Here is a 144,179-nt window from a genome sequence, read left to right as displayed (position 1 = left end):
ACACTGCCTCATGAAAAAAGCTGGACGACACCCTGAATGGAATGAACACATCAAAAAGCAGTTTTTCAAAAATCTTCTCTGCAGTTTTTATCTGAAAATATCTCCTATTTCCCCACAGGCCAGAATATGCTCCCGAATGTCCCTTCGTGAATCCGTCATGACGAACTTTCAAAACTGTGTAACAGAAATAAAGTTTTATCTATGTGAGACGAATAGACATATCTATCACAAAGCAGTTTTTCAAAAAGCTTCTTTCTAGTTTTTTTCTCAGGATATTTCGTTTTTTTACCATATCCGTCCATATAATCCCGAATGTCTCCTGGTAGTTTTTTCTCCAAACGGGATTCCTCAATCCTCTATGAGAAGAAAAGTATACCTCTGTGAGTGGAATGCACACGTCACAAAGCAGCTCCTTGGAAATATTCTCTCCAGTATCTATCTGAAGACATTTCCATTTTTACCATAAGCATCAATGCGCTACTGAGTATCCATTAGCGGACTAACCTAGAACAGTGTTAGAATGCTGCTCAATGAAAACAGGAGCTCAACTGTGTGAGTGCACCTCACGTGCCCTAGAGAAGTTTCACAGAAAGTTTCCTTCTGTTTTTTATTGGAGGGTATTTCTTTTTCAGCATGTTCCTAAGAGCGTTCCAAAAATAGTTCCCACTATTTTTACCTTCCTAAGGTAAAAATAGTGATTTCAACTGTTCAATCCAAAGAATGATTTAACTCTATGAGATGAATACACACATCACAAAGCAGTTGCTCTGAAAGCTTGTCTCCAGTTTTCATCTGAAGACGTTTCCTTTCTCAACACAAGCCTTCGGGCGCCACTTAATATCCCTTCACAGATTCCTCAAAGACAGTTTCCAAACTTGGCACCGTAGTGTAACCTTTAACTCTCTGAAATGAATGCACACGTCAGAGAGCAGTTTCCTGGAATTCTTCTTTCTGTGTTATATTTCAGGATAATTCACTTTTCGCCATAGTCTTCAGTGCACTGCAAGGTATTACTTTTTCAGTTTTACAGGAACAGTTTTTAAACACTGCCTTATGACAAAAGAGGTTTAAATCCCTGAGTGGAATGCACACATCACAAAGCAGTTTCTCAGACAGCTTCTCTCCCGTTCTTATCTGGCTTTATTTTCTTTTTCCCCACAGTCCGGAATGTGCACAAAATGTCCCTTAGCAAATCCGTCCATAATGCAGTTTCAAAACTGCATCATAGAGAAAAAGTTTTAACTATGTGAGATGAAGAGATATATCTAACACAAAGTAGTTTCACAGAATGATTCTTTCCAGTTTATGTCTGAACATATTTCCTTTTAAACCACAGCCATGCATATACTCCAGAATGTGCCATGGTATCGTTTACACCAAACGGGACTCGCCAATCCTCTATGAAAATAATATTGTAACTCTGTGACTGGAATGCACATTTCGAAAAGCAGCTCCTCGGATTTCCACTCTCCAGTTTTTATCTGAAGAAATTTCCTTTTTCACCATAAGCCTGGAAGCACTCCCGAATATCACTTCACAGACTAACCTAAAAGCTTGTTAAAATACTGCTCAATGAAAACCGAAGCTTGACTGTGCGAGTGGAATTCATGTGACCAAGAGCAGTTTCACAGAAAATTTCCATCTGGTGTCTGTCGAAGGGTACTTATTTTTCAGCACATTCTTAAGAGCATTCCCAAATATCCTTTCTCAGGTTCCACAGAAACAGTGATTTCAAACTGCTCAATCCCAAGAATGATTTAACTCTATGAGATGGATGCACACATCACAAGGCAGTCGCTCCAAAAGCTTCTCTCCAGTTTTCATCGGAAGACGTTTGTTTTCTCAAGACTAGCCTCTGGGCGCCACTTAATATCCCTTCATACATTCCTCAAAGACTTAGTTTCGAAACTGATCAATGTAGTGTAAGCTTTCATTCTCTGTAATGAGTGCACACGTCAGAGAGCAGCTTGTTGGAACGTTTCTTCTGGGTTTTATTTCAGGATGTTTCACTTTTCGCCATAGTCTTCAATGCGTTGCACAATATCACTTTCTCAGTTTTACACGAACAGTATTCAAACACTGCCTTACAAGAAAGTGGTAGAACTCCCTCAGTGGAATACACACATCACAAAGCAGTTTTTTCAGAAAGCTTCACTCCAGGTTTTACCTGAATATATTTACTATTACCCCACAGACTTGAATGTGCTCCCAAATGTCACTTCACGAATCCATCCATGATGCAGTTTCAAAACTGCGTAATAGAAAGAAAGCTTTATCTGTGTGAGATGAATAGAGGTATCTATCACAAAGCAGATTAACAGAAAGCTTCTTTCCAGTTTTTGTTTGAGGAGGTTTCCTTTTTCGTCGTACTCTTCCATATACGTCCGAATGCAACCTGATACCTTTTTCTGCAAACGGAATTACCCAATGCTCTAAGAGAAGAAAAGTATAACTCTGTGAGTGGAATGCACACATCAAAAATCAGCTCCTCGGAAACCGTCTCTCCAGTATCTATCTGAAGATGTTTCCGTTTTCACTGAAAGCCTCAAAACGCTCCTGCATATCCCTCAGCTGACTAACCTAAAACAGTGTTAGAATTCTGCTCCATGAAAACAGAAGCTTAACTGTGCGACTGTACTTCAAGTAACCTAGAGCATTTTCACAGAAAGTATCCTTCTGGTTTATATCAGAGGGTATGTCTTTTTCAGCATATTCTTGAGAGCGTTCGCAAATGTCCTGTCTGAGTTTCCACAGAAAGAGTGATTTCAAAGAGCTCAATCCAAAGAATGATTTAACTCTACGAGATGAATACAGACATCACAAAGAAGTTGCTCTGAAAGCTTCTCTCCAGTTTTCAACGGAAGACGTTTCCTTTCTCACAACAAGCCTACGGGCGCTACTTAATATCCCTTCACAGACTCCTCAATGACAGAGTTTGCAAACTGGGCAATGTAGTGAACGCCTTAAGTCTTCTCTGAAATGAATGGACACATCAGAGAGCCGTTTCTTGAAACGCTTCTTTCTGGGTTTTATTTCAGGATATTTCACTTTTTGCTTTAGTCTTCAAGGCGCTTCAAAGTATGACTTTTTCAGATTTACAGGAACAGTGTCCAAACACTGCGTTAGGAGAAAAGAGGTATAACTCCCTGAGTGGAATGTGCACATCACAAAGCAGTTTCTCAGAAAGCTTCTCTCCAGTTTTTATCTGAATTTATCTCCTAATTCCCGCAGGCTTAAATGTGCTCCGAATGTCCCTTCAGGAATCCGTCGTTGACGCAGTTTCAGATCTGCATATTAGAAGGAAATATTTATCTATTCGAGATGAGTAGAGATATCTATCCCAAAGCAGTTTCGCAGAAAATTTCCTTTCAGATTTTGTCTGAGGATAATTCCTTTTTCACCAGGGCTGTAAATATACTCCCGAATGTCCCCTTTTAGCTTTTTCTCCAAGCGGGATTCCCCAATCATCTATGAGAAGAAAAGTATAATTCTGTGAATGGAATGCAAGTGTCACAAAGCAGCTCCTCGGAAGTCTTCTCTCCAGTATCTATCTGAAGATATTTCCGTCTTCACCGTAAGCCTCAAAGCGTTCCCGAGTATCCCTTAGCTGACTAACGTAAAATAGTGTTAGTATACTACTTACCGAAAACAGAAGCTTAACTGTGGGAGTGGACTTCCCGTGACCTAGAACAGTCTCACAGAAAGTTTTCTTCTTATTTTTATTGGAGGGTATTTGTTTTTCAGCATAATTTTAAGAGTGTACCCTAATGTCCTTTCTCATGTTCCACAGAAACAGTGATTTCAAACTGCTTGATCCAAAGAATGATTTAACTCTATGAGATAAATACACACATCACAAAGCAGTTGCTCAGAAAGCTAGTCTCTAGTTTTCATAGGAAGACAATTCGTTTCTCACCACAAGCCTCCAGGCACCACTTAATATCCCTTCCAGATTCCTCAAAGACAGAGTTTCCAAACTGGGCAACGCAGTGTAAGCTGTAACTCTCTGAAATGAATGCACACGTCAGAGAGGAGTTTCTTGGAACCCTTCTTTCTTGTTATTTTTCAGGATATTTCACATTTTGCCATAGTCTTCAATTCGCTGCAAAATATCACTTTGTCAGTTTTGCAGGAAAAGTTTTCCAACACTGCCGTATGAGAAAAGAGATACAACACCCTGCGAGGAATGCACACATCAAAAAACAGTTTCTCAGAAAGCTTCCCGGCAGTTTTTATCCGAAGACATCCTCTTTTTCGCCGTGTGCCTGAATGTGCTCTGGAATATCAGTTCGCCAATCCATCCATGATGCAGTTTCAAAACTACATGATAGAAAAAATGGTTTATCTGTGTGAAATGAATGGACATATCTATCAAAAAGCAGTTTCACAGAAATCTTCTTTCCAGTTTTTGTCTGAGAATATTTCCTTTTTCACCATAGCCGTCCATATATTCCCGAATCCCCTGGTAGCGTTATTCTCCAAATGGGATTCCCTGGTGCTCTATGAGAAGAAAAGTAAAACTCTGTGAGTGGAACCCACAGGTCACAAAGTAGCTCCTCGGAAATCTTCTCTCCAGTATCTATCTGAAGATATTTACGTTTTCACCATAAGCCTCAAAGCGCTCCTGAGTATCCCTTAGCGGACTGACCTATAACGGGATTAGAATACTGCTCAGTGAATACAGAAGCTAAACTGTGCGAGTGGACTTCATGTGACCTAGAGTGGTTTCACAGAAAGTTTCCTTCTGGTTTTCATCGGAGTGTGTTTCTTTTTCAGCATATTCTTCAGAGCATTCCCAAATGTCTTTTCTCATGTTCCACAGAAACAGTGATATCAAACTGCTCGATCCAAAGAATGATTTAACTCTATGAGATGAATACACATATCACACGGCAGTTGCTCCGAAAGCTTGTCTCTTGTTTTCATAGGAAGACGTTTCCTTTCTCACCGCAAGCCTCCGGGCACCACTTAATATCCCTTCCCAGATTCCTCAAAGACAGAGTCTCCAAACTGGGCAACGCAGTGTAAGCTGTAACTCTCTGAAATGAATGCACGCGTCAGAGGGCAGCTTTTTGGAACGTTTCTTTCTGGGTGTTATTTCCGGATATTACACTTTTCCCCATAGTCTTCAAAGCATTGCAATATATCACTTTTTCAGTTTTATCGGAACAGTGCTCAAACACTGACTTATGAGAAAAGAGGTATAACTTCCTGAGTGGAATGCACACATCACAAAGCAGTTTCTCAGAAAGCTTCTCTCCAGTTTTTATCTGAAGATAACTCCTACTCCCCCACAGGCCTGAATGTGTTCTTTTTCAGGATATTTCAAAGCCTGTCTCCCAATGTCCTTTCTCACATTCCACAGAAACAGTGATTTCAAACTGCTCAATCCAAAGAATGATTTACTTCTTTGAGATGAATACAAACATCACAAAAGAGTTGCAGAGAAAGCTTCTCTCCAAATTTCGATGGGAGACATTTCCTTGCTTGACACAGGCCTCCGGTTGCCACTTACTATCCCTTCGCAGAACCCTCAGAGGCTGACTTTCAAACTGGGAAATGTAGAGTAAGCTTTAACCCTGTTTAAAAATGGGTATGTCAGAGAGCAGTTTCTTCGAGTGCTTCTTTCTATTTTTTATTGGACGACATTTCACTTTTTGCCATTGTCTTCAAGGTGCTACGAATATCACTCTTTTGGTTTTACAGGAACTGTGTTCAAGCTGTGCCTTCTGAGAAGAACATTAAAACTCCTTGAGTGGAATGCACACATCACCAGGCAGTTTCTCAGAAAGCTTCTCTCCAGTTTTTATCTGACTATATTTCCTATTTGTCCATAGGCCCACATGTGATCCCAAATATCCCTTCGTGGATCCATCCACGAGGGAGTTTCCAAGCAGCAAAATGTAAAGAAAGCTTCATCTATGGGAGAAGAATAAACATAGAAAAAAGCAGATTCACAGGAAGCTTCTTTCCAGTTTTTATCTGAAGATATTTCCTTTTTCACCATAGTACTGAGTGTGCTCCCGAAAGTCCCTTCGTGGATCCGTCCATGACGGTTCTCAAGCTGTGTAATGTAAGGAAACCTTTATCCATGTGAGATGATTACACGCATAACAAAGTATTTTCCTAGAAAGCTTCTTTCCAGGTTTCGTCTGAGGCTATTTCCCTTTTCATCATCGGCATCAACATGCTCCCGAATATCACTTGGTACCTGTTTCTCCAAAAGGGTTTCCCCGATGCTGTATGAGAAGTATAACACTGTGAGTGGAATGCACACGTCAGAAAGCAGTTCCTCGGAAAGCTTCCCTCCAGTTTCTGTCTGAACATATTTCCTTTTTCACCATAAGCCTCAAAGTGCTCCTGAATGTCCCATCACATGCTAAACATACACAGGGTTATAAAACTACTCAACATAAGGAGAGGCTTAACTAAGTGAGAGGAATTAAGATGACACAGAGTAGTTTTGCAGAAAGCTTCCTTCTGGGTTTTACCTGAGGATATTTCTTTCTTCATGTTCTAAGGATCGTTCCCAAATGTCCTTCCTCAGATTCCACAAAAACAGTGATTTCAATGTGCTCACTCCAAAGAACGGTTTAAATCTAGGAGACGAATACACACATCACAAAGCAGTTCCTAACAAAATTACTCTGCAGGTTTCAACGGAAGATGTTTCCTTGCTCACCACAAGCCTCCGGATGCCACTAGATATCCCTTCACAGTTTTTTCAAAGACAGAATTTCGAAACTGGGCAACATAGAGTAAGCATAAATTCTGTGAAGTGAATGCACATATCAGGGAGTGGATTCTTGGAACGCTTATTTCTCGATTTTATTGCAGTATATTTCACCATTTGCCATAGTCCTCAGTGCGCTCCGAAATATCACTTCTTCGGTTACACAGGCACAGTGTTTAAACACTGCCTTGTGAGAAAAGAGGTAAAATTCCCTGAGCGGAATGCATACATCACAAGTAGTTTCTCAGAAAGCTTCTATCCAATTTTTATCTGAAGATATCTCCTCTTTCATCGTAGGCCTGAATGTGCTCCCAAATGTCACTTTGCGGATTCTTGCACGACGGAGTTTCCAAACTGGGTAATATAAGAAAGGTTTGAACAATCTGAGATGAATTGATATATCTAACGTGAAGCGGTTTCACAGCAATCTTCTCTCCAGTTTTGTCTGAGGATATTTCCTTTTCCACCATAGCCATCCCTGTACTCCTGAACGTCTCTTGGTAGCTTTTTCTCCAAAAGGGATTCCGGAATGCCCTAGGAGAAAAAAGGAATAGTTCTGTTAGTGGAATGCACATGTCACAAAGCAGTTCCTCGGAAAGCTTCTCTCCAGTTTCGGTCTGAACATATTTCCTTTTTCACCGTAAGCCTCAAAGTGCTCCTGAATGTCCCATCACATGATAAACATACACAGGGTTATGAAACTATTCAATGTAAGGAGAGGCTTAACTAAGTGAGAAGAATTAAGATGACACAGAGTAATTTCACAGAAAGCTTCCTTCTGGATTTTACCTGAGGATATTTCTTTCTCCATGTTCTAAGGATCATTCCAAGTGTCCATCCTCAGATTCCACAAAAACAGTGATTTCAATCTGATCAATCCAAGGAATGGTTTAAATCTATTAGAGGAGTACACACATCGCAAAGCAGTTGCTCAGAATGTTACTCCGCAGGTTTCTTTGGAAGATGTTTCCTTGCTCACCACAAGCCTCGGGCGTCACTAAATATCCCTTCACAGATTCTTCAAAGACAGAATTTTGAAACTGGGCAACATTGAGTAAGCATAAAATCTGTGAAGTGAATGCGCATATCAGAGAGCAGATTCTTGGAATGCTTCTTTCTCGATTTTATTTCAGTATATTTCACTATTTGCCATAGTCCTCAAAGCGCTCCGAAGTATCACTTTTCGGTTACACAGGAACAGTGTTTAACCACTGCCTTGTGAGAAAAGAGGTATAACTCCCTGAGCGGAATGCATTCATCACAAGTAGTTTCTCAGAAAGCTTCTATCCAGTTTTTATCTGAGAACATCGCCACCGTGCCTGGCCCATGTGTGCTTCTTTCTATTTTTTATTAGACGAAATTTCACTTTTTGCCATAGTATTCAATGTGCTCCGAATATCACTCTATTGGTCTTACAGGAACAGTGTTCAAACTGTGCCTTATGACAAGACGTTAAAACTCCCTGAGTGGAATGCACACATCACCAAGCAGTTTCTCAGAAAGCTTATCTCCAGTTTTTATCTTATTATATTTAATATTTGACCATAGGCCCAAATGTGATCCCAAATATCCCTTCGCGGATCCATCCAAGAGGGAATTTCCAAGCTGCGTAATGTCAAGAAAGCTTCATCTATGTGAGAAGAATAAACATAGAAAAAAGCAGATTCACAGAAAGCTTCTTTCCAGTTTTTATCTGAAGATATTTCCTTTAGCACCATAGTCCTGAGTGTGCTCCCAAAAGTCCCTTCGTGGATCCGTCCATGATAGTTTTCAAGCTGTGTAATGTAAGGAAACATTTATCTCTGTGAGATGATTACACATATCACAGAGTAGTTTTCTAGAAAGCTTCTTTCCAGGTTTTTTCGGAGGCTATTTCTCTTTTCATCATTGGCATCAACATGCTCCGGAATATCACTTGGTACCTGTTGCTCCAAAAGGGAGGTATAACACTGTGGGTGGAATGCTCACGTCACAAAGCAGTTCCTCAGAAAGCTTCTCTCCAGTTTCGGTCTGAACATATTTCCTTTTTCACCGTAAGCCTCAAAATGCTCCCGAATGTTCCATCACACGCTAAACATACACAGGGTTATAAAACTACTCAATGTAAGGAGAGGCTTGACTAAGCAAGAGGAATTAAGACGACAAAGAGTAGTTTCACAGAAAGCTTCCTTCTGGATTTTACCTGAGGATATTTCTTTCTCCATGTTCCAAGCATCGTTCCCAAATGTCCTTCCTCAGATTCCACAAAAACAGTGATTTCAAACTGATCAATCCAAAGAAAAGTTTAAATCTATGAGACAAATACACATATCGCAAAGCAGTTGCTCAGAAAGTTACTCGGCAGGTTTCATCAGAAGATGTTTCCTTGCTCACCACAAGCCTCCGGGCGTCACTATATATCCCTTCACAGATTCTTCAAAGACAAAATTTCGAAACTGGGCAGCATAGAGTAAGCATAAATTCTGTGAAGTGAATGCACATATCAGAGAGCAGATTCTTGAAACGCTTCTTCCTCGATTTTATTTCAGTATATTTCACTATTTGCCATAGTCCACAATGTGCTCCAAAATATCACATTTTCGGTTACACAGGAACAGTGTTTAAACACTGCCTTGTGAGAAAAGAGGTATAACACCCTGAGCAGAATGCATACATCACGAGTAGTTTCTCAGAAAGCTTCTATCCAATTTTTATCTGAAGACATTTTCTCTTCCACTGTAGACCTGAATGTGCTCCCAAATGTCACTTCGTGGAGTCGTGCATGACAGAGTTTCCAAACTGCGTAATATAAGAAAGCTTTGAAATATGCGAGATGAATAGATATACCTAACACGAAGCAGTTCCACAGAAACCTTCTCTCCAGTTCTGTCTAAGAATATTTCCTTTTTCAGCCAGGCGCGGTGGCTCAAGCCTGTAATCCCAGCACTTTGGGAGGCCGAGAAGGGCGGATCACAAGGTCAGGAGATTGAGAACATCCTGGCTAACATGGTGAAACCACGTCTCTACTAAAAATACAAAAAACTAGCCGGGCGACCTGGCAGGCGCCTGTAGTCCCAGCTACTCGGGAGGCTGGGGCAGGAGAATGGCGTGAATCCGGGAGGCGGAGCTTGCAGTGAGCTGAGATCAGGCCACTGAACTCCAGCCTGGGCAACAGATGGAGCGAGACTCCGTCTCAAAAAAAAAAAAAAAAAAAAGAATATTTCCTTTTTCACCATAGCTGTCCCTGTACTCCCGAATGTCTCTTGGTAGCTTTTTCTCCATAAGGGATTCCAGAATCCTCTAGGAGAAAAAGGTATATTTCTGTGAGTGTAATGCACACGTCACAAAGCAGTTCCTTGGAAAACTTCTCTCCAGTTTCGGTCTGAACATATTTCCTTTTTCACCATAAGCCTCAAAGTGCTCCCAAATGTCCCATCACACGCTAAACATACACAGGGTTATAAAACTACCCAACGTATGGAGAAGCTTAACTAAGTGAGAGGAATTACGACGACACAGAGCAGTTTCACAGAAAGCGTCCTTCTGGATTATACGTGAGGATATTTCTTTATCCATGTTCTAAGGATCGTTCCCAAATGTCCTTCCTCAGATTACACAAAAACAGTGATTTCAATCTGCCCAATCCAAAGAACGGTTTAAATCTAGGAGATGAATACACACATTGCAAAGCAGTTGCTCAGAAAGTTACTCTGCAGGTTTCGTGGGAAGATGTTTCCTTGCTCACCACAAGCCTCTGGGCGTCACTAAATAGCCCTTCACAGATTCTTCAAAGACAGAATTTTGAAACTGGGCAACATTGAGTAAGCATAAATTCTGTGAAGTGAATGCACATATCAGAGAGTAGATTCTTGGAACGCTTCTTTCTCGATATAATTTCAGTATATTTCATTATTTGCCATAGTCCTCAATGCGCTCCGAAATATCACTTTCTCAGTTACACAGGAACAGTGTTTAAACACTGCCTTGTGAGAAAAAAGGTATAACTCCCTGAGCGGAATGCATACATCACAAGTAGTTTCTCATAAAGCTTCCAGTCAGATTTTATCTGAAGATATATCCACTTTCACGGTAGGCCTGCGTGTGCTACAAAATGTCCCTTCACAGATTCGTCCATGACGGTGTTTCCAAATTGCGTAATATAAGAAAGGTTTGATCTATGTGAGAAGAATAGATATATCTAACACGTAGCAGGTTCACAGACATCTTTCCAGTTTTGTCTGAGGATATTTCCTTTTTAACCATAGCTGTCCCCATACTCCCGAATGACTCTTGGTAACTTTTTCTCAAAAAGGGATTCCGGAATCCTCTATGAGAAGAAAGGTATATTTCTGTGAGTGGAATGCACACGTCACAAAGCAGCTCCTCAGAAAGCTTCTCTCCAGTTTCTGTGTGAAGAGGTTTCCTTTCTCACTGTAACCATCAAATCGCTCCTGAATATCCCTTTCCAGTCTAAACAAAAACAGTGTTATGATACTGCTCAGTGAAAGGAGAAGATTAACTGTGTGAGCGGAATTCACGTGACACAGAGCAGTTTCACAGAAAGTTTGCTTCTGCTTTCTCTCTGAGGTTAGTTCTTTCTCAGAATATTCTTTATTTATTTACTTATTTATTTATTTATTTATTTACTTTTTTATTTAGTTATTTAGTTATTTTTATTATACTTAAATTCTAGGGTACATGTGCATAACGTGCAGGTTTGTTACATATGTATACTTGGGCCATGTAGGTGTGTTGCACCCATGAACTCGTCAGCAACCATCAATTCATCATTTATATCATGTATAACTCCCCAATGCAATCCCTCACCCCTCCCCCTCCCCATGATAGGCCCCAGTGTGTGATGTTCCCCTTCCCGAGTCCAGGTGATCTCATTGTTCAGTTCCCACCTATGAGTGAGAACATGCAGTGTTTGGTTTTCTCTTCTTGTGATAGTTTGCTAAGAATGATGGTTTCCAGCTGCATCCATGTCCCTACAAAGGACGCAAATTCATCCTTTATTATGGCTGCATAGTATTCCATGGTGTATATGTGCCACATTTTCTTAATGCAGTCTGTCACAGATGGACATTTGGGTTGATTCCAAGTCTTTGCTATTATGAATAGTGCTGCAATAAACATACGTGTGCATGTGTCTTTGTAGTAGAATAATTTATAATCCTTTGGGTATATACCCAGTAGTAGGATGGCTGGGTCATATGGTACATCTAGTTCTAGATCCTTGAAGAATTGCCATACTGTTTTCCATAATGGTTGAACTAGTTTACAATCCCTCCAACAGTGCAAAAGTGTTCCTATTTCTCCACATCCTCTCCAACACCTGTTGTTTCCTGATTTTTTAATGATTGCCATTCTAACTGGTGTGAGATGGTATCTCATTGTGGTTTTGATTTGCATTTCTCTGATGGCGAGAGATGATGAGCATTTTTTCATGTGTCTGTTGGCTGTATGGATGTCTTCTTTTGAGAAATGTCTGTTCATATCCTTTGCCCACTTTTAGATGCGGTTGTTTGTTTTTTTCTTGTATATTTGTTTGAGTTCTTTGTAGATTCTGGATATTAGCCCTTTGTCAGATGAGTAGATTGCAAAAATTTTCTCCCATTCTGTAGGTTGCCTGTTCAATATGATGGTAGTTTCTTTTGTTGTGTAGAAGCTCTTTAGTTTAATTAGATCCCATTTATCAATTTTGGCTTTTGCTGCCGTTGCTTTTGGTGTTTCAGACATGAAGTCCTTGCCCATGCCTATGTCCTGAATTGCACTACCTAGATTTTCTTCTAGGGTTTTTATGCTATTAGTTCTAACATTTAAGTCTCTAATCCATCTTGAATTAATTTTCGTATAAGGAGTAAGGAAAAGATCCAGTTTCAGCTTTCTACTTATGGCTAGCCAATTTTCCCAGCGCCATTTATTAAATAGGGAATCCTTTCCCCATTTCTTGTTTCTCTCAGGTTTGTCAAAGATCAGATGGCTGTAGATGTGTGGTATTATTTCTGAGGACTCTGTTCGGTTCCATTGGTCTATATCTCTGTTTTGGTACCAGTACCATGCTGTTTTGGTTACTGTAGCCTTGTAGTATAATTTGAAGTCAGGTAGCGTGACGCCTCCAGCTTTGTCCTTTTGACTTAGGATTGTTTTGGCGATGCGGGCTCTTTTTTGGTTCCATATGAATATTAAAGCCGTTTTTTCCAATTCTGTGAAGAAACTCATTGGTAGCTTGATGGGAATGGCATTGAATCTATAAATAACCTTGGGCAGTATGGCCATTTTCACGATATTGATTCTTCCTCTCCTTGAGCATGGTATGTTCTTCCATTTGTTTTTGTCCTCTTTGATTTCACTGCGCAGTGGTTTGTACTTCTCCTTGAAGAGGTCCTTTACATCCCTTGTAAGTTGGATTCCTAGGTATTTTATTCTCTTTGAAGTAATTGTGAATGGAAGTTCATTCCTGATTTGGCTCTCTGCTTGTCTGTTACTGGTGTATAAGAATGCTTGTGATTTTTGCACATTAATTTTGTATGCTGAGACTTTGCTGAAGTTTCTTATCAACTTAAGGAGACTTTGGGCTGAGACGATGGGGTTTTCTAAATATACAATCATGTCATCTGCAAACAGGGAAAATTTAACTTCTTCTTTTCCTAACTGAATACCCTTTATTTCTTTCTCTTGCCTGATTGTCCTAGCCAGAACTTCCAAGATTATGTTGAATAGGCGTGGTGAGAGAGGGCATCCCTGTCTTGTGCCAGGTTTCAAAGGGAATTTTTCCAGTTTTTGCCCATTCAGTATGATATTAGCTGTGGGTTTTTCATAAATTGCTCTTATTTTTTTGAGGTATGTTCCATCAATACCGAATTTATTGAGCGTTTTTAGCATGAAGGGCTGTTGAATTTTGTCAAAAGCCTTTTCTGCATCTATTGAGAAAATCATGTGGTTCTTGTCTTTGGTTCTGTTTATATGCTGGATTACATTTATTGATTTGTGAATGTTGAACCAGCCTTGCATCCCAGGGATGAAGCCCACTTGATCATGGTGGATAAGCTTTTTGATGTACTGCTGAATCCGTTTTGCCAGTATTTTATAGAGGATTTTTGCATCGATGTTCATCAGGGATATTGGTCTAAAATTTTCTTTTTTTGTTGTATCTCTGCCAGGCTTTGGTATCAGGATGATGTTGGCCTCATAAAATGAGTTAGGGAGGATTCCCTCTTTTTCTATTGATTGGAATAGTTTCAGAAGGAATGGTACCAGCTCCTCCTTGTACCTCTGGTAGAATTCAGCTGTGAATCCATCTGCTCCTGGACTTTTCTTGGTGGGTAGGCTATTAATTGTTGCCTCAATTTCAGAGCCTGCTATTGGTCTATTCAGGAATTCAACTTCTTCCTGGTTTAGCCTTGGGAGAGTGTAAGTGTCCAGGAAATTATCCATTTCTTCTAGATTTTCTAGTTGATTTGCGTAGAGGTGTTTATAGTATTCTCTGATGGTAGTTTGTATTTCTGTGGGGTCGGTGGTGATATCCCCTTTATCATTTCTTATTGCATCTATTTGATTCTTCTCTCTTTTCTTCTTTATTAGTCTTGCTAGCGGTCTGTCAATTTTATTGATTTTTTCAAAAAACCAACTCCTGGATTCATTGATTTTTTGGAGGGTTTTTTGTGTCTCTATCTCCTTCAGTTCTGCTCTGATCTTAGTTATTTCTTGCCTTCTGCTAGCTTTTGAATGTGTTTGCTCTTGCTTCTCCAGTTCTTTTCATTGTGATGTTAGAGTGTCAATTTTAGATCTTTCCTGCTTTCTCTTGTGGGCATTTAGTGCTATAAATTTCCCTCTGCACACTGCTTTAAATGTGTCCCAGAGAATCTGGTATGTTGTATCTTTGTTCTCATTGGCTTCAAAGAACATCTTTATTTCTGCTTTCATTTCGTTATGTATCCAGTAGTGATTCAGGAGCAGGTTGTTCACTTTCCATGTAGTTGAGCGGTTTTGATTGAGTTTCTTAGTCCTGAGTTCTAGTTTGATTGCACTGTGGTCTGAGAGACAGTTTGTCATAACTTCTATTCTTTTACACTTGCTGAGGAGAGCTTTACTTCCAATTATGTGGTCAATTTTGGAATAAGTGCAATGTGGTGCTGAGAAGAATGTATATTCTGTTGATTTGGGGTGGAGAGTTCTATAGATGTTTATTAGGTCCGCTTGGTGAATAGATGAGTTCAATTCCTGGATATCCTTGTTAACTTTCTGTCTCGTTGTTCTGTCTAATGTTGACAGTGGAGTGTTGAAGTCTCCCATTATTATTGTATGGGAGTCTAAGTCTCTTTGTAAGTCTCTAAGGACTTGCTTTATGAATTTGGGTGCTCCTGTATTGGGTGCATATATATTTAGGATAGTTAGCTCTTCCTGTTGAATTGATTCCTTTAACATTATGTAATGGTCTTCTTTGTCTCTTTTGATCTTTGATGGTTTAAAGTCTGTTTTATCAGAGACTAGGATTGCAACCCCTGCTTTTTTTATTCTCCATTTGCTTGGTAGATCTTCCTCCATCCCTTTATTTTGAGCCTATGTATGTCTCTGCATGTGAGATGGGTCTCCTGAATACAGCAGACTGATGGGTCTTGACTCTTTATCCAGTTTGCCAGTCTGTGTCTTTTAATTGGAGTATTTAGTCCATTTACATTTAAGGTTAATATTGTTATGTGTGAACTTGATACTGCCATTATGATATTAACTGGTTATTTTACTCGTTAGTTGATGCAGTTTCTTCCTAGCCTCGATGGTCTTTACATTTTGGCAGGTTTTGCAATGGCTGTTACCGGTTCTTCCTATCCATGTTTAGGGCTTCCTTCAGGGTCTCTTGTAAGGCAGGCCTGGTGGTGACAAAATCTCTAAGCATTTGCTTATTTGTAAAGGATTTTTTTTCTCCTTCACTGATGAAACTTAGTTTGGCTGGATGTGAAATTCTGGGTTGAAAATTCTTTTCTTTAAGAACGTTGAATATTGGCCCCCACTCTCTTCTGGCTTGTAGAGTTTCTGCCGAGAGATCTGCTGTTTGTCTCATGGGCTTCCTTTTGTTGGTAACCCGACCTTTCTCTCTGGCTGCCCTTAAGATTTTTTCCTTCATTTCAACTTTGGTGAATCTGGCAATTATGTGTCTTGGAGTTGCTCTTCTCGAGGAGTATCTTTGTGGCGTTCTCTGTATTTCCTGAATTTGAATGTTGTCCTGCCCTACTAGGTTGGGGAGGTTCTCCTGGATGATATCCTGAAGAGTGTTTTCCAACTTGGTTTCATTTTACCCCTCACTTTCAGGCACCCCCAATCAGACGTAGATATGGTCTTTTTACATAATCCCATACTTCTTGCAGGCTTTGTTCATTTCTTTTTCTTCTTTTTTCTTTTGGTTTTTCTTCTTGCTTCATTTCATTCATTTTATCCTCAATCGCTGATACTCTTTCTTCCAGTTGATCGAGTCGGTTACTGAAGCTTGTGCATTTGTCACGTATTTCTCGTGTCATGGTTTTCATCTCTGTCATTTCGTTTATGACCTTCTCTGCATTAATTAGTCTGGCTGTCAATTCTTCCACTCTTTTCTCAAGATTTTTAGTTTCTTTGCGCTGGGTACATAATTCCTCCTTTAGCTCTGAGAAGTTTGATGGACTGAAGCCTTCTACTCTCATGTCGTCAAAGTCATTCTCTGACCAGCTTTGATCTGTTGCTGGTGATGAGCTGTGCTCCTTTGCAGGGGGAGATGCGCTCTTATTTTTTGAATTTCCAGCTTCTGCCCTGCTTTTTCCCCATCTTTGTGGTTTTATCTGTCTCTGATCTTTGATGATGGTGATGTACTGATGGGGTTTTGGTATAGGTGTCCTTCCTGTTTGATAGTTTTGTTCTGGCAGTCAGGACCGTCACCTATAGGTCTGTTGGAGATTGCTTGAGGTCCCCTCCAGACCCTGTTTGCCTGGGTATCAGCAGCAGAGGATGCAAAAGATAGAATATTGCTGAACAGCGAGTATACCTGTCTGATTCTTACTTTGGAAGCTTCCTCTCAGGGTTGTACTCCACCCTGTGAGGTGTGGGGTGTCAGACTGCCCCTAGTGTGGGATGTCTGCCCGTGAGGCTACTCAGGGGTCAGGGGCCCACTTGAGGAGGCAGTCTGTCCGTTCTCAGATCTCTTCCTCCATGTTGGGAGATCCACTGCTGTCTTCAAAGCTGTCAGACAGAGTCTTTCACGTCTGCACCGGCCTCTGTTGCTTCTCCTGTTGTTTTTTAGCTGTGCCTTGTCCCCATAGGTGGAGTGTACAGAGAGTGGCAGGTTTCCTTGAGCTGCTGTGAGCTCCACCCAGTACAAGCTTCCCAGCAGCTTTGTTTACCTGCTTAAGCGTCAGCAATGGTGGGCGGCCCTCCTCCAGCCTCACTGTTACCTTGCAGTTAGATCGCCACAGACTGCTGTGTTAGCAATGAGGGAGGCTCTGTGGGTGTGGGACCCTCCCGAACAGGTGTGGGATATATTCTCCTTGTGTGCCTGTTTGCTTAAAGTGCAGTATTGGGGTGGGAGTTACCCGATTTTCCAGGTGTTGTGTGACTCAGTTCCCCTGGCTAGGAAAAGGGATTCCCTTCCCCCTTGCACTTCCCAGGTGAGGTGATGCCTCTTCCTGCTTCAACTCTCACTGGTCAGGCTGCAGCAGCTGACCAGCACCGATTCTCCGGCACTCCCTAGTGAGATGACCACTGTACCTCCGTTGAAAATGCAGGAATCTCCGGTCGTCTGTGTCGCTCACTCTGGGAGTTGGAGACTGAAGCTGTTCCTATTCGGTCATCTTGCTCCGCCCCCTCTTTTTCAGGATATTCTAAAGAGCGACTCCAAATGTCCTTTCTCAGATTCCACAGAAACAGTGACTTCAAACTGCTCAATCCAAAGAATGATTTAACTCTTTGAGATGAACACAAACATCACAAAATTGTTGCGCAGAAATGTTCTCTCCAGGCTTCCATGGGAGACATTTCCTTTCGCGACACAGGCCTCCAGTTGCCACTTACTATCCCTTCGCAGAACCCTCAGAGGCCGAATTTCAAACTGGGAAATATAGAGTAAGCTTTAATCCTGTGAAAAGAATGGGCATGTCAGAGAGCAGTTTCTTCGAGTGCTTCTTTCTGTTTTCTATTGGACAACATTTCACTTTTTGCCATAGTCTTCAATGTGCTCCGAATATCACTCTTTGGGTTTTACAGGAACAGTGTTCAAATTTTGCCTTATGAGAAGAACATTAAAACTCCCTGAGTGGAATGCACACATAACCAAGCAGTTTAGCAGTTTCTCACAAAGCTTCTTTCCAGGTTTTATCTGACTATATCTCCTATTTGAAAATAGGCCCGAATGTGATCCCAAATATCCCTTCGTGGATCCATCCACGAGGGAGTTTCCAAGCTGCGTAATGTAAAGAAAGCTTCATCTATGTGAGAAGAATAAACATAGAAAAAACCAGATTCACAGAAACCATCTTTCCAGTTTTTATCTGAGCATATTTCCTTATTCACCATAGTCCTGAACGTGCTCCCGAGAGTCCCTTCGTGGATCCGCCCATGACAGTTTTCCAGCTGTGTAATGTAAGGAAACCCTTATCTCTGTAAGATGATTACTCATATCACAGAGTAGTTTTCTAGAAAGCTACTTTCCAGGTTTTGTCTGAGGCTATTTCCCTTTTCATCATCAGCATCACCATGCTCCTGAATATCACTTGGTACCTGTTTCTCCAAAAAGGTTTCCCCGACCCTGCTATGAGAAGAGAGGTATAACACTGTGAGTGGAATGCACACATCACAGAGCAGTTCCTCAGAAAGCTTCTCTCCAGTTTCGGTCTGAACATATTTCCTTTTTCACCATAAGCCTCATAGTGCTCCCGAATGTCCCATCACACGCTAAACATACACAGGGTTATAAAAGTACTCAACCTAAGGAGAGGCTTAACTGAGTGAGAAGAATTAAGAAGAGAGAGAGTACTTTCATGAAAGGTTCATTCTGGATTTTTCCTGAGGATATTTCTTTCTCCATGTTCTAAGGATTGTTCCCAAATGTCCTTCCTCAGATTGCACAAAAGAGTGATTTCAATCTGCTCAATCCAAAGAACGGTTTATTTCTATGAGAGGAATACACACATCGCAAAGCAGTTGCTCATTATGTTACTCGGCATGTTTCATCAGAAGATGTTTCCTTGCTCACCACAAGCCTCCCATTGTCACTAAATATCCCTTCACAGTTTCTTCAAGACAGAATTTGGAAACTGGGCAACATAGGGTAAGCATAAATTCTGTGAAGTGAATGCACATATCAGAGAGCAGATTCTTGGAACCCTTCTTTCTTGATTTTATTTCAGTATATTTCACTATTTGCCATAGTCCTCACTGCACTCCGAAATATAACTTTTTCCGTTACACAGAAACAGTGTTTAAACACTGCCTTGTGAGAAAAGAGGTATAACTCCCTGAGGGGAATGCATACATCACAAGTAGTTTCTCAGAAAACTTCCATCCAGTTTTTTCCTGAAGATATCTCCTCTTTCAATGTAGGCCTGAATGTGCTCCCAAATGTTTCTTCACAGATTCGTGCATGATGGAGTTTTCAAACTGCATAATATAAGAAAGGTTTGAACAATCCGAGATGAATAGATATATCTAACACGAAGCACTTCGCAGAAATATTTTCTCCAGTTTTGTCTGAGGATATTTTCTTTTTCACCATAGCCATCCCTGTACTCCCGAATGTCTCTTGGTAGCTTTTTCTTCAAAAGGGATTCCGGAATCTTCTAGGAGAAGAAAGGTATATTTCTGTCAGTGGAATGCACATGTCACAAAGCAGTTCCTCGGAAAGCTTCTCTCCAGTTTCGGTCTGAACATATATTCTTTTTCACTGTAAGCCTCAATGTGTTCCCAAAAGTCCCATCACATGCTAAACATACACAGGGTTATAAAACTACTTAACGTAAGGGGAGGCTTAACTATGTGAGAGGAATTAAGATGATACTGAGTAGTTTCACAGAAACCTTCCTTATGGATTTTACCTGAGGATATTTCTTTCTCCATGTTCTAAGGAATGTTCCCAAATGTCCCTCCTCAGATTCCACAAAAACAGTGATTTCAATCTGCTCAATCCAAAGAATGGTTTAAATCTATGAGACGAATACACACATCGCAAAGCAGTTGCTCAGAAAGTTACTCTGTAGGTTTCATTGGAAGATGTTCACTTGCTCACCACAAGCCTCTGGGCATCACTAAATATCGCTTCACAGATTCCTCAAAGACAGAATTTCGAAACTGGGCAACATAGAGCAAGCATAAATTCTGTGAAGTGAATGCACATATCAGAGAGCAGATTCTTGGAACGCTTCTTTCTCTCTTTTTTTTTTTTTTTTTTTTTTTTGAGACAGAGTCTCACTCTGTTGCCCAGGCTCGAGTGCAGTGGCCGGATCTCAGCTCACTGCATGCTCCGCCTCCCGGGTTTATGCCATTCTCCTGCCTCAGCCTCCTGAGTAGCTGGGACTACAGGCGCCCGCCACCGCGCCCGGCTAATTTTTTGTATTTTTAGTAGAGACGGGGTTTCACTGTGGTCTCGATCTCCTGACCTTGTGATCTGCCTGCCTTGGCCTCCCAAAGTGCTGGGATTACAGGCGTGAGCCACTGCGCCCAGCGGAACGCTTCTTTCTCGATTTTATTGCAGTATATTTCACTATTTGCCATAGTCCTCAGTGCGCTCCAAAATATCACTTTTTCTGTTACACGGGAACAATGTCTAAACACTGCCTTGTGAGAAAAGAGGTATAACTCCCTGAGCAGAATGCATACATCACAAGCAGTTTCTGAGAAAGCTTCTATCCAATTTTTATCTGAAGATGTCTCTTTTTTTACCATAGGCCTGAATGTCCTCCCGAATGTTCCTTCGTGGATTCGTGCATGACGGAGTTTCCAAACTGCGTAATATAAGAAAGGTTTGAACTATGCGAGATGAATAGATATATCTAACATGAAGCAGTTTTACAGAAATCTTCTTTCCAGTTTTGTCTGAGGAGATTTCCTTTTTCAACATTGCCATCCCAATTCTCCCGAATGTCTCTTGGTAGCTTTTTCTCCAAAAGGGATTCCAGAATCCTCTAGGAGAAGAAAGGTATATTTCTGTGAGTGGAATGCACACGTCACAAAGCTGTTCCTCGGAAAGCTTCTCTCCAGTTTCGGTCTGAACATATTTCTGTTTGGACGAACGGAGGTAAGATGGCGCACCTCCAGGTTCTTCATCACCAACTTTTCCCGCATGTGTGAAATTGTAGCTGGCGCCCATGAAGGTGCAGACCAACTGGGCATGCGCCAGGTGACGTCAATCTGAAGAGACCAAGATTTACCTGGTCGCACCTGCGGCACAGTCCCCATACACGCCAGTGACCTGCCTATCGCCCTCTCTCCCAGAAAAGCTGCTCCTGCACAGCGCGTCGCAGAATTCCCAGCCTCCCCACTGCTGTCGGGACTGCAGGAACTCCGTCCGAGAGCTCCACTGGTGATTCTGTTGGCCTTCTTTGCCAGAGGCCAACATACCTCTGCCTACCCACCTACTTCCCTGAAGCTAGGTGACGAAAATAAATTTGCAGTTTTGCTCCTACCCTTGCCTGCTCACTGGTTCTTTTGTGCCCGCTCTGCTGGTCTTTAGAAAAACAAATCAATTGGTGCCAAAGACCCGGGAGGATACCACTCCTCAGGCCTCTAAGGATTGAGGAACCTCCTCCTGGTAACACGCTGCAGACGGACCAGGACCTGAGACCCGTTTCCCTCACTCTCACGGCCTCTCTGGGGTAAGTGCCCTTGTCTCCTCTTTACCTCCCTTGGCTAAAAATGCTGCACAGGTCCGAGGCCCAATTTTGAGCCACCAAGTGGCTCAGGAGACCCATTCAGGACGGAGACGTCTGCCTGAAGGTAATCTCCACCTTCGTTCCAAGAGCCTCCGGTCTGTCTCTGCTGGTTGCAAAGGATGCTTTGAAGCCAGGCAGAGATCCACTTCCATTTCCATTGTGTCCGTTGTGTAAGTAAAGAGGAAACAAATGGGAAACCGCCAGTCCAAATTTCCAAAGAGCACCCCCTTAGGGTGCCTCCTAGCCAATTTAAAAACCTTACAGCTCAAACAAGACCTTAGGAGGAAGCAGTTAATTTTCCTTTCCACTGTGGCGTGATCGACCTCAGCAATTTCTGCCAGCTAAGCAAGTGGTCCGAAATTAATTAAATACAAGGTTTTTGGGCCTTACCCTTTTGCCCCGACCTGCCCTATACTAGTCCTTCTCTCCCCGCTCTCTCCATCCCCTCCCTTCCTTCCCAGACTCCTCCTCCTCGCTCCTCATTGACTGGTAGCACGCTCGCACCTGTGCCCCCTTCCACGTCCTTAGCCAGCCACCTAGGGTCCCCTATCTCTGCCCACACCCACTCTAAGTGCCCTGCTAACACCCCCACTCCTGCACCACACCCTCCTACAGTGTTAGCACCTTTGCGAGAGGTAGCTGGGACGGAGGGGGTAGCCAGAGTACATGTCCCTTTTTCACTGGCCGATCTTTCCAAAATTGAGAAGCGTTTAGGTGATTTCTCAGCTAATCCTACCATATACATAAAGGAATTTGGTTCAAAATCCAGAAGAAAATCCAGTCGCACTCTTAAATAGGCTGACTGAGGTTCTAATCCAATATACCCGGTTAGATCCGGCCTCCCCCACAAGGGCCACCATTTTGGCGTCTTATTTCATTTCTCAATCGGCTCCTGACATTCGTAAAAAAAACTTCAAAACGTAGAGGATGGTCCTCAGACACCAACACAAGACCTAGTTAAATTAGCCTTTAAGGTCTATAACTCCAGAGAGGAGATGGCTGAAGCACAGCAACAGGTTCGCCTTGAACAGGAGGTTCAGCTCCTGGCAGCGGCTTTACAGCCGAGTCGTAACCCCAGGCCCGAGAGCACACACCCCACAGACTCCAAGATTACAAAAGGAGCCTTCTATAAGTGCGGCAAGGCAGGCACTATGCCAACAGGTGTCCACAAGATCCCCGAGCCCCAACGCAGCCTTGCTATAAGTGCAAGGCATCAAGACATTGGGCCAGTGAATGTCCTAACCCTCGTCCACCAGCAACCCCCTGCCTTGCTTGACAGCAGGGAGAACACTGGAAGTCTTATTGCCCCACCCTGAGAACAGGTGCCACGTCTCCACGTGACACCCTTTCCTAGGATCCTGGGAGCTCCTTCCAGCTCCTACATCTGGACGATGAAAACTGAAGGTGCTGAGACTCAGGGACCCACATCTCCCTCGCTGAGCTGCGGGTTACTCTCTTGGTAGCGGGTAAGACAATAAATTTTTTAATCGACAGCGAGGCTACCTATTCTGTTTTGCCGTCCTTCTCTGGACCTAGCCTTCCATCCAATATCTCTGTAGTAGGAGTAGACAGAAAGCCATCCACTCACAAAAACTGCACTCCTTAATTGCTGCCTGGCCAACAACTACTTTGCGCACTCGTTCCTCATTCCCAGCTAAAAAGGGCCCCTACCGAAAGCAATCAGTGGAAATCAGTTTGGCTTTCCCCAACTTGCCTCAAACTTACTAAATTTTCTTAACTATCTCATATTCCCCAGCCTTGCCAGGACCATCCTTCTGGGTTTTGCCCATATTCCAACAAATGCTTCCATTCCTCATTCTTATACTAATACTGTGCCTTATTTTATTCTTCATCCGTACGTCCAAATACCACCCATAGGCCCCAACCTTAAAGACGCCTCTTAACAGCAGGAAGTAGCCAGACAGACCAGCGCACCCCTTATCACTATTATCATCAAAGGTTGGAATGTTTGGTTAAACGGAGGCAAGATGGCGCACTTCCGGGTTCTTCATCACCAATTTTGATGTGCGCGCGAAAATGTAGCCAGTGCCTGGGAAGGTGCAGACCAATCGGCCATGCGCCAGGTGACGTCAATCCAAAGAGACCAAGATTTACCTGGTCGCACATACGGAACACCCCCGACACACTGTGCCCCGCCCATTGCCCTCCCACTCCTAGAAAAGCCACTCCTGGTGAGCATCATCGTGCAGACTTCCCAGCACCCACTCATGTCAGGACTGCATTAGAAACTCCGTCTGAGAGCTCCATGGGGAGACTCTCTTGACCTCCTTTGCCAGAGGCCGACAGACCTCTCCAAACCCACCTTCTTCCCTGAAGCTAGGTGACCAAAAATAAATTTGCAGTTTTGCTCGTACCCTTGCCTACTCGCTGGTTCTTTTGTGCTGGCTCTGGTGGTCTCAGAAAAACAAATCAGTAAGTGGCGGCTTAACTAAGTGAGAGAAATTAAGACGACACAGAGTAGTTTCACAAAAAGCTTCCTTCTGGATTTTACCTGAGGATATTTCTTTCTCCATGTTCTAAGGATCGTTCCCAAATGTCCTTCCTCAGATTCCACAAAAACAGTGATTTCAGTCTACTCAATCCAAAGAACGGTTTAAATCTAGGAGACGAATACACACATTGCAAAGCAGTTGCTCAGAAAGTTACTCTGCAGGTTTCATCGGAAGATGTTTCCTTGCTCACCACAAGCCTCCGGGCATCACTAAATATCACTTCACTGATACTTCAAAGACAGAATTTCGAAACTGGGCAACATAGAGTAAGCATAAATTCTGTGAAGTGAATGCACATATCAGAGAGCAGATTCTTGGAATGCTTCTTTCTCGATTTTATTTCACTATATTTAACTATTTGCCATAGACCTCAATGCACTCTGAAATATCACTTTTTCGGTTACACAGGAAGAGTGTATAAACACTGCTTTGTGAGAAAAGAAGTACAACTCCCTGAGCGGAATGTATACATCATAAGTAGTTTCTCAGAAAGCTTCTATCCAGTTTTTATCTGAAGATATCTCCTCTTTCACCATAGGCCTGAATGTGCTCCTGAATGTACCTTTGCAGATTCATGCATGACGGAGTATCCAAACTGCATAACATAAGAAAGGTTTGAACTATGAGAGATGAATAGATATATCTAACATGAAGCAGTTTCACAGAAATCTTCTCTCCAGTTTTGTCTGAGGATATTTCCTTTTTCACCATAGCTATCCCTGTACTCCCAAATGTCTCTTGGTAGCTTTTTCTCCAAAAGTGTTTCCGGAATCTTCTAGGAGAAGAAAGGTATATTTCTGTGAGTGAAATGCACACATCACAAAGCAGCTCCTCAGAAAACTTCTCTCCAGTTTGTATCAGAAGACGTTTCCTTTCTCACCGTAAGCCACAAAGCGCTCCTGAATATCCTTTCGCAGTCTAAACAAAAACAGTCTTATGATACTGCTCAATGAAAAGAGAAGCTTAACTGTATGAGTGTGTTCATGTGACACAGAAGAGGTTCACAGAAAGCTTCCTTCTGGTTTCTCTCTGAGGTTAGTTCTTTTTCAGGGTATTCTAAAGAACATCTGCAAATGTCCTTTCTCAGATTCCACAGAAACATCGATTTCAAACTGCTCAGCCCAAACAATTGTTTAACTCTTTGAGATGAATACAAACATCACAAAAGAGTTGCGCAGAAAGCTCCTCTTCAATTTTCGAAGGGAGATATTTCCTTGCTCAACACAGGCCTCCGCTTGCCACTAACTATCCCGACGCAGAACCTGCAAAGGCCGACTTTCAAACTGGGAAAATTAGAGTAAGCTTTAGCCCTGTGAAAAGAATGGGCATGTCAGAGAGCAGTCTCTTCGAGTGTTTCTTTCTGTTTTTTATTGGACGACATTTCACTTTTTGCCATAGTCTTCAATGTACTCCATATATCACTCTTTTGGTTTTACAGGAACAGTGTTCAAACTGTGCTTTATGAGAAGAACATTAAAACTCCCTGAGTGGAATGCACACATCACCAAGCAGTTTCTCACAAAGCTTCTCTCCAGTTTTTGTCTGGCTTTATTTCCTATTTGACCATAGGCCTGAATGTGATCCCAAGTATCCCTTCGTGGATCCATCCACTAGGGAGTTTCCAAGCTGCATAATGTAAAGAAAGCTTCATCTATGTGAGAAGAGTAAACATAGAATAAAGCCGATTCACAGAAAGCTTCCTTCCAGTTTTTATCTGAAGATATTTCCTTTTTCACCATAGTCCTGAGTGTGCTCCTGAAAGTCCCTTCGTGGATCCGTCCATGACGGTTTTCAAGCTGTGTAATGTAAGGAAACCTTTGTCTCTGTGAGATGATTACACATATCACAGAGTAGTTTCCTAGAAAGCTTCTTTCCAGGTTTTGTCTGAGGCTATTTCCCTTTTCATCATCGGCATCAACATGCTTTCGAATATCACTTGGTACCTGGTTCTCCAAAAGGGTTTCCCCGACACTGTATGAGGAGAGAGGTACAATACTGTGATTGGACTGCACAAGTCACAAAGCAGTTCCTCGGAAAGCTTCTCTCCTGTTTCGGTCTGAACATATTTTCTTTTTCACCGTAAGCCTCAAAGTACTCCCGAATGTCCCATCACACGCTAAACATACACAGGGCTATAAAACTGCTCAACGTAAGGAGAGGCTTAACTAAGTGAGAGGAATTAAGATGACAGAGAGTACTTTCACAGAAAGCTTCCTTCTGGATTTTACCTGAGGATATTTCTTTATCCATGTTCTAAGGATCGTTCCCAAATGTCCTTCCTCAGATTCAACAAAAACAGTGATTTCAATCTGTTCAATCCAAAGAACGGTTTAAATCTAGGAGACGAATTACACTCATCGCAAAGCAGTTGTGCAGAAAGTTACTCTGCAGGTTTCATCGGAAGATGTTTCCTTGCTCACCACAAGCCTCTGGGCGTCACTAACTATCCCTTCACAGATTCTTCAAAGACGGAATTCCGAAACTGGGCAACATAGAGTAAGCATAAATTATCTGAAGTGAATGCACATATCAGAGAGCAGATTCGTGGAATGCTTCTTTCTCGGTATTATTGCAGTATATTTCACTATTTGCCATAGTCCTCAATTCGCTCCGAAATATCACCTTTTCAGTTACACAGGAACTGTGTTTAAACACTGCTTGTGAAAAAATAGGTATAAATCCCTGAACGGAATGCATACATCACAAGTAGTATCTCAGAAAGCTTCTATCCAATTTTTATCTGAAGATATCTCCTCTTTTGCTGTACACCTGAATGTGCTCACAAATGTCCCTTCGCAGAGTCGTGCATGACGGAGTTTCCAAATTGCGTAATATAAGAAAGGTTTGAAATATGCGAGATGAATAGATATATCTAACACGAAGCAGTTTCACCGAAATCTTCTTTCCAGTTTTGTCTGAGGATATTTCCTTTTTCACCATAGCCGTCCATATACTTCCGAATGTGTCTTGGTACCTTTTTCTCTAAAAGGGTTTCTGGAATCCTCTAGGAGAAGAAAGGTATATTTCTTGTGAGTGGAATGCACACGTCACAAAGCAGCTCCTCAGAAAGCTTCTCTCCAGTTTCTATCTGAAGACGTTTCCTTTCTCACCATAACCCTCAAATCGCTCCTGAATGTCCCTTTGCAGTCTAAAAAAAAAGAGTGTTATGATACTGCTCAGTGAAAAAAGAAGCTTAACTGTGTGAGCAGAATTCACGTGATACCAAGCAGTTTCATAGAAAGCTTTCTTCTGGTTTCTCTCTGAGGTTATCTGTTTTTCAAAATAGTCTACAGAGCGTCTCCCAAAGGTTTTTCTCAGATTTCACAGAAAGAGTGATTTCAAACTGCTCATTCCAAAGAATGATTTAACTCTTTGAGATGAATACAAACATCACAAAAGAGTTGTGCAGAAAGCTTCTCTCCAATTTTCGATGGGAGACATTTCCTTGCTTGACACAGGCCTCCGGTTGCCACTTACTATCCGTTGGCAGAAACTTCAAGGCCGACTTTCAAACTGGGAAATGTAGAGTAAGTTTTAACCCTGTGAAAAGAATGGGCATGTCAGAGAGCAGTTTCTTTGAGTGCTTCTTCCTGTTTTCTATTGAACGACATTTCACTTTTTGCCACAGTCTTCAATGTGCTCCGAATATCACTCTTTTGGTTTTACAGGAACAGTGTTCAAACTGTGCCTTATGAGAAGAACATTAAAAGTCCCTGAGTGGAATGCACATCACCAAGCAGTTTCTCAGAATGCTTCTCTCCAGTTTTTATCTGACCCTATTTCCTATTTGACCATAGGCCCGAATGTGATCCCAAATATCCCTTCGTGGATCCCTCCATGAGGGAGTTTCCAAGCTGCGTAAAGAAAGCTTCAACTATGTGAGAAGAATAAACATAGAAAAAAGCAGATTCACAGAAAGCTTCTTTCCAGTTTTTATCTGGACATATCTCCTTTTTCAACATAGTCCTGAGTGTGCTCCCGAAAGTCCCTTCGTGGATCCGTCCATGACAGTTTTCAAGCTGTGTAATGTAAGGAAACCTATATCTCTGTGAGATGATTACACATCTTACAGAGTAGTTTCCTAGAAAGCTACTTTCCAGGTTTTGTCTGAGGCTATTTCCCTTTTCATCATCGGCATCAACATGCTCCCGAATATCACTTGGTACCTGTTTCTCCAAAAGGGTTTCCCCGATGCTGTATGAGAAGAGAGGTATAACTGTGTGAGTGGAATGCACAAGTCACAAAGTAGTTCCTCGGAAAGTCTCTCTCCAATTTCGGTCTGAACATATTTCCTTTTTCACCATCAGCCGCAAAGTGCTCCTGAATGTCCCATCACACGCTAAACATACACAGGGTTATAAAACTACTCAATGTAAGGAAAGGCTTGACTACACAAGAGGAATTAAGATGACACAGAGTAGTTTCACAGAAAGCTTCTTTCTGCATTTTACCTGAGGATATTTCTTTCTCCATGTTCTAAGGATCATTCCCAAATGTCCTTCCTCAGTGATTTCAATCTGTTCAATCCAAAGAACAGTTTTAATCTATGAGAGAAATATACACATCGCAAAGCAGTTGCTTATTATGTTACTCGGCAGGTTTCATCAGAAGATGTTTCCTTGCTCACGACAAGCCACCAGGCGTTACTAATTGTCCTTTCGCAGATTCCTCAAAGACAGAATTTGGAAACTGGGCAACATAGGGTAAACATAAGTTCTGTCAAGTAAATGCACATATCAGAGAGAAGATTCTTGGAACGCTTCTTTCTCGATTTTATTTCACTATATTTCACTATTTGCCATAATCCTCAATGCGCTCCGAAATATAACATTTTCGGTTACACAGGAGCAGTGTTTAAACACTGCCTTGTGAGAAAAGAAGTATAACTCTTGAGCAGAATGCATACATGACAATCAGATTCTCAGAAAGCTTCTACCCAGTTTTTATCTGAAGATATCTCCTCTTTCACCATAGGCCAGAATGTGCTCTCAAATGTTCCTTCGCGGATTCGTGCATGACAGAGTTTCCAAACTGCGTAATATAAGGAAGGTTTGAACTATGCGAGATGAATAGATATATTTAACATGAGGCAGTTTCTGAGAAATGTTCTTTCCAGTTTTGTCTGAGGATATTTCCTTTTCCACCATAGCCATCCCTATACTCCCAAATGTCTCTTGGTAGCTTTTTCTCCAAAAAGGTTTCTGGAATCCTCTAGGAGAAGAAAGGTATATTTCTGTGAGAGGAATGCACACGTCACAAAGCAGCTCCTCCGAAAGCTCTCTCCAATTTCTGTCGGAAGACGTTTCCTTTCTCACCATAATCCTCAAAGCACTCCTGAACATCCCTTCACAGTCTAAACAAAAACAGTGTTATGATCCTGCTCAATGAAAAGGAAGCCTAACTGTGTCACCAGAATTCACGTGACACAGAGCAGTTTCACAGAAAGCTTCCTTTTGGTTTCTCTCTGAGGTAATTTCTTTTTCAGGATATTCTAAAGAGCGTCTCCATATGTCCTTTCTCAGATTCCACAGAAACAGTGATTCCAAACTGCTCAATCCAAAGAATGATTTAACTCTTTGAGATGAATACAAACATCACAAAAGAGTTGTGCAGAAAGCTTCTTTCCAATTTTCTGTGGGAGACATTTCCTTGCTCGACACAGGCCTCCGGTTGCCACTTACTCTCCCTTCGCAGAACCCTCAGAGGCTGACTTTCAAACTGGGAAATGTAGAGTAAGCTTTAACCCTGTGAAAAGAATGGGCATGTCAGAGAGCTGTTTCTTCGAGTGCTTCTTTCTGTTTTTTATTGGTCGACATTTCACTTTTTGCCATAGTCTTCAATGTGCTCTGAATATCACTCTTTTGTTTTTACAGGGACAGTGTTCATACTGTGCCTTATGAGAAGAACATTAAAAGTCCCTGAGTGGAATGCACATATCACCAAGCAGATTCTCAGAAAGCTTCTCTCCAGTTTTTATCTGACAATATTTCCTATTTGACCATAGGCCCAAATGTGATCCCAAATATCCCTTGATGGATCCATCCACAAGGGAGTTTCCAAGCTGCGTAATGTAAAGAAAGCTTCACATATGTGAGAAGAATAAGCATAGAAAAAAGCAGATTCACAGAAAGCTCCTTTCCAGTTTTTATCTGAAGATATTTCCTTTTTCAGCATAGTCCTGAGTGTACTCCCGAAAGTCCCTTCGTGGGTCCGTCCATGACAGTTTTCAAGCTGTGTCATGTAAGGAAACCTTTATCTATGTGAGATGATTACACATATCACAGAGTAGTTTCCTAGAAAGTTTGTTTCCACTTTTTGTCTGAGGCTATTTCCCTTTTCATCATCAGCATCGACATGCTCCCGAATATCACTTGGTACCTGTTTCTCCAAAAGGGTTTCCCAGACGCTGTATGAGAAGAGAGGTATAACTCTGTGAGTGGAACGCACACGTCACAAAGCAGTTCTTCAGAAAGCTTCTCTCCAGTTTCTGTCTGAACATATTTCCTTTTTCACCATAAGCCTCAAAGGCCTCCTGAATGTCCCATCACACACTATAAACACGCAGGGTTATAAAGCTACTCAACGTAAAGAGAGGCTTAATTACATGAGAGGAATTAAGACGACACAGACTAGTTTCAGAGAAAACTTCCTTCTGGATTTTACCTGAGGATATTTCTTTCTCCATGTTCTAAGGATTGTTCCCAAATGTCCTTCCTCAGATTCCACAAACACAGTCATTTCAATCTGCTCAATCCAAAGAACGGTTTAAATCTAGGAGATGAATACACACATCCCAAAGCAGATGCTCAGAAAGTTACTCTGCAGGTTTCATCGGAAGATGTTTTCTTGCTCACCATAAGCTTCCAGGCGTCACTAAATATCCCTTCACAGATTCTACAAAGACAGAATTTCGAAAGTGGACAACATAGAGTAAGCATAAATTCTGTGAAGTGAATACACATATCAGAGAGCAGATTCTTGGAACGCTTCTTTCTCGATTTTATTTCAGTATATTCCACTGTTTCCCATAGTCCTCAATGGGCTCTGAAATATCATATATTCAGTTACACAGGAACAGTGTTTAAACACTGCCTTGTGAGAAAAGAGGTACAACTCCCTGAGTGGAATGCATACATCACAAGTAGTTTCTCAGAAAGCTTCTATCCAGTTTTTATCTGAAGATATCTCTTCTTTCAATGTAGGCCTGAGTGTGCTTCCAAATGTCCCTTTGCAGATTCGTGCATGACGGTGATTCCAAACTGTGTAATATAAGAAAAGTTTGAACTATGCGAGATGAATAGATATATCTAACCCCAAGCAGTTTCACAGAAATCTTCTCTCCAGTTTGGTCTGAGAATATTTCCTTTTTCAACATAGCTATCCCTGTACTCCCGAATGTCTCTTGGTAGCTTTTTCTCCAAAAGGGATTCCACAATGCTCTAAGAGAAAAAGGTGTATTTCTGTTAGTTGAATGCACACGTCACAAAGCAGTTCCTGGGAAAGCTTCTCTCCAGTTGCGATCTGAACATAATTCCGTTTTCACCGTAAGCCTCAAAGTGCTCCCGAATGTCCCATCATACGCTAAACATACACAGGGTTATGAAACTATTCAATGTAAGGAGAGGCTTAACTGAGGGAGAGGAATTAAGACAACACGGAGTAATTTCACAGAAAGCTTCCTTCTGGATTTTACCTGAGGATATTTCTTTCTCCATGTTCTAAGGATTGTTCCCAAATGTCCTTCCTCAGATTCCACAAACACAGTCATTTCAATCTGCTCAATCCAAAGAACGGTTTAAATCTAGGAGATGAATACACACATCCCAAAGCAGATGCTCAGAAAGTTACTCTGCAGGTTTCATCGGAAGATGTTTTCTTGCTCACCATAAGCTTCCAGGCGTCACTAAATATCCCTTCACAGATTCTACAAAGACAGAATTTCGAAAGTGGACAACATAGAGTAAGCCTAAATTCTGTGAAGTGAATACACATATCAGAGAGCAGATTCTTGGAATGCTTCTTTCTCGATTTTATTTCAGTATATTCCACTATTTCCCATAGTCCTCAATGGGCTCCGAAATATCATATTTTCAGTTACACAGGAACAGTGTTTAAACACTGCCTTGTGAGAAAAGAGGTACAACTCCCTGAGCGGAATGCATACATCACAAGTAGTTTCTCAGAAAGCTTCTATCCAGTTTTTATCTGAAGATATCTCCTCTTTCAATGTAGGCTGAGTGTGCTTCCAAATGTCCCTTTGCAGATTCGTGCATGACGGTGATTCCAAACTGTGTAATATAAGAAAGGTTTGAACTATGCGAGATGAATAGATATATCTAACACCAAGCAGTTTCACAGAAATCTTCTCTCCAGTTTGGTCTGAGAATATTTCCTTTTTCAACATAGCTATCCCTGTACTCCCGAATGTCTCTTGGTAGCTTTTTCTCCAAAAGGGATTCCACAATGCTCTAAGAGAAAAAGGTGTATTTCTGTTAGTTGAATGCACACGTCACAAAGCAGTTCCTGGGAAAGCTTCTCTCCAGTTGCGATCTGAACATAATTCCGTTTTCACCGTATGCCTCAAAGCGCTCCCGAATGTCCCATCATACGCTAAACATACACAGGGTTATGAAACTATTTAACGTAAGGAGAGGTTTAACTGAGCGAGAGGAATTAAGACAACACGGAGTAATTTCACAGAATGCTTCCTTCTGGATTTTACCTGAGGATATTTCTTTCTCCATGTTCTAAGGATCGTTCCCAAATGTCCTTCCTCAGATTCCACAAAAACAGTGATTTCAATCTGCTCAATCCAAAGAATGGTTTAAATCTAGGAGATGAATACACACATCGCAAAGCAGATGCTCAGAAAGTTACTCTGCAGGTTTCATCGGAAGATGTTTTCTTGCTCACCACAAGCCTCCAGGCGTCACTAAATATCCCTTCACAGATTCTACAAAGACAGAATTTCGAAAGTGGACAACATAGAGTAAGCCTAAATTCTGTGAAGTGAATACACATATCAGAGAGCAGATTCTTGGAATGCTTCTTTCTCGATTTTATTTCAGTATATTCCACTATTTCCCATAGTCCTCAATGGGCTCTGAAATATCATATATTCAGTTACACAGGAACAGTGTTTAAATACTGCCTTGTGAGAAAAGAGGTACAACTCCCTGAGCGGAATGCATACATCACAAGTAGTTTCTCAGAAAGCTTCTATCCAGTTTTTATCTGAAGATATCTCCTCTTTCAATGTAGGCCTGAGTGTGCTTCCAAATGTCCCTTTGCAGATTCGTGCATGACGGTGATTCCAAACTGTGTAATATAAGAAAGGTTTGAACTATGCGAGATGAATAGATATATCTAACACCAAGCAGTTTCACAGAAATCTTCTCTCCAGTTTGGTCTGAGAATATTTCCTTTTTCAACATAGCTATCCCTGTACTCCCGAATGTCTCTTGGTAGGTTTTTCTCCAAAAGGGATTCCACAATGCTCTAAGAGAAAAAGGTGTATTTCTGTTAGTTGAATGCACACGTCACAAAGCAGTTCCTGGGAAAGCTTCTCTCCAGTTGCGATCTGAACATAATTCCGTTTTCACCGTATGCCTCAAAGCGCTCCCGAATGTCCCATCATACGCTAAACATACACAGGGTTATGAAACTATTCAATGTAAGGAGAGGCTTAACTGAGGGAGAGGAATTAAGACAACACGGAGTAATTTCACAGAAAGCTTCCTTCTGGATTTTACCTGAGGATATTTCTTTCTCCATGTTCTAAGGATCGTTCCCAAATGTCCTTCCTCAGATTCCACAAAAACAGTGATTTCAATCTGCTCAATCCAAAGAACAGTTTAAATCTAGGAGACGAATACACACATCGCAAAGCAGTTGCTCCGAATGTTACTCAGCAGGGTTCATCGGAAGATGTTTCCTTGCTCACCACAAGTCTCCGGGCGTCACTAAATATCGCTTCACTGATTCTTCAAAGACAAAATTTCGAAATGGGCAACATAGAGTAAGCATAAATTCAGTGAAGTGAACGCACATATCAGAGAGCAGATTCTTGGAACGCTTGTTTCTCAATTTTATTTCAGTATATTTCACTATTTGCCATAGTCCACAGTGTGCTCCAAAATATCACATTTTCAGTTACACAGGAACAGTGTTTAAACACTGCCTTGTGAGAAAAGAGGTATTACACCCTGAGTGGAATGCATAAATCACAAGTAGTTTCTCAGAAAGCTTCTATCCAGTTTTTATCTGAAGATATCTCACCTTTCACCATAGGCCTGAATGTGCTTCCAAATGTCCCTTCGCAGAATCGTACATAACGGAGTTCCCAAACTGCGTAATATAAGAAAGGTTTCAACTCTGCGAGATGAATAGATATATCTAACACGAAGCAGTTTCACAGAAATCTTCTCTCCAGTTTTGTCTGAGGGTATTTCCTTTTTCACCATAGCTGTCCCTGTACTCCCAGATGTCTCTTGGTAGCTTTTTCTCCAAAAGGGAATCCGGAATGCTCTAGGAGAGAAAAGGTATATTTATGTTAGTGAAATGCACACATCACAAAGCAGTTCCTCGGAAAGCTTCTCTCCAGTTTTGGTCTGAATATATTCCCTTTTTCATTGTAAGCTTCAAAGTGCCCCCAAATGTCCCATCACACGCTAAACATACACAGGGTTATTAAACTATTCAATGTAAGGAGAGGCTTAACTAAGCCAGAAGAATTAAGATGACACAGAGTAATTTCACAGAAAGCTTCCTTCTGGATTTTACCTGAGGATGATTCTTTCTCCATGTTCTAAGGAACGTTCCAAGTGTCCGTCCTCAGATTCCACAAAAACAGTGATTTCAATCTGCTCAATCCAAAGAACGGTTTAAATCTATGAGATAAATACACACATTGCAAAGCAGTTGTTCAGAAAGTTACTCTGCAGGTTTCATCAGAAGATGTTTCCTTGCTCACCACAAGCCTCCGGGCGTCACTAAATATCCCTTCACAGATTCTTCAAAGACCAAATTTCGAAACTGGGCAACATAGAGTAAGCATAAATTCTGTGTAGTGAATGCACATATCGGAAAGCAGATTATTGGAATGCTTCCTTCTCGATTTTATTTCAGTATATTTCACTATTTGCCATAGTCCTCAATGCGCTCTGAAATATCACTTTTCGGTTACACAGGAATGGTGTTTAAACACTGCCTTGTGAGAAATGAGATATAACTCCCTGAGCATAATGCATGCATCACAAGTATTTTCTCAGGAAGCTTCTATCCAGTTTTTATCTGAAGATATCTCCTCTTTCACCGTAGGCCTGAATGTGCTCCCGAATGTCCCTTCGCGGATTTCTGCATGACGGTGTTTCCAAGCTGCGTAATATAAGAAAAGTTTGAACTATGTGAGATGAATCGATATATCTAACACGAAGCAGTTTCACTGAAATTTTCTTTCCAGTTTTGTCTGAGGATATTTCCTTTTTCACCATAGTCGTCACTACACTCCTGAATGTCTCTTGGTAGCTTTTTCTCCAAAAGGATTTCCAGAATCCTCTAGGAGAAGAAAGGTATATTTCCTTGAGTGGAATGCACACGTCACATAGCAGCTCCTCAGAAAGCTTTCCAGTGTCTATCTGAAGACGTTTTCTTTCTCACCGTAACCCTCAAATTGATCCTGAATATCCCTTCGCAGTCTAAACAAAACCAGCATTATGATGCTGCTCAATGAAAAGAGAAGCTTAACTGTGTAAGCGGAATTCACAGGACACAGAGCAGGTTCACGGAAATCTTCCTTCTGGTTTCTCTCTGAGGTAATGTCTTTTTCAGGATATTCTAAAGAGCTTCTCCAAATGTCCTTTCTCAGATTTCACAGAAACAGTGATTTCAAACTGCTCAATAGAAAGAATGATTTTTCTCTATGAGATGAACACAAACATCACAAAATTGTTGCACAGAAAGCTTCTCTCCAATTTTCGATGGGAGACATTTCCTTCATTGACACAGGCCTCCGGTTGCCCCTTATTATCCCTTCACAGAACCTCAGAGGCCGACTTTCAAACTGGAAAATGTAGAGTAAGCTTTAACCCTGTGAAAAGAGTGGGCATGTCAGAGAGCTGTTTCTTCGTGTGCTTCTTTCTGTTTTTTATTGGACTATATTTCACTTTTTGCCATAGTCTTCAATGTGCTCTGAATATCTCTCTTTTGGTTGTACAGGAACAGTGTTCAAACTGTGCCTTATGAGAAGAACATTAAAATTCCCTAAGTGGAATGCACACATCACTAAGCAGCTTCTCGGAAAGCTTCTCTCCAGTTTTTACCTCACTATATTTCCTATTTGACCATAGGCCCAAATGTGACCCCAAGTATCCCTTCGCGGATCCATTCACGAGGGAGTTACCAAGCTGCGTAATGTAAAGAAAGCTTCATCTATGTGAGAAGAATAAACATAGAAAAAAGCACTTTCACGGAAAGCTTCTTTCCAGTTATTATCTGAAGATATTTCCTTTTTTCACCATAGTCCTGAGTGTGCTCCTGAAAGTCCCTTCATGGATCCGTCCATGACAGTTTTCAAGCTGTGTCATATAAGGAAACCTTTGTCTATGTGAGATGATTACACATATCACAGAGTAGTTTCCTAGAAATCTTCTTTCCAGGTTTTGTCTGAGGCTATTTCCCTTTTCATCATCGGCATCAACATGCTCCCAAATACCACCTGGTACCAGTTTCTCCAAAAGGGTATACCCGACGCTGTATGAGAAGAGAGGTATAACACTGTGAGTGGAATGCACACGTCACAAAGCAGTTCCTCGGAAGCTTCTCTCCAGTTTCGGTCTGAACATATTTCCTTTTTCACCATAAGCCTCAAAGTGCTCCCGAATGTCCCATTACACGCTAAACATACACAGGGCTATAAAACTACTCAGCGTAAGGAGAGGCTTAACTAATCAAGAGGAATTAAGACGACACACACTAGTTTCACAGAAAGCTTCCTTCTGGACTTTATCTGAGGATATTTCTTTCTCCATGTTCTAAGGATCTTTCCCAAGTGTCCTTCCTCAGATTCCAAAAAAACAGTGAATTCAATCTGCTCAATCCAAAGAACGTTTTAAATCTATGAGACGAATACACACATTGCAAAGGAGTTGCTCAGAAAGTTACTCTGCAGGTTTCATCGGAAGATGTTTCCTTGCTCACCACAAGCCTCCAAGCGTCACTAAATATCCCTTCACAGACTCTTCAAAGACAGAATTTTGAAACTGGACAACATAAAGTAAGCATAAATTCTGTGAAGTGAATGCATATATCAGAGAGCAGATTCTTGGAACGGTTCTTTCTCGATTTTATTTCAGTATATTTCCCTATTTGCCATAGTCCTCAAAATGCTTTGAAATGACACTTTTTCGGTTACACAGGAACAGTGTTTAACCACTGCCTTGTGAGAAAAGAGGTATAACTCCCTGAGCGGAATGCATTCATCACAAGTAGTTTCTCAGAAGGCTTCTATCCAGTTTTTATCTGAGAACATCTCCTCTTCCACCATAGGCCTGAATGTGCTCCCAAGTGTCCCTTCACAGATTCGTGCATGACAGAGTTCCCAAACTGTGTAATATAAGAAAGGTTTGAACTATGCAATATGAATAGATATGCCTAACATGAAGCAGTTACACAGAAATCTTCTTTCCAATTTTGTTTGAGGAAATTTCCTTTTTCACCATAGCGGTCCCTGTACTCCCGAATGTCTCTTGGTAGCTTTTTCTCCAAAAGGGATTCTGGAATCCTCTAGGAGAAGAAAGGTATACTTCTGTGAGTGGAATGCACACGTCACAAAGCAGATCCTCAGAAAGCTTCTCTCCAGTTTCTATCTGAAGATGTTTCCTTTCTCACAGTTACCCTCAAATTGCTCCTGAATATCCCTTCACTGACTAAACAGAAACAGTGTTATGATACTGCTCAGTTAAAAGAGAAGCTTAACTGTGTGAGTGGAATTCACATGACCCTGAGCAGCTTCACAGAAAGCTTCCTTCTGGTTTCTCTCTGAGGTTATGTCTTTTTCAGGATATTCTAAAGAGCGTCTCTAAATGTCCTTTCTCAGATTCCACAGAAACAGTGATTTCAAACTGCTCAATCCAAAGGGTGATTTAACTCTTTGAGATGAAGACAAACATCAAAAAAGTGTTGCACAGAAAGCTTCTCTCCACTTTTCGATGGGAGACATTTCCTTGCTTGACACAGGCTTCCGGTTGCCACTTACTATCCCTTCACAGAACCCTCAGAGGCCGACTTTCAAACTGGGAAATGTAGAGTAAGCTTTAACCCTCTTTAAAAATGGGCATGTCAGGCCGGGCACGGTGGCTCAAGCCTGTAATCCCAGCACTTTGGGAGGCCGAGACGGGCGGATCACGAGGTCAGGAGATCAAGACCATCCTGGCTAACATGGTGAAACCCCGTCTCTACTAAAAATACAAAAAACTAGCCGGGCGACCTGGCAGGCGCCTGTAGTCCCAGCTACTCGGGAGGCTGAGGCAGGAGAATGGCGTGAACCCGGGAGGCGGAGCTTGCAGTGAGCTGAGATCCGGCCACTGCACTCCAGCCTGGGCGACAGAGCGAGACTCCGTCTCAAAAAAAAAAAAAAAAAAAAAAAAAAAAAGGGCATGTCAGAGAGCAGCTTCTTCGAGTCATTCTTTCTGTTTTTTATTGGACGACATTTCACTTTTTGCCATAGTCTTCAATGTACTCTGAATATCACTCTTTTGGTTTTACAGGAACAGTGTTCAAACTGTGCCTTATGAACAGAACATTAAAACTCCCTGTGTGGAATGCACAAATCACAAAGCAGTTTCTCGGAAAGCTTCTCTCCAGTTTTTATCTGACTATATTTCCTATTGATCATAGGCCCAAATGTGATGCCAAATATCCCTTCATGGATCCATCCACGAGGGAGTTTCCAATCTGCATAATGTCAGGAAAGCTTCAACTATCAGTGAAGGATAAACATAGAAAAAAGCAGATACACAGAAAGCTTCTTTCCAATTTTGTCTGAGGATATTTCCTTTTTCACCATAGCCATCCCTATACTTCCGAATGTCTCTTGGTAGCTTTTTCTCCAAATGGGATTATGGAATCCTTTAGGAAGAGGAAGGTATATTTCTGTGAGTGGAATGCACACGTCCAAAGCAGCTCCTCAGAAGGCTTCTCTCCAGTATCTATCTGAAGACGTTTCCTTTCTCACGGTAACCCTCAAATTACTCCTGAATATCCCTTCACAGTGTAAACAAAAACAGTTTTATGATACTGCTCAAAGAATAGAGAAGCTTAACTGTGTGAGCGGAATTCACATGACACAGAGCATGTTCACAGAAAGCTTCCTTCTGGTTTCTCTCTGAGGTTTTTTTTTTTTCTGGATATTCTTAAGAATGTCTCCAAGTGTCCTTTCTCTGATTCCACAGAAACAGTGATTTCAAACTGCTCAATACAAAGAATGATTTGTCTCTTTGAAATGAAAACAAACATTACAAAAGAGTTGTGCAGAAAGCTTCTCTCCAATTTTCGATGGGAGACATTTCCTTTCATGACACAGACCTCTGGTTGCCACTTACTATCCCTTCGCAGAACCCTCAGAGGGCGACTTTCAAACTGGGAAATGTAGAGTCTGCTTTAACCCTGTGAAAAGAATGGGCATGTCAGAGAGCTGTTTCTTCGAGTGCTTCTTTCTGTTTTTTATTGGATGACATTTCACTTTTTTCTGTAGTCTTCAATGTGCTCTGAGTATCAACCTTTAGGTTTTTCAGGAACTGTGTTTAAACTGTGCCTTATGAGAAGAACATTAAAACTCCCTGAGTGGAATGCACACATCACCACGCAGTTTCTCAGAAAGTTTGTCTCCAGTTTTTATCTGACTCTATTTCCTGTTTAACCATAGGCCCGTATGTAATCCAAAATATCACTTCGTGGATCCATCCATGAGGGAGTTCCAAGCTGCATAATGTAAAAAATGCTTCATCTATGTGAGAAAAATAAACATAGAAAAAAGCAGAATCGCAGAAAGCTTCCTTCAGATTTTTATCTGAGGATATTTCCTTTTTCACCAGTCTTGAGTGTGCTCCCGAAAGTCCCTTTGTGGATCCGTCCATGACAGTTTTCAAGCTGTGTCATGTAAGGAAACATTTATCTCTGTGAGACGATTACACATATCAGAGAGTAGTTTCCTAGAAAGCTTCTTTCCAGGTTTTGTCTGAGGCTATTTCCCTTTTCATCATCGACATCAACATGCTCCCGAATATCACTTGATACCTGTTTCTCCAAAAGGGTTTCCCCGACGCTGTATGCAAAAAGAGGTAAAACATTGTGAGTGGAATGCACACGTCTCAAAGCAGTTCCTCGGAAATCTTCTCTCCAGTTTCGTTCTGAACATATTTCCTTTTTCCCCATAAGCCTCAAAGTGCTCCCGAATGTCCCATCACACGCTAAACATACACAGGGGTATAAAACTACTCCACGTAAGGAGAGACTTAGCTAATTGAGAGGAATTAAGACAACACAGAGTAGTTTCACAGAAAGCTTCCTTCCGGATTTTACCTGAGGATTTTCTTTCTCCATGTTCTAAGGATCGTTCGTAAGTGTCCTTCCTCAGATTCCACAAAAACAGTGATTTCAATCTGCTCAATCCAAAGAACAGTTTAAATCTATGAGATGAATACACACATCGTAAAGGAGTTGCTCAGAAAGTTACATGGCAGGTTTCATCGGAAGATGTTTCCATGCTCACCACAAGCCTCTGGGCGTCACTAAATATCCCTTCACAGATTCTTCAAAGACAGAATTTCGAAACAGGCCAACATAGAGTAAGCATAAATTCTGAGAAGTAAATGTACATATCAGAGAGCAGATTCCTGGAACGCTTCTTTCTCGATTTTATTTCTCTATTTGCCATAGTTCCTCAATGCGCTCTGAAATATCACTTTTTCAGTTACACAGGAACAGTGTTTAAACACTGCCTTGTGAGAAAAGAGGTATAACTCCCTCAGCGGAATGCAAACATCATAAGTAGTTTCTCAGAAAGCTTCTATCCAGTTTTTATCTGAAGATATCTCCTCTTTCACCGTAGGCCTGAATGTGCTCCAAACTGTCACTTCGCGGATTCGTTCATGAGGCAGTTTCCAAACTGCGTAATATAAGAAAGGTTTTAGCTATGCAAGATGAATAGATATATCTAACACCAAGCAGTTTCACAGAAATCTTCTTTCCAGTTTTTGTCTGAGGATATTTTCTTTTTCACCATAGCCGTCCCTATACTCCTGAATGTCTCTTGGTAGCTTTTTCTCCAAAAGGGATTCCAGAATCCTCTAGGAGAAGAAAGGTATATTTCTGTGAGTGGAATGCACACGTCACAAAGCAGTTCCTCGGAAAGCTACTCTCCAGTTTCGGTCTGAATATATTTCCTTTCTCCCCATAAGCCTCAAAGTGCTCCCGAATGTCCCATCACATGATAAACATACACGGGGTATAAAACTACTCAAAATATGGAGAGGTTTAACTAAGCGAGAGGAATTAAGGTGACACAGAGTAGTTTCACAGACAGCTTCCTTCTGGATTTTACCTGAGGATATTTCTTTCTCCATGTTCTAAGGATCGCTCGGAAAAGTCCTTCCTCAGAAACCAGAAAAACAGTGATTTCAATCTGCTCAATCCAAAGAGCGGTTTAAATCTAGGAGATGAATACACACATCACAAAGCAGTTGCTCAGAAAGTTACTCTGCAGGTTTCATCGGAAGATGTTTCCCTGCTCACCACAAGCCTCCTGGCACCACTAAATATCCCTTCACAGATTCTTCAAAGACAGAGTTTCGAAACTGGGCAAAATGGAGTAAGCATTAACTCTGTGAAGTGAATGCCCATATCAGAGAGCAAATTCTTTTAACGCTTCTTCCTCGATTTTATTTCAGTATATTTCACTATTCGGCATAGTCCTCAATGTGCTCTGAAATATCACTTTTTCAATTTCACAGGAACAGTGTTCAAACGCTGCCTTGTGAGAAAAGCGGTATACCTCCCTGAGTGGACTGCATACGTCACAATGTAGTTTCTCAGAAAGCTTCTATCCTGTTTTATCTGAAGATATCTCCTCTTTCAACATAGGCCTGAATGTGCTGCCGAAAGTCCCTTCGTGGATCCGTGCATGATGAAGTTTCCAAACTGAGTAATATAAGAGAAGTTTTAACTATGCGAGATGAATAAATATATCTAACAAAAAGTAGTCTCACAGAAATCTTCTTTCCAGTTATTGTCTGAGGATATTTCCTTTTTCACCATAGCCATCCCTATACTCCCTAATGTCTCTTGGTAGCTGTTACTCCAAAAGGGATTCCGGAATCCTCTAGGAGAAGAAAAGTATATTTCTGTGAGTGGAATTCACACGTCACAAAGCAGCTCCTCACAAAGCCTCTCTCCAGTTTCTATCTGAAGACGTTTCCTTTCTCACCGTAAGCCTCAAAGAACTCCGGAATATCCTTTCACAGACTAAACAAAAAGAGTGTTATGATACTGCTCAATGAAAAGAGAAGCTTACCTATGTGAGCGGAATTCACGTGACACAGAGCGGTTTCACAGAAAGCTTCCTTCTGGTTTCTCTCTGAGTTATTTCTTTTTCTGGATATTCTAAAGTGGGTTTCCAAATGTCCTTTCTCAGATTCCACAGAAACAGTGATTTCAAACTGCTCAATCCAAAGAATGATTTAACTCTATCATATGAATACAAACATCACAAAATTGTTCCTCAGAAAGCTTCTCTCCAATGTTTGATGGAAGACATTTCCTTGCTCGACACAGGCCTCTGGTTACCACTTACTATCCCTTCGCAGAAGCCTCAAAGACTGAGTTTCAAACTGGGAAATGTACAGTAAGTTTTAACTCTGTGAAAAGAATGGACATGTCAGAGTGCAGTTTCTTCAAGTGCTTCTTTCTGTTTTTTATTGGACGACATTTCACTTTTTGCCATCGTCTTCAAAGTGCTCCAAATAGCACTCTTTTGGTTTTACAGGAAAACTGTTCAAACTGTGCCTTATGAGAAGAAAGTTATGACTCCCTGAGTGGAATGCACACATCACTAAGCAGTTTCTCAGAAAGTTTCTCTCCAGCTTTTATCTGACTATGTTTCCCATTTCACCATAGGCCCGAATGTGATCCCAAATATCCCTTCGCGGATCCATCCATGAGGGAGTTTCCAATCCGCGTAATGTAGAGAAATCTTCAACTATATGAGATGAATAAACATAGCAAAAAGCAGATTCACAGAAAGCTTCTTAACAGTTTTTACTGAAGATACTTCCTTTTTCACCATAGTCTTGAATCTGCTCCCAAAGGTCCCTTCCTGGATCCATCCATGACAGCTTCCAAGCTGCGTAATGTAAAGAAAGCTTTATCTATGTGAGAAGATTGCACATATCACAGGGTAGTTTCCTAGAAAGTTTCTTTCAGCTTTTGTCTGAGGCTATTTCCCTTTTCACCATCAGCAGCAACATGCTCCTGAATATCCCTTGGTACCTGTTTCTCCAAAAGGGTTTCATCTACGTTGTATGAAAAGAGAGGTATAACACTGTGAGTGGAATGCACACGTCACAAAGCAGTTCCTCGGAAAACTTCTCTCCAGTTTCGGTCTGAACATATTTCCTTTTTCACCGTAAGCCTCAAAGTGCTCCCGAATATCCCATCACACGCTAAACATACACAGGGTTAGAAAACTACTCAATGAAAAGAGAGGCTTAACTGAGCGAGATAAATTAAGATAACTCAGAGTAGTTTCACAGAAAGCTTCCTTCTGAACATTTCCTGAGGATATTTCTTTCTCCATAATCTAAGGTTCGCTACCAAATGTTCTTCCTCAGATTCCACAAAAACAGTGATTTCAAGCTGCGCAGTCCAAAGAATCGTTTAACTCTAAGAGACGAATACACATATCACAAAGCAATTGCTCAGAAAATTTCTCCACAGGTTTCATCAGAAGACGTTTCCTTGCTCACCACAAGCTTCCAGGCATCACTGAATATTCCTTCACAGATCTTTAAAAGACAGAGTTTGGAAACTGGGCAACATAGAGTAAACATTAACTCTGTGTAGTGAATGCACATATCAGAGAGCAGATTCTTGGAACGCTTCTTCCTCGATTTTATTTCAGTATATTTCACTATTCGCCATAGTCCTCAATGCGCTCTGAAATATCACTTCTCCCATTTCACAGGAACAGTGTTCAAACACTGCCTTGTGAGAAAGGAGGTATAACTCCCTGAGTGGAATGCGTACATCACAAATTCGTTTCTCAGAAAGCTTCTATCCAGTTTTTCTCTCAAGATATCTCCTCTTCCACTGTAGGCCTGAACGTGCTCCCGAATGTCCCTTCTCGGTTCCGTACATGACGGAGTCTCCAAACTGCGTAATATAAGAAAAGTTTTAACTATGCGAGATGAATAAATATATTTAACACTAGGCGGTTTTACAATAATCTTCTTTCCAGTTTTTCTCTGAGGATATTTTCTTTTTCACCATAATCGTCCCTATACTCACGAATGTCTCTTGGTAGCTTTTTTCCAAAAGGGATTTCGGAATCCTCTATGAGAGGAAAGGTATATTTCTGTGAGTGGAATGCACACGTCACAAAGCAGCTCCTCAGAAAGCTTCTCACCAATTTCTATCTGAAGACGTTTTCTTTCTCACCGTAAGCCTCAAAGTGCTCCAGAATATCCCTTCGCACACTAAACAAAAACAATGTTATGATACTGCTCAATGAAAAGAGAAGCTTAACTGTGTAAGCAGAATTCACGTGACACAGAGCAGTTTCACAGAAAGCTTCCCTCTTGTTTCTCTCTGAGGTTATTTCTTTTTCAGGATACTCTGAAGAGCATTTCCAAATGTCCTTTCTCCGATTCCACAGTAACAGTGATTTCAAAATGCTCAATCCAAAGAATGATTTAACTCTATCATATGAATATAAACATCACTAAAGTGTTGTGCAGAAAGCTTCTCTCCAACTTTCGGTGGAAGACACTTCCTTACTCGAAACAGGCCTCTGGTTGCTACTTAGTATCTCTTTGCAGAACCCTCAAAGATCAACTTTCAAACTGGGAAATGTAGAGTAAGCTTTAACCCAGTGAAAAGAATGGACGTGTCAGAGAGCAATTTCTTCAAGTGCTTCTTTCTGTTTTTTATTGGACATTTCACTTTTTGCCATAGTCTTCAATGTGCTTCGAATATCACTCTTTTGGTTTTACAGGAACAGTTTTCAAACTGTGACTTATGAGAAGAAAGTTACAACTCCCTGAGTGGAACGCACACATCACCTAGCAGTTTCTCAGAAAGCTTCTCTCCAGTTTTTATCTGACTATATTTCCTATTTCATCATAGGCCCGAATGTGATCCCAAATATCCCTTCGTGGATCCATCCATGAGGGAGTTTCCAAGCTGTGTAATGTAAGGCAGCTTCTTTATGTGAGACGAATAAACATAGCAAAAAGGAGATTCACAGAAAGCTTCTTTCCAGTTTTTATCTGAAGATATTTCCTTGTTCATCATAGTCCTGAATGTGCTCCTGAAGGTCCCTTCGTGGATACGTCCATGACATTTTCCAAGCTGCGTAATGTAAAGAAAGCTTTATCTATGTGAGATAATTACACATATCACAGAGTAGTTTCCCAGAATGCTTCTTTCCAGTTTTTGTCTGAGGCTATTTCTCTTTTCACCATCGGCATCAAAATGCTCCCGAATATCAGTTGGTACTGGTTTATCCAAAAGGGTTTCCCTTACGCTGTATGAGAAGAGAGGTATAACACTGTGAGTGGAATGCACACGTCACAAAGCAGTTCCTCGGAAAGCTTCTCTCCAGTTTCTGTCTGAACATATTTCCTTTTTCATCATAAGCCTCAAAGTGCTCCTGAATACCCTATCACACGCTAAGCATACAAAGGGTTAGGAAACTGCTCAATGAAAAGAGAGGCTTAACTGAGCGAGAGGAATTAAGACGCACAGAGCAGTTTCACAGAAAGCTTCCTTCTGGATATTACCTGAAGATATTTCTTTCTCCATATTCTAAGGATCGTTCCCAAATGTCCTTCCTCAGATTCCACAAAAACAGTGATTTCAATCTGCTCAATCCAAAGAACGGTTTAAATCTATGAGATGTATACACACAACACAAAGCAGTTGCTCAGAAAGTTTCTCTGCAGGTTCCATCGGTAGACGTTTCCTTGCTCACCACTAGCCTCCGGGCGTCACTAAATATCCCTTCACAGATTCCTCAAAGACAGAGTTTTGAAACTGGGCAACATAGAGTAAGTATTAACTCTATGAAGGGAATGCGCATATCAGAGAGCAGATTCTTCGAACACTTCTTCCTTGATTTTATTGCAGTATATTTCACTATTAGCCATAGTCCTCAATGCGTTATGAAATATCACTCTTTTGGTTTCACAGGAACACTGTTCAAACACTGCCTTGTGGGAAAAGAGGTATAACTCCCTGAGTGGAATGCATACATCAGAAAGTAGTTTCTCAGAAAGCTACTATCCAGTTTTTATCTGAAGATATCTCCTATTTCACCGTAGGCCTGAATGTGCTCCCGAATGTCCTTTCACAGATCCGTGCATGACGGAGTTTTCAAACTGCATAATATAAGAAAAGTTATAAGTATGGGAGATGAATAAATATATCTAACATAAAGCAGTTTCACAGAAATCTTTCTGGTTTTTGTATGAGGATATTTACTTTTTCACCATACCCGTCCCTATTCTCCTGAATGTTGCTTGGTTGCTTTTTCTCTAAAAGGGATTCCGGAATCCTCTAGGAGAAGAAAGGTATATTTCTGTGAGTGGAATGCACACATCACAAAGCAGCTCCTTAGAAAGCTTCTCTCCAGTTTCTACCTGAAGGCGTTTCCTTTCACACCGAAAGCCTGAAAGCCCTCCTGAATATCCCTTCGCAGACTAAACAAAAACAGTGTTATGGTACTGCTCAATGAAAACAAAAGCTTAACTGTGTGAGCGGAATTCACGTGACACAGAGCAGTTTCACAGAAAGCTTCCTTCTGGTTTCTCTCTGAGGTTATTTCTTTTTCAGCATATTCTAAAGAGCGTTTCCAAATGTCCTTTCTCAGATTCCAGGGAAACAGTGATTTCATACTGCTCAATCCAAAGAATGATTTAACTCTGTGAGATGAATACAATAATCATAAAAGAGTTGCGCAGAAAGCTTCTCTCCTATTTTCGATGGAAGACATTTCCTTGCCTCACACAGTCCTCCAGTTACCACTTACTCTCCCTGCACAGAACCCTCAAAGACCGACTTTCAAACTGGGAAAGGTAGAGTAAGCTTTAATCCTGTGAAAAGAATGGACATGTCAGAGAGCAGTTCCTTCGAGTGCTTCTTTCTGTTTTTTATTGGATGACATTTCACTTTTTGCCACACTCTTCAATGTGCTCCGAATATCACTCCTTTGGTTTTACAGGAACAGTGTTCAAACTGTGCCTTATGAGAAGAAAGTTATAACACCCTGAGTGAAATGCACACATCACCAAGCAGTTTCTCAGAAAGCTTCTGTCCAGTTTTTATCTGACTATATTTCCTATTTCAACATAGGCCTGAATGTGATCCCAGGTATCCCTTCACGGATCCATCCACGAGGGAGTTTCCAAGTTTGGTAATGTAAAGAAAACTTGATCTCTGTGAGATGAATAAACATAGCAAAAAGCCGATTCACAGAAAGCTTCTTTCCAGTTTTTATCTGAAGACATTTCCTTTTTCACCATAGTACTGAATATGCTCCCAACGTCCCTTTGTGGATCCGTCCATGACAGTTTCCAAACTGCATAACGTAAAGAAAGCTTTATCTATGTGAGATGATTACACATATCACTGAGTAACTTCCTAGAAACCTTCTTTCCAGTTTTGTCTGAGGCTATTTCCGTTTTCACCATCGGCATCAACATGCTCCCGAATATCACTTGGTACCTTTTCCTCCAAAAGGGTTTCCCCGACACTGCATGAGAAGAGAGGTATAACACTGTGAGTGAAATACACAAGTCAGAAGCAGTTCCTCGGAAAGCTTTTCTCCAGTTTCAGTCTGAACATAATTCCTTTTTCACCGTAAGGCTCAAAGTCATCCCGAATATCCCATCACTTTCTAAACATACACAGGGTTAGAAAATTACTCAATGAAAAGAGAGGCTTAACTGAGTGACCAGAATTAAGATGACACAGAGCAGTTTCATAGAAAGCTTCCTTCTGGAGTTTACCAGAGGATATTTCTTTCTCCATATTCAAAGGATCGATTCCAAATGTCCTTCCTCAGATTCCACAAAAACAGTGATTTCAAGCTGCTCAATCCAAAGAATGGTTTAAATCTATGAGACGAATACACACCTTGCAAATCAGTTGCTCAGAAAGTTTCTCTGCAGGTTTCATCGGAAGACGTTTCCTTACTCAACACAAGCATCCGGGCGTCACTAAATATCACTTCACAGATTTTTAAAGACGGAGTTTCTAAACTGGGCAACATAGAGTAAACATTTATTCTGTGAAGTGAATACACATATCAGAGAGTAGATTCTTGGAACGCTTCTTCCTCAATTTTATTGCAGTATATTTCACTATTCACCATAGTCCTCAAAGCGCTCCGAAATATCACTTTATCCGTTTCACAGCAACAGTGTCATAACTGCATTGTGAGAAAAGAGTTATACCTCCCTGAGTGGGATGCATACATCACAAAGTAGTTTCTGAGAAAGCTTCTATCCAGTTTTTATGTGAAGATATCTCCTCTTTCACTGTAGGCCTGAATGTGCTCCAAATGTCCCTTCATGGATCCGTGCATAACAGAGTTTCCAAACTGCGTAATACAACAAAAGTTTTAACTATTCGAGATGAATAAATATATCCAACACAAAGCAGGTTCACAGAAAGCTTCCTTCTGTATTTTACCTGATTATATTTCTGTGTCCATATTCTAAGGATCATTCCCAAATGTCCTTCCTCAGATGCCACAAAAAGAGTGATTTCAAGCTACTCAATCCAAAGAATGGTTTAACTCTATGAGACGAATACACACATCACAAAGCAGTTGCACAGAAAGTTTCTCTGCAGGTTGCATCGGAAGACGATTCCTTGCTCACCACAAGCCTCCGGACGTCACTAAATATCCCTTCACAGATTCTTCAAAGACAGAGTTTTGAAACTGGGCAACATAGGCTAAGCATTAACTCTGTGAAGTGAATGCACATATCAGGGAGCAGATTCTTGGAACACTTCTTCCTCGATTTTATTTCAGTATATTTCACTATTCCCCATAGTCCTGAGTGCGCTCTAAAATATCACTTTTTCCGTTTCACAGGAATATTGTTCAAACACTGCCTTGTGAGAAAAGAGATAAAACTCCCTGAGTGGAATGCATACATCACAAAGTAGTTTCTCAGAAAGCTTCTATCCAGTTTTATCTAAAGATATCTCCTCTTTCACCGTAGGCCTGAAAGTGCTCTTGAATGTCCCTTCATGGATCCTTGCATGAAAAAGTTTCCAAACCACGCAATATAAGAAAAGTTTTCAATATTCGAGATGAATAAATACATATAACACAAAGCAGTTTCTCAGAAATCTTCTTTCTAGTTTTTGTCTGAGGATATTTCCTTTTTCTCCATAGCCATCCCTATACTCCCGAAAGTCTCTTGCTAGCTTTTTCTCCAAAAAGGATTCCGGAATCCTCTATGAGAAGAAAGGTATATATCTGTGAGTGGAATGCACACGTCACAAAGCAGCTCCTCAGAAAGCTTCTCTCCAGTTTTTATCTGAAGACGTTTCCTTTCTCACGGTAAGTCTCAAAGAGCTCCAGAATATCCCTTTGCAGGCTAAACAAAAACAGTGTTACGATACTGCACAATGGAAAGAGAAGCTTACCTATGTGAGCGGAATTCACGTGACAAAGAGCAGTTTCACAGAAAGCTTCCTTCTGGTTTCTGTCTGAAGGGATTTCTTTTTCAGGATAGTCGAAAGAGCCTTTCCAACTGTCCTTTCTCAGATTGCACAGAAACAGTGATTTCAAACTGCTCAATCGAAAGAATGATTTAACTCTATGAGATGAATATAAACATCACAGAAGAGTTGCGCAGAAAGCTTCTCTCCAATTTTCGATGGAAACGTTTCCTTTCTCGACACAGGCCACCAGTTGCCACTTACTATCCCTTCGCAGATCCCTCAAAGAATGACTTTCAAACTGGGAAATGTAGAGTAAGCTTTAACACTGTGAAAAGAAGGGACATGTCAGAGAGCAGTTTCTTTGAGTGCTTCTGTCTGTTTTTTATTGGACTACATTTCACTTTTTGCCATAGTCTTCAGTGTGCTCCGAATATCACTCTTTTGGTTTTACAGAAACAGTGTTCAAGCTGTGCCTTCTGAGAAGAAAGTAATAATTCCCTGAGTGGAATGCTCACATCACCAAGCATTTCACAGAAAGCTTGTCTCCAGTTTTGCTCTGAACATATTTTCTTTCACACCGTTAGCCTCAAAGTGCTGCCGAATATCACATAACACGCTAAACATAAACAGGGTTAGAAAACTGCTCAATGAAAGGAGAGGCTTAACTAAGTGAGAGGAATTAAGACGACACAGAGTAGTTTCACAGAAAGCTTCCTTCCGGATTTTACCTGAGGATATTTCTTTTTCCATATTCTAAGGATTGTTCCCAAATGTCCTCCTCAGATTCTACAAAAACAGTGATTTAAGGCTTCTCAATCAAAAGAATGGTTTAACTCTATGAAACGAATACACACATCACAAAACAGTTGCTCAGAAAGTTTCTCTATAGGTTTCATTTGAAGACGTTTCCTCGCTCACCACAATCCTCCAGGCGTCGCTAAATATACCTTCACAGATACTTCAAATACAGAGTTTCGAACTGGGCAAAATAGAGTAAGCATTAAGTCTGTGAAGTGAATGCACATATCAGAGAGCAGATCCTTGGAACGCTTCTTCCTCGATTTTATTTCAGTATATTTCACTATTCGCCATAGTCCTCAATGCGTTCTGAAATATCACTTTTTTAGTTTCCCAGGAACCGTGTTCAAACACTGCGCTGTGAGAAGTGAGGTAAAACTCCCTTAGTGGAATGCATACATCGCAAAGTAGTATCTCAGAAAGCTTCTATCCAGTTTTTATCTGAAGATATATCCTCTTTCACCATAGGCCTGAATGTGCTCCCTAATGTCCCTTCGCGGATCCATGCATGACGGAGTTTCCAAAATGCGTAATATAAGAAAAGATTTAACTATGGGAGATGAGTAAATATATCTAACACAAAGCAGTTTCACAGAAGTCTTCTTTCCAATTTTTGTCCGAGGATATTTCCTGTTTCTCCATAGCTGTTCCTATACTCCCGAATGTCTCTTGGTAGCTTTTTCCCCAAAAGGGATTCCGGAATCCTCTGTGAGAAGAAAGGTATATTTCTGGGAGTGGAATGCACACGTCACAGAGCAGCTCCTCAGATCACTTCTCTCCAGTTTCTATCTGAAGACGTTTCCTTTCTCACCATAAGCCTCAAAGTGCTCCAGAATATCCCTACGCAGACAAAACAAAAACAGTGTTATGATACTGCTCAATGAAAAGAGAAGCTTCACTGTGTGAGCGAAATTCACGTGACACAGAGCAGTTTCACAGAAAGCTTCCTTCTGGTTTCTCTCTGAGGATATTTCTTTTTCAGGATATTCTAAAGAGCATTTTCATATGTCCTATCTCAGACTCCACAGAAACAGTGATTTCAAACTGCTCAATCCAAAGAATGATTTAACACTATTAGATGAATACAAACATCACAACAGAGTTGCGAAGAAAGCTTCTCTCCAATTTTCGATGGAAGACATTTCCTCGCTCGACACAGGCCTCTGGTTGCCACTTACTATCCCTTCACAGAACCCTCAAAGACCGACTTTCAAACTGGGAAATGTAGAGTAAATCTTAACCCTGTGAAAAGAATGGACATGTCAGAGAACAGTTTCTTTGAGTGCTTCTTTCTGTTTTTTATTGGACGACATTTCACTTTTTGCCATAGTCTTCAATGTGCTCCTAATATCACTCTTTTGGTTTACAGGAACAGTGTTCAAACTGTGCCTTATGAGAAGAAAGTTATAACCTCCTGAGTGGAGTGCACACGTCACAAGGCAGTTTCTCAGAAAGCTTCTCTCCAGTTTTTATCTGACTATATTTCCTATTTCACCATAGGCCCTAATGTGATTTGAAATATCCCTTCACGGATCCATCCAAGAGGTACTTTCCAAGCTGCAGAATGTAAAGAAACCTTCATCTATGTGAGATGAATAAACACAGCAAAAAGCAGATTCACAGAAAGCTTCTTTACAGTTTTTACTGAAGATATTTCCTTTTTCACCATAGCCCTGAATGTGCTCCCGAAGGTCCCTTCGTTGATCCGTCCATGACAGCTTGTAAGCTGCATAATGTAAGGAAAGTTTTATCTATATGAGATGATTACACATAACACAGAGTAGTTTCCTAGAAAGCTTCTTTCCAGTTTTTGTCTGAGGCTATTTCCCTTTTCACCATCAGCATCAACATGCTCCTGAATATCACTTGGTACCTGTTTCTCCAAAAGGGTTTCCCTGACGATGTCTGAGAAGAGAAGCATAACATTGTGAGTGGAATGCACATGTCACAAAGCAGTTCCTCGGAAAGATTCTCTCCAGTTTCGGTCTGAACATATTTCCTTTTTCACCGTAAGCCTCAAAGTGCTCCCGAATATCCTGTAACACGCTATACATACACAGGGTTGGAAAACTGCTCAATGAAAAGAGAGGCTTAACTGAGAGAGCGGAATTAAGACGACACAGAGCAGTTTCACAGAAAGCTTCCTTCTGGATTTACCTGAGGATATTTCTTTCTCCATATTCTAAGGATCGTTCCCAAATGTCCTTCCTCAGATTCCAAAAAACCAGTGATTGCAAGCTACTCAATCCAGAGAATGGTTTAATTCTATGAGATGAATACACACATCGCAAAGCAGTTGCTCAGAAAGTTTCTCTGCAGGTTTCATTGGAAGACTTTTCCTTGCTCACCACAAGCCTCTGGGCATCAATAAATATCCCTTCAAAGTTTCTTCAAACAGAGAGTTTCGAAACTGGGCAACATAGAGTAAGCATTAACTCTGTGAATTGAATGCACATTTCAGAGAGCAAATTCTTGGACCGATTCTTCCTCAATTTTATTTCAGTATATTTCACTATTCGCCATCGTCCTCAATGCGCTCTTAAATATCGCTTTTTCAGTTTCGCAGGAACAGAGTTCAAAGACTGACTTGTGAGAAAAGAGGTATATCTCCCTGAGTGGAATGCATACATCACAAAGTAGTTTCTCAGAAATCTTCTATCAAGTTTTTATCTGAAGATATCTCCTCTTTCACCATAGGCCTGAATGTGCTCCCGAATGTCCCTTCACGGATCCGTGTATGATGGAGTTTCCAAACAGTGTAATACAAGAAAAGTTTTAACTATGCGAGATGAATAAATATATCTGGCACAATGCATTTTCACCGATAGCTTCCTTCTGGATTTTACCTGAGATATTTCTTTCGCCATATTCTAAGGATCGTTCCCAAATGTCCTTCCTCAGGAGCCACAAAAACAGTGATTTCAAGCTGCTCAATACAAAGAATGGTGTAACTCTATGAGACGAATACACACATTGCAAAGCAGTTCCTCAGGAAGTTTCTCTGCAGGTTTCATTGGAAGACGTTTCCTTGCTCACCACAAGCCTCCAGATTTCACTAAATATCCCCTCACAGAGTCTTCAAAGACGCAGTTTTGAAACTAAACAACATAGAGTAAGCATTAACTCTGTGAAGTGAATGCACATATCAGAGAGCAGATTCTTGGAACACTTATTCCTCGGTTTTATTTCAGTATATGTCACTATTCACCGTAGCCCTGAATGCGCTCTGAAATATCACTTTTTCTGTTTCACAGGAACAGTGTTCAAACACTGCCTTGTGAGAAAAGAGGTAAAACTCCCTGAGTGGAATGCATACATCACAAAGTAGTTTCTCAGAAAGCTTCTATCCAGTTTAATCTAACGATATCTCCTCTTTCACTGAAGGCCTGAATGTGCTCTTGAATGTCCCTATGTGGAACCGTGTATGACAAAGTTTCCAAACTGCCTAATATAAGAAAAGTTTTAGATATGCGAGATAAATAAATACATATAACACAAAGCAGTTTCACAGAAATCTTCTTTCCAGTTTTTGTCCGAGGATATTTCCTTTTTCTCCATAGCGGTCCCTATACTCCCAAATATTTCTTGCTAGCTTTTTCTCCAGAAAGGATTCCGGAATCCTCGATGAGAAGAAAGGTATATTTCTATGAGTGGAATGCACACGTCACAAAGCAGCTCCTCTGAAAACTTCTCTCTAATTTCTATATGAAGAGGTTTCCTTTCTCACGGTAAGCCTCAAAGCACTCCAGAATATCCCTTTGCAGACTAAATATAAACAGTGTTATGATACTGCTCAATGAAAAGGGAAGCTTCACTGTGTGAGTGGAATTCACGTGACAAAGAGCAGTTTCACGGAAAGGTTCCTTCTGGTTTCTCTCTGAGATTATTTCTTTTTCAGGATATTCTAAAGAGCGTTTCCAAATGTCCTTTCTCTGATTCCACAGAAACAGTAATTTCAAACTGCTCCATCCAAAGAATGATTTAACCCTATGAGATGAATACAAACATCACAAAATAGTTGCACAGAAAGCTTCTCTCCAATTTTCGATGGAAGTTGTTTCCATGCTCGACACTGGCCTCCGGTTGTCACATACTATCCCTTCGCAGAAACCTCAAAGACAGACTTTCAAACTGGGAAATGTAGAGCAAGCTTTAACCCTGTGAAAAGAATGGGCATGTCAGAGAGCAGTTTCTTTCTTTCTTTTTTTTTTTTTTTGAGACGGAGTCTCACTGTGTCGCCCAGGCTGGAGTGCAGTGGCGCGATCTCGGCTCACTGCAAGCTCCGCCTCCCGGGTTCATGCCATTCTCCCACGTCAGCCTCCAAGTAGCTGGGACTACAGGTGCCCGCCACCTCGCCTGGCTATTTTTTTTGTATTTTTAGTAGAGACGGGGTTTCACCGTGTTAGCCAGGATGGTCTCGATCTCCTGACCTCGTGATCTGCCCGTCTCGGCCTCCCAAAGTGCTGGGATTACAGGCTTGAGCCACCACACCTGGCCCAGAGAGCAGTTTCTTTGAGTGGTTCTTTCTGTTTTTTATTGGACGATATTTCACTTTTTGCCATACTCTTCAATGTGCTCTGAATATCACTCTTTTGGTTTTACAGGAACAGTGTTCAAACTGTGCCTTATGAGAAGAAACTCTGTGAGTGGAATGCACTCATCATGAAGCAGTTTCTCAGAAAGCTTCTCTCCACTTTTTATCTGACTATATTTCCTATTTCACCATAGGCCCAAATGCAATCTCGAATATGCCTTTGCAGATCCATCCACGAGGGAGTTTCCAAGCTGCGTAATGTAAGGAAAGCTTCATCTATGTGAGATGAATAATAATAGCAAAAAGCAGATTCACAGAAAACTTCTTTACAGTTTTTATCTGAATATATTTCCTTTTTCACCATAGTCCTGAATGTGCTCATGAAGGTCCCTTCCTGGGTCCGTCCGTGACAGTTTCCAAGCTGCGTAATGTAAAGAAAGCTTTATCTATGAGAGATGATTACACATATCAGAGAGCATTTTCGTAGAAAGCTTCTTTCCAGTTTTTGTCTGAGGCTATTTCCCTTTTCATCATCAGGAGCAACGTGCTCCCGAATATCTCTTGGTACCTGCTTCTCCAAAAGGGTTTCTCCAATGTTGTATGAGAAGAGAGGTATAATACTGTGACTGGAATGCACATGTCACAAAGCAGTTCTTCGGAAAGCTTCTCTCCAGTTTCGGTCTGAACATATTTCCTTTCACACCGTTACATGCAAAGTGCTCCTGAATATCCCATCACACGGTAAGCATACACAGGGTTAGAAAACTGCTCAATGAAATGAGAGGCTTAAATGAGTGAGAGGAATTAAGACAACACAGAGCAGCTTCACAGAAAGCTTCCTTCTGGATTTTACCTGAGGTTATTTCTTTCTCCATATTCTAAGGATCATTCCCAAATGTCCTTCCTCAGATACCACAAAAACAGTGATTTAAGGCTACTCAATCCAAAGAATGGTTTAACTCTATGAAACGAATACACACATCACAAAGCAGTTGCTCAGAAAGTTTCTCTGCAGGTTTCATCGGAAGACGTTTGCTCGCTCACCACAATCCTCTGGGCATCACTAAACATCCCTTCACAGATTCTTCAAAGACAGAGTTTCGAAACTGGGAAACATAGAGAAAACATTAACTCTGTGAAGTGAATGTACATATTAGAGAGCAGATTCTAGGAACGCTTCTTTCTTGATTTCATTTCGGTATATTTCACTATTCGCCACAGTCTTCAATGAGCTCTGATATATCACTCTTTCGGTTTCACCGGAACAGTGTTCGAACGCTGCCTTGTGAGAAAAGACATATGACTTCCAGAGTGGAATGCATACTTCACAAAGTAGTTTCCCCTAAGACTTCTACCCAGTTTTATACGAAGATATCTCCTCTTTCACCATAGGCCTGAATGTGCTCCCGAATGTGCCTTCACGGATCCGTGCATGATGGAGTTTCCAAACGGCGTAATATAAGAAAAGTTTTAACTATATGAGATTAATAAATATATCTAACACTAAGCAGTTTCACAGAAATCTTCTTTCCAGTTTTTGTCTGAGGATATTTCCTTTTTCACCATAGCCATCCCTATACTCCCAAATGTCTCTTGTTAGCTCTTTCTCCAAAGGGGATTCCGGAATCCTCTAGGAGATGAAAGGTATATTTCTGTGAGTGGAATTCACATGTCACAAAGCAGCTCCTCAGAAAGCTTCTTTCCAGTTTCTATCTGAAGACGTTTCCTTTCTCACCGTAAGCCTCAAAGCACTCCTGAATATCCCTTCACAGACTAAACAAAAACAGTGTTGTGATACTGCTCAATGAAAGGAGAAGCTTAACTGTGTGAGCGGAATTCACGTGACACAGAGCAGTTTCACAGAAAGCTTCCTTCTGGTTTCTCTCTGAGGTTATTTCTTTTTCAGGATATTCTAAAGAGCGTTTCCAATTGTCCTTTCTCAGATTCCACAGAAACAGTGATTTCAAACTGCTCAATCCAGAGAATGATTTAACTCTACGAGATGAATACAAACATCACAAAAGGGTTGCGCAGAAAGCTTCTTTCCAATTTTTGATGGGAGACATTTCCTTCCTTGACACAGTCCTCCGGTTACCACTTAGTATCCCTTCGCAGAACCCTCAGAGACTGACTCCGAAACTCGGAAATGTAGAGGAAGCTTGAAGCCTGTGAAAAGAATGGACATGTCAGAGAGCAGGTTTCTTCGAGTGCTTCTTTCTCTTTTTTATTGGACAACATTTCACTTTTTGCCATAGTCTTCAATGTGCTCCGAATATCACTCTTTTGATTTTACAGGAACAGTATTCAAACTCTGCCTTATGAGAAGAAAGTTATAACTCCCTTAGTGGAATGCACACATCACCAAGCAGTTTTTCAGAAAGCTTCTCTCCAGTTTTTATCTGACTATATTTCCTATTTCACCATAGGCCCGAATGTGATCCCAAATATCCCTTCGTGGATCCATCCACGAGGGAGTTTCCAAGCTGCGTAATGTAAGGAAAGCTTCATCTATGTGAGATGAATAAACATAGCAAAAAGCAGATTCACAGAAAGCTTCTTTCCAGCTTTTATCTGAAGATATTTCCTTTTTCACCATAGTCTTCAATGTGCTCCCGCAGGTCCCTTCCCGGTTCCGTCCATGACAGTTTAGAAGCTGCATAATGTAAAGAAAGCTTTATCTATGTGAGATGATTACACATATCACAGAGTAGTTCACTAGAAAGCTTCTTTCCAGTTTTTGTTGAGGCTATTTCCCTACGCCATCGGCATCAACGTGTTCCCGAATATCACTTCGTACCTGTTTCTCCAAAAGGGTTTCCCTGACGCTGTATGAGATGAGAGGTATAACACTGTGAGTGGAATGCACAAGTCACAAAACATTTCCTTGGAAAGCTTCTCTCCAGTTACGGTCTGAACATATTCCCTTTTTCATTGTAAGCCTCAAAGTGCTCCCGAAATCCCATCACACATTAAACATACAAAGGGTTATAAAACTGCTCAAAGAAAAGAGGGGCTTAACTGAGCAAGAGAAATTAAGACGACACAGAGCAGTTTCTCAGAAAGCTTCCTTCTGTATTTTACCTGAGTATATTTCTTTCTCTATATTCTAAGGATCGTTCCCAAATGTCCTCCCTCAGATTCCACAAAAACAGTGATTTCAACCTGCTCAATCCAAAAAATGGTTTAACTCTGTGAGACGAATACAAACATCAGAAAGCAGTTGTTCAGAATGTTTCTGTGCAGGTTTCATCGGAAGACGTTTCCTTGCTCACCACAAGCATCCGGGCATCATTAAATATCCCTTCACAGATTCTTCAAAGACAGAGTTTCGAAACTGGGCAACAGAGAGTAAACATTAACTCTGTGAAGTGAATACACATATCAGAAAGCCGATTCTTGGAACGCTTCTTCCTCCATTTTATTTAATTATATTTCACTATTCGCCATAGTCCTCAATGCTTCTTTCTGTTTTTTATTGTATGATATTTTACTTTTTGCCATAGTCTTCAATGTGCTCCGAATATGACTCTTGGTTTTACAAGAACAGTCTTCAAACTGTGCCTTACGAGAAGAAAGGTATAACACTCTGAGTGGAATGCACACATCGCCAATCAGTTTCTCAGAAAGCTTCTCTCCAGTTTTTATCTGACTATATTTCCTATTTTACCATAGGCCCGAATGTGATCCCAAATATCCCTTCATGGATCAATCCACAAGGGAGTTTCCAAGCTGTGTAATGTAAAGAAACCTTCATCTATGTGAGATGAACAAACAAAGCAAAAAGCAGATTCACAGAAAGCTTCTTTCCAGTTTTTATCTGAAGATATTTCCTTTTCCCCATAGTCCTGAATGTGCTCCTGAAGGTTCCTTCTTGGATCCGTCCATGACAGTTTCCAAGCTGCGTAATGTAAAGAAAGTTTTATCTATGTGAGATGATTTACACATATCACAGGGTGGATTCCTAGAAAGCTTCTTTCCAGTTTTTGTAGAGGCTATTTCCCTTTTCACCATCGGCATCAACATGCTCCCGAATATCACTTAGTACCTATTTCACCAAAAGGGTTTCCCCGACGCTGTATGAGAAGAGAGGTATAACACTGTGAGTGGAATGCACAAGTCACAAAGCAGTTCCTCAGAAAGCTTCTCTCCAGTTTCGGTCTGAACATATTTCCTTTTTCACCATAAGCCTCAAAGTGCTCCCGAATATCCTGTCACACGCTAAACATACACAGAGTTAGAAAACTGCTCAATGAAAAGAGAGGCTTAACTGAGCGAACGGAATTAAGATGATACAGAGCAGTTTCACAGAAAGCTTCCTTCTGGATTTTACCTGAGGATATTTCTTTCTCCATATTGTAAGGATCGTTCCCAAATGTCCTTCCTCAGATTCTACAAAAATAGTGATTTCAAGCTCCTCAATCTAGAGAATGGTTTAACACTATGAGACGAATACGCACATCGCAAAGCAGTTGCTCAGAAAGTTTCTCTGCAAGTTTCATCAGAAGACGTTTCCTTGCTCACCACAAGCCTCCGTGCGTCACTAAATATCCCTACACAGATTCGTCAAAGACAGAGTTTCAAATGTGGGCATCATAGCGTAAGCATTAACTCGGTGAAGTGAATGCACATATCAGAGAGCAGATTCTTGGAACGCTTCTTCCTCGATTTTATTTCAGTATATTTCACTATTCACCACAGTCCTCAATGCACTCCGAAATATCACTTTTTCAGTTTCACAGGAACAGTGGTCAAACGTTTCCTTGTGAGAAAAGAGGTATAACTCCCTGAGTGGAATGCATACATCACAAAGTAGTTTCTCAGAAAGCTTCTATCCAGTTTTATCTGAAGGTATCTCCTCTTTCACTGTAGGCCTGAATGTGCTTCCGGGTGTCCCTTCACGGATCCGTGCATGACGGAGGTTCCAAGCTGCGTAATATAAGAAAAGTTTTAACTATGCGAGATGAATAAATATATCTAACACAAAGCAGTTTCACAGAAATCTTCTTTCAAATTTTTGTCTGAGGATATTTCCTATTTCACCATAGCCGTCCCTATACTCATGAATGTCTCTTGCTAGCTTTTTTCCAAAAGGGATTCCGGAATTGTCTAGGAGAAGAAAGGTATATTTCTGTGTGTGAAATGCCCACGTCACAAAGCAGCTCCTCTGAAAGCTTCTCTCCAGTTTCTATCCGAACATGTTTCCTTTCTCACCGTAATCCTCAAAGTGCTCTTGAGTATCCCTTCACAGACTAAACAAAAAGAGTGTTATGATACTGCTCAATGAAAAGAGAAGCTTAACTGTGTGTGCGGAATTCATGTGACAAAGTGCGGTTTCTCAGAAACCTTCCTTCTGGTATCTCTCTCAGGTTATTTCCTTTTCAGGATATTTTAAAGAGTGTTTCCAAATGTCCTTTCTCAGATTCCACAGAAGCAGTGATTTCAAACTGCTCAATCCAAAGAATGACTTAACTCTATAAGATGAATAGAAACATCACAAAAGAGTTGTGCAGTAAGCTTCTCTCCAATTTTCGATGGAAGACATTTCCTTGCTCGACACAGGCCTCGAGTTACCACTTACTATGTCTTCGCAGAACCCTCAAAGACCAACTCTCAAACAGGGAAATGTAGAGTAAGCTTTAACCCTGTGAAAAGACTGGACATGTCAGAGAACAGTTTCTTCGAGTGCTTCTTTATGTTTTTAATTTGACGACATTTCACTTTTTGCCATAGTCTTCAATGTGCTCCGAATATCACTCTTTTGGTTTTACAGGAACAATGTTCAAGCTATTCCTTATGAGAAGAAAGTTATAACTCTCTGAGTGGAATGCACACGTCACCAAGCCGTTTCTCAGAAAGCTTCTATCCAGTTTTTACTGACTATATTTCCTATTTCACAATAGGCCCCAATGTGATCCCAAATATACCTTCACGGATCCATCCACAAGGGACTTTCCAAGCTGCGTAATGTAAAGTAAGCTTCATCTTTGTGAGATGAATAAACATAGCAAAAAGGAGATTCACGGAAAGCTTCTTTCCAGTTTTTATCTGAAGATATATCCATTTTCACCATAGTCCTGAATGTGCTCTCGAAGGTCTTTCCCTGGCTCTGTCAATGACAGTTTCCAATCTGTGTAATGTAAAGAAAGCTTTATCTATGTGAAATGATGACACATGTCACAGAGTAGTTTCCTAGAAAGCTTCTTTCCAGTTTTTGTCTGAGGCTATTTCCTTTTTACCATCAGCAGCAACATGCACCCGAATATCACTTGGTACCTGTTTCTCCAAAACCGTTTCACCGACACTGTATGAGTGGAATGCACACATCACACAGCAGTTCCTCAGAAAGCTTCTCTCCAGTTTCGGCCTAAACATATTTTCTTTTTCACCATTAGCTTCAAAGTGCTCCCAAATATCCCATCAGGTGCTAAAAATACACAGGGTTAGAAAACTGCCCAATGAAAAGAGAGGCTTAACTGAGCAAGTGGAATTAAGATGACACAGAGCAGTTTCACAGAAAGCTTCCTTCTGGATTTTACCTGAGATATTTCTTTCGCCATATTCTAAGGATCGTTCCCAAATGTCCTTCCTCAGATTCCACAAAAACAGTGGTTTCAACCTGCTCAATCCAAAGAATGGTTTAACTCTATGAGACGAATGTACACATCACAAAGCAGTTGCTCAGAAAGTTTCTCTGCACTTTTCATCGGAAGACGTTTCCTTGCTCAACACAAGCCTCCGGGCGTCACTAAATATCCCTTCACAGATTCCTCAAAGACAGAGTTTCGAAACTGGGCAACATAGAGTAAGCATTAACTCTGTGAAGTGAATGCTCATATCAGAGAACAGACTCTTGGAACGTTTCTTCCTCGATTTTATTTCAGTATATTTCACTATTCGCCATAGTCCTCAATGCGCTCCAAAATGTCACATTTTCCATTTCACAGGAACAGTGTTCAAACACTGCTTTCTGAGAAAAGAGGTAAAAATCCCTGAGTGGAATGCATACATCACAAAGTAGTTTTTCAGAAATCTTCTACCCAGTTTTTATCTGAAGATATCTCCTCTATGACCGTAGGGCTGAATGTGCTCCCGAATGTCCCTTCGTGGATCCGTGCATGACGGAGTTTCCAAACTGCGGAATATAAGAAAAGTTTTAACTATGCGAGATGAATAAATATATCTAACACAAGGCAGTTTAACAGAAAACTTCTTTCCGGTTTTTGTCTGAGGATATTTCCTTTTTCACCATAGCCCTCTCTATACTCCGGAATATCTCTTCCCGAATCCTTTTGGAGAAGAAAGGTATATTTCTGAGAGTGTAGTACACACATCACAAAGCAGCTCTTCAGAAAGCTCCTCACCAGTTTATATCTGAAGACGTTTCCTTTCTCACCATAAGCCTCAAAGCTCTCCTGAATATCCCTTCACAGACTAAAAAAAAAAAAAAAACAGTGTTATAATACTGCTGAATGAATAGTGAAGCTTAATTCTGTGAGAGGAATTCACGTGACACAGAGCAGTTTCACAGAACGCTTCCCTATGGTTTCTCTCTGAGGTTATTTCTTTTTCAGGATATTCTAAAGAGCATTTCCAAATGTCCTTTCTCAGATTCCACAGAAACAGTGATTTCAAAATCCTCAATCCATAGAATGATTTAAGTCTATGAGATGAATACGAACATCACAAAAGAGCTGTGCAGAAAGCTTCTCTCCAATTTTCAATGAAAGTCATTTCATTGCTCGACTCAGGCCTCCGGTTGCCACTTACTATTCCTTCGCAGAACCCTCAAAGACCGACTTTCAAACTGGGAAATGTAGAGGAAGCTTTTACCCTGTGAAAACAATGGACACGTCAGAGAGCAGTTTCTTCGAGTGCTTCTTTCTGTTTTTTATTGGATGACATTTCACTTTTTGCCATAGACAAATGTGATCCAAATGTCACTCTTTTGGTTCCACAGGAACAGTGTTTAAACTGTGCCTTATGAGAAGAAGGCTATAAGTCCCTGATTGTAATGCACACATCACCAAGCAGTTTCTCAGAAAGCTTCTCTCCAGTTTTTATCTGACTATATTTCCTATTTCACCATAGGCCCTGATGTGATCCCAAATATCCCTTCACGGATCCATACACGAGGGAGTTTCCAAGCTGCATAATGTAAAGAAAGCTTAATCTATGTGAGATGAATAAACATAGCAAAAAGCAGATTCACAGAAAGCTTTTTTCCAGTTTTTATCTGAAACTATTTCCTTTTTCACCATAGTCCTGAATGTGCTCCCGAAGGTCCCTTTGTGGAACCGTCCATGGCAATTTCCAAGCTGTGTAATGTAAAGAAAGCGTTATCTATCTGAGTTGATTACACATATCACAGAGTATTTTCCTAGAAAGCTTCTTTCCAGTTTTTGTCGTGGCTATTTCCCTTTTCACCATCGGTATCAACATGCTCCCGAATATCACTTGGTACCTGTTTCTACAAAGGGGTTTCCCTGGCGCTGTATGAGAAGAGAAGTATAACACTGTGAGTGGAATGCAAACGTCACAAAGCAGTTCCTCGGAAAGCTTCTCTCCAGTTTCGGTCTGAACATATTTCCTTTTTCACCGTAAGTCTCAAAGTCCTCCCGAATATCCCATCACGCACTAAACATACACAGGGTTAGAAAACTGCTCAATGAAAAGAGAGGCTTAATTGGGCGAGAGGAATTAAGACAACACAGAGCAGTTTCACAGAAAGGTTCCCTCTGGATTACACCTGAGGGTATTTCTTTCTCCATAATCTAAGGATCCTTCCCAAATGTCCTTCCTCAGATTCCACAAAAACAGTCATTTCAAGCTGCTCAATCAAAAGAATTATTTAACTCTATGAGATGAATAGAAACATTGCAAAGTAGTTGCTCAGAAAGTTTCTCTGCAAGTTTCATCAGAAGACGTTTCGTTGCTCGCCACAAGCCTCTGTGCATCACTGAATATCCCTTCACAGATTCTTCAAAGACAGATTTTCGAAACTGGGCAACATAGAGTAAGCATTAACTCTGTGAAGTGAATTCACATATCAGAGAGCAGATTCTTGGAAAGCTTCTTCCTCTATTTTATTGCAGTATATTTCACTATTCGCCATAGTGCTAAATGCACTCTGAAATATCACTTTTTCGGGTTCACAGGAACAGTGTACAAACGCTACCTTGTGAGAAAAGAGGTATAACTCCCTGAGTGGAATGCGTACATCACAAAGTAGTTTCTCAGAAAGCTTCTATCCAGTTTTATCTGAAGATATCTCCTCTTTCACTGTAGGCCTCAATGTGCTCCTGAATGTCCCTTTGTGGATCCGTGCATGATGGAGTTTCCAAACTGCGTAATATAAGAAAAGTTTTAACTATACGAGTAAAAGAAAGCAGTTTCACAGAAATTTCTTTCCAGTTTTTGTCCGAGGATACTTCCTTTTTCACCACAGTCATCCCTATACTCCCGAATGTCTCTTGGTAGCTTTTTCTCCAAAAGGGATTCTGGAATCCTCTAAGAGAAGAACGGAATATTTCTGTGAGTGGAATGCACACGTCACAAAGCAGTTCCTCTGAAAGCTTCTCTCCAGTTTCTATCTTAAGTCGTTTCCTTTCTCACCATATACCTCAAAGTCCTCCAGAATATCCCTTCAAAGACTAAACAAAAACAGTGTAATGATTCTGCTCAATGAAAAGAGAAGCTTAACTGTGTGAGCGGAATTCATGTGACAAAATGCGGTTTCTCAGAAACCTTCCTTCTGGTTTCTCTCTGAGCTTATTTCTTTTTCAGGATATTCTAGAGAGCGTTTCCAAATGTCCTTTCTCAGATTCCACAGAAACAGTGATTTCAAACTGCTCAATCCAAAGAATGATTTAACTCTATGAGATCAAAACACACATCACAAAAGAGTTGTGCAGAAAGCGTCTCTCCAATTTTCAATTGAAGACATTTCCTTGCTCGACACAGGCCTCCGATTGCCACTTACTATCCCTTCGCAGAACCCTCAGAGACCGACATTAAAACGGGGAAATGTAGAGTAAGTTTTAAGCCTGTGAAAAGAATGGACATGTCAGAGAGCAGTTTCTTCGAGTGCTTTTTTCTGTTTTTTATTGGACGACATTTAACTTTTTGCCTTAGTCTTCAATGTGCTCTGAATATCACTCTTTTCGTTTTACAGCAACAGTGTTCAAATTGTGCCTTATGAGAAGAAAGTTATAGCTCCCTGAGTGGAATGCACACATCACCAAGCAGCTCCACAGAAAGCTTCTCTCCAGATTCTGTCTAAAGAAGTTACCTTCCTCACAGTAAGCCTCAAAGCTCTCCAGAATATCCCTTCACAGACTAAACCTTAGCTGTCTGAGTGGAATTCACATGACACAGAGCAGTTTCACAGAAAGCTTCCTCCTGGTTTCTCTCAGAGGTTATTTCTTTTTCAGAATATTCTAAAGAGCGTTTCCAAATGAGCCAGCACTATACTCCCGAATGTCTCTTGGTAGCTTTTTCTTCAAAAGGGATTCTGGATTCAGTAAACAATTTCTCAGAAGGCTTCTTTCCAGTTTTTACCTGAGGATATTTCCTTATTCACCATAGCCGTCAATGAGCTCCCAAATATCACTTTGCAGAGTACACGAAAACAGTTTTAGCACACTGCTACAAGAAGAGAAATTTGAATCTCTGTGTGATAAATTCACATATCAGAAGGCAATTACTCCGAAAGCTTCTTTCTGATTTTTACCTGACAATATTTCCGTTTTCACCATAGGCCTCAATGCGCTCCCAAATATCACTTTGAAGATTCCACAACAGTGTTAGCAAACTGCTTTGTGAAGACAAACTTGTGACTCGGTGAGATGAATTCACATGTCACAAAGTAGTTTCTCAGAAAGCTACTTTCTAGTTTTTATTTGAGGATATTTGCTTTGTCATCGTCAGCTTCATTGTGCTAAGAAATATCCCAATGCAGATTTCAAAAAAAGAGTCTTAGCAACGCATCAATGAAAAGAAAAGCGTAACTCTGTGAGTTGCATCCACTAGTAACATGCAGTTTCTCAGAATGCTTCTTTCCAGTTTTTACCTGAGGATATTTCCTGTTTCACCATAGCCCTCAATGAGCTCCCAAATATCACTTGGCAGAATGCACAACAACAGTGTTAGCAAACTGTTGCAAGAAGGGAAAAGTGAAATTTTGTGTTTTGAATTCACACCTCAGAAAGCAACTTCTGAGAATGCTTCCTTCTAGTTATTATCTGAGGATATTTCCGTTTTCACCATAGGCCTCAATGCGCTCTCATATATCACTTTGCAGATTCCACGAAAACACTGTTAGCAAACTGCTTCATGAAGACGAAGTTGTTACTCTGTGAGATGAATTCATATATCACAAAGAGGTTTGCCACAATGTTTCTTTTACGTTTTTAATTGAGGATATTCCTGTACCATCCTAGGCCTCAATGCGATCCAAAGTAGCCCTTCTCAGGTTCCTCAAAGACAGTGTTAATCGACTGCTCCATGAAACGTAAGTGTAACTCTGTGAGATTAATTCACACATCACAAAGAAGTTTCTAAGAAAGCTTCTTTCTAGTTCTTGTCTGATAATATTTCCTTTGTCACCATAAGCCTCATTGCGCTCAGAAGTATCCAATTGCAGATTTCAAGAAAACTGTGTTAGCCAACTGATCTCTGAAGAGTGAATTCACACATCACAATGCAGTTTCTCAGAAACTTCTTTCTAGTTTCTAACTGAGGATGTTTCGTATTTCACCATAGGCCTCAAGGTGCTCCCAAATATCCCTTTGCACATTCCATGAAAACAGTGTTATCAATCTGCTCCATGAAAAGAAAGGTGTACCTCTGTGGGAGCAATTCACACATCACAAAGCAATTTCTCAGAAAGCTTCTTTCTAGTTTTCATCTGAGGATATTTCCTTTGTCACCATAAGCTCCAAAGCATTCCCAAATATCGCCTCCCAGATTCCCAAAAAACAGTGTTACCAAACATCTCCATGAAAAGTATGTAACACTGTGAGATGAATTCACAAATCACAAAGCAGTTTCTCAGAAAGCTTCTATCTAGTTTTTTTATGAGGATATTTCCTTTGTCACCATAAGCTTCAATGCACTCCAAAATATCCATTGCAGATTCCAAGAAATCAGTGTTAGCAAACTGCTCAATGAAAAGAACACTGTCACTCTGTGAGGTGAATTCAACAATGAAAAAGCAGTTTCTCAGAAAGCTTCTTTTACGTTTTTGTCTGAGGATATTTCCTTTGGCACCCTAGGCTTCAATGCCTTACCAAATATCCTCTTCCAGATTCCATGAAAACAGTGTTAGCCAACTGCTCCCTGAAAAGAAAAGGGTTACTCGGTGAGATGAATGTACACATCACAAAGAAGTTTCTCAGAAATCTTCTTTCTACTTTTTATCTGAGGATATTTCCTTTGTCACCAAGGGCTTCAATGTGATACAAAATATCCCTTTTCAGATTCCCCAAAAACAGCGTTACCAAACTGTTCCATGAAAAGAAAAATGTAACTCTGTGAGATGAATTCACACATCACAAAGTAGTTTCACAGAAAGCTTCTTTTTTTTCTTTCTGAGGATATATCCTTTGTCACCATCGGCTTCACAGTGCTTCAGAATATCTTCCTGCAGATTCCACGAAAACAGTGTTAGCAAAATGGTCCATGAAAAGTGTGGTTTAAGTGTATGAGGTGAAATCACACATCACAAAACAGTTTCTCAGAAAGCTTCTTTCTACTTTTTATCTGAGAATATTTACTTTTTCACCATAGGTCTCAACTCGCTCCTGAATATCACATTGCAGATTCCAAGAAAACAGAGTTTACAAGCTACTCTATGAAAAGAAAGGTGTTACTCTGTGAGGTGAATACACATTTCACGTATAAGTTTCTCAGAAAGCTTCTTTCTAGTTTTAGCTGCTCTATTTCCTTTGTCACCATAGGCTTCAATGCGATCCAAAATATCTCTTCTCAGATTCCCCAAAAACATGCTACCAAATTGCTCCATGGAAAGTATCAGGAAACGCTGTGAGATGAGTTCACGAATCAGAAAGCAGTTTCTCAGAAAGATTCTTTCTTTTTTTATATTAAGATACTTCCTTTTTCACTGTAGGCCTCAACAGACTAGTGAATATCCCTTTGCAGATTACATAAAACCAGTGTTAGCAAACTGCTCCATGAAAAGAAACGTGTAAATCTGTGAGATGGGTTTACACATCACAAAGCAGTTTCTCAGAAAGTTGTCTTTTGTTTTTTGTCTGAGGATATTTCCTTTGTCACTATAGGCTTCAATGACACCCAAAGTATCCCTTCTCAGATTCCCCAAAAACAGTGCTACCAAACTGATGCATGAAATGAATTGTGTAACTCTTTGATATGAATTAAAACATCACAAAACGGTTTCTCAGAATGTTTCTTTCTAGGTTTTATCAGAGGATATTTACATTTTCACCATAGGCCTCAATGTGTTCTCGAATATCCCATTGCAGATTCCACAAAAAAAGTGTTAATAAACTTCTCAATTAAAAGAACTGTGTAACTCTGTGAGATGAAATCACACATCACTAATAAATTTCTCAGAAAATTTATTTCTAGTTTCTATCTGAGGTTATTTCCTTTGTAACAATAGGCTTCAATGCGATGAAAATCATCCCTTCTTAGATTCCCCAAAAACAGTGCTACCAAACTGCTTTATGAAAATAATGTTTTAACTCAGTGAGCTGAATTCACACACCAGAAAGCTGTTTCTCAGAAAGCTTCTTTCTAGTTTTTCTGTAAGGATATTTCCTTTTTCAAAATAGGCCTCAATGCACTCCTGAATACACTACTGCAGGTTTCAGGAAAAAAATGTTAACAAACTTCTCAATGAAAGGAATGGCGTAGCACTGTGAGATGAATTCACACGTCACAAAGAAGTTTCACAGAAATCTTTTTTTTTTGTTTTTATCTGAGGATATTTCCTTTGTCACCGTAGGCCTCAATGCACTACCAAATATCTTATTGCAGATCCCATGAAAATAGTGTTATCAGACCGCTCAATGAAAGGAACAGTATAATTCTGTAAGATGAATTCACACATCACAAAGCAGTTTCTCAGAATGCTTCTTTCTAGTTTTTATATAAGGATATTTCCTTTTTCAGTACAGGCCTCAGTGCACTCCCAAATATCCCTTTGCATATTCCATAAAAACCGTGTTAGCAAACTGTTCCATGAAAAGAAAGATGTAACTCTGTGAGATTAATTAACACATCACAAAGAATATCTCAGAAAGCTTCTTTCTGGTTTTTCTCCAAGGATATTTCCTTTTTCAAAATAGGCCTCAATGCACTCCCGAATACACCATTGCAGATTTCAGGAAAGAAGTGTTAACAGACTTCTCAATGAAAGGAATGGTGTAACACTGTGAGATGAATTCACACGTCACAGAGAAGTTTCACAGAAATCTTCCTTTGGTATTTATCTGAGGATATTTCCTTTGTCACCATAGGCTTCATTGCAATAGAAAATAACCCTTCCCTGCTTCCCCAAAAACAGTGCTACAAAACTGATGCTTGAAAAGAATTATGTAACACTCTGAAATGAATTAAGACATCACAAAGCAGTTTCTCAGAAAGCTCCTTTCTAGTTTTTGTCTGAGGATATTTCCTTTGCCACTAGAGGCTTCAATGCAATCCAAAATATCCCTTCTCAGATTCCCCAAAAGAGTGCTAACAGTGTCATCAAAATAAAGGTGTAACTCTGTGAGATGAATTCACACATCACAAGCAGTTTCACTGAAAGCTTATTTTTTCTTTTGTCTGAGAATATTTCCCTTGCCACCAAAGGCTTCAATATACTCCGAAATATCCTTTTGCACATAGCATGGAAACAGTGTTAGCAAACTGCTCCACGAAAAGAGTGCTGTAATTCTGTGAGATAAATTCACAAGTCACAAAGCAGTTTCTCAGAAAGCTTCCCTCTAGTTATTACCGGGGGACATTTCCTTTTTCATCATAGGTCTCAACTCTCTTCCCAATATCACTTTGTAGATGCCACAAAAACAGTGTTAGCAAGTAGCTCCATGAAAAGAAAGGTGTTACTCTATGAGATGAATATACACATCACAAATAAGTTTCTCAGAGAGTTTCTTGCTAGTTTTTATCTGATTATATTTCCATTGTCACTCTAGGCTTCAATGCAATCCAAACTATCCCATCTCAGATTCCCCAAAAATAGTGCTACCAAACTGTTCCATGAAAAGGATGCTGTAACTCAGTGAGATGAATTCACACATCACAAAGCTGTTTCTCAGACCACTTCTTTCTAGATTTTATCTTCAGATATTTCTTTTTTTTCCATATTCCACAATGCTCTCCAGAATATCCCATTGCAGATTCCACGAAAAAAGGTTTAGAAAACATCTCAATGAAAAAAACGGGGTAACTCTGTGAGATGAATTCACACATCACAAAGCAGTTTCACAGAAAGCTTCTGTTTGATTTTAATCTGAGGATATTTCCTCTTTCACCATAGGTCTAAATGCACTCACAAATATCGATAGGCAGATTCCATGAAAACAGTGTGTGCAAATGGCTCCATGATAAAAAGGTGTAACTCTGTTAGGTGAAATCACACATCACAAATAACTTTCTCAGAAACCTTCTTTCTAGTTTTTATCTGAGGATATTTCCTTTGTAACCTTAGGCTTCGATGTGATTCCAAATATCCCTTCTGAGATTGCCCAAAAAGAGTGTGACCAAACTGCTCCATGAAAAGAGTGGTGTAACTCTGCAAGATGAATTCACACATCACAAAGCATTTTCCTAAAAAGCTTCTTTCTAGTTTTTTCCTGAGAATATTTCCTTTTTCATCATAGACCTCAACTCGCTCCCAAATATCCCTTTGTAGGTTATATGAAAACAGTGTTAGCAAACTGCTCCATGAAAAGAATGGTGTTACTCTGTGAGATGAATACACACATCACAAAGAAGTTTTTCAGAAAGCTTCTTTCTAGTTTTAAACTGAGAATATTTCCTTAGTCACCTTAGGTTCCAATGCAATCCAAAATATCCCTTCTCAGACTCCCCAAAAACAGTGCTACAAAAGTGCTCCATGAAAAGAATGGTTTACCTCTGCGAGATGAATTGACACCTAATAAAGTGGTTTCTCAGAAAGGTTCTTTACAGTTTTTATCTGAGGATATTTCCTTTTCCACCATATTCCTCAATGAACTTCGGAATATCTCATTGCAGATTAAAGGAAAATGATTTAGCAAACTTCTCAATGAAAGGAACGTTGTGATGGTAAGAGGTGAATTGACACATCACAAAGCAGTTTCACAGAAAGCTTCTTTTTGGTTTTGATTGGAGTATATTTCCTTTGTCAAAATAGACTTCAATGCACTCCCAAATATCCTACCTATTACAGATTCCAAGAAAACAGTGTTATCAAACTGCTCAATGAAAATTATAGTTTAACCCTGTGAGATGAATTCACACATCACAAAGCAGTTTCTCAAAAAGTTTCTTTCTAGTTTTTATCTGAGGATATTTCCTTTTCCACTATAGGCCTGAAAGTGCTCACAAATAACCCTTTGCAGATTCCACGAAAACAGTGTTAGCAATCTGCTCCATGAAAAGAAAGGTGTTACTCTGTCAGATGAATACATATATCACAAGAGGCTTCTCAGAAAACTTCTTTCTAGTTTTTATCTGAGGATATATCCTTTGTCACCATAGGCTTCAATGCAATCAAAAATATCTCTTTGCTGATTCCCCTAAACAGTCCTTCCAAACTGCTCCATGAAAACAGTCAGGTAACTTTGTGAGATGAATTCACAAATCACAAAACAGTTTGTCAGAAAGTTTCTTACAAGTTTTTGTCTCAGGATATTTCCTTTGTCACTCTAAGCTTCAATGTGCTCAAAAATATCCTATTGCAGATTCCAAGAACGCAGTGTTAGCAAACTACTCAATGAAAAGAACAGTGTAACTGTGTGAAATGAATTCACCCATCACAAAGCAGTTTCTCAGAAAACTTCGTTTTGGTTTTATCTGAGTATATTTCCTTCTTCACCATAGGCTTCAATGTGATCCAAATTCTCCCTTCTCAGACTCCCCAAAATCAGCGCTACCAAACTTCTCCATGAAAAGAATCATGTAACCCTGTGAGCTGAATTAACACATCACCAAGCGATTTCTCAGCAAGCTTCTTTCTAATTTTTATCTGAGGGTATTTCTTTTTCCAACATAGGCTTCAATGCGCTCTCAAATGCCCCTTCTCAGAAAGCACTAAAACAGTGATACCAAAGTGCTTCCTTAACAGAAACGTTTAGCTCTATGAGATGAATGCACACATCACAAAGGAGTTTCTCAGAAAGCTTCTCCCCAGTTTTTAACCTGAAAATATTTCATTTCTCACCACTAGACTCTGTGCACTCCCGAATATCCCTTTGCAGATTCCACAAAAACCATGTTACCAAACTGCTCGATGAAAGGAAAGGTGTAATTCTGTGAGATGGATTCACCCATCACAAAGCAGTTTCTCATAAAGCTTCTTTCTAGTTTTAATCTGAGGATATTTCCTTTTGAAGCACATAGGCTTCAATGTGCTCCCAAATATCTGCTCTCAAATACCACAAAACAGTGATACCCAACTGATCAACCAACAAAAAGGTTAAACTCTATGTGATGAATACACCCACCATGAAACACTTTCTCAAAAATCTACTCTCCAGTTTTTATGTGAAGTTGTTTCCTTTTTCATTGTAGGCCTCTAGGAGCTCCCGAATATCCCTTTAAAACAGTGTTAGCAAACTGCTCAAAGAAAACAACAGTGTAACTTGGTGTGACGAATTCACCCATCACAAAGAAATTTCTCAGATAGCTTCTTTGTAATTTTCATCTCGGGATATTTCCTTTTCCACCGTCAACTTCTATGCACTCCCAAATACCCCTTCTCAGACACCACAAAAACAGTGCTACCAAACTGATCCATGAAAAGAATCATGTAACACTGGACAATGACTTCATCACAAAGCAGTTTCTCAGAAAGCTTCTTTCTAGTTTTTATATGAGTATATTTCCTTTGTCACCATCAGCATCAATGCACTTAGAAATATCCCATTGCATATTTCAAGAAAACAGTGTTAGCACACTGCTCAAAGAAGAGAATGGTGTAACTCTGTGAGATGAGTTCACACATCACAAAGCAGTTTCTCAGAAGGCTTCCTTTTGGTTTTTATCTGAGGATATTTATTTGCCACCAGAGGCTTCAAAGTGATACAAAATATCCCTTCTTGGACACCACAAAGAGTGATGTCAAAGTGCTCCCTCAACAGAAACGTATAGTTCTATGAGACAAAGGCACACATCACAAAGACGTTTCCCTGAAAACTTCTCCCCAGTTGTTACCTGAAGAATTTTGTTTTTTCACCTTAGGCCTCTACAAGCTCCTAAATATCCCTCTGTAGATTCCACAAGAAGAGTGCTAAAGAACTGCTCCATGAAAAGAATGATGTAACTGTGAGATAAATTGACCCATCATAAAGCAATTTCACAGGAAGCTTCTGTCTAGCTTTTACCTGAGGATATTTCCGTTTCCACTATAGGCTTCAATACTCTCCCAAATATCCCTTCTTTTCTTTCTAGTTTTACATGAAGATATATCCTTTGTAACCACAAGTTTCAATATTCGCTATGAAATATCTGAATGGAGATTCCAAGACAACAGTGTAAGCCAACTGCTAAATGCAAGGAACAGTGTAACTCTGTGAGAAGAATTCATACATCACAAAGCAGTTTCTCAGAAAGCTTCTTTTCAGTTTTTATTTGAATATATTTTATTTTTCACCATAGGCCTCAATGCACTCCCAAATATCCTACTGAAGATTCCATGAAAACAGTGTTATCAAACTGCTTTATGAAAACAACAGTGTAACTCTGTGAGACGAATTCACACAGTGTAAAGTGTTCTCTAAGAAAGTTTCTTTCTAGTTTTAATCAGAGGATATTTCCATTGTCACCATAGGCTTGAGTGTGACCGAAAATATCCCTTCTCAGACTCCCCAAAATAGTGCTACCAAACTCTTCCGTGAAAAGAATGGTGCAACTCTGTGAGACGAATTCACATGTCATAAAGATGTTTCTCAGAGAACTTCTTTCAAGATTTTATCTGAGGACATTTCGTTTTTCAATGTAGGCCTCGATGTGCTCTGGAATATCCCATTGCAGATTCCATGAAAACAGTGTTAGCAAACAGCGCCATGAAAAGAAAAGTGTACTTCTGTGAGATGAATTCACACGCCACAAAGCAGTTTCTCAGAAAGATTGTTTCTAGTTTTTGTATGAGGATATATAATTTTTCAACATAAGCTTCAATGCTCTGTGAAATATCAGAATGCAGATTCCAAGACAACAATGTAAGCAAACTGCTCAATACAATGAAGAGTGTAACTCTGGGAGAGGACGTCACACAGTACAAAGCAGTTTCTCAGAAAGCTTCTTTTTAGCTTTTATCTGAGGATATTTCCTTTTTCACCATAGTCCTCAATGAGCTCTCAAATATCCTATTGCAGACTCCACGAAAAGAGTGTTATCAAACTTCTCTTTAAAACAACAGTGTAACTCTGTGAGATAAATTCATAAATCACAAAGTGTTTTCTCAGAAAACTTGCTTCTAGTTCTTATGTGAGGATATTTCCCTTGTCACCATAGGCTTCAATGCGACCCAAAGTATCCTTTCTCAGATTCCCCAAAAACAGTGCTACCATACTGTTCCATGAAAAGAATGGTGTAACTATGTGAGATGAATTCACATATCACCAAGATGTTTCTCAGAAAACGTCTTTCTAGTTTTCATCTGAGGATATTTCCTTTTTCACCATATTCCTCAATGCACTCATGAATATCTGGAGGGAAATTAAATGAAAAAGTGTTAGCAAACTTCTCCATGAAAAGAAAGGTGTAACTCTGTGAGATTAATTCATACATTACAAAGAACTTTCTCAGAGCTTCTTTCTAGTTTTTATCTGAGGATATTTCCTTTATCACCATAGACTTCAACATGATCTAAAATATCCCTTCTCAGATTCCCCAAAAACAGTGATATAAACTATTCCACGAAAAGAAAGGTATAACTCTGTGAGATGAATTCACATATCACAAAGATGTTTCTCAGAAATATTCTTTCTAGTTTTTATCTGAGGATATTACCTTTTTCACCATTATCCTGATGGCACCCCTGAATATCCCATTGCAGTTTAAATGAAGAAAGTGGTAGCAAATATGTCTTTGAGAAGAAGTCACACATCACAAAGCAGTTTCACAGTAAGTTTCTTTTGGGTTTTACCTGACGATATTTCCTGTGTCTACGTAGGATTCAATACACTCCCAAATATCCTATTGCAGATTCCACAAAAACAATGTTATCAAACCGCTCAATGAAACGAATGGTGTAACTATGTAAGATGAATTCAGACATTCTAAAACTGTGTCTCAGAAGCATACATTCTAGTTTTTATCTGAGGATATTTCCTTTTTCACTATAAGCCTCAATGTGCTCCAGATTATCTCATTTGCAGATTCCATTAAAACAGTTTTAGCAAACTTCTCCAGCAAAGGAAAGGTGTAGCTCTGTAGGATGAATTCACACATCACAAAGAACTTTCTAAGAAAGCATTTTTCTAGTTTTTTCCAGAGGATATTTCCTAAGTCACCATCAACTTCAATGGGATCCAAATACCCATGAATAGAATTGTTAAACTCTGAGATAAATTCACAAATCACAAAGCAGTTTCTCAGAAATCTTCTTTCCAGTTTTTGTCTGAGGATATTTCCTTTGCCACCAAAGAGTTCAATGCAGTCCCAAATATCCTATTGCAGATTCCACAAAAACAGTGTGAGCAAACTGCTGAATGAAAAGAACAATGTAACTTGGTGAGATGAATTCACACATCACAAAGCAGTTTCTCAGAAAGCTTCTTTTTGGTTTTTATCTGAGGATATTTTCTTTGTCACCATAGGCTTCAATACACTCACAAATATACCACTGCAGATTCCACAAAAGCAATGCTACGTAACAGCTCAATGAATAGAATGGTGTAACTCTGTGAGATGAAATCACATTTCAGAATTCAGTTTCTCAGAAAGCTTCTTTCTAGTTTTTATTTGAGGATATTTACTTATTCACTATAGACCTCAATGCAATCCCAAATATCCCTTTGCAAATTCCACGAAAACCATGTTAGGAAACTGCTAAATCAAAACAACAGTGCAGCTCTGTGAGATGAAATCACACATCACAAAGCAGTTTCTCAGAAAGCTTCTTTCCAGTTTTTATCTGAGTACATTCCCTTTTTCTCTATAAGCATCAATGTGCTAGCAAATATTCCTTTACAGATTCCAAGAAAACAGTGCAAGAAAACTGCTCCATGAAAAGAGAGGTGTAACTCTGTGAGATGAATTCACACATTCCAAAGAACTTTCTCAGAAAGCTGCTTTCTAATTTTTATCTGAGGATATTTCCTTTGTCACCATGGGCTGCAATGCGTTCCAAAATATTCCTTCTAAGATTCCCCAAAAACAGTGCTAACAAACGGCTACATGAAAAGGATCGCGTAACTCTGTGAAATGAATTCACACATCAGAAAGCATTTTCATAGAAAGCTTCTTTCTAGTTTTTATAAGAGGGTATTTCTTTTGCCATCTTCAGCTTCAAAGCACTCTAAAATAACCCTTTGCAGATTCCACGAAAACAGTGTTAGCAAACTGCTCAATGAAAACAATGGTGTAAATCTCTGAGATGATTTCACACATCACAAAGCAGTTTCTCACAAAGCTTCTTTCTAGTTTTTATCTGAGGATATTTCCTTTTCCACCATAGGCCTCAATACGCTCCCAAATATGCCTTTGTAGATTCCACAAGAACAGTGCTAGCAAACTGCTGAATAAAAAGAATGTTGTAATTTTGTGAGATGAATTCACACATCACACAGCAGTTTCTGAGAAATGTTCTATTTGGTTTTTATCTAAGGATAATTCTTTTGTCACCATAAGTTTCAATGGGCTCCCAAATATCCTATTGCAGCTATTAAGAAAACAGTGCTATCTAACAGCTAATTAAAAGAACGGTGTCACTCTGTGAGATGAATTCACACATCACAAAGCAGTTTCTCAGAAAGTTTCTTTCTGGTATTTACCTAAAGATATTTCCTTTTTCACTATAGGTCTCAATGCACTCCCAAATATCCCTTTGCAGATTCCATGATAACAGTGTTAGCAAACGGCTCCATGAAAAGAAAGGTGTAACTCTGTGAGATGAATTCACAAATCACAAAGAACGTTCAAAGAAAGCTTCTTTCTGGTTTTCATCTAGGGATATTTCCTTTGTCACCATAGACTTCAATACGATCCAAAATATCTCTTCTCAGATTTCCCAGAAACAGTGCTACCAAACTGCTCCAAGAAAAGAACCGTGTAACTCTGTCAGATGAATTTACACATCAAGAAGCAGTTTCTCCAAAATCTTCTTTCTACTTTTTCTATGAGGATATTTACAATGCATCATAAGCTTCAATTCACTCTGAAATATCAAACTGCAGATACAAAGAAAACAGTGATAGCAAACTGCTCAATAAAAAGAACGGTGTAACATTGTGAGATGAATTCACACATCACAAAGCAGTTTTCAAGAGCTTCTTTTTAGTTTTTATTTGAGGATATTTCCTTTTTCACCAAAGGTCTCAATGTGCTCCAAATTATTCCTTTGTGGATTCCACAAAACAGTGTTAACAAACTTCTCAATGAAAAGTATGGTGTAACTCTGTGAGATAAATTGACATATCACAAAGCAGTTTCTCAGTGAGCTTCTTTCTAGTTTTTATTGGAGGATACTTCCTTTATCACCATAGGCCTAAATGCATTCCCAAATATCCCTTTGCGGATTCCACGAATACAGTGTTAGCTAACTGCTGCATGAAAACAAAGCTGTATATCTGTGAGATGAATTCACACATCACAAAGAAATTTCTCTGAAGGCTTCTTTCTAGTTTTTATCGGAGGATATTTCCTTTGTCACTACAGGCTTCAATGTGATCCAGAATATCACTTCTCAGATTCCCCAAAAACAGGGCTACCAAACTGATCCATGAAAACAATCCTGTAACTCTATGAGATGAATTCACAAATCACAAAGCAGTTTCTATGAAAGACTATTTCCAGCTTTTACCTGAGGACATTTCCTTTGTCACCACAGGCTTCAATGTGCTCCCAAATATCCTATTGCAGATTCCACGAAAACAGTGTTAGCAAACTGCTCAATGAAAAGTACTATGTAACTCGGTGAGATGAATTCACACATCACAAAGCAGTTTCTCAGAAAGCTTCTTTCTAGCTTTTATGTTATTATATTTCCTTTTTCATCATAGGCCTCAATGCACTCCCAAATATTCCTTTGCAGATTCCACGAAAACACTGTTAGCAAACTGCTCAATGAAAAGAAAGGTGTAACTCTGTGAGATGATTTCACACATTACAAAAAAAGTTTCTCAGAAAGAAGCTTTCTAGTTTTTATATGAGGATATTTCCTTTGTCACCATAGGCTTCAATGTGATCCAAAATATCCCTTCTCAGATTTCCCAAAAATAGCGCCAGAGAGCTGCTCTATGAAAAGAATCGTGTAAATCTGTGACTTGAATTCACACATCACAAAGTGGTTTCTGAGAAATCTTCCTTCTAGTTTTTATTTGAGGTTATTTCCTTTTTCATCAGAGGCCTTAATGCACTCTAGAATATCCCATTGCAGATTCCACGAAAACAGTGTTAGCAAACTGCCCAATGAAGAGAAAGGTGTAACTCTGTGTGATGAATTCAAACATCACAAAGCAGTTTCTCAGAAAGCTGCTTTTTAGTTTTTGTCTGAGGGTAGTTCCTTTGTCACCATAGCTTTCAAACCACTCCCAAATATCATATTGCAGTTTCCATGAAAACAGTGTTAGCAAAATGCTCAATAAAAATAAAGGGGTAACTCTGTGAGATGAATTCACACATCACAAATTGGTTTCTCCGAATTCTTTGTAGTCTTTATCAGAGGATATTTCATTTTTCAGAATAAGCTTCAATGCCTTCCCAAATATCCATCTGCAGATGCCATGAAAACAGTGTTAGCAAACTGCTCCAAGAAGAGAAAGGTGTAACTCTTTAAGATCAATTCACACGTGACAAAGAAGTTTCTCAGAAAGCCTGTTTCTAGTTTCTATCTGAGAATAATTCCTTTTTCACCATAGTCCTCAATGCTCTACCATATATGCCTTGGTAGATTCCACAATAATAGTGTTCGCAAAGTTCTCCATTATAGAAAATGTGTAACTGCATGAGATGAATTCAGAGATCACAAAGAAGTTTCTCAGAAAGCTTCTTTCTAGTTTGTATCTGTGGATGTTTCGTTTGTCACTATAGGCTTCAATGCGATTCAAAATATCCCTTCCCAGATTCCCCCAAAATAATGCTACCAAATAGCTCCATGATAAGAGCTGTGTAATTCTGTAAGATGAATACACATATAACAAAGCAGTTTCTCATAAAGCTTCTTTCTACTTTTTACCCGAGGATATTTCCTTTTTCACCATAGGCCTCAATGCACTCTCGAATATCACATTGCAGATTACATGAAAAAAGTGTTAGAAAATTCTCAACGAAAATTGTCGTGTAACTCTTGAGATGAATTCACACATCACAAAGCAGCTTCTCAGAAAACTTCTTTGTAGCGTTTGTCAGAGGATATTTCCTTTTTGACCATAGACTTCCTTTCTCAGTGTCAAGGTTTCTGAGGAACTGCTTTGTGATATGTGAATTCATCTCATATTGTTACACATAACTCACAACTCATTGATGGAGCCATTTGCTAGCACTTTTTTTGGATAATCTGAGAAGTAATATTTTGGATAGTTTGAAGCCTGTGGTGACAAAGGAAATATCCTCAGATAAAAACTAGACAGAAGCTTTCTGAGAAACTGCTTTGTGATTTGTGTACTCATCTCACAGAGATACACCATTCTTTTCATTGAACAGTTTGTGAACACTGTTTTCATGATATCCACAAAGGATACTTCAGGGTGCATTGAAGCTTTTGGTGACAAAGGAAACATCCTCTGAAAAAACTGGAAAGAAGCTTTCTGAGAAACTGCTTTGTGATACGTGAATTTATCTCACCGAGTTACATGATTCTTTTCATGGAGCAGTGTGGTAGCACTGTTTTCAGGGAATCTGAGAAGGGATATTTTGGATCACATTGAAGCCTATGGTGACTAAGGAAATACCCTAAGATAAAAACTAGAAATAAGGTTTCTGAGAAACTGCTTTGTGATGTGTGAATTCATCTCACAGAGTTACACCTTTCTTTTCATGGAGCAGTTTACTAACACTGTTTCCATGGAATCCGCAATGGGATGTTGCGATTGTATTGACTGCTATGGTGAAAAATGAAATATCCTCAGAAAAATACTTACGACAAGCCTTCAGAGAAACAGCTTTGTGATGTGTGAATTCATCTCACACAGTTGCACCAATCTTTCCTGGAGCTGTTTGCTAACTCTGGTTTCTTGGAATCTGCAAATTGATATTTTGAGGGTATTGAGTCCTATGGTGATAAAGTAAATATTCTCAGGAAATAAGTGGAGAGTACTCTTCTGAGAAGCTGCTTTGTGATGTGTGAATTCATGTCATAGAGTTAGACCTTTCTCTTCATAAAGCAGTTTGCTAGCACTGTTTTTGCATCATCTAAGAAGGGATATTTTGGATCACTTTGAAACTTATGGTGATAAAGGAAATATCCTAAGGTAAAAATTAAAAGTTTTCTGAGAATCTGCTTTGTGATGTGTGAATTCATCACACAGAGTTATACTACTCTTTCATGGAGCAGTTTGCTAGCACTGTTTTTGTGGAGTCTGACAAAGGATATATTCACTTTGAAGCCTACGGTAACAAAGGAAATATCCTCAGATGAATACTGTAAAGATGCTGTATAAGAAACTGCTCTGTGGTGCGTGAATTCAACCCAAAGAGATACACCATTCTTTACATTGAGCAGTTTGCTAACACTGTTTTCGTGGAATCTACCATGGCATATTCCGAGGGCCTTGAGTCCTACGTTGAAAAATGAAATATCCTCAGACAGAGTGCAAAGAAGCCTTCTGAGAAACTGCTTTGTGATGTGTGAATTCATCTGACAGTCTTACACAATCCTTTCATGGAGCCGTTTGCCAGTGCAGTTTTTGTGGAATTTTGGAAGCGTTATTTTTGATCACTTTGAAGCCTATGGTGACAAAGGAAATATGGTCAGATAAAAACTAGAAAGAAGCTTTCTGAGAAACTGCTTTGGGATGTGTGAATTCATCTCACAGAGTTACACCACTCATTCCTGGAGCCGTTGGATAGCACTGTTTTTGTGGAATCTCAAAAGGGATATTTTGAATTGCTTGGAAGCCTATGGTGACAAAGGAAATATTCTCAGATAAAAACTAGAAAGAAACATTCTGAGAAACTGCTTGGTGATGTGTGAAATCATATCATAGAGTTACATCACTCTTTCATGGAGGAGATTGCTAGCACTGTTTTTGTGGAATCTCAGAAGCAATATTTTGGATGGCATTGAATCTCATATTGAAAAATGAAATATCCTCAGATAAAAGCTGGAGACAAGCCTTCTCAGATACTGCTCTGTGATGTGTGAATTCATGTCACACAGCTACAAGACTGTTTTCAGTGAGAAGTTTCCTAACAATATTTTCACGGAATCTGCAATGAGATATACGAGAGTGCATTGAGACCTGTGTTTAAAATGGCAATATCTTCAGATAAAATCAAGAAAGAAGTTTTCTGAGAAACTGCTTTATTATATGTGAATTCTCCTCAGATAGTTACGCCACTCTTTCATGGAGACTTTTGCTGGCACTTCTTGTGGAATCTGAGAAGGTGTATTTTTGATTATCTTGAAGAATATGGTAACAAAGGAAATATCCTTAAATAAAAACCGGAAAGAAGCTTTCAGAGAAACTGACTTGTGATATGTGAATTCATCTCACAGAGTTACAGCATTCTTCTCATTGAGTAGTTTGCTAACACTGTTTTCCCAGAATCCGCAATGTGATATTCAGCAGTGCATTGAGGCCTATAGTGAAAAAGGAAATATCCTCAGATAAAAACTAGAAAGAATGTTTCTAACAAACTTTTTTGTGATGTTTGAATTCATCTCAGACAGTTACACCTTTATATTCATAGAGCAGTTTGGTAACACTGTTTGCATGGAATCTGCAATGGGATATTGAGAGCGCATTGACTGCTATGGTGGAAAAGGAAATATCCTCAGAAAAATACTGGAGACAAGCCTTCAGAGAAACTGCTTTGTGATGTGTGAATTCATCTCAAACAGTTACACCAATCTTTCCCAGAACAGTTTGCTAACTCTGGTTTCATGGAATCTGCAATATGATATTCTGAGAGTATTGAGTCCTATGGTGAAAAAGGAAATATCCTCAGGAAAAACCTGGAGAGAATTTTTCTGAGAAACTGCTTTGTGATGTGTGAATTCATGTCACAGAGATACACCTTTCTTTTCATGGAGCAGTTTGCTGGCACTGTTTTTGGGTGTTCTGAGAAGGGATATTTTGGATCACTTTGAAGCCTATGGTGACAAAGGAAATATCCTCAGATAAAAACTGGAAAGATTTCTGAGAATCTGCTTTGTTATGTGTGAATTCATCACACAGAGTTACACTACTCTTTCATGGAGCAGTTTGCTAGCACCGTTTTGTGGAATCTGAGAAAGGATATATTGGATCACTTTGAAGTCTATGGTGACAAAGGAAATACCCTCAGATTAAAAATAGAAAGAAGTTTTCTGAGAATCTGCTTTGTGATTTGTGAATTCAACTCACAGAATCACATCACGGCTTCATTGAGCCGTTGGATAACACTGTTTTTGGGGAATCTGAGAAGTGATATTTTGGATCGCTTTAAAGCCTATGGTGACAAAGGAAATATCCTCAGAAAAAACTTGAAAGAAGCTTTCTGAGAAACTACTTTGTGATGTGTGAATTCTTCTCACAGAGTTACACCACTCTATCATGGAGCCGTTTGCTGGCACTTCTTGTGGAAACAGAGAAAGTGTACTTTTGATTGCCTTGAAGAATATGGTGACAAAGGAAATATCCTTAAATAAAAACTGGAAAGAAGCTTTCAGAGAAACTGATTTGTGAATCTGTGAATTCATCTCACAGAGTTACAGTATGCTTCTTATTGAATAGTTTGCTAACACTGTTTTCCCAGAATCTGCAATGTGATATTCAGCAGTGCATTGATGCCTATAGTGAAAAAGGAAATATCCTCAGATAAAAACTAGAAAGAATGTTTCTGAGAAACTTCCTTGTGATGTTTGAATTCATCTCACAGAGTTACCCCTTTATTTTCATAGAGCAGTTTGCTAACACTGTTTTCATGGAATCGACAACGGGACATTACAAGTGCATTGACTGCTATGGTGAAATAGGAAATATCCTCAGAAAAATACTGGTGACAAGCCTTCAGAGAAACTGCTTTGTGATGTGTGAATTCATCTCAAACAGTTACACCAATCTTTCCTAGAACCTTTTGCTAACTCTGGTTTCATGCATGCTGCAATATGATATTCTGAAAGTATTCAGTCCTATGGTGAAAAAGGAAATATCCTCAGGAAAAGACTGGAGAGAATTCTTCTGAGAAACTGCTTTGTGGTGTATGAATTCATGTCACAGAGTTACACCTTTCTTTTCGTGGAGCAGTTTGCTAGCACTATTTCTTCATCATCTGAGAAGGGGTATTTTGGATTGCTTTGAAGCATAGGTTGAAACAGGAAATATCTTCAGATAAAAAATAGAAAGAAGCTTTCTGAGAAACTGCTTTGTGATGTGTGAATTCATCACACAGAGTTACACTGCACCGTCATGGAGTAGTTTGCTAGAACTGTTTTTGTGCTATCTGAGAAGGCATATATTGGATTGCTTTGAAGCCTATAGACACTAAGGAAATATCCTCAGATAAAAGCTAAATAGAAGCTTTATGAGAAAATGCTTTGTGATGAGTGAATTCATATCACAAAGATACACATTTCTTTATATTGAGCAGTTTGTTAACACTGTTTTCGTGGAATCTGCCTTGGGATAACCCGAGGTCTTTGAGTCCTATGTTGAAAAATGACATATCCTCAGGCAAAGAGGGGAGAGACATCTTCTGAGAAACTGCTTTGTGATGTATGAATTCATCTCACAGAGTTACACTACTCTTTCATGTAGCAGTTTGCTAGCACTGTTTTTGTGGTATCTGACAAAGGGTATTTTTGATTGCTTTGGAGCCTATGGTGACAACAAATAATCCTCAGATAAAAACCAGAAAGAAGCTTTCTGAGAAACTTCTTTGTGACGTGTGAATTCTTCTCACAAAGCTACACCACTCTTTCAAGTAGCTGCTGGTTAGCATTTCTTGTGGAATCTGAGAAGGTGTATTTTAGATCGTTTTGAAGCCTATGGTGATGAAGGAAATATCTTCAAATGAAAACTAGAAAGAATCTTTCAGAGAAACCGATTTGTGATGTGTGAATTCATTTCACTGAGTTACAACATTTTTTTCATTGAACAGTTTACTAACACTGATTTCCCAAATCTGAAATGTGATCTTTGGCAGCACATTGAGGCCTGTGTTGAAAAAGGAAATATACTCAGATAAAAAGTAGAAAGAAGGTTTCTGAGAAACTGCTTTGTGATTTTTGAATTTGTTTCACAGAGTTACACAAACCTTTCATGGAGCTGTTGGATAGCACTGTTTTTGTGGAGTGTGAGAACTGATATTTTGGATCACGTTGAAGGCTATGGTGACAAAGGAAATATCCTCAGATAAAAACTAGAAAGAAGCTTTCTGAAAAGCTGCTTTGTGATGCGTGAATTCATCTCACAGAGTTACACCACCCTTTCAAAGAGCTGTTGAATAGCAATGTTTTGTGGAATCTGAGAAGGGATATATTGGATCACTTTGAAGCCTATGGTGACAAAGGAAATATCCTCAGATAAAAACTAGAAAGAAGCTGTATGAGAAACTGCTTTGTGATGAGTGAGTTCATCTCACAGATATACACTTTTCTTTACATTGAGCAGTTTGCTAACACTATTTTCATGGAATCTCCCATGGGATGTTCCGAAGGCCTTGAGTCCTACTATGAAAAATGAAATATCATCAGGCAAAGACTGGAGAGAAGACTCCTGAGAAACTTCTTTGTGATGTGTGAATTCATCTCACAGAGTTACGCTACACTTTCATGGAGTGGTTTACTAGCACTGTTTTTGTGGAATCTGAGAAGGGATATTTTTGATAGCTTTGAAGCCTATGGTGACAAACGAAGTATCCTCACATAAAAACCAGAAAGGGGCTTTCGGAGAAACTGCTTTGTGATGTGTTAATTCATCTCCCTGCGTTACACAACTCTTTCATGGAACCGTTTGCTAGCACTGTTTTTGTGGAATCTGAGAAGGGATATTTTGGAACACTCTGAATCCTGTGGTGACAAAGGAAATATCCTCAGATACAAATAAGAAAGAAGCTTTCTTAGAAACTGCCTTGTGATGCGTGAATTCATCTCACAGAGTTCCACCACTCTTTCATGGAGGAGTTTGCTAGCACTGTTTTTTTCAAACCTCAGATGTGATATTTTGGATAGCATTGAATCCCATTTTGAAAAATGAAATATCCTCAGATAAAAACTCTAGAGGAACCTTCTGAGAAACTGTTTTATGATGTGTGAATTCATGTCACAGAGATACACCACTGTTTTCACTGAGAAGTTTCCTAACAATATTTTCGTGGAATCTGCAATGAGATATATGGGAATGCATTGAGGCCTGTGTTTAAAAAAGAAATATCCTCAGAAAGAAATAAGAAAGAAGCTTTCCGAGAAACTTCTTTGTGATATGCGAATTCCTCTCAAAGAGTTACACCACTCTTTCATGGAGGTGTTTGCTAACAGTTCTTGTGTAGTCTGATAAGGTGTATTTTTTATCACTTTGAGGCATATGGTGACAAAGGAAATATCCTCAAATAAAAAGTAGAAAGAAGCTTTCAGAGAAACTGATTTATGATGTGTGAATTCATCTCACAGAGTTACATCATTCTTCTCACTGATCAGTTTGCTAACACTGTTATTGCAGAATCTGCAATTTGATCTTCGGCAGCACATTGAGGACTGTGGTGGAAAAGGAAATATCCTCAGATAAAAGCTAGAAAGAAGATTTCTGAGAAATTGTTTGTGGTGTGTGAATTCATCATAAAGAGTTACACTACACTTTCATGGAACAGTTTGTTAGCACTGTTTTTGTGGAATCTGAGAAGGGATATATTGGATCACTTTGAAGACTATGGAAAAAAAGGAAATATCCTCATATAAAAACTAGATAGAAGCTGTATGGGAAATTTCTTCATGATGAGTGAATTCGTCTCACAGAGTTACACCTTTCTTTACTTTGTGCAGTTTGCTAACACTGTTTTCATGGAATCTGCCATTTGATATTCTGAGGGCCTTGAGTCCTACATTGAAAAATGAAATATCCTCAGACAAAGAGTGGAGAGAAGCCTCCTGAGAAACTGCTTTGTGATGTGTGAATTCATCTCACAGTGTTACACTACTCTTTCATGGAGCAGTTTGCTAGCACTGCTTTTGTGGAATCTGAGAAGGGGTATTTTTGATAGCTTTGAAACCTATGGTGACAAAGGAAATATCCTCAGATAAAATCCAGAAACAGGCTTTCTGAGAAACTGGTTTGTGATGAGTGAATTCATCTCCCAGAGCTACACCATTGTTTTCATTGAGAAGTTTCCAAACCATATTTTCACGGAATCTGCAATGAAATAAATGGGAGCACATTGAGGCCTGTGTTTAAAAAGAAAATATCCTCAGATAAAAACAAGAAAGAAGCTTTCTGAGAAACTGCTTTGTGATGTGTGAATTCTTCACAGACTTACACCACTCTTTCATGGAGCCATTTGCTAGCACTTCTTGTGGAATCTGAGAAGTTTTATTTTACATCGCTTTGAAGCCTATGTGACAAAGGAAATATCCTCAGATAAAAACTAGAAATCAGCTTTCAGAGAAACTGATTTGTTATGTGTGAATTCATCTCACAGTGTTACACTCTTCTTCTCATTGAGCAGTTTGCTAACACTGTTTTCACAGAATCTGCAATGTGGTATTCAGCAGCACATTGAGGCCGGTGGTGAAAAAGGAAATATCCTCTGATTAAAACTAGAAAGACAGTTTCCGAGAAACTGCTTTGTGATGTGTGAATTCATCTCACAGAGTTACAACTTTCTTTTCATGAAGCAGTTTACCAACACTGTTTTCATGGGATCTGCAATTGGATATTGAGAGCACATTGACTGCTATGATGAAAAAGGAAATATACTCAGAATAATACTGGAGACAAGCCTTCAGTGTAACTGCTTTGTGATGTTTGAATTTGTCCCACACAGTTACACCAATCTTTCCTGGAGCAGTTTGCTACCTCTGGTTTTGTGGAATCTGAAATATGATATTCCGAGGTTATTGAATCATATGGTGAAAAAGGAAATATCCTCAGAAAAAAAAAACCCGGAGAGAAGCCTACAGAGAAACTGCTTTGTGATATGTGAATTCATGTCACAGAGTTACACCTTTCTTTTCATGGAGCAGTTTGATAGCACTGTTTCTGCGTCATCTGAGAAGGCATATTTTGGATTGCTTTGAAGCCTATTGTGACAAAGGAAGTATACTCAGATAAAAACTAGAAAGAAGCTTTCTGAGAATCTGCTATGTGATGTGTGAATTCATCACACAGAGTTACACTACTCTTTCATGGAGCAGTTTGCTAGCACTGTTTTTGTGGAATCTGAGAAGGGATATATTAGATCACTTTGAAGCCTATGGTAACAAAGAAAATATCCTCAAATAAAAACTGGAAAGAAGCCGTATTAGAAACTGCTTTGTGATGAGTGAATTCAACTCACAGAGATACACCATTCTTTACATTGAGCAGTTTGCTAACACTGTTTTCGTTGAATCTTACATGAGATATTCCGAGGTCCTTGAGTCCTATGTTGAAAAACGAAATATCCTCAGGCAAAGAGTGGAGAGAAACTACCTGAGAAACTGCTTTGTGATGTGTGAATTCATGTCACAGAATTACACTACTCTTTCATGTAGCAGTTTGCTAGCACTGTTTTGTAGAATCTGAGAAGGGGTATTTTTGATAGCTTTGAAACCTATGTTGACAAAGGAAATAACCTCAGAGAAAAACCAGAAAGAAGCTTTCTGAGAAACTCCCTTGTGACACTATTTTTGTGGATTCTGAGAAGAGATATATTGAATCACTTTGAAGCCTATGATAACAAAGGAAAAATCTTCAGATAAAAACTAGTAAGAAGCTGTATTAGAAACTGATTTGTGATGAGCGAATTCTTCTCACTCAGATACACCTTTCTTTACATTGAGCAGTTTGCTAACACTGTTTTCGTGGAATATGCCATCACATATTCTGAGGGCCTTGAGTCCTACATGGAAAATGAAATATCCTCAGAAAAAGAGTGGAGAGAAGCTACCTGAGAAACTGCTTTGTGATGTGTGAATTCATCTCACAGAATTACACTATTCTTTCATGGAGCAGTTTGCAAGCACTGTTTTTGTGTAATCTGAGAATGAGTATTTTTGATAGCTTTGAAACCTATGGTGACAAAAGAAATATCCTTAGAAAAAACAAGAAAGAAATTTTCTGAGAAACTGCTTTATGATGTGTGAATTCATCTCACAGAGTTACACCACCCTTTCATGGAGGAGTTTGCTGAGAAACTGCTTTGAGATGTTTGACTCCATCTCACAGGGCTACACCACTGTTTTCATTGAGAAGTTTCCTAACTATATTTTCACGGAATCTGTAATGAAATATATGTGAGCACATTGGGGACTGTGTTTAAAACGGAAATAATCTCAGATAAAAACAAGAAAGATGCCTTCTGAGAAGCTGCTTTGTTATGTGTGAGTTCTTCCCACAGAGTTACACCACTCTTTCATGGATCTGTTTGCTGGAACTTCTTGTGTAATCTGAGAAAAAGGGTTTTTGTTTGCTTTGAAGCCTATGGTGACAAAGTAAATATCCTCAAATAAAAGCTATAAAGAAGCTTACAGAGAAACTGACTTGTGATGTGTGAATTCATCTCACAGAGTTACACCATTCTTCTCGTTGAGCAGTTTGCTAACACCATTTTTGCAGAATCTGCAATATGATATTCGGCAGCACATTGAGGCCTGTGGTGAAAAAGGAAATATCCTCAGATAAATACTAGAAAGAAGGTTTCTGAGAAACTGTTTTGTGATGTGTGAATTCTTCTCACAGAGTTACACCTTTCTATTCATGGGACTGTTTACTAACACTGTTTTCGTGGAATCTACAATGGGATATTTTGAGCGCATTGACAGCTATGGTGAAAAAGGAAATATCCTCAGAAAAATACTTAAGACAATCCTTCAGAGAAACTGCTTTGTGATGTGTGAATTCATCTCACACAATTACATCAGTATTTCCTGGAGTAGTTTGCTAACTCTAATTTCGTGGAATCTACAATATGATATTCTGAGGGTATTGAGTCCTACGGTGAAAAAGGAAATATCCTCAGGAAAAAAATGGAGAGAAGTCTTCTGAGAAACTGTTTTGTGATGTGTGAATTCATGTCACAGAGTTATACCTTTCTTTTCATGGAGAAGTTTGTTAGTAGTTTCTGCGTCAACTCAGAAGGGATACTTGGATCGCTTTGAAGCATATGGTGATAAAGGAAACATCCTCAGATAAAAACTAGAAAGAAGCTTTCTGGGAATCTTCTTTGTGATATGTGAATTCATCACACAGAGTTACACTACTCTTTCATGGAGCAGTTTCCTAGCACTGTTATAGTGGAATCTGGGAAGGGATATATTGGATTGCTCTGAACCCTATGGTAACAAAGGAAATATCCTCAGATAAGAAATAGAAAGAAGCTGTATGACAAACTGCTTTGTGATGAGTAAGTTCAACTCACAGAGATACACATTTCTTTACATTGAGAAGTTTGCTAAGACTGTTTTCATGCAATCTGCTGTGGGACATTCCGAGGGCCTTGAGTCCTATGTTGAAAAATGAAATATTCTCAGACAAAGAGTGGAGAGAAGCCTCCTGAGAAACTGCTTTGTGATGTGTGAATTCATCTCACAAAGTTACACTGTTCTTTCATTGAGCAGTTTGTTAACACTGTTTTCTTGGAATCTGCAATGAGATATTTTGGAGCACATTGAGTCCTAAGGTGAAAAACTAAATATCCTCTTATAAAAACTAGAAAGAAGCTTTTTGAGAAACTGCTTTGTGATATGTGAATTCATCTCACAGTGTAACAACATTGTTTCATGTATTTGTTTGCTAGCACTCTTTTTGTGGAATCTGAGAAGGGACACTTTGGATTGCTTTGAAGCCTATGGTGACAAAGGAAATATCCTCAGATAAAAACTAGATAGAAGCTTTCTGAGAAACTGCTTTGTTACGTGTGAATTCATTTCACAGAGTTACACCACTGTTTCAGGGAGGAGTTTGTTAGCACTGTTTTTGTGGAGTCTCAGAAGTGATATTTGGACAGCATTGAATCCCAGGATGAAAAATAAAATATCCTCAGATAAAAACTGGAGAGAAGCATTCCGAGAAACTGCTTTGGGATGTGTGAATTCATCTCAGAGTGCTGCAACACTCTGAGAAGTTAGAAGTTTGTTAACAATATTATTGCGGAATCTGCAATGAGATATAAAGGAGCACATTGAGGCCTGTCTTTACAAAGGAAATATACTCAACTAAAAACAATAAAGAAGCTTTCTGAGAAACTGCTTTGTGATGTGTGAATTCTTCTTACAGAGTTACACCACTCTTTCATGGAGTCGTTTGCTAACACTTTTTGTGGCATCTGAGAAGGTGTACTTTTTTATCACTTTGAAACCTATGTGACAAAGGAGATATCCTCAAATAAAAAGTAGAAAGAAGGTTTCAGAGAAATTGATTTGTGATGCTTGAATTAATCTCACAGAGTTACACCATTCTTCTCATTGAGAAGTTTGCTAACACTGTTTTCACAGAGTCTGCAATGTGGTATTCAGTGCCGCATTGAGACCTCTGGTGAAAAAGAAAATATCCTCAGATAAAAACTAGTAACAAGCTTTATGAGAAAGTTCTTTCTGATGTGTGAATTCATCTCACGGAGTTACAGCTTTCTTTTCTTGGATCGGTTTGCTAACACTGTTTTTGTGGACTCTGCAAAGGGATATATGACAGTGCATTGAGGCCAATGGTAGTAAAGGAAATATCCTCAGATAAAAACTAGAAAGAAAATTTCTGAGCAACTGCTTTGTGATGTGTGCATTCATCTCACAGTATTACACTGTTCTTTTCATTGAGCAGTTTGCTAACACTGTTTTCTTGAAATCTGCAATGGGATATTTTGGAGTGCATTGAAACTTAAGGTGACATGAAAAATATCATCATAGAAATAGTAGAAAGAAGCTTTATGAGAAACCACTTGGAGATGTGTTAATTCATCTCACAGAGTTACATGATTATTTTCATTGAGCAGTTTGATAACACTGTTTTCGTGTTATCTGCATAGGATAAATGGGAGTGCATTGAAGCCTATGGTAATGAAGGAACTATCCTTAGATATTAACCAAAAGAAGCTTTCTGAGAAATTGCTTGGAGATGTGTGAATTCATCTCACAGAGTAACACTGTTGTTTTCAATGAGCAGTTTGCTAACACTGTTTTCTTGGAATCTGCAGTGGGATAATTCGGAGTGCAATGAAGCTTACAGAGACAAAGGAAATATAATCAGACAAAAAACAAAAAGAATCTTTCTGAGAAACTGCTTTATGATGTGTGAATTCATCTCACAGAGATACATGGTTCTTTTCATTGCACAGTTTGCTAACACTGTTTTTGTGGAATCTGAAAGGGGATATTTTGGAGTGCATTGAAATTTAAGGTGAGAAAGGAAATACCCTCATATAAAAACTAGAAAGAAGCTTTCTGAGAAACTGTGTTGTTATTTGTGAATCCATCTCACAGAGTTACACGATTGTTTTTATGGAGCAGTTTGGTAGCACTGTGGGGGAATCTGAGAGGGGATAATTTCGATCACATTGATGCCTATGGTGAAAACGGAAATATCTTCTGATAAAAACTGGAAAGAAGCATTCTACTTTTGTTTGTTTTTCACAAACAAAAAAATTTGTTTGTGATGTGTGAATTCATCTCACAGAGTTACAGCTTTCTTTTCTTCAAGCAGTTTGCTAACCCTGTTTTCATTGAATCTGCAAAGGGATGATTGGGAGTGCTTTGAGGCCTATGGAGAAAAAGGTATAAAACAAGATATAAACAAGAAAGACACTTTCTGAGAAATTGCTTTGTGATGTGTGAATTCACCCCACAGCGTTACTCTGTTCTTTTCATAGAAGAGTTTGCTAACACCATTTTCATGGAATCTGCAATAGTATATTTTGGAGTTTATTGAAGCTTATGGTAACAAAGGAAATATACTCAGACAAAAACTTGAAAGAAGCTTTCAGAGGAACTTCTTTGTGATTTGTGAATTCATCTCACACAGTTATGTAATTCTTTCTATGGAGCAGTTTGGTAGCATTGTTTTTGGGGAATCTGAGAAGGGATATTTTAGATCACTTTGAAGCCTATGGTGACAAAGCAAATATCCTCAGACAAAAACTAGAAAGAAGGTTTCTGAAAAATTTCTTTGTGGTGTGTGAATTCATCTAACAGACTTATAGCTTTCTTTACTTGGGGTTGTTTGCTAATACTGTTTTTGTGGAATCTGCAAAGAGATATTTGGGAGTACATTGAGGCCTATCTTGGAAAAGGAAGTATCCACAGATAAAACTAGAAAGTAGCTTTCTGAGAAACTGCTTTGTGATGTGAGAATTCATCAAACAGAGTCACACCATTCTTTTAATTGAGTATTTGTTAAAATTGCTTTCGTGGAATCTGCAATGAAATATTTCGGAGTGCAGTTATCACGGGAGGGGGCGGAGCAAGATGGCCGAATAGGAACAGCTCCAGTCTCCAACTCCCAGCGCAAGCGACACAGAAGACCGGTGATTTCTGCATTTTCAACTGAGGTACTGGGGTCATCTCACTAGGGAGTGCCGGATAATCAGTGCTGGTCAGCTGCTGCAGCATGACCAGCGAGAGCTGAAGCAGGGCAAGGCATCGCATCCCCTGGAAGTGCAAGGGGGAAGGGAATCCGTTTTCCTAGCCAGGGGAACTGAGACACACAACACCTGGAAAATCAGGTAACTCCCACGCAAATACCACGCTTTAAGCAAACAGGCACACCAGGACAATATATCCCACAACTGGACGGGAGGGTCCCACACCCACGGAGCCTCCCTCATTGCTAACACAGCAGTCTGCAGCGATCTAACCGCAAGGCAGCAGCGAGGGTGGGGGAGGGGCGCCCGCCATTGCTGAGGCTTAAGTAGGTAAACAAAGCCGCTGGGAAGCTCCAACTGGGTGGAGCTCACAGCAGCACAAGGAAGCCTGCCTGTCTCTGTAGTCTCCACCTCCGGGGACAGCACACAGCTGAAGATCAACAGCGAAAGCAGCGGGGGCTGGTGCAGACGCGAACGACTCTGTCTGACAGCTTTGGGGAGAGCAGTGGATCTCCCAACGCGGAGGTTGAGATCTGAGAATGGACAGACTGTCTGCTCAGGTGGGTCCCTGACCTTGAGTAGCCTAGCTGGGAGATATCCCCCACTAGGGGCAGTCTGACACCCCACACCTCACAGGGTTGAGTACACCCCTGAGACGAAACTTCCAAAGGAAGAATCAGACAGGCACACTCGCTGTTCAGCAATATTCTATCTTCTGCAACCTCTGCTGCTGATACCCAGGCAAACAGGGTCTGGAGTGGACCTCAAGCAATCTCCAACAGACCAACAGACAGTCCTTCTGACTGTCAGAAGGAAAACTATCAAACAGGAAGGACACCTATACCAAAACCCCATCAGTACGTCACCATCATCAAAGATCAGAGACAGATAAAACCACAAAGATGGGGAAGAAGTAGGGCAGAAAAGCTGGAAATTCAAAAAATAAGAGCGCATCTCCCCCTGCAAAGGAGCGCAGCCCATCGCCAGCAACGGATCAAAGCTGGTCAGAGAACGACTTTGACGAGATCAGAGAAGAAGGCTTCAGTCCATCAAACTTCTCAGAGCTAAAGGAGGAATTACGTACCCAGCGCAAATAAACTAAAAATCTTGAAAAAAGAGGGGAAGAATTGACAGCTAGACTAATTAATGCAGAGAAGACCATAAACAAAATGACAGAGATGAAAACCATGACACGAGAAATACGTGACAAATGCACAAGCTTCAGTAACTGACTCGATCAACTGGAAGAAAGTGTCAGCGATTGAGGATCAAATGAATGAAACGAAGCGAGAAGAGAAACCAAAAGAAAAAAGAAGAAAAAGAAATGAACAAAGCCTGCAAGAAGTATGGGATTATGTAAAAAGACCAAATCTACGTCTGATTGGGGTGCCTGAAAGTGAGGGGGAAAATGGAACCAAGTTGAAAAACACTTCAGGATATCATCCAGGAGAACTTCCCCAATCTAGTAGGGAAGGCCAACATTCAAATTCAGGAAATACAGAGAATGCCACAAAGATACTCCTCCAGAAGAGCAACTCCAAGACACATGATTGCCAGATTCACCAAAGTTGAAATGAAGGAAAAAATCTTAAGGGCAGCCAGAGAGAAAGGTCGGGTTACCCACAAAGGGAAGCCCATCAGACTAACAGCAGATCTTTTGGCAGAAACTCTACAAGCCAGAAGAGAGTGGGGGACAATATTCAACGTTCCGAAAGAAAAGAATTTTCAACCCAGAATTTCATATCCAGCCAAACTAAGTTTCGTCAGTGAAGGAGAAATAAAATCATTTACAGATAAGCAAATGCTTAGAGATTTTGTCACCACCAGGCCTGCCTTACAAGAGACCCTGAAGGAAGCCCTAAACATGGAAAGGAACAACCGGTACCAGCCATTGCAAAAACATGCCAAAATGTAAAGACCATCGAGGTTAGAAAGAAACTGCATCAACTAACGAGCAAAATAACCAGTTAATATCAAAATGACAGGATCAAGTTCACACAAAACAATATTAACCTTAAATGTAAATGGACTAAATGCTCCAATTAAAAGACACAGACTGGCAAACTGGATCAAGAGTCAAGACCCATCAGTCTGCTGTATTCAGGAGACCCATCTCACATGCAGAGACATACATAGGCTCAAAATAAAGGGATGGAGGAAGATCTACCAAGCAAATGGAGAACAAAAAAAAGCAGGGGTTGCAATCCTAGTCTCTGATAAAACAGACTTTAAACCATCAAAGATCAAAAGAGACAAAGAAGGCCATTACATAATGGTAAAGGGATCAATTCATCAGGAAGAGCTAACTCTCCTAAATATATATGCACCCAATACAGGAGCACCCAAATTCATAAAGCAAATCCTTAGAGACTTACAAAGAGACTTAGGCTCCCATACAATAATAATGGGAGGCTTCAACACTCCACTGTCAACATTAGACAGATCAACGAGACAGAAAGTTAACAAGGATATCCAGGAATTGAACTCATCTCTGCACCAAGCGGACCTAATAGACATCTATAGAACTCTCCACCCCAAATCAACAGAATATACATTCTTCTCAGCTCCACATCACACTTATTCCAAAATTGACGACATAATGGAAGTAAAGCACTCCTCCGCAAATGTACAAGAACAGAAATTATAACAAACTGTCTCTCAGACCACAGTGCAATCAAACTAGAACTCAGGACTAAGAAACTCAATGAAAACCGCTCAACCACATGGAAACTGAACAACTTGCTCCTGAATGATTACTGGGTACATAACGAAATGAAAGCAGAAATAAAGATGTTCTTTGAAACCAATGAGAACAAAGATACAACATACCAGAATCTCTGGGACACATTTAAAGCAGTGTGTAGAGGGAAATTTATAGCACTAAATGCCCACAAGAGAAAGCAGGAAAGATCTAAAATTGACACTCTAACATCACAATTAAAAGAACTAGAGAGGCAAGAGCAAACACATTCAAAAGCTAGCAGAAGGCAAGAAATAACTAAGATCAGAGCAGATCTGAAGGAGATAGAGACACAAAAAACCCTCCAAAAAATCAATGAATCCAGGAGTTGGTTTTTTGAAAAGATCAACAAAATTGACAGACTGCTAGCAAGACTAATAAAGAAGAAAAGAGAGAGGGATCAAATAGACGGAATAAAAAATGATAAAGGGGATATCACCAACGACCCCACAGAAATACAAACTACCATCAGAGAATAGTATCAACACCTCTACACAAATAAACTAGAAAATGTAGAAGAAATGGATAATTTCCTGGACACTTACACTCTCCCAAGACTAAACCAGGAAGAAGTTGAATCCCTGAATAGATCAATAGCAGGCTCTGAAATTGAGGCAACAATTAGTAGCCTACCCACCAAGAAAAGTCCAGGAGCAGATGGATTCACAGCTGAATTCTACCAGAGGTACAAGGAGGAGCTGGTACCATTCCTTCTGAAGCTATTCCAATCAATAGAAAAAGAGGGAATCCTCCCTAACTCATTTTATGAGGCCAACATCATCCTGATACCAAAGCCTGGCAGAGACACAATAAAAAAAGAGAATTTTAGACCAATATCCCTGATGAACATTGATGCAAAAATTCTCAATAAAATACTGGCAAACCGGATTCAGCAGCATATCAAAAAGCTTGTCCACCATGATCAAGTGGGCTTCATCCCTGGGATGCAAGGCTGGTTCAACATTTACAAATCAATAAATGTAATCCAGCATATAAACAGAAGCAAAGACAAGAACCACATGATTATCTCAATAGATGCAGAAAAGCTTTTGACAAAATTCAACAGCCCTTCATGCTAAAAACGCTCAATAAATTCGGTATTGATGGAACGTACCTCAAAATAATAAGAGCTATTTATGACAAACCCACAGCTAATATCATTCTGAATGGGCAAAAACTGGAAAAATTCCCTTTGAAAACTGGCACAAGACAGGGATGCCCTCTCTAACCACTCTTATTCAACATAGTGTTGGAAGTTCTGGCTAGGGCAATCAGGCAAGAGAAAGAAATCAAGGGTATCCAGTTAGGAAAAGAAGAAGTCAAATTGTCCCTGTTTGCAGATGACATGATTGTATATTTAGAAAACCCCATTGTCTCAGCCCAAAATCTCCTTAAGCTGATAAGCAACTTCAGCAAAGTCTCAGGATACAAAATTAATGTGCAAAAATCACAAGCATTCTTATAAACCAGTAACAGACAAGCAGAGAGCCAAATCCAGAAATGAACTTCCATTCACAATTGCTTCAAAGAGAATAAAATACCTAGGAATCCAACTTATAAGGGATGTCAAGGACCTCTTCAAGGAGAACTACAAACCACTGCTCAGTGAAATCAGAGGACACAAACAAATGGAAGAACATACCATGCTCATGGATAGGAAGAATCAATATCGTGAAAATGGCCATACTGCCCAAGGTTATTTATAGATTCGATGCCATCCCCATCAAGCTACCAATGACTTTCTTCACAGAATTGGAAAAAACGGCTTTAAAGTTCATATGGAACGAAAAAAGAGCCCGCATTGTCAAGACAATCCTAAGTCAAAAGGACAAAGCTGGAGGCGTCACGCTACCTGACTTCAAACTATACTACAAGGCTACAGTAACCAAAACAGCATGGTACTGGTACCAAAACAGAGCTATAGACCAATGGAACAGAACAGAGTCCTAAGAAATAATGCCACACATCTACAGCCATCTGATCTTTGACAAACCTGAGAGAAACAAGAAATGGGGAACGGATTCCCTATTTAATAAATGGTGCTGGGAAAATTGGCTAGCCATAAGTAGAAAGCTGAAACTGGATCCTTTCCTTACCCCTCATACAAACATTAATTCAAGATGGATTAGAGACTTTAATGTTAGACCTAATACCATAAAAACCCTAGAAGAAAATCTAGGTAGTACCATTCAGGACATAGGCATGGGCAAGGACTTCATGTCTAAAACACCAAAAGCAACGGCAGCAAAAGCCAAAATTGACAAATGGCATCTCATTAAACTAAAGAGCTTTTGCACAGCAAAAGAAACTACCATCAGACTGAACAGGCCACCTACAGAATGGGAGATAATTTTTGCAACCTACTCATCTGACAAAGGGCTAATATCCAGAATCTACAAAGAACTCAAACAAATATACAAGAAAAAAACAAACAACCCCATCAAAAAGTGGGCAAAGGATATGAACAGACATTTCTCAAAAGAAGACATTCATACAGCCAACAGACACATGAAAAAATGCTCATCATCACTCGCCATCAGAGAAATGCAAATCAAAACCACAATGAGATACCATCTCACACCAGTTAGAACGGCAATCATTAAAAAATCAGGAAACAACAGGTGCTGGAGAGGATGTGGAGAAATAGGAACACTTTTACACTGTTGGTGGGATTGTAAACTAGTTCAACCATTATGGAAAACAGTATGGCAATTCCTCAAGGATCTAGAACTAGATGTACCATATGACCCAGCCATCCCACTACTGGGTATATACCCAAAGGATTATAAATTATTCTACTACAAAGACACATGCACACGTATGTTTATTGCGGCAGTATTCACAATAGCAAAGACTTGGAATCAACCCAAATGTCCATCTGTGACAGACTGGATTAAGAAAATGTGGCACATATACACCATGGAATACTATGCAACCACAAAAAAGGATGAGTTTGCGTCCTTTGTAGGGACATGGATGCAGCTGGAAACCATCATTCTTAACAAACTATCACAAGAAGAGAAAACCAAACACCACATGTTCTCACTCATAGGTGGGAACTGAACAATGAGATCACTTGGACTCGGGAAGGGGGACATCACACACTGGGGCCTATCATGGGGCTGGGGGAGGGTGGAGGGATTGCACTGGGGAGTTATACATGATATAAAAGATGAATTGATGGGTGCTGACGATTTGATGGGTGCAGCACACCAACATGGCATAAGTATACATATGTAACCAACCTGCACGTTATGCACATGTACCCTAGACCTTAAAGTATAATAAAAAAAAAAAAGAAAAGAAATATTTCGGAGTGCATTGAAGCTTACGGTGACAAAGGAAATATCCTCAGGCAAAATCTGGAAAGAAGCCTTCTGAGAAATTGTGATTTCTGAATTCATTTCACAGAGTTACATGATTCTTTTCGTGGAGCAGATTTTCAGCACTGTTTGTGGAATCCGAGAAGTGATATTTCGGATTGCATTGAAGCCTATGGCGACAAAGGGTATATCCTCAGACAAAAATTAGAAAGAAGTTTTCTGAGAAAGATCTTTGTGATGTATGAATTCATCTCACAGAGTTACAGCTACCTTTTCATGGAGCAGTTTAATAACACTATTTTCGTGTAAACTGCAAAGGTATATTCGGGAGCGCATTGAGGCCTATCTTGAAAAAGGAAATATCCACAGAGAATTGCTAGAAAGAATCTTTCTGGGAAACTGCTTTGTGATGTGTGAATTCATCTCACAGAGTTACACCATTCTTTTCATTGAGTAGTTTGCTAACTAACACTGTTTTCGTTGAATCTGCAATTAAATATTTCAGAGCACATTAAACCTTAAGGTTACAAAGGAAATATTCTCAGGCAAAAACTAGAAAGAAGCTTTCAGAGAAACTGCTTTGTGATTTGTGAATTTATCTCACAGAGTTTCACAACTCTTTTCATGGATCAGTTTTTAAGCACCGTTTTAGGGGAATCTGAGAAGTGATATTTTGGATCACATTGAAGCCTATGGTGACAAAGGAAATATCCTCAGATAAAAACTAGAAAGAAGCTTGCTGAGAAAGTTCTCTGTGATGTGTAAATTCATCCCACAGAGTTGTAGCTAACTTTTCATGCAACAGTTTGCTAACACTGTTTTAGTGGAATCTGCAAAGGGATATTTAGGAGCGCATTGAGGACTATCTTGAAAAATGAAGTATCCACAGAATAAAACTAAAGAGAAGCTTTCTGAGAAACTGCTTTGTGATGTGTGAATTCATCCCACAGAGTTACAGCTATCTTTTCATGCAACAGTTTGCTAACACTGTTTTAGTGGAATCTGCAAAGGGATATTTAGGAGCACATTGAGGCCTATCTTGAAAAATGAAGTATCCACAGAATAAAGCTAAAAAGAAGCTTTCTGAGAAACTGCTTTGTGATTGTGAATTCATGTCACAGAGTTCCAGTGTTCTTTTCATTGAGTAGTTTGCAAACACTGTTTTCGTGGAATCTGCCAAGGAATATATGGAAGCACATTGTGGTCAATGGTGATAAAGGAAATTGCCTCAGATATTAACTAGAAAGAAGCTTTCTGAGAAACTGCTTTCTGATGTGTGAATTCGTCTCACAGAGTTGCATGGTTCTTTTCAATGAGCAGTTTGCTAGCACTGTTTTCATGGAATCTACCAAGGGATATTTCAGATTGCATTGAACCTTAAGGTGACAAAGGAAATAGCCTCATGTAAAAACTAGAAAGATGGTTTCTGAGAAAAAGCTTTTTGATGTGTGAGTTCATCTCACAGAGTTACACGGTTTTCTTCATGGAGCAGTTCGGTTTCACTGTTTTGGGGTAATCTGAAAAGGGATATTATGGATCTCATTGAAAACTGAGGTGACAACGGAAATATCCTCAGATAAAAACTAGAAAGAAGCTTTCTGAGAAAGTTCTTTGTGATGTGTCAATTTGTCTGACACAGATACACTGTGCTTTTCATTCAGCAGTTTTTTTAACACTGTTTTCATGGAATCTGCAATAGAGTATTTGGGAGTGCATTGAAGCCCATGGTGACAAAGGAAATATCCACAGATAAAAACCAAAAAGAAGGTTTCTGAGAAAGTTCTTTGTGATGTGTGAATTCGTCACAAAGAGTTACAGCTTTCTTTTCATGAAGCACTTTGCTAACACTGTTTTCGTGGAATCTGCAAAGGGATTTATGGGAACGAATTGAGGCCTATGGTGAAAAAGGATATATCCTCAGATAAAATCTAGAAAGAAACTTTCTGAACAATGCTCTATGATATGTGAATTCATCTCACAGGGTTACATTGTTCTTTTCATTGAGTAGTTTGCTAAAACTGTTTTCTTGGAATCTGCAGTGGGATATTATGGAGTGTATTGAAACTTATGGTGACATAGTATATATCCTCATAGAAAAAATAGAAAGAAGCTTTGTGAGAAACTGCTTTGTGATGGGTTTATTATCTCAGAGAGTTATGAGTTTTTTTTTATGTATCAGCTTGATAGCACTGTTTTTGGGGAATCTTAGATGGGATAATTTGGATCACATTGAAGATTATGGTGATAAAGGAATTATCCTCAGATACAAACTAGAAAGTAGTTTTCTGAGAAAGTTCTTTGTGATCTGTCAATTCATCTCACAGAGATAAACCGTTCTGTTCACTGAGTAATTTGATAACACTGTTTTTGTGGAATCTGCAATAGGATATTTCGGAGGGTATTGAAGCCGATGGTGACAAAGGAAATATCCTCAGAAAAAAACAGAAAGAAGCTTTCTGATCAACTCCTTTGTGATGTGTAAATTCACCTCACAGAGTTATAGTGTTTTTTTCATTAAGCAGTTTGCTAACATGTTTTCTTGGAATCTGCAATGGGATATTTCAGAGCAAATTGAAACTTATGGTGACAAAGTAAATATCCTCAGAAAAAATCTAGAAAGAAGCATTCTGAGAAACAGCTTTGTGATTTGTGAATTCTTTTCACAGAGTTACACGATTCTGTTCATGGATATGTTTGATAGCACTGTTTTTGGAGTAGCTGAGAAAGGATATTTTGTATCGCATTGAAGCTTATGGTGACAAAGGAATTATCCTCAGATAAAAACTAGAAAGAAGCTTTCTGAGAAACTTCTTTATGATGCATGATTTCATCTCCCAGTCTTACATCTTTCATTTGATGGAGAAGTTTACTAACACTGCTTTTGAGAAATTTGCAAAGGGATACTTGGGAGCACATTGAGACCTATACTGATAAAGGAAATATGCTCAGATATAAACTAGAAAGAAGCTTTAAGAGAAACTGCATGGTGATTTTTGAATTCATCTCACAGAGTTACACTGTTCTATTGAGCAGTTTGCTAACACTGTTTTCTTGGAATCTGCAATGGGATACTTCAAAACGCATGGAAGATTATGGTGAGAAAGGAAATATCCTCATATAAAAACTAGAAAGAAGCTTTCTGGGAAACTGCTTTTTGATGTATTATTCATCACCCAGCATTACATGATTCTTTTCATGGATATATTTTGTAGCACTGTTTTGGGATAATCTGAGAAGGGATATTTGGGATTGCATTGCAGTCTTAGGTGAAAAGGAAATATCCTCTGATAAAAACTACAAAGAAGCTTTCTGAGAAAGTTCTTTCTGATGTGTGAATTCATCTCCTAGAGTTACACCTTTTGATTCATGGAGCAGTTTGCTAACACTGTTTTTGTGGAATCTGCAAAGGGATATTTGGGAGCACATTGAGGCCTGTAGTGAAAAAGGAAATATCTTCATATAAAAACCAAAAAGATGCTTTCTGAGGAACTGCTGTGTGATATGTGAATACACACCTCACAGGTTTACACTGTTATTTTCATTGATCAGTTTGCCTACGCTGTTTTCTTGGAATCTGCAATGGGATATTTCAGAGTGCATTGAGACTTATGGTGACAAAGGAAATAGTCTCAGAGAAAAAATAGAAAGAAGCTTTTGGAGAAATCACTTTGAGTTGTTTTACTTCATCTCACAGAGATACACGATTCTTTTCATGGATCAGATTGGTGGCATTGTTTTTGGTGAATCTGACAAGGGATATTTTGGATTGTATTGAAGCCAATAGTGACAAAGGAAATATCCATAGAAAAAACTACAAAGAAGCTTTCTGAGAAAGTTCTTTGTGATGTGTGATTTCATCTCAGAGTTTACACCTTTCCTTTCATGGAGCAGTCTGTTAATAGTATTTAGGTGGAATCTGCAAAGGGATATTTGGGAGCAAATCAAGGCCCACAGTGAAAAAGGAAATATCCTCAAATAAAAGCTAGAAGGAAACTTTCTGAGCAACTGCTTTGTGATCTGTGAATTCATCTCACAGAGTTACACCGTTGTTTTCATTGAGCAGTTTGATAGCGCAGTTTTCGTGGAATCTGCAATAGGATATTTTGGAATGCATTGATGCTTATGGTGATAAGGAAAATATTCTCAGATAAAAATTAGAAAGCAGCTTTCTGAGCTACTGCTTTGTGATACATGAATTCATCTTACAGAGTTACACTGTTCTTTTCATTGAGCAGTTTACTAACCCTGTTTTCTTGGAATCTGCAATGGGATATTTTGGAGTGCACTGAAGCTTATGCTGACAAAGGAAATATACTCAGACAAAAACTAGAAAAATCTTTCAGAGAAACTGCTTTGTGATTTGTGAATTTATCTCACCGAGTTACATGATTCATTTCATGGAGCAGTTTGACAGCACTGTTTTTGGGGAATCTGAGAAGAGATATTTTGGATCGCATTGAAGCCTATGGTGACAAAGGAAATATCCTCAGAGAAAAACTAGAAAGCAGCTTTCTGAGAAACTTCGTTGTGATGTGTGAATTAATCTCACAGAGTTACACATTTCTTTTCATGGAGCACTTTACTAACACTCTGCTCGTGGAATATGCAAAGTGATATATGGGATTGCATTGAGTCCTATGGAGAAAAAGGAAATATCCTCAGATAAAAATTAGAAAGAAGCTTTCTGAGAAACTGCTTTGAGATGTGCAAATTCATCTCACAAGATCACACTATTATTTTCATTCAGCAGTTTCATAACACTGTTTTTGTGGAATCTGCAATACACCATTTTGTAGCACATTGAAGCCTATGGTGACAAAGGAAATATCCTCAGATAAAAACCAAAAAGATGCTTTCTGAAAAACTCCTTTGTGAAGTGTGAATTTATCTCACAGAGTTACACTGTTCTTTCAATTTGGCAGTTTACTAACACTGTTTCCTTGGAATCTTCAATGGGATATTTCGGAACGCATTGAAGCTTATGGTGACAAAGAAAATATCCCCAGAAAAAAGCTAGAAAGAAAATTTCTGAGAAAATACTTTCTGATTAATGAATTCATCTCACACTGTTACCGGACTCTGTTCATGCAAAGTTTGGTAGCACTGTTTTTGGGGAATCTGAGTAGGGATATTTTAGATCGCTTTGAAGCCTATGGTGACAAAGGAAATATCTTTAGAAAAAAACTAGAAAGTAGGTTTCTGAGAAACTTCTTTGTGAGGTGTTAATTCATCTCACAGAGTTACACCTTTCTTCTCATATAGCAGTTCGCTAACACTGTTTTCATGGCATCTGCAAAGTGATATTTGGGAGCAGGTTGTGGTCTATAGTGAAAAACGAAATATTCTCAGTTAAAAACGAGAGAGAAGCTTTCTGAGAAACTGCTTTGAGATGTGATAATTCATCTCTCAGTGTTATACGATTCTTCTCATGGATCAGGTTAGTTCACTGTTTTTGGGGAATCTGAGAAAGGATATTTTGGATCACATTGAAGCCGATGATGACAAAGGAAATATCCTCAGATAAAAATTAGAAAGAAGTTTTCTGAGAAAGTTCTTTGTGATGTGTGAATTCACCTCACAGAGTTACACCTTCCTTTTCATGGAGCAGTTTGCTAAGACTGTTTTCATTGAATCTGCTGAGGGATATTTGGGAGTGCATTGAGGCATATAGTGAAAAGGGGAATATGCTCATATAAAAACTATAAAGAAGGTTTCTGATAACCTGCTTTGTGATGAGTGAATTCATCTCACAGAGTAACACCTTTCTTTTCATTGAGCAATTTGATAACACTGTTTTCATGGAATCTGTAATATTGTATTTGGGAGCACTTTGAAGCCTATGGTGACAAAGGAAATATCCACATATAAAAACCAAAAAGATGTTTTCTGAGAAACCGCTTTGTGATGTGTGAATACATCTGATAGAGTTAAACTTTCCTTTCAATTGAGCAGTTTACTAACACTGCTTTCTTGGAATCTTCAATGAGATAATTTGGAGTGCTTTGAAGCTTATGGTGACAAAGGATATATCCCCAGACAAAAAGTAGAAAGGAGCTTTATGAGAAAACGCTTTATGTCTTATTAATTCATCTCTCAGTGTTACATGATTTTTTTCATGGATCATTTGTTAGCACTGTTTTGGGGGAATCTGAGAAGGGATATTTTAGATCTCATTGAAGCCTGTGTTGACAAATGAAATATCCTCAGATAAAAACTAGAAAGAAGCTTTCTGAGAAAGTCGTTTGTGATGTGTGAATTCACCTCACAGTGTTACACCATTCTTTCATTGATCAGTTTGTTAACACTGTTTTCGTGGAATCTGCAATAGGATATTTGCTAGTGCATTGAAGCCTATGGTGACATAGGAAATATCCTCAGATGAAAAGCAAAAATAAGCTTTCTGAGAAACTGCTTTGTGATGTGTGAATTCATCTCACAGAGTTACACTGTTCTTTTCATTGAGTAGTTTGCCACAACTGTTTTCTTCGAATCTGCAGTGGGATATTTTGGAGCACATTGGAGCTTATGGAGACAAAGAAAATATCCTCAGACAAAACTAGAAAGAATCTTTCTGAGGAACTGCTTTGTGATTTGTGAATTTATCTCACAGAGTTACATGATTCTTTTCATGGATCATTTTGGTAGCACTGTTTTCGGGAAATCTGAGAAGAGATATTTGGGATCTCACTGAGGCTTATGGTGACAAAAGAAATATCCTCAGATAAAATCCAGAAAGAATCTTTCTGAGAAAATTCTTTGTGATGCATGCATTCATCTCACCAAGTTACACCATTCTTCACATGGAGCAGCTTGCTAACACTGTTATCATGTAATATTCAATGGGATATTTTGGAGCACATTGAAGCTTATGGTGACAAAGGTAATATCCTCAGACCAAAGTAGAAAGAAGCTTCCTAAGAAACTGAGATCACTTCGACTCGGGAAGGGAAACATCACACACTGGGGCCTATCATGGGGAGGGGGGAGGAGGGAGGGATTGCATTGGAGAGTTATACATGATATAAATGATGAATTGATGGGTACTGACGAGTTGATGGGTGCAGCACACCAACATGGCATAAGTGTACATATGTAACAAACCTGCACGTTATGCACGTGTACCCTAGAACTTAAAGTATAATAATAATAAAAAAAAAAGAAACTGCTTTGTGATTTGTGAATTCATCTCACAGAGTTACACGAATCTTTTGATGGAGCAGTTTGGTAGCACTGTTTTTGGGGAATCTGAGAAGGGATATTTTGGATCGCATTGAAGCCTATGGTGACAAAGGAAATATCCTCAAATAAAAACTAGAAAGAAGCTTTCTGAGAAACTGTTTTATTATGTGTGAATTCATCACACAGAGTTACACCATTCTTTTCATTGAGCAGTTTGATAACACTTTTTTGTGTAGTCTGCAATAGGATATTTGGGAGTACAGTGAAGCCTATGGTGACAAAATATCTTCAGATAAAAACCAAAAAGCAGCTTTCTGACAAATGGCGTTGTTATGTGTGAATTCACCTCATGCAGTTACAAAGTTCTTTTCATTGAGCAGTTTCATAACACTGTGTTCGTGGAATCTGCAAAGGGATATTTTGGAGAACATTGAAGCTTAAGGTGATAAAGGAAATACCCTCATATAAAAACTAGAAAGAAGCTTTCTGAGGAAATGCTTTCTGATGTGTAAATTCTTCTCACAGAGTTACACGAGCCTTTTCATGGAGCAGTTTGGTAACACTGTTTTTTTGGAATCTGAGAGGGGACAATTTAGATCACCTTGAAGCCTATGGCAACAAAGCAAATATCCTCAGATAAAAACTAGAAAGAAACTTTTTAAGAAACTTCTTTGTGATGTGTGAAATCATCTCACAGAGATACACCTTTCTTTCCATGGAGTCACTTCGTAACAATGTTTTCACGGAATCGGCAATGGGATATTTTTGAATGCAATGAGGCCTATGGTGAAAAAGGAAATATCCTCTACAAAAACTAGAAAGAAGCGTTCTGAGAGAATGTTTTGTGATGTGTGAATTTATCTCATAGAATTACACCTTTCTTTTGAGGGAGCAGTTTGCTAGCACTGTTTTCGGCTAATCTGCAAAGGGATATTAGGGAGCACCTTGAGGCCTATGGTGAAAAACTAACTATCGTCATATAAAAACTAGAAGGAAGGTTTTGGGAAACTTGTTTGTGACGTATGAATTCATCACACAGAGTTACACCGTCCTTTTCATTGAGCTGTTTGAAAACACTGTTTTCATGGAATCTGCAAAGGGATATTTCAGAGTGCATTGAAGCTTATTGTGACCAATGAAATATCCTCAGACAAAAGCTAAAAATAAGCTGTCTGAGAAACTTCATTGTTATGTGTGAATTCATCTCACAGTGTTACACTGTTCTTTTCATTGAGCAGCTTGCTAACACTGTTTTCCTGGAATCTGCAAAGAGATATTTGGGAGCAGTTTGAGGCCTAAAGTGAAAAAGGAAATATCCTCAAATAAAAACTAGAAAGATAAAAAGTAGAAAGTAACTTTCTGAGAAACTGCTTTGTGGTGTGAGAATTCATCTCACAGAGTTACATTGTACTGTTCATTGAGCAGTTTGATAATACTGTTTTTGTGTAATCTGCAATAGGATATTTGGGAACACTTTGAAGCTGATGGTGAAAAAACATGTATCTTCAGAAAAAATTAGAAAGATTTTTTCTGAGAAACTGCTTTGTGATGTTTTAATTCATCTCACAGAGTTACATGATACTTTTCATGGATCACTTTGGTAGCACTGTTTTTGGGGATTCTGAGAAGGTATATTTTGTATTGCATTGAAGCCTAAGGTGACAAACGAAATATCCTAAGTAAAAAACTAGAAAGAATCTTCCTGAAAAACTTCTTTGTGATGTGTGAAATAATCTCACAGAGTTGCACCTTTCTATTCATGGAGCAGTTTGCTAACATTGTTTTCCTGGAATCTGCAAAGGGATATTTGAGAGTGCATTGAGGCCTATGGTGAGAAAGAAAATATCCTCAGATAAAAACTAGAAAGAAGCTTTCTGAGAAACTGCTTTGTGCTGTGTGAGTTCCTCTTACAGAGTTACACCGTTCTTTTCATTGAGCAGTTTGCTAACAATGTTTTCGTGTAATCTGCAAAGTTATATTTCGGAGCACATGGAAGCTTAAGGTGACAAGGGAATTACCCTCATTTAAAAACTAGAAAGATGTTTTCTGGTGAAACGTTTTCTGATGTGTGAATTCATCTCACAGAGTTACACTGTTCTTTTTATTGAGCAGTTTCATAGCACTCTTCTTGGGGAATATCCAACGGGAAATTTCGGAATGCACAGAAGCCTTTGGTGACAAAGGAAATATCCTCAGACAAAAACTAGAAAGAAGCTTTCTGAGAAACTGCTTTGTGATTGAATTCATCTGACAGAGTTACACCATTCTTGTCACAGCATGATAACACTGTTAACGTGGAATCTGCAGTAGGATACTTGGGAGCTCATTGAAGCCTATGGTGACAAAGGAAAGATCCTCAGATAAAAACCAAAAAGCTTTCTGAAAAACTACTTTGTGATGTGTGAATTCATCTCACAGAGTTACACTGTTCTTTTCATTGAGCGGTTTGCTAGCACTGTTTTCTTGGAATCTGCAATGGGATATTTCAGAGCCCATTTAAGCTAACAGTGACAAAGAAATATCCTCAGAAAGAAACTAGAAATAAGCTCTCTGAGAAACTTCTTTGTGATTTGTGAATTCACGTCACAGAGGTACACAATTCTTTTCATGGCGCAGTTTGGTAGCACTGTGTTTGGAGAATCTGAGAAGGGATATTTTGGATTGCATTGAAGAATGCAGTGACAAAGGAAATATCCTCATATAAAAACTAGAAATAAGCTTTCTGAGAAACGACTTTGTGATGTGTTAATTCATCTCACGTAGTTACACAATTCTTTTCATGGATCAGATTGGTAGAACTGTTTTGGGGTAATGTGAGTAGAGATATTTAGGATCTCATTGAAGTCTATGGTGAAAAAGGATATATCCTAAGATAAAAACTAGAAAGAAGCATTCTGAGAAAGTTCTTCATGACATGTGTATTCATCTCACAGAGTTTCACCTTTCTTTTCATGGAGCAGTTTGCTTACACTGTTTTCATGAAATCTGCAATGGGATATTTGGGAGCACATTGAGGCCTTCAGAGAAAAAGGAAACATCCTCAGATAAAAACGAGAAAGAAGCATTCTGAGAAAGTTCTTTGTAATGTGTGAATGCATGTCACAAAGTTACACATTTCTTTTCATGGATCAGATTGGTAGCACTGTTTCTGTGTAATATGCAAAGGGATATTTGGGAGTGCTTTGAGGCCTATAGTGAAACAGGAAATGTCATCAGAAAAAAACTACAAAGAGGCCTTCTGAGAAACTGCTTTGTGATGTGGGAATTCATCTCACAGAGTTACACCATTCTTTACATTGAGCAGTTCGATAACACTGTTTTTGTGGAATCTGCAGTAGGATATTTGGGAGTGCATTGAAGCTTATGGTGGAAAATGAAATATCCTCAGACAAAAACTAGAAAGAAGCTTTCTAAGAAAGTTCTTTGTGAAGTGAGAATTCATCTCACAGTGTGACAACTTTGTTTTCATGGAGCAGTTTGCTAACACTGTTTTCATGGAATCTGAAATGGGATATTCTGGAGCACATTGAGGTCTAGAGTGAATAAGGAAATATCCACAGGTAAAAACCAGAAGGAGACTTTCTGAGAAACTGCTTTGTGATGTGTGAATTCACCTTAAGGTGTTACACTGTTCTATTCATTGAGATGTTTGATAACACTCTTTTTGTGGAATCTGCAACAGTATATTTGGGAGTGCATTGAAGCCTACTGTGACAAAGGAAATATCCTCACATAAAGGCCAAAAGAACCTTTCTGTGAAACTGATTTGTGATGTGTGAATTCGTCTCCCAGAGTTTCAATGTTTTTTCGTTGAGAAATTTTCTGATACTTTTCTCGTTTAATCTGCAATGGGAAACTTGGGGAATATCCTGAGTTAAAACTAGAAAGAATCTTTCTGAGAAACTTCTTTGTGATATGGGAAATCATCTCAAAAATTTACACCATTGTTTTCATTGAGCAGTTTGTTAACACTGTTTTCGTGGAATCTGCAATAGGATAAAGGAAATATCCTGATATAAACCAAACAGAAACTTTCTGAGGAATTGCTTTGAGATGTGTGAATTCATCTCACAGAGTTACACTGTTCTCTTCATTGAGTAATTTTCTAACACTGTTTTCTTGGAATCTGCAATGGGATATTTCAGAGTGCATTGAAGCTTATGGAGACAAAGGAAATAGCCTCAGATAAAAACTAGAAAGAATCTTTATGAGAAACGACTTTGTTTTTGTGAATTCATCTCAAAGAGTTACACGATTCTTTTCATGGAGCAGTTTGGTAACATTTTTTTGGGGAATCTGAGAGTGGATAATTGGGATGGAATTGAAGAATATGTTGACAAAAAAAATCCTGAGATAAAAACTAGAGAGAATCTCCCTGTGAGTGTTCTTTGTGATGGGCAAATTCATCTCACAGAGTTACACCTTTCTTTTCATTGAGCAGTTCATAACACTGTTTTCCTGGAATCTGTAAGAGGATATTTTGGAACACATTGAAGCCTATGTTGACAAAGGAAATATCCTCAGACAAAAACCATAAAAAATCTTTCTGAGAAACTGCTTTGTGATGTGTGAATTCTTCTCAGAGAGTTACAATATTCTTTGCATTGTGCAGTTTGCTAACACTGTTTTCGTAGATTCTGCAAAGGAATATATCAGAGAGCATTGAAGCTTAAAGTGACAAAGGAAACACTCTCACATAAAAACTAGAAAGAAGTTTTCTGAGAAAATGCTTTCTGATAGGTTAATTCATCTCACAGCAATACATGATTCTTTTCATGGAGCAGTTTGGTAGCCCTGTTTTGGGGGAATCTGAGAAGGGATATTTCACATCGCATTGAAGCCTATAGTGACAAAGGAAATATGCTCAGTAAAAACTAGAAAGGAGCTTTCTGAGAAATTTCTTTGTGATGTGTGAATTCATCTCACAGAGTTTCATCTTTCTTTTGATGCAGCTGTTTGCTAACACTGTTTTTGTGGAATCTGAAAGGCATATTTGGGAGCAAAATTATGCATATAGTGAAAAAGGAAATATCTTTAGATAAAAAGCTAGAAAGATGTTTTCTGAGAAAATGCTTTGTGATATATCAATTCATTCCCTCAGCTGTTTGTTAACATTGTTTTCTTGGAATATGCAATAGGATATTTGGGAGCACATAGAAGCCTATGGTGACAGAGGAAATATCCTCAGATAAAAACCAAAAAGATGCTTTCAGAGAAATTACTTTGTGGTGTGTGAATTCATTACACAGAGTTACACTGTTCCTTTTATTGAGCAGTTTGCTAACCCTGTTCTCTTGGAATCTGCAATGGGATATTTCAGAGCTCATTGAAGCTTATGGTGACAAAGGAAATGTCTTCAGTAAAAAACTAGAAAGAAGCTATCTGAGAAACTGCTTTGTGATGTGTGAATTCATCACAGAGTTACACCATTCTTTTCATTGAGGATTTTGCTAACACTTCTTTCGTTTAATCTGCAATGGAATATTCTGGCACGCATTGAGGAATATGGTGAAAAGGAAATATCCTCATATAAAAACTAGAAAGATGGTTTCTGAGAAACTGCTTTGTGATGTGTGAATTCCTCTCACACAGTTACACCTCTATTTTAATGGAGCAGTTTGTTAGCAATGTTTTTGGGGATATAAGAAGGGATATTTTGAAATACATTGAAGTCTATGGTGGCAAAGGAAATATCCTCAGACAAAAACTAGAAAGAAGCTTTCTGAGAAACTTCTGTGTTCTGTGTGAATTCTTCTCACAGAGTTACACTTTCCTTTTCATGGGGCAGTTTTCTAATACTGTTTTCATGGACACTGCAAAGGGATATTTGGGAGTGCATTGAGGCCTATAGTAAAAAAGGAAATCTCCTCAGATAAAAATGAGAAAGAAGCATTCTGAGAAATCACTTTCTGATGTGTTAATTCATCTCACAGAGTTACACGATTCTTTGCATGGATCATTTGGTAGCATTATTTTTGGGAAATCTGATAAGGGATATTTTGGTTCCCACTGAAGCCTGTGTTGACAAAGGAAATATCCTCAGATAAAAGCTAGAAAGAAGCTTTCTGAGAAAGTCCTTTGTAGTGTGTTAATTCATCTCACAGAGTTACATCATTCTTTTCATTGATCAGTTTGCTAACACAGTTTTTGTGGAATCTGCAAAGGGATATTTGGGAGTGCTTTGAGGCCTATAGTGAAACAGTGAATATCATCAGAGAAAAACTAGAAAGAAGCTTTCAGAGAAACCACTTTGTGATGTGTGTATACAACTCACAGAGCTACACCACTCTTTACATTGAGCAGTTTGATAACACTGTTTTCGTGGAATCTGCAATAGGATGTTTGGGAGCACATAGAAGCGTATGGTGAGAAAGGAAATATCATCATTAAAAAGCAAAAAGAAGCCTTCTGAAAAACTACTTTGTGATGTGTGAATTCATTTCACAGAGTTACACTGTTCTTTTCATTGAGCAGTTTGCTACCACTGTTTTCTTGGAATCTGCAATGGAATATTTCAGAGCCCTTTGAAGCTTATGGTGACAAAGAAATATCCACAGACAGAAACTAGAAAGAAGCTCTCTGAGAAACAGCTTTGTGATTTGTGAATTCATCTCACAAAGGTACATGATTCCTTTCTTTGAGTACCTTGGTAGCACTGTTTTTGGGGAATCTGAGAAGGGATATTTTGGATCCCTTTGAAGAATGTGTTGACAAAGAAAATATCTTCATATAATAACTAGAAAGAAGCTTTCTGAGAAACTGCTTTGTGATGTGTTAATTCATCTCACAGAGTTACACGATTTTTTTCATAAATCAGATTGTAGCACTGTTTTGGGGGATTCTGAGAAGATATACTTAGGATCGCATTGAAGCCTATGGTGAAAAAGGATATATCCTCAGATGAAAACTAGAAAGAAGCATTCTGAGAAAGTCCTTTGTGACATGTCTATTTATCTCACAGAGATACACCTTTCTTTTCATGGAGCAGTTTGCTAACACTGTTTACGTGGAATCTGCAAAGGGATATTTGGGAGCACATTGAAGCCTATAGTGAAAAAGAAAATATTCTCAGATAAAAATCGAGAAAGAAGCATTCTGAGAAATCATTTTGTCCTGTGTTAATTCATCTCACTGAGAAACACTATTCTTTTCATCGATCATTTGGTAATACTGTTTTTGGGGAATCTGAAAAGGATAATTTTGATCGCATTTAAGCCTAGGTGACAAATGAAATATCCTCAGATAATAACTAGAAAGAAGCTTTCTGAGAAAGTTCTTTGTGATGTGTGAATTCATCCCACAGAGTTACACTGTACTATTCATTGAGCAGTTTGCTAACACTGTTTTCGTGGAATCTGAAAAGGGATATTTGGGATCACATTGAGTCCTACGGCCAAAAAGGAAATATCCTCTGAATTAAACTGGAAAGAAACTTTCTGAGAAACTGCTTTTTGATGTGTTAATTCGTCTGACAGAGTTACACTGTTGTTTTCATTGAGTAGTTTGCTGGCACTGCTTTCTTGGAATCTGCAGTGGGATATTTTGGAGTGAATTGAAGCTTATGTTGATAAAGGAAATATCCTAGCACAAAAATTAGAAAGAAGCTTTCTGAGAAACTGCTTTTTGATTTACAAAATCATCTCACAAAGTTACACACTTCTTTTCCTGGAGCAGTTTGTAGCACTGTTTTGGGGGAATCTGAGAAGGAATATTTCGGATCACATTGAAGCCTATTTTGACAAAGGAAATACCCTCACATAAAAACTAGAAAAAAGCTTTCTGAAAAAGATCTTTGTGATATGTGAATTCATCTCACAGAGTTACACCGTTCTTCTCACTGAGCAGTTTGCTGACACTGTTTTCATGGAATCTGCAAAGCGATATTTCAGAGCGCATTGAACCTCAAGGTGATGAAGGAAATACCCTCAAATAAAAACTAGAAAGAAGCTTTCTGAGGAAACGCTTTCTGATGTGTTAATTCTTCTCACAGAGTTACACGAGCCTTTTCATGGAGCAGTTTGGTAACACTGTTTCTGTGGAATCTGAGAAGGGACATTTTGGATCACCTTGAAGCCTATGGTGATAAAGGAAATATCCTCAGATAAAAGCTAAAAGGAAGCTTACTGAGAAAGTTCTTTGTGACCTGTGAATTCATCTCACAGAGTTACACCTTTACTTACATTTTTTTCTCTCTTCTCTCTCTTTTTTTAAATTATTATTATACTTTAAGTTCTAGGGTACATGTGCATAATGTGCAGGTTTGTTACGTATGTATACTTGTGGTGTGTTTGTGTACTGCACCCATCAACTCATCAGTACACATTAACTCATCATTTACATGAGGTATAACTCCCAATGCAATCCCTCCCCCCCTCCCCATCATAGGCCCCAGTGAGTGTTGTTACCCTTCCCAAGTCCAAGTGATCTCATTGTTCAGTTATGGCCTATGAGTGAGAACATGTGGTGTTTTGTTTTCTGTTCTTGCGATAGTTTGCTGAGAATGATGGCTTCCAGCTGCATCCATGTCCCTACAAAGGACATAAACTCATCCTCTTTTATGGCTGCATAGTATTGCATGGTGTATATGTGGCACATTTTCTTAATCCAGTCTGTCACTGATGGACATTTGGATTGATTCCAAGTCTTTGTTATTGTGAATAGTGCCACAATAAACGTACGTGTGCATATGTCTTTACAGCAGCATGATTTATAATCCTTTGGGTATATACCCAGTAATGGGATAGCTGGGTCATATGGCACTTCTATTTCTAGATCCTTGAGGAATCGCCATATTGGTTTCCATAATGGTTGAACTAGTTTACAATCCCACCAACAGTTAAAAGTGTTCCTATTTCTCCACATCCTCTCCAGCACTTGTTGTTTCCTGACTTTTTAATGATTGCCATTCTAAATGGTGTGAGATGGTATCTCATTGTGGTTTTGATTTGCATTTCTCTGATGGCGAGTGATGATGAGCATTTTTTCATGTGTCTGTTGGCTGTATGAATGTCTTCTTTTGAGTAATGTCTGTTCATATCCTTTGCCCACTTTTTGATGGGGTTGTTTGTTTTTTTCATGTAAATTTGTTTGAGTTCTTTGTACGTTCTGGATATTAGCCCTGTGTCAGATGAGTATATTGCAAAAATTTTCTCCCATTTTTAGGTTGCTGGTTCACTCGGATGGTAGTTTCTTTTGCTGTGCAGAAGCTCTTTAGTATAATTAGATCCCATTTGTCAATTTTGGCTTTTGTTGCCGTTGCTTTTGGTGTTTTAGACATGAAGTCCTTGCCTATGCCTATGTCCTGAATAGTATTACCTAGGTTTTCTTCTAGGGTTTTTATGGTATTAGGTCTAACATTTAAGTCTCTAATCCATCTCGAATTAATTTTCATATAAGGAGTAAGGAAAGGATTGAGTTTCAGCTTTCTACTTTGGTGAGCCAATTTTCCCAGCACTATTTATTAAATAGCGAATCCTTTCCCCATTTCTTGTTTCTCTCAGGTTTGTCGAAGATCAGATGGGTGTAGATATGTGGTATTATTTCAGAGGACTCTGTTCTGTTCCATTGGTCTATATCTCTGTTTTGGTACCAGTACCATGCTGTTTTGGTGACTGTAGCCTTGTAGCATAAAGTAGCCTTGTAGTTTGAAGTCAGATAGCATGATGCCTCCAGCTTTGTTCTTTTGACTTAGGATTTTCTTGGCAATGCGGGCTCTTTTTTGGTTCCATATGAACATTAAAGCAGTTTTCTCCAATTCTGTGAAGAAAGTCATTGGTAGCTTGATGGGGATGGCATTGAATCTATAAATTACCTTGGGCGGTATGGCCAATTTCAAGATATTGATTCTTCCTATCCATGAGCATGATATGTTCTTCCATTTGTTTGTGTTCTCTTTTATTTCGCTGAGCAGTGGTTTGTAGTTCTCCTTGAAGAGATCCATTACATCCCTTGTAAGTTGGATTCCTAGGCATTTTATTCTCTTTGAAGCAATTGTGAATGGAAGTTCATTCATGATTTGATTCTCTGTTTGTCTGTTACTGGTGTACAAGAATGCTTGTGATTTTTGCACATTAATTTTGTATTCTGAGACTTTGCTGAAATTTCTTATCAGCTTAAGGATATTTTGGGCTGAGACAATGGGGTTTTCTAAATATACAATCATGTCATCTGCAAACAGGGACAATTTGACTTCTTTGTTTCCTAACTGGATACCCTTTATTTCTTTCTCTTGCCTGATTGCCCTAGCCAGAACTTCCAACACTATGCTGAATAGGAGCGGTGAGAGAGGGCATCCCTGTCTTGTGCCAGTTTTCAAAGGGAATTTTTCCAGTTTTTGCCCATTCAGTATGATATTGGCTGTGGGTTTGCAATAAATAGCTCTTATTATTTTGAGATACGTTCCATCAATACCGAATTTATTGAGCGTTTTTAGCATAAAGGGCTGTTGAATTTTGTCAAAGGCCTTTTCTGCATCTATTGAGATGATCATGTGGTTTTTGTCTTTGGTTCTGTTTATATGCTGGATTACATTTATTGATTTGCATCTGTTGAACCAGCCTTGCATCCCAGGCATGAAGCCAACTTGACCACAGTGGATAAGCTTTTTGATGTCCTACGGGATTCGGTTTTCAGTATTTTATAGAGGATTTTTGCATTGATATTCATCAGGGATATTGGTCTAAAATTTTCTTTTTTTGTTGTGTTTCTGCCAGGCTTTGGTATCAGGATGATGTTGGCCTCATAAAATGAGTTAGGGAGGATTCCCTCTTTTTCTATTGATTGGAATAGTTTCAGAAGGAATGGTACCAGCTCCTCCTTGTACCTCTGGTAGAATTCAGCTGTGAATCCATCTGGCTCCTGGACTTTTTTTGGTCGGTAGGCTATTAATTATTGCCTCAATTTCAGAGCCTGCTATTGGTCTATTCAGGGATTCAGCTTCTTCCTGGTTTTCTTGGGAGAGTGTAAGTGTCCAGGAAATTATCCATTTCTTCTACATTTTCTAGTTTACTTGTGTAGAGGTTTTTATAATATTCTCTGATGGTAGCTTGTATTTCTGTGGGGTTGGTGGTGATATCCCCTTTATCATATTTTATTGCATCTATTTGATTCTTCTCTCTTTTCTTCTTTATTAGTCTTGCTAGCGGTCTATCAATTTTGCTGATCTTTTCAAAAAACCAACTCCTGGATTCATTGATTTTTTTGGAGGGTTTTTGTGTCTCTATCTCCTTCAGTTCTACTCTGATCTTAGTTATTTCTTGCCTTCTGCTAGCTTTTGAATGTGTTTGCTCTTGCCTCTCTAGTTCTTTTAATTGTGATGTTAGAGTGTCAATTTTAGATCTTTCCAGTTTTCTCTTGTGGGCATTTAGTGCTCTAAATTTCCCTCTACACATTGCTTTAAATGTGTCCCAGAGATTCTGGTATGTTGTATCTTTGTTCTCATTGGTTTCAAAGAACATCTTTATTTCTGCCTTCATTTCATTATGCACCCAGTAGTCATTCAGGTGCAGGTTATTCAGTTTCCATGTAGTTGGGCGATTTTGAATGAGTTTCTTAGTCCTGAGTTCTAGTTTGATTGCACTGTGGTCTGAGAGACAGTTTGTTATAATTTCTGTTTTTGACATTTGCTGAGGAGTGTTTTACTTCCAATTATGTGGTCAATTTTGGAATAAGCGTGATTTGCTGCTGAGAAGAATGTATATTCTGTTGATTTGGGGTGGAGAATTCTTTAGGTGTCTATTAGGTCTGCTTGGTGCAGAGATGAGTTCAATTCCTGTATACTCTTCTTAACTTTCTGTCTCATTGTTCTGTCTAATGTTGACAGTGAGGTGTTGAAGTCTCCCATTTTTATTGTATGGGAGTCTAAGTCTCTTTGTAAGTCTCTAAGGACTTGCTTTATGAATCTGGGTACTCCTGTATTGGGTGCATATATATTTAGGATAGTTAGCTCTTCCTGATGAATTGATCCCTTTACCATTATGTAATGGCCGTTCTTTGTCTCTTTTGATGTTTGATGGTTTAAAGTTTGTTTTATCAGAGACTAGTATTGCAACCCCTGCTTTTTATTGTTCTCCATTTGCTTGGTAGTTCTCCACTTGCTTGGTAGATTCATCCCTTTATTTTGAGACTATATATGTCTCTGCATGTGAGATGGGTCTCCTGAATACAGCAGACTGATGGGTCTTGACTCTTTATCCAGTTTGCCAGTCTTTGTCTTTTAATTGGACCATTTAGTCCATTTACATTTAAGGTTAATATTGTTATGTGTGAACTTGATCCTGCCGTTATTGTATTAACTGGTGATTTTGCTTATTAGTTGATGCAGTTTCTTCCTTGCCTCGATGGTCTTTACCTTTTGGCATGTTTTTGCAAGTGCCAGTACCAGTTGTTCCTTTCCATGTTTAGTGCTTCCTTCAGGGTCTCTTGTAAGGCAGGCCTGGTGGTGACAAAATCTCTAAGCATTTGCTTATCTGTAAAGGATTTTATTTCTCTTTCACTTATGAAACTTAGTTTGGCTGGATATGAAATTCTGGGTTTAAAATTCTTTTCTTTAAGAATGTTGAATATTGGCCCCCACTCTCTTCTGGCTTGTAGAGTTTCTTCTGAGAGATCTGCTGTTAGTCTGATGGGTTTCCCTTTGTGGGTAACCATCTTTACTTTCATGGAGCAGTTTTCTAACAGTGTTTTTGTGGAATCTGCTTAGGAATATTTGGGAGCACATTGAGGCCTATTAAAAAAAAGGAATATTGTCAGATTAAAAACTAGAAAGAAGCTTTCTGAGAAACTCTCTTGTGATGTGTGAATTCCTCTCACAGAGTTACACCATTCTTTTCATTGAGTAGTTTGCCAACACTTTTTTCGTGGAATCAGCAAAGGAATATTTGGAAGCTCATTGAGGCCTATGGTGAAAAGGGAGATATCCTCAGATAAAATCTGGAAGAAGTTTTGGAAGAAACTGCCTTTTGATGTGTGAATTCATCTCACAGTGTTACACTGTTCTTTTCATTCAGCAGTTTGCTAACACTGATTTCTTGGAATCTGCCATGGGATATCTTGGAACGCATTGAAGGCTATTTTGACAAATGATATTTTGGAGTGCATTGAAGCTTATGGTTATGAAGGAAATATCCTCAGATAAAAACCAAAAAGAAACCTTCTGATAAACTGCTATGTGATGTGTGAATTCATATCACAGTGTTACACTGTTGTTTTCATTTAACAGTTTGCTACACTGTTTTCTTGGAATCTGAAATGGGATATTTTGGAACACATTGAAGACTATTTTGACAATAAAATATCCTCAGATAAAAACTAGAAAGATGCTTTGAGAAAGTTCTTTGTGATGTGTGAATTCATCTCACGGAGTTAAACCATTGTTTACATTGAGCAGTTTGCTAACACTCTTTTCATGGGCGCTCATTGAGGCCTATGTTAAAAACGCAAATATCCTCAGATAAAAAGTAGAAAGAAGATTCCTGAGAACCTGCTTTGTGACGTGTGTATTCATCTCACAGATTTACACTGTTCTTTTCATTGTGCAGTTTGCTAACACTGTGTTTGTGGAATCTGCAAAGGGATATTTTGGAGCACGTTGAAGCTTTAGGTTAGAAAGGAAATACCCTCGTATAAAAACTGGAAAGAAGCTTTCTGATAAAATGCATTCTGATGTGTTAATTCATCTCAGAGAGTTACATATTATTTTCATTTAGCAGTTTGGTAGCACTGCTTTGGGGGAATCTGAAAACAATATTTTGGATCACATTGAAGCCTATGGTGAAAAGTAAATGTCCTCAGATAAAAGCTAGAAACTAGCTTTCTGAGAAAGTTCTTTGTGATGTGTGAACTTATCTCAGAATTACACCATTCTATTATCTGAGGAATTTGAAAACACTACTTTTGTGGAATCTGCAATAGGATATTTGGGAGTGCATTGAAGCCTATGGAGACAAACGATATATCCTCAGATAAAAACCAAAAAACAGCTTTCTTAGAAACTACTTTGTGATGTGTGAATTCATCTCACCGAGTTACAATGTTCTTTTGATTTAACAGTTTGCTAACACTGTTTTTTGGAATCTGTAATAGTGTATTTTGGAGCGCATTGAAGCTTATGGTGACATAGGAAATATCCTCATAGATAAAGTAGGAAGAAGTTTTCTGAGAAACTGCTTTGTGATGTGTTAATTCATCTCACAGAGTTACACCATTCTTTTCATGGATAAGTTTGGTAGTACTGTTTTTGGGAATCTGAGAAGGAATATTTTGGATCACATTGAAGCCTATGGTGACAAAGGAAATATCCTCAGATAATAACTAGAAAGAAGCTTTCTGAGAAAGTTAGTTGTAATGTGACAATTCATCTCACAAAGTTACACATGTCTTTTCATGAATCAGTGTGCTAACACTGTTTCGTGGAATCTGCAAAGGGATATTTGGAAGTTCTGAGGCCTATGGTGATAAAGGAAATATCATCAGAAAAAAACTAGAAAGAAGCTTTCTGAGAAACTGCTTTGTGATGTGTGAGTACATCTCACAGAGTTAGACTGTACTTTTTATTGAGCAATTTGCTAACACTGTTTTCTTGGAATCTGCAATGGGATATTTTGGAACACATTGAAAATTACAGTGACAAAGGAAATATCCTCAGAGAAAAACCTGAACGAAGGTTTCTGAGAAACTTCTTTGAGGTGCATTAATTAATCTCACTGAGTTACACTATTATTTTCATGGAACATATTGGTAGAACTGTTTTTGTTGAATTTGAGAAGGGATATTTTGGATTATATTGAAGCCTATGGTATCCAAGGAAATATCCAAAGATAACAACTAGAAATATGCTTTCTGAGAAAGCTCTTTGTGATGTGTGAATTCATCTCAGAGAGTTACAACTTTCTTTTCATGAAGCAGTTTGCTAATACTGTTTTTGTGGAATCTGCAAAGGGATATTTGGGAAGACATTGAGGCTTACAATGAAAAAAGGAAGTATCCTCAGATAAAAACTAGAAAGAAGCTTTCTGAGAAACAGCTTTGTGATGTATGAATTTATCTCACAGAGTTACACCATTATTTCATGGAGCATTTTGGTAACAATGTTTTTGGGGAATTTGAGAATGGATATTTCAATGGCATTGCAGAATATGGTGACAAAGTAAATATGCTCAGATAATAATTGGAAAGAAGCTTTCTGAGAAACTGCTTTGTGATATGTGAATTCATCTTACAGAGTTGCATGATTCTTTACTTTCAGCAGTTTGCTAACACAGTTTTCGTGGAATTTGCAATAGGATATTTCGGAGCACATTGAAGCCTATGGTGACAAAGGAAATATCCTGATAAAAAAGCCAAAAGGAAGCTTTCTAGGAAACTGCTTTGTGATGTGTGAATTCATCTCAAAGCTTTACACCTTTCTATTCATGGAGCAGTTTGCTAACACTATTTTTATGGAATCTACAAAGTGATATTCGTGAGTGCATTGAGGCTTACAGTGAAAAAGGAAATACGCTGAGGTAAAAACTAGAAAGAAGCCTTCTGAGAAACGGCTTAGTGACTTGTGAATTCATCTCACAGAGTTACACGATTCTTTTCATGGAGCAGATTGGTAGCACTGTTTTTGGAGAATCTGAGAAGGGATATTTTGGTTCGCATTGAAGCCTATGGTTAAGAGGAAATAACCTCAGATAAAAAATGGAAAGAAGCTTTGGGAGAAACCGCTTTGTGATGTGTTAATTCATCTCACAGAGTTACAATATTCTTTTTATGGATCAGATTAATAGCCTGTTTTGGGAAAATCTGAGAATGGATATTTTTGATTTCTTTGAAGCCTATGGTGACAACAGAAATATCCTCAGATAAAAACTTGAAAGATGCTTTCTGAGAAACTGCTTTGCAATGTGTGAATTTATCCTACAGAGTTCCTCTGTGCTTTTTCATTGAGCAGTTTACTAGCAATGCTTTCTTGAATCTGAAATGGGATATTTTGGAGCACATTGAAGCCAAAGGTAATATACTAAATATCCTCAGATAAAAACTAGAAAGAAACTTTCTGAGAAATTTCTTTGTGATGTGTGTATTCACCTCACAGAGTAACACCTTACTTTTCATGGAGCAGTTTGCTAACACTGTTTGTCTGGAATCAACAAAGGGATAGTTGAGAGTGAGTTGAGGCCGATAGTAAAAGAGGAAATATCCTCAGACTAAAACCAAAAAGAAGCTTTCTGAGAAACTGCTTTGTATGTGTGAATTCATCTCACAGATTTATACCTTCCTTTTCATGGAGCAGTTTGCTAACATTATTTTCTGGAAATCTGCAAAGAGGTATTCATGAATGCTTTGAGGCCTATGGTGAAAGAGCAAATATCCTCAGACAAAAACTAGAAAAAAGCTTTCTGAGAAACTGGTTTGTGATGTATGAATTCATCTAGTGGAGTTACACAATTCTTTTCATGGATCAGATTGATAGCAATGTTTTTGGGGAATCTAAGAAGGGATATTCTGGATCGCATTGAAGCCTATGGTGACAAATCAAATATCCTAAGATATAAACAAAAGAGAAGCATTCTGAGAAAGTTCTTTGTGATGTGTGAATTCATCTCACAGAGTTGCACCTTTCTTTTCATGGAGCAGTTTGCTAACACTGCTTTCATGGAATCTGTAAAGGGATGTTTTGTGGCACATTGGGTCCTATGGTGAAACAGGAAATATCGTCACATAAAAACCAGAAAGAAGCTTTCTGAGAAACTGCTCATGATGTGTGAATTCATCTCAGAGAGTTACAATGTTGTTTTCATTGAGCAGTTTCCTAACACTGTTTCGTTGGAATCTGAAATAGGGTGTATTGGATTGCATTGAAGCTTATGGTGACAAAGGGAATATCCTCAGATAAAAACTAGAAAGAAATATCTGAGAAAGTCCTTTGTGATGTGTGAATTCATCTCACAGAGTAACACTGTTCCTTTCCTGGAGCAGTTTGCTAACACTGTTGTCGTGTATCTGCAAAGGGATAATTGGGAGTGCTTTGAGGCCTATGGTGAAAAAGGAAATAACCTCAGATAAAAACTAGAAAGCTCTCTGAGAAACTGCTTTCTGATGTTTGCATTCATCTCACAGAGTTAAGCACTGTTTTTGGGGAATCAGAAAAGTGATATTTGGGAGCGCATTGAAGCTTGTAGTGACAACATAAATATCCCCAGATAAAAACTACAAAGAAGTTTTATGAGAAAGTACATTGTGACGTGTAAATTCATCCCAAAGAGTTACACCTTTCTTTTATGGAGCCATTTCCTAACACTCTTTTCATGGAATCTGCAAAGGGATATTTGCAAGCGCATTGAGGTCTATAGTAAAAAAATAAAATATCCACAGACAAAAACTAGAAAGAAGTTTCTGACAAACTTCTTTGGGATTTTTGAATTCATATCCCAGAGTTACATGATTCTTCTCATGGAGTAGTTTGGTAGTGCTATTTTTGGGGAATCTGAATAGGGTTATTTTGGATTGCATTGAAGCATATCATGACAAAGGAAATATTCTCAGATAAAAACTAGAAAGAAGCCCTCTGAGAGACTTCTTTGTGATGTGTGAATTCATCTGACAGAGTTACACGTTTCTTATCATGGAACAGTTTGGTATCACTGTTTCCATGGAATCCACAAAGGGATATTTGGGAGCGCATTAAGGTCTATTGTGAAAAAGGAAATATCATCAGATAAAAAATCGAAAGAGGCTTTCTGAGAAACTGCTTTGTCATGTGTGAATTCACCTCACAGAGTTACACTGCTTTTGTCATTGAGAAGTTTGCTAACACTTTTTTCAAGGAATCTGAAATGGGATATTCGGTAGTGCTTTGAGGAATATGGTGAAAAAGGAAATATTCTCAGATAAATACTAGAAAGAAGCTTTCTGAAAAAATGCTTTGTGATGGGTGAATTCATCTCAGAGTTACACTGTTCTTTTCATTGAGCAGATGGCTAACACAGTTATCTTGGAATCGGCAATAGGATATTTTGGAGCACATTGAAATTTGGGTGACAAAGGAAATATCTTCAGATGAAAACGAAAAGGAGCATTCTGAGAAAATTCTTTGTGGTGTTTGAACTCATCTCACAGATTTACAACTTTCTTTTCATGGAGCAGTTTGCTAACACTGCTTTTGTGGAATCTGCAAAGGGATATTTGGGAGTGCATCTAGACCTATAGTGAAAAGGTAATATCCTCAGATAAAAACTAGAAAGAGCTTTCTGAGAAACCGTTTTGTGATTTGTTAATTCATCTTACAGAGTACATGGTACTTTTCATTGAGTAGTTTGATAACATTGTTTTTGTGTAATCCGCAATAGGATATTTGGGAGCACGTTGAAGCCTATGGTGACAAAGGAAATATCCTCAGATAAATAACACAAAGAAACTTTCTGAGAAAGCTCTTTGTGATGCGTGAATTCATCTCACTGAGTTACACTGTTCTTTTCATTGAGAAGTTTGCTAACACTTTACTCGTGGAATTTGCAATGGGATATTCTGGAGCACATTGAGGAATATGTTGAAAAAGGAAATATCCTCAGATAAGAACTTTAAAGAAGGTTTCTGAGAAGCTGCTTTGTGATGTGTGAATTCATCTTATAGAATTACCTAACTCTTTTCTTGGAACAGTTTGCTAACACTGTTTTCGTGGAATCTGCATTAGGATATTTGTGAATGGATTGAAACCTACAGTGACAAAGGAAATATCCTCAGATAAAAACTAGAAAGAAGCTTTCTAAGAAGCTGCTTTGTGGTGTGTGAATTCATCTTATAGAGTTACACTGTTCTTTTCATTGAGCAGTTTGCTAACGCTGCTTTCTTGTAATCTCCAGTGGGATATTTTGGACCACATTGAAGCTTATGGTGACGAAGGAGTTATCCTCAGATAAAAACTATAAAGAAGTTTTCTGAGAAATCACGTGGTGATGTGTTAATTCATTTCACACAATTACACGATTTTTTTCATGGTTCACTTGGGTATCACTGTTTTTGGGGAATCTGAGAAGCAATATTTTGGATCACATTGAAGACTATGGTGACAAAGGAAATAACATCAGATGAAAATTAGAAAGAAGTTTTCTGAGAAAGTTCTTTGAGATGTTTGAATTCATCTTACAGATTTACACCTTTCTTTTCATGGAGCAGTTTGCTAACACTGTTTTCACGGAATCTGCAGAGGGATATTTGGGAAGGCATTGAGGCTTATAGTAAAAAAGGAAATATTCTCAGATAAAAAATAGAAAAAACTTTCTGAGAAACTACTTTGTGATGTGTGAATTCATCTTACAGAGGTACACCATTCTTTTAATTGAGCAGTTCGATAACACTGTTTTCGTGGAATCTGCAATAGGATATTTGGGAGCACATTGAAGTCTATGGTTACAAAGGAAATATCCTCAGATAAAAACCAAAAGGAAGCATTCTGTGAAACTGCTTTGGGATGTGTGAATTCATCTCACAGAATTACACCATTCTTTTCATTGAGAAGTTTGCCAACACTTTTTTCTTGGAATCTGCAATGGGATCTTTCGTAGCACATGAGAAAGATAGGAAAAAGGACGTATCCTCAGATAAAAGCTAGAAAGAAGCTTTTTGACAAACAGCTTTGTGATGTGTGAATTTATCTCTCAGAGTTACACCACTGTTTTTGTGGCATTGTTTGGTAGCACTGTTTTTGGGAAATCTGAAAAGGCATATTTTGAAATGCATTAAAGTCTATGGTGAAAAAGGAAGTATCCTCAGGTTAAAATTAGAAAGAAGCCTTCTGTTAAACTGATTTGTGATGTGTGAATTCATCTGACAGAGTTAAATGGTTCTTTTCAATGAGCAGGTTGGTAACACTGTTTTCTTGGAATCTGCAATGGGATATTTTGGAGCACATTGAAGCCTATGCTGACAAAAGAAATGTACTCATATAAAAACTAGAAAAAAGCTTTCTGCTAAGCCGCTTTATAATGTGTTAATTCACCTCACAGCATTACATGAAGCTTTCATAGATCAGTTGGTTAGCACTATTTTTGTGCAATCTGAGAGAGGAAATTTGGGATCACATTGAAGACTAAAGTGAAGAAGAAAACATCCTCAGATAAAAAATAGAAAGAAGATTTCTGAGAAACTTCTTTGTGATGTGTGAAGTTATCTCACAGAGATACACCTTTCTTTTCATGTAGCCATTTTTTAAACTTCTTTTTTGGAATCGGCAATGGGATATTTGGGAGTGCATGGAAGCCTATGGTGACAAAGGAAATGTCTTCATAGAAAAAAGCAAAAAGAAGCTTTCTGAGAAACTGCTTTGTGATGTGTAAAGTAATCTCACATAGTTACGCTGTTCTTTTCATTCAGCAGTTTGCTAACACTATTATCTTGGAACCCGCCATGGGATATTTCGGAGAACATTGAAGTTTATTGTGACAGGAAATAAACTGAGACAAAAATCAGAAAGAAGCTTTCTGAGAAACTGCTTTGTGATTTGTGAATTCATCTCACAGACTTACACGATTGTTTTCATGGAGCAGTTTGGTAGCAGTGTTTCTGGGGAATCTGCGAAGTGATATTTTGGATCGCATTGAAGCGTATGGTGATTAGGGAAATATCTTAGATAAAAATTAGAAAGAAGCTTTCTGAGAAAGTTCTTTATGATGTGTGAATTCAACTCAGAGTTACACCTTTCATTTCATGGAGCAGTTTGCTAACACAGTTTTCGTGGAATCTACAAAGGGATACTTGGGAGAGCATTGAGGTCTATGGTGAGAAAAGAAATATCCTCAGATAAAAATTAGAAAGATGATTTCTGAGAAACTGCTTCGTGTTCTGTGAATTCATCTCACTGAGCAACACTGTCCTTTTCATTGAGCAGTTTGCTAACACTGTTTTCTTGGAATCTGCAAGGGGATATTTCAGAGAGCATAGAAGCTTATGCTGACAAAGGAAATATCCTCAGACAAAAACTAGAAAGAAGCTTTCTGAGAAACTGCCTTGTGATGTGTGAATTCCTCTCAAAGAGTTACATCATTCTTTTCTTGGAGCAGTTTGATAGCACTGTTTTTGGGGAATCTGAGGCGGGATATATTGCATTGCCTTGAAGCCTATGGTGTCAAAGGAATTATCCTCAGATAAAAACTAGAAAACAGCTTTCTGAGAAACTTCCTTGTGATTTGTGAATTTACCTTACAAGGTTACACATTTCTTTCCATGGAGCAGTGAGCTAACACTGTGTTTGTGGAATCTGCAAAGGGATATTTGGGAGAGTATTGAGACGTATGGTGAAAAAAGAAATATCCTCAGATAAAAAAGAGGAAGATGTTTTCTGAGAAACTGGTTTATGATATGTTAATTCATCTCACGGAGTTATATGATTCCTTTCATGGTCCAGTTTGGCAGCACTGTTTTTCGGGAATCTGAGAAGAGATATTTTGGATCACATTGAAGACTATGATGACAAAATATCCTCAGATAAAACTTGAAAGGAGCTTTCTGGGAAAGTTCTTTGTGATGTGTGAATTCATCTCACAGAGTCACACCTTTCTTTTCATGGACCAGCCTACTAACACTGTTTTTATGTAATCTGCAAAGGGATATTTGGGAGTGCATTGAGGCATATAGTGAAAAGGGAAATATCCTCTGATAAAAACTAGAAAGAAGCTTTCTGAGAAACTGCTTTGTGATGTGAGAATTCATCTCACAGAATTACACTGTTCTATTCATTGAGCAGTTTGCTAATGCTGTTTTATTGGAATCTGCAAAGGGATATTTCAGAGCCCATTGAAGTTAATGGCGACAAAGGCAATATCCTTATATAAAAACTAGAAAGAATCATTCTGAAAAACCGCTTTGTGATGTGTTAGCTCATCTCACAGAGTTCGTGATTCTTTTCTTGGAGCAGGTTGGTAATACTGTTTATGGGGAATCTGAGAAGTGACATTTGGATCACATTGAAGTCTATGGTGACAAAGGGAATATCCTCAGATGAAAACTAGAAAGAAACTTTGTGAAAAAGTGCTTTGTGATGTGTGATGTCACCTCACAGAGTTACACCTTTCTTTTCATGGATCACTTTTCTGGCACTGCTTTTTGGGAATCTGAGAAGGGATATTTTGATTTGAAGCCTATAGTGACATAAGAAATATCCTCAAATAAGTACAAGAAAGAAGTTTTCTGAGAGACTGCTTTGTGATGTGTGAACTCATCTCACAGAGTTACACCTTTGTTTTCATTCAACAGTTTAATAACACTGTTTTCGTGGAATCTGCACTAGTATATTTTGGAGGGCATTGAAGCCTATAGTGACAAAGGAAATATAATCTGATAAAAACCAAAAAGAAGCTTTCTGAGACACTGCTTTGTGATGTATCAATTCATCTCACAGAGTTACACTGTTCTATTCACTGAATAGTTTGCTAACAGTTTTTTCTTGGAATATGCAATGGGATATTTCGGAGCACATTCAAGCTTCTAGTAACAAAGGACATATCCTCAGAAAAAACTAGAAAGAAGCTTTCTGAGAAACTGCTTTGTGATGTGTGAGTTTATCTCACAGGGTTACACCATTCTTTTCATGGAGCAGTTTGTTAGCACTGCTTCTGTGCAATCTGAGAAGGGATACTTTGGATTGCACTGAAGCCCGTGGTGAAAAAGGAAATATCCTCAGACAAAAACTTGAAAGAAGTTTTCTGAGAAGCTACTTTGTGATATGTGAATTCATCTCACAGAGTTACACTACTCTTTCATGGAGCAGTTTGCTAGCACTGTATTTGTGGAATCTGAGAAGGGGTATTTTGGATCACTTTGAACACTATGGAGACAAAGGAAATATCCTCCCTCAACTGAAAACTTGAAAGAAGCTTTCTGAGAAACAGCTTTGTGATGTGTGAATTCATCTCACAGAGTTACATCACTCTTTCATGGAGCAGTTTGCTAGCAATGTTTTCATGGCATCTGAAAAGTGATATTTTGGATCCCTTTGAAGCCTACAGTGACAAGGAAAATATAATCAGACGAAAACTACAAGAGAACTTTCGGAGAAACTGCTTTGTGATGTGTGAATTCATCTCTCAGAGTTACACCTTTCTTTTCATGTAGCAGTTTATGAACACTTTTGTCATGGAATCTGCAATGGGATATTGCGAGCACATTGAATGCTAAGGTGAAAAAGGTAATATCCTCGGATAAAAACTGGATAGTAGCCTTCGGAGAAACTGCTTCATGATGTGTGAATTCATCTCACAGAGTTACAGCATTTTTTCATTGAGCAGTTTGTTACCAGTAATTTCGTGGAGTCTGCAATGGGATATTAGCGAGGGCTTTGAGGCCGATGGTGAAGAAGGAAATGTTCTCAGATAAAAACATGAAAGAAGTTTTCTGAGAGACTGCTTTGTGATGTGTGAGTTCATCTCACAGAGTTACACCAATCTTTCATGGAGGCGTTTCCTAGCACTGCTTTGTTGGCATCTGGGAAGGGATATTTTGGATCGCTTTGAAACCTATAGTGACAAAGGAAATATAATCAGATAAAAACTAGTAGGAAGCTTTCTGAGAAACTGCTTTTGATATGTGAATTCATCTCACAGAGTTACACTATCCTTTTCATGGAGCAGTTTTTTAGCACTGCTTTTGTGGAATCTGAGAAGGGATATTTCAGATTGCAATGAATCCCATGGTGAAAAAGGAAATATCCTTCAATAAAAACTAGAAAGAAGCTTTCTGAGAAAAAACTTTGTGATGTGTGAATTCATTTCACAGAGTTACACAAGTCTTTCATGTTGCAGATTGCTAGCACTCTTTTTATGGAATCTGAGAAGGGATATTTTGGATTGCTTTAAGCCTGTGGTGACAAAAGAAATATCCTTATTGAAAAACTAGAAAGAGGTTTTCTGAGAAATTGCTTTGTGATGTGTGTAGTCATCTCACAAAGTTGCAACATTCTTTTCCTGGAGCAGTTTAGTAACATTGCTTTCTTTTAACTGCAATGGGATATTGCTAGCACAATGAGTGTTATGGTGAAATAGGTAATATCATCAGATAAAAACTGGAGAGAAGCCTTCGGAGTAACTGCTTTGTGATGTGTGAATTCATCTCACAGAGTTACACCAATCTTTCATGGAGCCGTTTGCCAGTACTGTTTTTGGGGTATCCGAGAAGGGATATTTTTGATAGCTTTGAACTCTATTGTGACAAAGGAAATATCCTTAGATAAAATCTAGAAAGCAGCTTTCTGAGAATCTGCTTTGTGATGTATGTATTCATCTCTCAGAGTTACACTACTCTCTCATGGATCAGTTTGCTAGCACTGTTTCTGTGGAATCTGAGAAGGGATATTTTGGATTGCGTTGAATCCCGTGGTGAAAAAGGAAATATCCTCCAATAAAAACTAGAAGGAAGCTTTCTGAAAAACTGCTTTGTGATGTTTGTATTCGTCTCACAAAGTTACACAGTTCTTTTCATCTGCAATGGGATATTGTGAGTGCATTGAGTGCTCTGGTGAAAAAGGAAATATCCTCAGATAAAAACTGGACAGAAGCCTTCGGAGAAACTCCTTTGTGATGTGTGAATACATGTCACAGAGTTACATTGTTCTTCCATTGAGAAGCTTGCTAACACTGTTTTCGTGGAATCTGCAACTTGATATTCGGGAGGACATTGAAGCCTGTGTTTAGAAAGGAAATATCCTCGGATAAATACAAGAAAGAGGTTTTCTGAGAAACTCCTTTGTGATGTGTAAATTCATCTCACAGAGTTACACTACTCTTTCATGGAGCAGTTTGCTAGCCCTGTTTTTATGGAATCTGAGTAGGGATATTTTGGATCTCTTTGAAGCCTATGGTGACAAAGGAAATATTCCCATATAAGAACCAGAAAGAAGCTTCCTGAAGAACTGTTCTTTGATGTGTGAATTCTTTTCAGAGAGTCACACCTTTCTTTACATTGAGCAGTTTGCTTAGAGTGTTTTTGTGGAAACTGCCTGTGGTTATTCCAAGGGCATTGAGTCCTACTGTGAAAAATGAAATATTCCTGATAAAAAATGGAGAGAAGCCTTCTGAGAAACTGCTTTGTCATGTGTCAATTCATCTCACAGAGGTACACCACTGTTTTCATTGAGCAGTTTGCTAACACTGTTTTCACGGAATCTGCAATGAGATTTCCGGGGTGCATTGAGGCCTGCGTTTAAAAAGGAAATATCCTCAGATAAAAGAAGAAATAAGCTTTCTGAGAAACTGTTTGTGATGTGTGAATCCATCTCACAGAGTTGCACCTTTCTGTTTATTGAGCAGGTTGCTAACACTGTTTTCGTGGAATCTGCAATGGGATATTATAAGAGCATTTACTGCTATGGTGAAAAGGGAAATATCCTCAGATAAATAATGGATAGAAGCCTTCGGAGAAACTGCTTTGTGATGTGTGAATTCATCTCACACAGTTGCACCATTCTTTCATTGAAGAGTTTGCTAACACTGTTTTCCCAGAAACTGCAATTTGATGTTTGGGATTGCATTGAGGCCTATGATGAAAAAGGAAATTTCCTTAGATAAAAACTAGAAAGAAGTTTTCTGAGAAACTGCCTTGTGTTATGTGAATTCATCTTACAGATTTACACCTTTCTTTTCATGGAGCTCTATGGTAGCACTAGTTTTATGGAATCAGAGAAGGTATATTTTGGATAGCTTTGAAGCCCATGGTGATAAAGGGAATATCCTCAGATAAAAGCTAGAAAGAAACTTTCTGAAAAACTTCTTTGTGATGAGTGAGTACATCTCACAGAGTTACACCAATGTTTCCTGGAGCAGTTTGTTAACTCTGTTTTCATGGAATTTGCAATATAATATTCTGAAAGTATTGAGTCCTATGGTGAAAAAGGAAATATCCTCAGGAAAAAACTGAGGAGAAGTCTTTTGAGAAACTGTTTTGTGATATGTGAATTCATGTCACAGAGTTACACCTTTCTTTTCATGGAGCAGTTTGTTAGCCCTGTTTTTGCCTCATCTGAGAAGGAATATTTTTTATCACTTTGAAGCATCTGATGACAAAGGAAATGTCCTCAGCTAAAAGCTAGAAAGAAGCTTTCTGAAAATCTGCTTTGTGATGTGTGAATTCATCTCACAGAGTTACACTACTCTTTCATGAAGCAGTTTGCTAGCACTGTTTTTGTGGAATCTGAAAAGTGATATTTTGGATTGCATTGAAGACCATGGTGAAAAAAGGACATATACTCAGATGAAAACTAGAAAGATTTCTGAGAAACTGCTTTGTGATGTGTGAATTCATCTCACAGAGTTACACTACTCTTTCATGAAGCAGTTTGCTAGCACTGTTTTTGTGGAATCTGAAAAGTGATATTTTGGATTGCATTGAAGACCATGGTGAAAAAAGGACATATACTCAGATGAAAACTAGAAAGATTTCTGAGAAACTGCTTTGTGATGTGTGAATTCATCTCACAGAGTTACATGTTTCTTTTCATTGAGCAGTTTTCTAACAGTGTTTTCACAGAATCTGCAATGGGATATTAGGGAGCGATGTGCAAATTCACAAAGAAGTTTCTCAGAAGGCTTCTCTCCAGTTTTTAGCTGACGTTATTTCCTTTTTCACGAAAAGCTGAAATGTGCTCCCGAGTATCCCTTTGCAGATTCCACGAAAACAGTGTTAGTAAACACCTCATTGAAGAGAAAGGTGTAACTATGTGAGAGGAATTCACACATCAGAAAGCACTTTCTCAGAGAGCTTCTTTCCTGTTATTATCTCAGGTTATTTCCTTTGTTACCATAGGCTTTAAAGCGATCCACAGAATATCCCATTGCAGATTCAATACAAATAGTGTTAGCAAACTGCTCAATATAAAGAAAGTTGTAACTCTGTGAGAAGAATTCACACAACACAAACCAGTTTCTCAGTAAGCTTCTTTCTTGTTTTCATCTGAGGATGTTTCCTTTTTCACCATAATCCTCAAAGCACTCCCGAATATCCCATTGAATATTCTGCGAAAACAGTGTTAGCAAACTTCTCAATGAAAAGAATGGTGTAACTTTGTGAGATGAATTCACACATAACAAAGTAGCTTCTCCAAAGATTCTCTCCAGTTTTTATGGGTATTTCAGTTTTCACAATACTAATCAATAAGCTCAAAATATCCAATTGCAGATTCCACTAAAACAGTGTTAGCAAACTGCTCCTTGAAAAGAATGGTGTAACTCTTTGAGGTGAATTCACCTGTCACAAAGCAGATTTTCAGAAGGCTTCTCTCCAGTTTCTCAGAAAACTTCTTTCTAGCTTTTAGATGATGATATTTCCCTTTCCACCATGGGCTTCAAAGCGATCCAAAGTATTCTTTCTCAGATCCCACAAAAACAGTGCTACCAAACTGCCCCATGAAAGGAATGGTGGAACTGTGTGAGATGAATTCACACATCACAAAGCAGTTTCTTAGAAAGCTTCTTTCAAGTATTTATCTGAGGATATTTCCTTTTTCACCATCGGCCTCAATGTTCTCCCGAATATCCCATTGCAGATACCACCAAAATAGTGATAGCAAACTGCTCAATGAAAGAATGGTGTACCTCTGTCAGATGAATTCAAACATCACAAAGCAGTTACTCCGAAGGCTTCTCTCCAGTTTTTATCTGAGGATATTTCCTATTTCACCATAGCACTCATTGGGTTCACAATATCCCATTGCAGATTAAAGGAAAACAATGGTAGTAAACTGCTCCAGGAAAAAAACATTGCGACTTTGTTAGATGAATACACACATCCCAAAGCAGTTTCTCAGAAAGCTTCTTTCTAGCTTTTATATGAGGATAGTTCCTTTGTCACCATAGGCTTCAAAGGTATCCAAAATATCCCTTCTCAGATTAAACAGAAACAGTGCTAGTAAACTGCTCCATGAAAAAGTAGTGTAACTCTGTGAGATGAATTCAGCATCACAAAACACTCTCTCAGGAAGATTCTTTCTAGTTTTTTTCTGAGAATATTTCCTTTGTCATCATAGGCTTCAAAGTGATCAGAAATGTCCCTTCTTACATTCCACAAAAACAGTGCTAGCAAACGGCTCCATGAAAGATTGTTGTAACTCTGTGAGATGAATTCACATATCACAAAGCAGTTTCTCAGAAAGTTTCTTTCAAGATTTTATCGGAGGACTTTCCTTTTTCAACATCGGACTTAATGCACTCCAGTGTAAACCATAGCAGATTCCATTAGAATAGTGTTAGCAAACTGCTCAATGAAAGAATTGTGTAACTCTGTGAGATGAATACACACATCACAAAGCAGTATCTCAGAAACCTTCTTTCAAGGTTTTATCTGAGGACATTTTCTTTTTCACCATCGACCTCAATGCGCTCGAGACAATATCCCATTGCAGATTAAACGATAACAGTGTTAGTAAACTGCTCCATAAAAAGGAAGGTGTAACCCTGTGAGATGAATTCGCATATCACAAAGCAGTTTCTGAGAAAGCTTCCTTCCTGTTTTTATCTGAAGATATTTCTTATTTAAACACGAGCCTCCATGTGCACCTGTATATCTCTCTGCAGATTTGGCGAAAACAATGTCAGCAAACTTCCAAAGGAAAATAATTATGTAACTCTGCGAGATAAATTCACACACCACAGTGTAGTTTCTCAGAATCTTTCTGTCTGGTTTTTATCTGAGGATATTTCCTTTGTCACTATAGGCTTAAAAGCCATCGAAATATTCCTTCTCATACTCCGCAAGAACAGTGCTACCAAATAGCTCCATGAAAGCATGCTATAACTCTGTGAGACGAATTCACACATCACAAAGCAGTTTCTCCAAGGGCTTCTGTCCAGTTTTTATCTGAGTATATTTCCTTTTTCACTATAGCACTCAATGCACTCCTAATATCCCATTGCAAATTAAATGAAAACTGTTAGTAAACTGCTCCATGAAAAGAATGGTGTAACTTTGTGAGATGAATTCACACATTACAGAGCAGATTCTCAGAAACCTTCTTTCTAGTTTTTATCAGATGATATTTCGATTTTCACCATAGTCCTCAATGCCCTCCCTATTATCACATTGCGGATTCCATGAAAATAGTGTTTGCAAACTGCTCCATGAAAGTGTAGTGTAACTCTGTGAGATGAATTCACACACCACAAAGTAGTTTCTCAGAAAGCTTCTTTCTTGCTTTTGTCTGAGGATATTTCAGGACTGAATGTGCCCCTGTGTGTCTCAATGTAGATTCTGTGACAAAAGTGTTAGCAAATTTCTCAATGAAACTAATGATGTAACTTTTTGAGATGAATTCACACACCACAAAGTAGTTTCTGAGAAGGCTTCTCTCCAGTTTATATCTGAAGGTATTTCATTTTTTCACCATGGATTTCAAAGCTATCCAAAATATCATATCTGCGATTCCACAAAAACACTGCTCGCAATCTCCTCCAGGAAAGAGTGATGTAACTCTGTGAGATGAATTCACAACTCACAAAGCAGTTTCTCAGAAAGTTTCTCTCTAGTTGTTATATGAGAATATTTCCTTTGTTACCAAGGACATCAAAGCAATCTAAAATATTCCTTCTCAGATTTCACAAAAACAGTGCTAGCAAACTGCTCCATGAAAGAGTTGTGTAACACTTGAGATGAATTCACACATCACAAAGCAGTTTGTCAGAAAGTTTCTTTCTGGAATTTATCTGAGGATATTTCCTTTGTCACCATAGGCTTCAAAGCAATAAATAATATCCCTTCTCAGATTCCACAAAAACAGTGCTATTAAATGGCTCCATAAAAGAGTAGTGTAATTTTGTGAGACGAATTCACACATCACAAAGCAGTTTGTCAGAAAGCATATTTCTGGTTGTTATCTGAGGATATTTCCTATGCCACCATAGGCTGCAAAGTGATAAAAAAAAAATTCCCTTTTCAGATTCCTTAAATACAGTGCTAGCAAATGGCTCCATGAAAGAGTTGTGCAACATAGTGACATGATTTCACAAACCACAAAGGAGTTTCTCAGGAAAGATTTTTCTGGATTTTATCTACGGATATTTCCTTGGTCACCATAAGCTTCAAAGCGATCAAAAATATCCCTTCTCAGATTCCACAAAAACAGTGCTAAAAAACTGCTCCATGAAAGAGTAGTGTAATAGTGTGAGATGAATTCACACATCGCAAAGCAGATTCTCAGAAACCTTCTTTCTAGTTTTTATCTGAGGATATTTCTTTTGTCAACATGGACTTCAAGGTGATCCAAATGATCACTTCTCAGATTGCATAAAAACAGTGCTAGCCAATGGCTCCATGAAAGATTGGTGTAACTCTGTGAGATAAATTCACACATCATAAAGCAGTTTATCAAAGCTTCTTCCTAGTTTTTATCTGAGGATATTTCGTTTGTCACCATAGGCTTAAATGTGACCCAAAATATCACTTCTTGGATTTCATTCTCAGATTCCACAAAAACAGTGATTGTGAACGACTCCATGAAAGAGTAGTGTAACTCTGTGTGATGAATTCTCACATCACAAACCAGTTTCTCTGAAAGCTTCTTTCTTCTTTCTATCCAAAGATATTTCCTTTTTAAACATGGGCCTCAATGTGCTCCTGTATATCTCATTGCAGATACTGTGAAGACAGTGTTAGCAAACTTCTCAAAGGAAGCAATGGTGTAACTCTGTGAGATGAATTCACACACCACAAAGCAGTTTTTGAGAAGTCTTCTGTACAATTTCTATCTGAGGATATTTCATTTCTCGCCATAGGATTCTATGCTATCTAAAATATCACTTTGTGATTCCACAAAAACAGTGCTAGCAAACTCCTCCATGAAAGAGTGGTGTAACTGTATGACATGAATTTACACATCAAAAAGCATTTTCTCAGAAAGTTTCTTTCTAGGTTTTATCTGAGGATATTTCCGTTGTCAACGTAGGCTTCAACGCGATCCAAAATATCACTTCTCAGATTTCACAAAAGCAGTGCTACCAACGCTCCATGACAGAGTGGTGTAACTCTGTGACATTAATTCACACGTCACAAAGAAGTCTCTCAGAAAGCTTCTTTCTGGTTTTTATCTGAGGATATTTCTTTTGTCACCTAGACTTCAAAGCAATCATAAATATCCCTTCTCAGATTCATAAAAACAGTGCTAGAAAGCCCCTCCATGAAAGAGTTGTGTAACATTGTGTGATGAATTCACACATCCCAAAGTAGTTTCTCAGAAAGCTTCTTTCGGGTTTTAATCTGAAGATATTTCCTTTGTCACCATAGGCTTCATAGCGATCAAAAATATCCCTGTCAGATTCCACAAAAACAGTACTAGCAAACAGCTCCATGAGAGAGTAGTGTAAGTCTGTGAGATGAATTCGCACATTCCAAAGCATTTTCACAGAAAGCTTCTTTCTCATTTATATCTGAGGATATTTCCTTTGTCACCATAGGCTTCAAAGCAATCCACAGTATCACTTCTCAGATTGCACAAACAGTGCTAGCCAACGGCTGCATAAAAGAGTTTTGTAACTCTGTGAGATGAATTCAAACATCACAAAGCAGTTTCTCAGAAAGCTTCCTTTCTTCTTTTTAAATGAAGATATTTCCTTTTTAAACATGCACCTCAATGCGCTCCCATATAGCTCTTTGCAGATTCTACAAAAACAGTGTTAGAAAACTTCTCTCTTTTTTTTTTTTAATTATACTTTAAGTTCTAGGGTACATGTGCATAACGTGCAGGTTTGTTACATATGTATACTTATGCCATGTTGGTGTGCTGCACCCATCAACTCGTCAGCATCCATCAATTCATCATTTATGTCTTGTATAACTCCCCAATGCAAGCCCTCCCTCCTCCCCCCTCCCCCCTCCCCATGATAGGCCCCAGTGCGTGATGTTCCCCTTCCCGAGTCCAAGTGATCCCATTGTTCAGTTCCCACCTATGAGTGAGAACATGTGGTGTTTGGTTTTCTGTTCTTGTGATAGTTTGCTAAGAATGATGGTTTCCAGCTGCATCCATGTCCCTACAAAGGACGCAAACTCATCCTTTTTTATGGCTGCATAGTATTCCATGGTGTATATGTGCCACATTTTCTTAATCCAGTCTGTCACAGATGGACATTTGGGTTGATTCCAAGTCTTTGCTATTGTGAATACTGCCGCAATAAACATACGTGTGCATGTGTCTTTGTAGTAGACTAATTTATAATCCTTTGGGTATATACCCAGTAGTGGGATGGCTGGGTCATATGGTACATCTAGTTCTAGATCCTTGAGGAATTGCCATACTGTTTTCCATAATGGTTGAACTAGTTTACAATCCCACCAACAGTGCAAAAGTGTTCCTATTTCTCCACATCCTCTCCAGCACCTGTTGTTTCCTGACTTCTTAATGATTGCCATTCTAACTGGTGTGAGATGGTATCTCATTGTGGTTTTGATTTGCATTTCTCTGATGGCGAGTGACGATGAGCATTTTTTCATGTGTCTGTTGGCTGTATGAATATCTTCTTTTGAGAAATGTCTGTTCATATCCTTTCCCCACTTTTTGATGGGGTTGTTTGTTTTTTCTCGTATATTTGTTTGAGTTCTTTGTAGATTCTGGATATTAGCCCTTTGTCAGATGAGTAGGTTGCAAAAATTTTCTCCCATTCTGTAGGTTGCCTGTTCACTCTGATGGTAGTTTCTTTTGCTGTGCAAAAGCTCTTTAGTTTAATGAGATCCCATTTGTCAATTTTTGCTTTTGCTGCCGTTGCTTTTGGTGTTTTAGACATGAAGTCCTTGCTCATGCCTATGTCCTGAATGGTACTACCTAGATTTTCTTCTAGGGTTTTTATGGTATTAGGTCTAACATTTAAGTCTCTAATCCATCTTGAATTAATCTTCGTATAAGGAGTAAGGAAAGGATCCAGTTTCAGCTTTCTACTTATGGCTAGCCAATTTTCCCAGCACCATTTATTAAATAGGGAATCCTTTCCCCATTTCTTGTTTCTCTCAGGTTTGTCAAAGATCAGATGGCTGTAGATGTGTGGTATTATTTCTGAGGACTCTGTTCTGTTCCATTGATCTATATCTCTGTTTTGGTACCAGTACCATGCTGTTCTGGTGACTGTAGCCTTGTAGTATAGTTTGAAGTCAGGTAGCGTGACGCCTCCAGCTTTGTCCTTTTGACTTAGGATTGTCTTGGCAATGCGGGCCCTTTTTTGGTTCCATATGAACTTTAAAGCAGTTTTTTTCCAATTCTGTGAAGAAACTCATTGGTAGCTTGATGGGGATGGCATTGAATCTATAAATAACCTTGGACAGTATGGCCATTTTCACGATATTAATTCTTCCTATCCATGAGCATGGTATGTTCTTCCATTTGTTTGTGTCCTCTTTTATTTCACTGAGCAGTGGTTTGTAGTTCTCCTTGAAGAGGTCCTTTACATCCCTTGTAAGCTGGATTCCTAGGTATTTTATTCTCTTTGAAGCAATTGTGAATGGAAGTTCATTCCTGATTTGGCTCTCTGCTTGTCTGTTACTGGTGTATAAGAATGCTTGTGATTTTTGCACATTAATTTTGTATCCTGAGACTTTGCTGAAGTTGCTTATCAGCTTAAGGAGATTTTGGGCTGAGACGATGGGGTTTTCTAAATATACAATCATGTCATCTGCAAACAGGGACAATTTGACTTCTTCCTTTCCTAACTGAATACCCTTGATTTCTTTCTCTTACCTGATTGCCCTAGCCAGAACTTCCAACACTATGTTGAATAGGAGTGGTGAGAGAGGGCATCCCTGTCTTGTGCCAGTTTTCAAAGGGAATTTTTCCAGTTTTTGCCCATTCAGTATGATATTAGCTGTGGGTTTGTCATAAATAGCTCTTATTATTTTGAGGTACGTTCCATCAGTACCGAATTTATTGAGCGTTTTTAGCATGAAGGGCTGTTGAATTTTGTCAAAAGCCTTTTCTGCATCTATTGAGACAATCATGTGGTTCTTGTCTTTGGTTCTGTTTATATGCTGGATTACGTTTATTGATTTGCGAATGTTGAACCAGCCTTGCATCCCAGGGATGAAGCCCACTTGATCATGGTGGATAAGCTTTTGGATGTGCTGCTGAATCCGGTTTGCCAGTATTTTATTGAGAATTTTGCATCAATGTTCATCAGGGATATTGGTCTAAAATTCTCTTTTTTTGATATGTCTCTGCCAGGCTTTGGTATCAGGATGATGTTGGACTCATAAAATGAGTTAGGGAGGATTCCCTCTTTTTCTGTTGATTGGAATAGTTTCAGAAGGAATGGTACCAGCTCCTCCTTGTACCTCTGGTAGAATTCAGCTGTGAATCCATCTGGACCTGGACTTTTTTTGTTGGGTAGGCTATTAATTGTTGCCTCAATTTCAGAGCCTGCTATTGGTCTATTCAGGGATTCAACTTCTTCCTGGTTTAGCCTTGGGAGAGTGTAAGTGTCCAGGAATTTATCCATTTCTTCTAGATTTTCTAGTTGATTTGCGTAGAGGCGTTTATAGTATTCTCTGATGGTAGTTTGTATTTCTGTGGGGTCAGTGGTGATATCCCCTTTATCATTTTTTATTGCATCTATTTGATTCCTCTCTCTTTTCTTCTTTATTAGCCTTGCTAGCGGTCTGTCAATTTTGTTGATCTTTTCAAAAAACCAACTCCTGGATTCATTGATTTTTTGGAGGGTTTTTTGTGTCTCTATCTCCTTCAGTTCGGCTCTGATCTTAGTTATTTCTTGCCTTCTGCTAGCTTTTGAATGTGTTTGCTCTTGCCTCTCTAGTTCTTTTAATTGTGATGTTAGAGTGTCAATTTTAGATCTTTCCTGCTTTCTCTTGTGGGCATTTAGTGCTATAAATTTCCCTCTCCACACTGTTATAAATGTGTCCCAGAGATTCTGGTATGTTGTATCTTTGTTCTCATTGGTTTCAAAGAACATCTTTATTTCCGCTTTCATTTCGTTATGTACCCAGTAGTCATTCAGGAGCAGGTTGTTCAGTTTCCATGTAGTTGAGCGGTTTTGATTGAGTTTCTTAGTCCTGAGTTCTAGTTTGATTGCACTGTGGTCTGAGAGACAGTTTGTTATAATTTCTGTTCTTTTACATTTGCTGAGGAGTGCTTTACTTCCAATTATGTGGTCAATTTTGGAATAAGTGCGATGTGGTGCTGAGAAGAATGTATATTCTGTTGATTTGGGGTGGAGAGTTCTATAGATGTCTATTAGGTCGGCTTGGTGCAGAGATGAGTTCAATTCCTGGATATCCTTGTTAACTTTCTGTCTCGTTGATCTGTCTAATGTTGACAGCGGAGTGTTGAAGTCTCCCATTATTATTGTATGGGAGTCTAAGTCTCTTTGTAAGTCTCTAAGGACTTGCTTTATGAATCTGGGTGCTCCTGTATTGGGTGCATATATATTTAGGAGAGTTAGCTCTTCCTGTTGAATTGATCCCTTTACCATTATGTAATGGCCTTCTTTGTCTCTTTTGATCTTTGATGGTTTAAAGTCTGTTTTATCAGAGACAAGGATTGCAACCCCTGCTTTTTTTTGTTCTCCATTTGCTTGGTAGATCTTCCTCCATCCCTTTATTTTGAGCCTATGTATGTCTCTGCATGTGAGATGGGTCTCCTGAATACAGCAGACTGATGGGTCTTGACTCTTTATCCAGTCTGCCAGTCTGTGTCTTTTAATTGGAGCATTTAGTCCATTAACATTTAAGGTTAATATGGTTATGTGTGAACTTGATCCTGCCGTTATGATATTAACTGGTTATGTTGCTCGTTAGTCGATGCAGTTTCTTCCTAGCCTCGATGGTCTTTACATTTTGGCATGTTTTTGCGATGGCTGGTACCGGTTGTTCCTTTCCATGTTTAGGGCTTCCTTCAGGGTCTCTTGTAAGGCAGGCCTGGTGGTGACAAAATCTCTAAGCATTTGCTTATCTGTAAAGGATTTTATTTCTCCTTCACTGATGAAACTTAGTTTGGCTGGATATGAAATTCTGGGTTGAAAATTCTTTTCTTTAAGAACGTTGAATATTGGCCCCCACTCTCTTCTGGCTTGTAGAGTTTCTGCCGAGAGATCTGCTGTTAGTCTGATGGGCTTCCCTTTGTGGGTTACCCGACCTTTCTCTCTGGCTGCCCTTAAGATTTTTTCCTTCATTTCAACTTCGGTGAATCTGGCAATTATGTGTCTTGGAGTTGCTCTTCTGGAGGAGTATCTTTGTGGCGTTCTCTGTATTTCCTGAATTTGAATGTTGTCCTGCCCTACTAGGTTGGGGAAGTTCTCCTGGATGATATCCTGAAGAGTGTTTTCCAACTTGGTTCCATTTTCCCCCTCACTTTCAGGCACCCCAATCAGACGTAGATTTGGTCTTTTTACGTAATCCCATACTTCTTGCAGGCTTTGCTCATTTCTTTTTCTTCTTTTTTCTTTTGGTTTCTCTTCTCGCTTCATTTCATTCATTTGATCTTCAATCGCTGATACTCTTTCTTCCAGTTGATCGAGTCGGTTACTGAAGCTTGTGCATTTGTCACGTATTTCTCGTGTCATGGTTTTCATCTCTGTCATTTCGTTTATGATCTTCTCTGCATTAATTAGTCTAGCTGTCAATTCTTCCACTCTTTTTTCAAGATTTTTAGTTTCTTTGCGCTGGGTACGTAATTCCTCCTTTAGCTCTGAGAAGTTTGATGGACTGAAGCCTTCTTCTCTCCTCTCGTCCAAGTCATTCTCTGACCAGCTTTGATCCGTTGCTGGCGATGGGCTGTGCTCCTCAGTTGAAAATGCAGAAATCACCGGTCTTCTGTGTCACTCGCGCTGGGAGTTGGAGACTGGAGCTGTTCCTATTCGGCCATCTTGCTCCGCCCCCCTCAAGAACACCAGAAAACTTCTCAATGAAAGCAGTGGTGTAAGTCTGTGAGATGAATTCACACACCACAAAGCAGTTTCCGAGAAGCCTTCTACCCAGTTTTTATCTGAGGATATTTCTTTTCTCACCATAGGAATCTAGGCTATCCAAAATATCACTTCTGTGATTCCATAAAAACAGTGCTAGCAAACTCCTCCATGAAAGAGTGGTGTAACACTATGTGATGAATTCATAAATCACAAAGCAATTTCTCATAAAGCTTCTTTCTTCTTTTTATCCAAGGATAATTCCTTTTTAAACACGGGCCCCAATGTGCTCCTGTATATCTCATTGCAGATCCTGCAAAAGCAGTGTTAGCAAACCTCTCAATGAAAGCAATGGTGGTACTCTCTGAGATGAATTCAACCATCACAAAGCAGTTTCTGAGAAGTCTTATCTCCAGTTTTTATCTG

Source organism: Rhinopithecus roxellana, chromosome 21 (genome assembly GCF_007565055.1).
Source record: "Rhinopithecus roxellana isolate Shanxi Qingling chromosome 21, ASM756505v1, whole genome shotgun sequence".
NCBI classification, from domain to species: Eukaryota; Metazoa; Chordata; class Mammalia; order Primates; family Cercopithecidae; genus Rhinopithecus; species Rhinopithecus roxellana.
This window is presented reverse-complemented; position numbering follows the sequence as displayed.